Source organism: Bos mutus, chromosome 6, assembly GCF_027580195.1.
Source record: "Bos mutus isolate GX-2022 chromosome 6, NWIPB_WYAK_1.1, whole genome shotgun sequence".
NCBI classification, from domain to species: Eukaryota; Metazoa; Chordata; class Mammalia; order Artiodactyla; family Bovidae; genus Bos; species Bos mutus.
Genome location: NC_091622.1, coordinates 90,207,196 through 90,351,374, shown reverse-complemented (window position 1 = coordinate 90,351,374; position 144,179 = coordinate 90,207,196). Strand labels below are relative to the sequence as shown.

At 39.3% G+C, this 144,179-nt stretch overlaps 1 protein-coding gene across 2 annotated transcripts; it reads right to left on the bottom strand.

Annotated features, from left to right (window-relative positions):
- Positions 1-38,526: 38,526 nt before the first annotated feature.
- On the bottom strand, positions 38,527-118,760 carry USO1 (USO1 vesicle transport factor). Of its 2 annotated transcripts, XM_070372528.1 has the most exons (25): positions 118,489-118,760; positions 98,911-98,997; positions 98,769-98,833; positions 91,626-91,702; positions 79,332-79,432; positions 78,830-78,932; positions 78,433-78,488; positions 74,101-74,221; positions 67,811-67,989; positions 60,926-61,066; positions 58,549-58,637; positions 58,016-58,170; positions 57,389-57,600; positions 55,723-55,743; positions 51,779-51,889; positions 51,338-51,456; positions 51,021-51,202; positions 50,419-50,540; positions 47,715-47,853; positions 46,371-46,534; positions 45,720-45,803; positions 43,347-43,445; positions 41,278-41,385; positions 40,078-40,293; positions 38,527-39,564 (listed from the first exon to the last, which is right to left on the bottom strand). In XM_070372528.1, the coding sequence occupies exons 1-25, from the start codon at positions 118,552-118,554 to the stop codon at positions 39,475-39,477; spliced, it is 2,907 nt and encodes a 968-aa protein (XP_070228629.1). In that variant the 5' UTR covers positions 118,555-118,760; the 3' UTR covers positions 38,527-39,474. The 2 variants fall into 2 exon arrangements, with proteins under 2 accessions (XP_070228629.1, XP_005909176.2); XM_005909114.2 differs by lacking the exon at positions 55,723-55,743 and having other exon boundaries at positions 118,489-118,759.
- Between the last annotated feature and the right edge of the window lie 25,419 nt (positions 118,761-144,179).

Sequence of the window (144,179 nt, the reverse complement as noted above, 5' to 3'; positions counted from 1 at the left end):
GTCCGGTTCCTAGCATTGTTAGTGGCGCAGTTCCAAGAAAACTTATAAAGGTAAAGACGCTGCACAAACTTAGACAATATAAGTTAGCTTCTATCTTGAAAGCCTTGGGACAAGTAACGTCGATGTTGACATTTGGCGCGGTTCAACAAGCCGCTGTCCAGGTAACTAAAACAGCAAGTAAGGAAAGATGAAACTTGACAAAACACACACACACACACAAAACCGTACGTTTGACAGTCCAGTCCTTGGGTCGATAAAAGTAGGTTGTCCGTTTAAAGGTTCAAGCCCAAGGACAAAACATGCTTTCTTTCAAATAAGCAGCAAATGATCGCCCTTAACCTGAAAGGTCAGTTGCATAAACACTCTCTTTGACTCTGGCAAAGTAGACGGACAACCTCACACAAGCGCCCCCCTCCCTCATATCTGTGCAGTCTCCGGAGTCTGCACAGCCGTAGGGATCACACTCCGCCAGTGGAAACCAGCTTCGTGATCAGTGTCTTCCTTCCCAAACAAGAATAAACTGTGTTTCCTTGTATTCTTAAACCCTCTCGTGCTCAACGCTACAAACACAGGGTCATCTGTTCCCTTTTTCACAGACCTTTGAAATCCAAAACAAGACTGCAGGAGAATCCGTCTTGCAAGAAAGAAACTTCCGAGCCCTCCTAGACTCATATTAGACTTCCAAAAGAGCAAATCCTGTCTCAGGCAGCAGTTAGTAATTCACATTTCCACATTCACGAAATAAATATTATCAGTGTCCCCAGTCCTCTCCCTCCCTCTGTTAGGAAACAGAGGTCTTGGCCTTCCCCAATCAATAGAAATTGACTAGCGGCCCATGCTGCAAAGACAGGGAGAATAAACAACAGATCCCCTTGAATGCTGGTTCCCCAGAGTGGGGGAGAAGCTTATTCCTTATGTGGGGTGAGGGGAGGGGTATATGGCTGGGGGCAAAGGAGTGATTTAGGTGTTTTGCCCACTCCTTCGGGTGGTGCTGTGTCCAAGGTGAATGCTCAGTACTCTGCTTTTGCTCCTAACATTCTGTTTTTGCTCCAGGTTCCCTCGAAAGAGGAAGTTGGATTTTTTTTTATCTCTCTGCATCTTCAGATCAGATCAGTCGCTCAGTCGTGTCCGACTCTTTGCAACCCCATGAATCGCAGCATGCCAGGCCTCCCTGTCCATCACCAACTCCCGGAGTTCACTCAGACTCACGTCCATCGAGTCAGTGATGCCATCCAGCCATCTCATCCTCTGTCGTCCCCTTCTCCTCCTGCCCCCAATCCCTCCCAGCATCAGAGTCTTTTCCAATGAGTCAATTCTTCACATGAGGTGGCCAAAGTCCTGGAGTTTCAGCTTCAGCATCATTCCTTCCAAAGAAATCCCAGAGCTGATCTCCTTCAGAATGGACTGGTTGGATCTCCTTGCAGTCCAAGGGACTCTCAAGAGTCTTCTCCAACACCACAGTTCAAAAGCATCAATTCTTCGGTGCTCAGCCTTCTTCACAGTCCAACTCTCACATCCATACATGACCACTGGAAAAACCATAGCCTTGACTAGACGAACCTTTGTTAGCAAAGTAATGTCTCTGCTTTTGAATATGCTATCTAGGTTGGTCATAACTTTCCTTCCAAGGAGTAAGCATCTTTTAATTTCATGGCTGCAGTCACCATCTGCAGTGACTGTGGAGCCCAGAAAAATAAAGTCTGACACTGTTTCCACTGTTTCCCCATCTATTTCCCATTAAGTGATGGGACTGGATGCCATGATCTTCGTTTTCTGAATTCAACAGCTTTAAGCCAACTTTTTCACTCTCCACTTTCACTTTCATAAAGAGGCTTTTGAGTTCCTCTTCACTTTCTGCCATAAGGGTGGTGTCATCTGCATATCTAGCACACAGTTATTTTTAGTCCCATAGAGTTTCTTTGTATTTTTGTTGTTCCAGGAGAGGTGTGTGTCCAGGTGCAAGCATTGAAACCAAGTGTCCCAGGTCCCAGCCTGACTCACTTCACTGTGAATTAGAATTGGAGTTTCCAAGTTTACCTAGTCTTGAATTGTCTTTCCTGGGATTGCACTGAAGGAGGAAACAGAACAAGCTCTATCTTGAAAGCAGGACTCTGTCTTGGGCTGGACTGTGGACTTTGAGCTATATGCCCAGTATCTATGGAAATAATATACCAACTGCAAAACCAGGCCCCTGGAAGGAAGAGCCCCAGGGCCCTCCATCGCCTAAAAGAATACCCTAATTATCTGTATAACCTAATAGAATCATACATTCTGTTATGCTTATTGGGGTATGACCACAGGCCTATTGATAATTGTTCACTGTTAACTACCTAGGCTTAAGGCATGTGATCACGGATTAATTTTGATTGTATCTTTCTTTTTCCTTTGTTCAGACTAGTTTCAGGGAACCTTATACACTTAGGGTATATAAGGTTTTCACAAAAACTGGGTCCTTGGCTAAGAGGAGACTCTGCCTTGGCCCTGCCAGTGTAATAAACTGCACTCCACTACCTGCATTGTCCTTCTGAGTGACTTTGTTTCCTGGAACACGTGGCGACAACAGCACCAGTGCTCTTCTGGTATTCTCCCTTTGGCCAAAATAAATTAGCCAGAGTTTTATATCTTTAAAACAGGAAGAAATAATGATGTTTTAAAAATCTTAATAAAAATGAACCAGAATAACTGAGAACACAGAGGTGTCTGAGGTGGGTAGAGACACAAATACTATTAGAGTAAGAAAGGAGAGAGCTCTGTTGTTGAAGGGAAAAGCCAATTCTGACTCCACATTGGAACTGTTCTTTGACTTGCATTTCCTCATGTTTATTATTATAATCATACATAACGGCCTGCCTCAGAGAATCCTGCCCTCTCAGCCTGACCCTGTCCACCTGCTGGATGGCAAGAAGGAAGAAATTAACACATCCCCTTGCCTGAGGCTTGCCATTGTAGGACATATTAGAAAGGATTAATGACCTTTTTACTTTGTTTCCTCACCTCCCCCATCTCTGTTCAGTAGAAGAACCTGGCACTCAGAGGACCACCCCCCACCCCCAGAAGATGGTCATTTTGAAACATTCGGTTGGTATCTTCTCAGTGGGAAGCTTTCTGAGCTTTCCCAATAAAGTCATATTCCTTGCCTCAACACTTCCTCACTCAGATTCATTGGCCTGTCCTGCCGGGAGCAGAGCCAGCTTGGACTTGGTAATAATGTGAGCTGCAACTATCCCTGAAATCTGACCTTTTGACAGTCTACTAGTTTGATTTTTTACAGACTATCTCCTCCAAAGTATTATGTAATATAGACATACATATGATACATACATACACCCACATAAACTTATATATAGATAAAATCTATATATAGTTTGTTTTGTGACATAAAAGTTAAGATACTTGGAACTCTGGTTTGGGAACCACTCATGTAAGGGGAAAAAGTCGTGCTAGACTGGGCTTCGCAGGTGGTGCTAGTGGTAAAGAACGCTCTTGCCCATACAGGTAGACTTAAGAGATGTGGGTTCAATCCCACATCTTGGGAAGATCCCCTAGAGGAGGGCGTGGCAACCCACTCCGGTATTCTTGCCAGGAGAATCCAATGGACAGAGGAGCCTGGCAGGCTATGGTGATTGCACAGAGCTGGAAACGACTGAGCAACTAACACACTATACTAAAACAGTAGTCTAGTGTATGTGCGCGTGTATGCTAAGTTGCTTCAGTTGTCTTCAACTCTGTGCAAAACTATGTACTGTAGTCCGCCAGGCTTCTCTATCTGTGGATTCTCCAGGCAAGAATATCAAATCCCTTCTCTAGGGGTTGCCAATCCATTCTCTAGGGGATCTTCCCAACCCAGGGATCAAACCTGTGTCTCCTGCATTACAGGCAGATTCTTTACCAACTGAGCCACCAGATTACTGTTACTATCAAACAAATTTTAAATGTAAAATGCCATTTTAATATTTGCGACTAATAGTGCTTTCTTAAATAAGAGAGCTGTTCAAGAACCCATAGTCTTTCAAGCCTAGTCTCAATATTTTACAAAAAAATTCAGGGGCTTCCCTGGTGGTCCAGTGGTTAAGAATCCACCTGCCAATGCAGGAGACAGAGGTTCAATCCCTGTTCAGAGAACTAAGATCCCACATGCCATGGAACAACTAAGCCCATGCACCACAAGTACTGAAGCTTGTACACCATTACTTCCGAAGCACCCTAGAGGTGGTGCTCTGAAACAAAAGAAGCCACCACAATTCGAAGCCCGGGCATCACAATGAAAAGCCCCTGCTCACCGCAACTAGAGAAAGCCCACATGTAGCAATGAAGAGCCAGTGCAACCAAAAATAAATAATTTAAATTAAAAATTTTTTAAGAAATTCATTGATTTTGGCCTAGTAATCAAAATATTTGTCTAAGACAGTCTGCCTCAGGGCAAGAAGGTCCTCCACTCTCTGGTAGCTCAAGCGGGTTAATTAAAGCATTAGTGTTATAATCCTCACAGAAGCCCTGAAGATCTGAATATCCTTTGAGGAGAGTCATATCTGATTAGAAAAACATAAGGAAATATACATGTGTGTTAAATACTAACATAAGTTAGCATAGAGAAAGCTTCTTTAGTCATTTTACAAAGGTTAAAAACCTCGTGCCAAAACCAAAGTAGATATAAAAAATCTCATAGATAAATCTCATCTATGAACAAAAATTTAAAGCTCTTAACTAAACCTATAAAATCTTTATGCACTGAAGCTAGTAGGGTATTGAAAGACATATGCAATAACTAAATAGGATTCACACCAGGAACATAGGCCTGAAGTACACGTAAGTATACTGTACATATATGCAGGATACAAATTCACTCTCTAGAAATCTCTGTTGGAGGAACTCCCCTTGCAGGTTGTGGATGTGTACATTTTCTGGTACATTTCTATGTGCCTACCAAGGGTAACATTGGAGCAAAGGCCAGCACAAGAGATGTGATGTAACTTGCTGCTGTTGCTTAGCCACTTCAGTTGTGTCTGACTCTGTGCAACCCTATGGACTGCAGCCTGCCAAGCTCCTCTGTCCATGGGATTCTCTAGGCAAGAGTACATGCCCTTCTCCAGGGGATCTTCCCGACTCATGGATCGAACCTGGGTCTTCCGCAGTGCAGGCAGATTCTTTACCGCTGAACTGCCAGGGAAGCCCCGTGATATGACTTAGGTTCACTCAATTAGAATTTGTCATCTGCCTTGTATTTTCCTCTGACAACAGTGGTAGTTTTAACTTGGAAAAAAATAAAACTGACACACAAAGCATTTCAAATGTTACTCGTCTGCAGGATTCGGTTCTGTTTCTTTAATGGGTTCTCTGTTGGTTAGGAATTCATTGTCGGTTCGTGTACGGTACACCTGGGCCTCACCCAGCTTCTGACGTGCACGGTCCCCTCCAGCCTCCGTATAATTATGTGAAATTAGGGATGTGTGGTTGGCTGCAAAGCCAGGGGTAAGCAGTTCTCTTAAAAGCAAATCCTGAAAACAGACTGTCACTCCCCATCTGACATCATGTTTTGTAAGGCCTCCTGTTTAGAGAGCGCACAAAGCCACGGGTGTTTTGTGGGGCTAAGAGAAGGCCTGGTTGGTGCTACTCTCGGTGGAGCTTCCTGTCTATCTCACAAAGCTCCAGCGGCAGCAGGTGAGTCTTGAGGACTCTGGAGGGAAACATCTACCCTCAGATTTATTGATTTATGGATCTGAGGCTTAGTGAACCTTTTGGTGTCAGCTAGAGGGGGAACGCCTTCTGGTGGATGTGGCAACAGGAGCTGGTCACTGGAGTAGAGCAGAGTGTTTGTATCCTGAGGGTGGGCAACAGACCCACTAGGGAAGGAAAACATTTTAAGATTTTTATATTTTTAAATTCCATACTTTTAAACTTATTTTTCAGTGATTTCTATAATGTACATAATAAATATGCAGTAGAACATGCTTAAGGATGGATACATAATTAAGTGATATCTATATCTATACATTTATATATACATAATGCATGCTCAAAATTTTTTACTGATGAAATGTATGATAAAAACCAACAAGAAACAAGACCATGGTGGTTGAAGTCTGTGAGGCAAGCGGGCCTGATTTGCCTGCAAGGTTTCCAGTTCCTTCTCCCTAAAGTTCTCCCCCCACAGTTTTGCTGAAGGGAAAAGGCAGAAATGGAATCAGCCAAGTTTGTGGCTGCGAAAGATTTCTCCATGCATTTCTTTGTTATTCAAAATTAAAATGGTAAGACTAGGTCATTATATGTTTTCCCCTTTGCCAAACATCTAGAGGAGTGTATAGTTTAGTAGAAGTGCTGAAGGAACCAAAACTACCCCAATCCTACAAGACGTTTTAAAAATTAGGATCTACTGGATAAAAGGGACATTTTACTTAGACTGTTCACTTTCCTAAAGTCATTCCAGCCATGCTTTAAAAAAAAAGTTAACAGAGCAGGTAATTTAAACATATATTGATTATTTTGTAGCTTGTGTGTGTGTGCCTAGTCACTCAGTTGTGCCCAACTCTTGGGACCCCACAGACTGTAGCCTGCCAGGCTCCTCTGTCCATGGGATTCTCCAGTCAAGGATAATGGAGTGGGTTGCCATTTCCTGCTCCAGGGGATCTTCCCGACCCAGGAATCAAACCCCGGTCTCCTGCATTGCAGGCAGTCTCTTTACCAACTGAGCTATGAGGGAAGCCCCTTGTAGCTTGTTGGGAAAGTGAAACAGATAGCACTGTAATGAGAGCTTAGTAAGGATTAGTTTTATTATGATTGGTTTTTTAATTATTATTTAAAAATTTTTATAGCTATGACAGAGCTCCCCACTTGGCCTTTCTTGAGGTGGTTCTCTAGATTTCTGGAAGCTATTTGGGACCCTGAGAAATGTATTCTCTGTCACCCTTTCTCCGGGCAGTTCTGGATTCACTTCTCATTGTCCCTGACCAAACATGAATGCTTAATTCTCCTCTGACATGGAGCATTCTTAATAAGCAGATTGGGCGAGGTTGCTTTTCCTTCATAAGGGCCCAGTGTAACTGGCAGACCTGACAAGCCTTCAGTAAAAAGATACTAACTTTCATCTCTTTATCCCTATCACCTTTCACAGTAAATGTTTATTGGATTGAAACAAATATTAGGAGAGGCAATAACTTAAGTCAAAGGAATGATTATTTAAAGGTGGAATATCAAGACGATGTCATAGGGAGGGACAGAGAGCTCATCTCTGTGGGTTAATTTTTCTCAGAGAATCAGCTTAATCGGCCTCCATAAAGTCAGTCCAGCTGTCTTTCATTAATACAGAAGGCTGAGTGGTGGGTGGGGAATGGCCTACTCTGGGGGGTGCTGTAATGAGATCTGGGATGTGTTAGAGGAAGACCCTAGATTCATGGGAAGATAAAAGTAGACAGTATCATTGTGCATGACAGGCAGGTGGCTCCTAGTTGCAGAGGTATCCCAGCACCTGGAACTGTACCACACTAGAACCAAGGGGCTTGAAGAGCAAGTCTTGGGAGCAGTACAGTGGGCCTGTGTCTTAGCTTGGGCTCCTAAGCTGAATACCATACCTAACAAAATACCATAGACTGGGCAGATTGAGAATCAGGTATTTGTCTCTCACAGTTCTGGAGGCTAGGCATGGTCAGGGCTATCATGGTCAGGTTCTGGTGAGGGCTTTCTTCTTAGCTTGCAGGCAGCCACCTTCTTACTGTATCTTCACATGATAGAGACACAAAGAAAGAGAAGCATGCAATCTCTCTGATCTCTTCTTAAGGGCACTAATCTTACCAAGGGCTTCCCTGGTGGCTAGGCAGTAAAGAACCTGCCTGCAGAGACCTGGATTTGATCCCTGGATCACGAAGATCCCCTGGAGAAGGATATCACTACCCTCTCCAGTATTCTTGCCTGGGAAATCCCATGGACGGAGGAGCCTGGCAGGGTACAGTCCATGGGGTTGTAAAGAGTTGGACATGACTGAATGAATAACACTCATCTTATCATGAGGATCCCAGCTTTATAACTTCATCTAAACTTACTTATCTCCCAAATGCTAACCTGTAACTATTATCCCAAAACACAATGTTTGTCAGCTCTGTGGCTTCCAGGCAGACTTCCATGAATACAATAAGCACTTGCAAATGCAAGTGGCAGGAAGTTTGGCCATTGGTATTGTGATTTTCCAAAATGGTGGACGACTCCTGGGAAAATTCCAAAGTTCAATTTTGCCTGGATCTATCTGAGAACCACAGCTTTAGGCTGTTTTGAGAAAGGGATTGTGTAAATGGTAAAATATTTATGCATGCCCATTACCCTGTCCAACTCCAAAGAGCCAAGCAAGAAACAGGCATGGGGATCAGAAAAAATCAGCTGGAATCAGACATTCAAACCCTGCTGTACCACCTCCTTTGGTGTGACCTTGGAGAACTTATTAACCTTTCTAACCTTGACTTCCTCATGTACAAAATGTGCATATAAAATACCCTCCTGATGCAGTCACTGAAAGGATCAAATGAAATTATAGTGAAAAGCACACGACAGGGGACCTGGAGTATAGAAAGTTCTCAAAGGATTTTTGGGGTGGGACTTCCCTGGTGGCTCAGTGGATAAAAATCTGCCTGCCAATGCAGAGGACATGAGTTCGATCCCTGGTCCGGGAAGATTCCACATGTCGTGGAGCAACCAAGCATGCACACCACAACTACTGAAGCCCACGTGCCCAGAGCCTGCACTCCAGGAACAAGAGAAGCCACAACAAGGAGAAGTCCTCCCACTGCAACTAGAGAGTAACCCCCTTGCAGAAACTAGAGAAAGCCACACATAGCTAAAAGACCCAGTGCAACCAAAAATAAATAAATAAAAAGGATTTTGGGGTGACATGTAGGGAGGAAATAGGGAAGGGAAAAAAATCCATTTTCCTTTACTCATTTTAAGATCTCTAGTTGGAACCCTCGAAGACTGACAGACAGATAAACAAGAGAAAAATAAGCAGAAGTTTGTTAACATGTGCATTGCACATGTGCACAAGGGAGCACCCAGCGATGAAAACCTTAAAGGTGTTGTTAGAATTTGGGCTCATAGTCTATCTTGTGCTAACACAAAGGAAAGTGATTTGGGGCTTCTGAGTGGGAGGGGACAAGTTATGCGTGTCAAGAAGCAGCCAGGATCTCAGCAGTGTCCAGTGCTTAACCAGAACCTGATTTTCTAGGACCCATGAGACCATTACGTTGCTTTAAATATTTTTCAATTTTGAAAGATTCATCTTCTGATCTAGACAGCTGTGCAAGGCACTGTTCAGGTCAAACTCACTCTGAGTTGCGTCCAGTTTATGGATCCTCTTTATCCCATTTCCCTAGTGGCTCAGACAGTAAAGAATCTGCCTGCATAAGGGAAGACCCCGGTTCCATCCCTGGGTCAGGAAGACCCTCTGGAGAAGGGAATGGCAACCCACTCCAGTATTCTTGCCTAGAAAATTCCATGGACAGAGGAGCCTGGTAGGCTCCAGGCCATGGGATTGTTGTAGGAATGCGGCACCCCTCTCTGGGGCCCCAAGAATGGACTCTTGTCTAACACTCGGAAAAGAATTGTCCGAGGAGACACATGCTGACAAAGCAAGAGACTTTATTGGAAGAAGGCACCTGGGCAGAGAGCAGCAGGGTAAGGGAACCCAGGAGAGCTGCTCTGCCACGTGGCTCACAGTCTCGGGTCTTATGGTGATGGGATTAGTTTCTGGGTTGTCTTTGGCCAATCATTCTGACTCAGAGTCCTTCCTGGTGGCGCACAAATTGCTTATTAGTTCCGTATTCCTTACCAGGACCTCCTGTCATAAAATGACTCATGTGAATGGTTATTAGAGAGCCTGGCCAGGGTGGGCGGTTTCAATCAGTGTGCTTCCCTAACAGGGTCACAAAGAGTCGGACATGACTGAGCAACTAACACAAGGGATAAAGCAGTAAGCAATGGAGGCAGAAATCCACTCCTTTTCTTTAGTCTCTTGAACAGACTATAAATTATTCACAGCCAGGCCTCTATTTTATTTATCTCTCTATTTGCTGCCCAGCTCAGAGCATGGTAATAACAATAAAAGCTAAAAATGTATAGAGGGCTGCCGTGTTCCTATACTATTTTAAATGCATCATATGAACTTCCTCATTTGAATTTCACAGTCACCCTTGAAATAGCTTTTAATATTCTCTCCATTTTATAGATGAGAAAAATAAGACACAAAGAGGTTAAATAATTTGTCCCAGGTCTCACAGCTAGCAAGTGTTTCAAAGTGAGGATTTCAAACCCCACCTGCTCTAGTACCTTGTGCTCACGGTACATGGTCGCTGTTAAATAAACACTGATCAAGACATCATCTGTGTATATACACACTCGTGTTCATTTACATGAATAAAAAAGTTTCCCTTGCGCTTTCAGCCACTCAGCATGGCGCAGCGTGTGAGTCTTCTGGTCTTTCTCCACGGAGTTCTCACATTTCAGATGGTGAGTAGCCACTGATGTCTTCACATTTCTTTCCCTTCCAGGTCATCTAGATTTACCTATAGGAACACAGAGGCATGTGACATCTAGATTTCTCATGCTCTGGACACGAGTGACTATATCAATTCTTCCCCCCTCCCCATTCTCCACCCTTTTATATCCATTCCCTCTTTCAAGAAAGGATCTAAATTCATTTATGCTAAAATGAAAGCAACTAAGGGTAACTTGCATGAGTGCTCAGCTGCTTCAGTCATGTCCAACTCTGTGTGACCCCATGGACTGTATATAGCCTGCCAGGCTCCTCTGTCCATGCGATTCTCCAGGCAAGAAAACTGGAGTGGATTGCCATGCCTTCCACCAAATAATCTTTCTGACCCAGGGATTGAATCTGTGTCTCCTGCATCTCCTGCAGTGCAGGTGGATTCTTTACTGCTGAGTCACCAGGGAAGCCCTAAGGGTAATTTAGGTATCCATATGATGAAAGTGATTGGAGAAGGAAATGGCAACCCACTCCAGTGTTCTTGCCTGGAGAATCCCAGGGACGGAGGAGCCTGGTGGGCCGCCGTCTATGGGGTCGCACAGAGTCGGACACGACTGAAGCAACTTAGCAGCAGTAGCATGATGAAAGTGAAAGAGGAGAGTGAAAATTTGGCTTAAAGCTCAACATTCAGAAAATTAAGATCATGGCATCCGGTCCCATCACTTCATGGCAAATAGATGGGGAAACAATGGCTGACTTTATTTTTGGGGGCTCCAAATTCACTGCAGATGGTGATTGCAGCCATGAAATTAAAAGACGCTTACTCCTTGGAAGGAAAGTTATGACCAACCTAGATAGCATATTCAAAAGCAAGAAACATTATCAACAAAAGTCCGTCTAGTCAAGGCTATGGTTTTTCCAGTAGTCATGTATGGATGTGAGAGTTGGACTGTGAAGAAAGCTGAGCGCAGAAGAATTGATGCTTTTGAACTATGGTATTGGAGAAGACTCTTGAGAGTCCCTCGGACTGTAAGGAGATCCAACCAGTGCCGGGGACTAGCCCCGGCTGATCCAGGGTATTCGAAGGAGAGACGGCCTAGGCGACTATTTATATGCTAATTAGAGATATAAAGAGTAATAGAATGAGGATAGCTCAGTAGGAAAATTCAGTGGAGAAAAGAGGCTGAGTAGCTTGGTTTACGCAGGAGACCAATAAAACTTCAAGACAAGAAGTTTGCACCACTTACGTAGGCCGCAGGTGCCCTCTCGAATAGCGGAAGGTGCCCCACCCTAGACACCTTCTCGAGTGGGTCTTAGAAGCCCAGGCATAATTAGTAAGCATGGTGGGTTCCGCGCTCCAGATGGAGACTTCAGCCAGAACGTGAAAAGAATGACATGGGGAGACCAAGTGCTGGTGAGCAAGGCCCGTAGCTTTATTTTCAACAGGGGCTTATATACCCTAAGTTACACATAGAGGATAATAGGGGATGCAAAGTCAGCAGTCTTTGATTCTTATCAAAACCCAGGGTTTCTTTCCTGCAAATTTATCGTATACAAATGGTTTAGGTGATTTACATCATCTTCTGGCCAGAAGGCCTACTAACATTTTATGACTCTTGACAAGGACTTATCAACAAAGACTTATTTTCTCTAAGAGTAATTGTTTTAAGGTTTGGCGCCATCTTCCGAAGATAAAATTGCATTCCTATAGGGTGGATGTGTAATGGGTTTACAACAAAGGAAAGAATTTATTACCTTAAGGGTCTAAAGTTACTAATACCAAGGCCACTACTTATTTTTTCTACATACCAACTATATTAATTAATACACATTCAAGGATACAATTCAGGGGATGTGAAAACTTGGCAACAAGCATCGACTCATCAATGAAATCCTTTACTAGTCTTATTCTGACAGTTTCTAATTCTCTGAGAGGCTCTAAGCTATTTGAATATCTTAAGCTTCCCGTGCCTCTCGAGGCTGGGAGACTGTAAACAATCGTATGCATAGCTGTAGGGGTCAGGGTAAACTTGTCAGGCGAGTTAGAGAGCCATCTGAGGGGTTTGGATTTAAACACTCCTAATTGCCCAGGAACTTTATTAATTGGAGCTGTAAGTTAACTCTTTGACAGAGAGAGCAAGATGGTGGTAGGGGACAGTCCCCAGTAAAGTCAGAGGTGAGAGCATAAAGCAATAAAGTAGGCAGACTCTGGTTTTTGGGGGGAAAATGCTCGAGAATATCCGGGCGGACTCCTGAAGCTCGATCCCGCCTTTGCGTATGCCGAGCCTCCTTCCTCATGACCTTTGTCACGAGTGGAATGCCTCACCGGCTCCCGGCAAACCAGTCCATCCTAAAGGAGATCAGTCCTGGGTATTTATTGGAAGGACTGATGTTGAAGTTGAAACTCCAATACTTTAGCCACCTGATGCAAAGAGCTGACTCATTTGAAAAGACTCTGATGCTGGGGAAGATTGAGGGCAGGAGGAGAAGGGGATGACAGAGGATGAGATGGTTGGATGGCATCACCAACTCAATGGGCATGAGTTTGAGTGAACTCCGGGAGTTGGTGATGGACAGGGCGGCCTGGCATGCTGTGGTTCATGAGGTTGCAAAGAGTCGGACACAACTGAGCGACTGAATGAGCTGAACTGAAATGTTCAGAAGTGATTTTTTAAAATTTTATTTTATTTTTAAACTTTATAATATTGTATTGGTTCTGCCATATATCAAAATGAATCCACCACAGGCATACATGTGTTCCCCATCCTGAACCGTCCTCCCTCCTCCCTCCCCATACCATCCCTCTGGGTCATCCCAGTGCACCAGCCCCAAGCATCCAGTATCGTACATCGAACCTGGACTGGCGACTCGTTTCATATATGATATTATACATATTTCAATGCCATTCTCCCAAATCATCCCACCCTCTCCCTCTCCCACAGAGTCCAAAAGACCGTTCTATATATCAATGTCTCTTTTGCTGTCTCGTATACAGGGTTATTGTTTAAGTTACTGACTCCAAGGCGTGAAGAGAGACTAACTTGGATAAAGGGAAGGTCTGTCTCCTCAATAATAGCTCCACAACACATTCTACCTAAAAAATATTTAAGTTTAGGTTTGTTTTTTTTTTCTGAAGACTCAGAGAAGAGCCCATGGGCACAAACGCAGAAGAAAAAGGAGAGCAACAGAGATCTGACTCAGTCTCCACTGTTGCTGCTTACTTCCTCTGAAATATTTTTCCCTCCAGCCTGCCCCAGAGCTGCCCTCCTCCCCATCCCCAAACCTTTAAGTGCTAGTCATCCCTGGGAGTGTGGTTGGAACTGCGCTTCCCTGATCCTGCCTCCCCATCCCCAGTCTAGTCAAATCATCCCAGGCTCACTTGCACTCCCTGCAATTCTTTGTAGCACTTCTAACAGTCCTGACTGAATAATCCATATTGTACTTAGTTGTTTGAAGTGTGTCTTCCCTACCATAATTTATGTTCCCAAGGATGGGGACTCTGTCTTGCTCAATACTGTGACCCCCGCACCTGGCAACATAGTGGGTGCTCAATAAATGTGTGAGTCATGAGTGTTGAATGAACTTCCCAGTATTGAAGGCGGTGTTGGGGGACTTGGTGAGCAAGTGTGAATCCTCTTCCTGTGCCTCTGTCTGTCTGCGGTAAGACCTGTTCCAGAAGCACCAGTCTTGTAAGGCATGTGAACATGGCAGGAAGTGGACACCATCTGAAGCCTGGATGGGGTTCAAGTCCCCACTGCATCACTCACCAGGTTCTCGTCACCTTGGGCAAGCCTCCCAGTTTCGTCATTTTTTTTTAATGAACTGCCTTGAGAATCAAACACAATCACACACGTGAAAGAGCTTTGTGTGCCAAAAGGCACTTTGTGAACATTGCCCTCTGTAGGGATTCATTTATGTTGTGTGGCATGAAGCCAGGTCTGCTCAGAGACTAAAGGTCCACGTGTGGGATTTCAGGTACATTACAGGCAGGTAGGTAGAGTCAGGTGATAAGAAAGTGTCTTCTCAGTGCCCCAAATCATACTGAATTGGTGGCCACTAACATAAGGCTTGTCGTGGAGAAGGAACTGGCACCCCACTCCAGTGCTCTTGCCTGGAAAATCCCATGGATGGAGGAGCCTGGTAGGCTGCAGTCCATGGGGTCGCTAAGAGTCAGACACAACTGAGCGACTTCACTTTCACTTTTCACTTTCATACATTGGAGGAGGAACTAGCAACCCACTCCAGTGTTCTTACCTGGAGAATCCCAGGAACCGGGGAGCCTGGGGGGTTGCCATCTATGGGGTTGCACAGAGTCGGACACGACTGAAGCGACTTAGCAGCAGCAGCAGCAGCAACATAAGGCTTGTCGAGAAGAAAACATCCTAAGAATAAAGGCAGAGTAAAGAAAAATCATGAAAGACTGACATTTAGTGACAATCTGGCTAGTGCATTTATTCCAGTTATTGTCATTTTGCCTTTGATTGTTTTATTTTTAAATTTTATTTATTTATTTTTGGCTGTGCTGGGTCTTCGTTGGTGCACAGGCTTTTCTCTAGTTGCAATGAATGGGGGTTAACTCTTTGTTACGGAGCACAGGCTCTAGGGCACATGGATTTCAATAGTTGTAGCATGTGGGCTCAGAAGTTAGGATTCTTGGGCTCTAGAGCACAGGCTCAACAGTTGTGGTGCAGGGGCTTAGTTGCTCCAAGGCATGTGGGATCTTCAAGGACTGGAGATAGAACCCTTGTCTCCTGCAACAGCAGGTGAATTCTTTACCACTGAGCCACCAGGGGAGCCCTGCCTTTGACTGTTTTAGAACACTGGAGAGATAGAAGTTAACTTGCACAAAACTGATAGTAATGTAATAAATCCTGTGCATAGAAAGGAGAACTGTCTGGTAGGATACGATTATTGCCTGTGGATATTGACCAGTTGTGCCCATTTTGCACTATCTGTAAATTCATTTCAGTTTCCCTTATATGAGCAGAAATGTGTGGTATTGAGTTCTTTTTTAAACTGTTGTAATAGTTTGCCAGTGCCCCCGTTAATTAATGAATTAAATATAATCCTTGACACTTGCTCCTTTCATGTTTGTGTAAGAATCATGGTTACATTCTCTTTTTCTAGTGAATGTGAAAGTCACTCAGTCGTGTCTCTTTGTGACCCCATGGACTATACAGTTTGATTCCTGGGTCCAGAAGATCCCCTGGAGAGGGAAATGGCTTCCTCCACTTCAGTGGGAAGGAGATACCCACTCCAGTATTTTTGCCTGGAGAATTCCATGGACAGAGGGGCCTGGTAGGCTACAATCCATGGGGTTACAAAGAGTTGGACATGACTGAAGCAACTTAGCCCACACATACACACAAACTCTCTCACACAACACTCTGGACTTCCCTGGAGGTCCAGTGGTTAAAACTTCATGAATCCAGCGCATGGGGTATGGGTTTGATCCCTGGTTGGGGAACTAAAATCCCACGTGCTGCGTGTTGCTGCCAAAAAGTAAAAATTATTTAAAAAGAAAGAAAACCACCACATGAATCCATTAAATAACATTATAATACTGTTTTTAATGTTTACAAAGTCAGAACATTAAAGGTCACCTCAGGATCTTAAACAATACTTATTCTGGTTTTGTTTTCTAATCAGTTCTCTTTCATCAGCCATGTATACAATACCTTTTCCTTCTCTAGCATTTTGTGGATCATTTTCAAAGTTTTAAAACATATGTATCTGTAAAATATTTGGACAGGAAGTCACAGACCAAAAGAACAAAAGGGGTTCTAAGACAACTGCATTTTTCTGTTTACAGAAAGGGGTGCTTGGTTTGTCCAAAGAGAGCAGTGACAGCAGTCCTGGATACAGAGAAGGCTACTATATAGTTCCAGTGCTGGTAAGTCTGGGGCATTCATGTTTCCTAAAAGAATTAAGTTGCTTTGGATCAGCGTGTCTCAACAGCAGCACTGTTGACTTCTGGGGCAGGATAATTCTTTGTTGCTGGGTTGTGCTGTGCATTGTAGGATGTTTAGCCAGCATCCCTGACCTGTCCACTCTAGATGCCACTACCACCCTTATCCTCTATATGGGACAATCAACAATGTCTCCAGACATTGTCAAATGTGCCCTGGAGGGCAGAATTTCTCCCAGGCTAGAATCCTTGTTTTAGATCACTTACAAGAGAAGTCCATATCTGAATTGTAGAAACAGCACACTGCTAATATTTGAGGGACTGGTAAAATTAAGGTGTCTAAAATGTTCAAACTTTTTGTGTACTGAACCCAGAGAGAAATGTTTTAGATTCAGCAAGAACATATTTTTTTCTTATAATATTCTTCTATCATATCAGAAAAATTCTGTACTGGGAATTTTAGTTTAGAAGATATAAAGTTGAAACTATTTTAATTTCAGTATCATCCTGAAGGAAATCCTAAGTCTACAATAACAGCTACATCAAGAAAATATTTAATCATTTAGGACATAATGACTAGGATATTTGTAGGTTACCTAAAAAACTCTGTGGCTCCCTTAGCAAGAAAGACCAACAGAACCCGGGCTCCGTAAAATCTACGTGAGACTTCCCCGTTGGTCCTGTGGTTGAGAATCAGCCTTCCCATGCAGGGGACATGGGTTTGATCCCTTATGGGGAACTAAAATCCCACATGCCATGGGGCAACTAAGCCATGGGCTGCAACTACAGAAAGCTCACCCGCTGCAAGGAAGACCCAGCGGAGCCAAGATACAAAAAGAAAGAAAAAGTTTGACCTATTTGTATTTGCTTGTGGCACTTTACCATTCTAATAGGAAACTGGGGACAAAAAATAGGTCAATGGAGATAAGAAAGATACAAAATATTAGACCAAATTAAAGGACACTGATTGGTGAAGGGGTTTGTAGAATATAGCACAGTAGTGCCAAAAGGATTTCTTTGTTGAAAATGTCCTACTGTTTTGACACACTAATACTAAAGGGGAGAAAAAATGAAAGGACAAAATATCTGGCCCACTGTAACTGTTTGGTCAAAACACCAGCATGGACATGACTCGGGCCGTGGGTGGAAGGGACCAGGCTATAGCAGGGATCTAAGGACACGTTAGAACCTTTCTCCTTGGGGACATTGATGTAGACCTGTCCTCGGGACTTGCTTCTTTACGCTCTATGTCTGTATCTCTGGGGACAGATGGCATTCAAAACCTAGGCAAAGCAGGCAAAAGTCAAACCAGTTTCCCAGTTTAGCCCAACTTCAACCACACCTTGCAAGTCACCCCAGTCTCAGACACCCTCTTCATCTCCTGCAGAAGCCATACATGCACTGCATGTGTGTTTTAGTCACTAAGTCACATCCGACTCTTTGCGACCCCATGGACTGTAGCCCACCAGGCTCCTCTGTCCATGGGATTTTCCAGGCAAGAATACTGGAGTGGGTAGCCATTCCCTTCTCCAGGGGATCTTCCTGACCCAGGATCGAACCTGGGTCTCCTTTATTGCAGGCAGATTCTTTGCCACTGAGCCAATTCTTGTGCACTGCTCCTTCAAAAAAAAAACAAAGTTCTTTCAGACCAAAATGGTCAATTAGCACAGAGCGGCTTGTATATTCCAGCCAGGAAGTGTCTTCTCTAACTTGGTCTCTCCATCCTCCTTACAGCCAATTCAAAGACTGATGGAGCGACCAGAGTATGCTTACAACAGGGAGGCAGTGCCCTTGCTAGCTTTGTGGCCATCCAGTATTTTTGGAGCGCCAGATGGAATTAGGCCCAGAGTCAGCACGATGGCACGCGTCCAGCTTCAGCCAGTGCCCGTCATTTCCAGACCAAGTGCGTCCACCTGGGCCCCTTCCTCGTCTGGGAGCACAGCTGTGAGAGGCCCTGTCCTCACACCCTCCGTCCAGCCCAAGACCTCGGAGGGGAACAGAGAGACCTCTGCACCTGGGAACCTGGGGACCTACTGTGACATGTCAGCCAGGTTTTCCCCGACACCCCAAGTTCTGACAACTCCAGGTCTCCCCACAAAGGGCACACATCACAGCACCAGCTCCCTCACCTCTTCTCCAACCAAGGAGCCCCGAGGAGACATGTAAGCTGATGTCTGGGAGAAGGCCAGGCCGCACGTCTGCAGGGGCTGCTATCTGTGTGTGGAAGCTACTCTCAAGGGAAGTGTTCAAAGCTCAGGTGGTCCTGGTCACAGTCAATCACCCCCGGGGATGTATCCTCTGAACCAATTTTTATTACAGGATTCACCTCAACCACCAACTCCTGTGGAAACGAAGTTCCATAAGGAAGCTCCATAGAACCAGGAAAGTAGCATAGTCTTTGAGGCAATTTCTCAGTTACCTAAAAATAAAACAGCACAACTTTTAAACCATCTCTGAGCTATTTATTTATTTATTTTTAAAGCCAATTGCAGGCAAAAGTGGGAAGCTATAGGAATTTGCCATCTGCCTCCCTGTCCTATCTTTTTCTTTTTGCTTCTTTTTCCTGCCTGAGGGATTAGAATCTCCTGTTCTCAGATTGTCTCTACCACATCTGGAAACATTCTGATGTTGGTAATTTACAATTTTAATTCCTATAGTACTCTTTAGATTATTGAGATTATCTTGATGTCATTGTTTTCCAACATTTGAAGTCTGGCCTCCAAAGAAAAGGAGAAAGCCCAAATGATAACAAACGGAATAATTCTAAAAAGCTTCAGAAAACTATGTACCGTTCTGGCAGGAAATTTTTAAAAAATACATTAGTTTTCTTCTCGGTTAAATCAGAGTATCCTTTAAGGGAAATAGCCGTGTTGACAAAGTATCTTTAGAGAGTGAATTGGGGGACTTCCCCGGTGTTCCAGTGGCTAAGACTCCACACTCCCAAATGAAGGGGGCCCAGGTTGGATCCCTGGTCAAGGAACTAGATCCTGTGTGTGCTCAGTTGTTCAGTCGTGTCTCACTCTGCAACCCCATGGACTGTAGCCTGCCAGGCTCCTCTTTCCATGAGATTTTCCAGGCAAGAATACTGGAGTGGGTTGCCATTTCTTTCTCCAGGGGATCTTCCTGACTCAGAGATCGAACCTGTGTCTCCTGTATCCCCTGCATTGGCAGGCGGACTTTTTATTGCTGAGCCACCTGGGAAGCCCTCTAGATAGGGAAATCTACCTAGATCCCACATGCCGCAACTAAAGATCATGCATGCAACCAAGACCGAAGATCCCAAGGTCCACAACTGAGACCCAGTGCAGCCAAATAAACAAATAAATATTTTTTTTAAAAGCAACTGTATTTAAAAAACAGAGAGAGAGAGAGTGAATTGGTAGAGATGATAAAGAAATAGTGAACATGAGTTAGAAACTAAACTATGTCAACTACGCAGATGACTGTAATTGAAAAGCTGCAACAACTACTACACTTTGATTACGGTACAACTGACAGAGATTCAAAGATTTTAGTGGTGCTTGTGTGCAATAAATGAAATAAAAAACTTAGAGCTGACTCAAAGGAAGAGGCTCACCTACTCAATGAGACAGAAGTTGATCTCCTGTTAGCCAACTTCTGTTGTCTAAATCAAAGATAAAATTATCCTCTTTAGCCAAGGTTGAAAGGACAAAGCATATGACTTGGTAGAAACCTTTCTATGAACTGATTGTACCAATCTTGAAACTGGAAGAAAGAAGAGTGATGTTAAGCACATCAAAAGTTAGGATTTGGTCATTAAAACTTAATAAATGATCAAGCAGATTTTTATAGGCTTAGAGCAGTGGTATGCTAGCAAATGTTTAATAACTGGCTTTCTAGGGGGATTAAACTCCAAATTGTGGCTTTTGCCCTGACATCACTAAATACAGAGTTGGAAAGAGGTTAGGCAGTAGAGTAGCACACCATATACAGTGTTGCCTCCATACTGATAGATGTATGTGAGTGGGTTCTCAGTCACTTCAGTTGTGTCCGACTCTTTGCAACCGCATGGACCATAGCCCACCAGGCTCCTCTGTTCATGGAATTCTCCAGGCAAGAATACCAGAGTGGGTTGCCATGCCCCCTCCAGGGGATATTCCTAGACCAGGGATTGAACCTGGGTCTCCTGCATTGCAGGCAGATTCTTTAGCACTGAGCCACTGGGGAAGTCCCACACAGATAGCTAGAATCAGCATAAACATCCTCAAGAGCACTGATAATAGTATAGTAAAATAATTAGAAAGTGTTGGGTTGAGTTGGGAGTACTTATTACCTATGTTTTTAGCATAATTTATTTAATTTTAAGTTTATATTAAGTCAATTTTTAGTAATTCAGTTCAGTTCAGTTCAGTCGCTCAGTCGTGTCTGACTCTTTGCGAGAATTGCAGCACGCCAGGCCTCCTTGTCCATCACCAACTCCCGGAGTTCACTCAAACTCACCAACGAGTTGGTGATGCCATCCAGCCATCTCATACTCTGTCCTCCCCTTCTCCTCCTGCCCCCAATCCCTCCCAGCATCAGAGTCTTTTCCAATGAGTCAACTCTTCGCATGAGGTGGCCAAAGTATCAGCTTGGAGTTTCAGCTTCAGCATCAGTCCTTCCAAAGAACACCCAGGACTGATCTCCTTTAGAATGGACTGGTTGGATCTCCTTGCAGTCCAAGGGACTCTCAAGAGTCTTCTCCAACACCACAGTTCAAAAGCATCAATTCTTCGGCGCTCAGCTTTCTTCACAGTCTAACTCTCACATCCATACATGACCACTGGAAAAACCATAGCCTTGACTAGATGGACCTTTGTTGGCAAAGTAATGTCTCTGCTTTTGAATATGCTATCTAGGTTGGTCATAACTTTCCTTCCAAGGAGTAAGCATCTTTTAATTTCATGGCTGAAATCACCATCTGCAGTGATTTTGGATCCCCCAAAATAAAGTCTGTCACTGTTTCCACTGTTTCCCCATCTATTTCCCATGAAGTGATGGGACCGGATGCCATGATCTTCGTTTTCTGAATGTTGAGCTTTAAGCCAACTTTTTCACTCTTCTCTTTCACTTTCATCAAGAGGCTTTTTAGTTCCTTTTCACTTTCTGCCATAGGGTGGTGTCATCTGCATATCTGAGGTTATTGATATTTCTCCCAGCAATCTTGATTCCACCTTGTGCTTCTTTCTGCCCAGCATTTCTCATGATGTACTCTGCATAGAAGTTAAATAAGCAGGGTGACAATATACAGCCTTGACGTACTCCTTTTCCTATTTGGAACCAGTCTGTTGTTCCATGTCCAGTTCTAACTGTTGTTTCCTGACCTGCATATAGGTTTCTCAAGAGGCAGGTCAGGTGGTCTGGTATTCCCATCTCTTTCAGAATTTTCCACAGTTTATTGTGGTCCACACAGTCAAAGGCTTTGGCATAGTCAATAAAGCAAAAATAGCTGTTTTTCTGGAACTCTCTTGCTTTTTGATGATCCAGCAGATGTTGGCAATTTGATCTCTGGTTCCTCTGCCTTTTCTAAAACCAGCTTGAACATCTGAAGTTCACGATTCATGTATTGCTGAAGCCTCTCTTGGAGAATTTTGAGCGTTACTTTGCTAGTGTATGATGAGTGCAATTGTGTGGTAGTTTGAGCATTCTTTGGGATTGGAATGAAAATGGACCTTTTCCAGTCCTGTGGCCACTGGTGAGTTTTCCAAATTTGCTGGCATATGGAGTTCAGCACTTCACAGCACCATCTTTCGGGATTTGAAATAGCTCAACTGGAATTCCATCACCTCCACTAACTTTGTTCATAGTGATGCTTTCTAAGGCCCACTTGACTTCGCTTCACATCATTATTTTAGTAATAGCCATGTTTAAAAACCAGTTCACAAATCCCTGAAAAATTAGCAAGCAGCTCCAGCACACCACCAGGCATGAAGATTAAATCAGAAGACAAAAGGAAGCAGACAAAGAAATCTTGCCATACCTGAATGACTGTATTATTGTGTTTCTAGATGTAACACAGGAACATTAAAAGAAGACGAAAAACGAAAGTGGGAAATAGACATCCTGGTGCTTACAGTTGTAAAGCACCACAGGAACTTTTCTACACTGTACTGCAGGTAGGAAGGCATGTGCATTAATAAGGAATCCAGAGGAAGAGAGTGAAGAGAAATACTCAAACAGGTGGGGCTGTGCTAGAATGGGATGAAGAAATAGAAGGAAAGGAAGAAAAGCATGCAGCCGGTGAAAAACAGAGCAACCTGAGAGATTTAATGTGGCCTTTCTGTAATTTGGAATAAATTTTTGTATTTTGGGGTCTTAGACAACATAAAAGCTCTTGCAGTGAGAAACAAAATTTAGAAATTTAAGTTGATTCATTTGCTTTATAGACCTGCTGACTCCCAAGGGAGATTGAGAGGAGAAAACGTCTTCAAAATCAAATTTAAGGAGCTGGGAAGTAATTGCTTTCTTCTTCCACAGCAACCTTCCGCTCTGGAAATAGGTGAGCATTTGAAAAGGATTAGGATGCACCCCCTGCCCCCCACCCACCAAGGATGCCACTTTGGCACAAGGATTATTTTGAGCTGGAGGCAATTGAGAATCAACAGCTACAGGGAAGTTCTCTGCCTTCCCCTTACCTGCCTGAAAGCAAGCTATACGTTGCCCTTTAGGATTGTGCGCCCCCACCCTGCTGGGAAGAGAAGCGCATTCTTATCATCGGAGACTGGGAGTCAGCACTGCGACGAGTTCATGTAAACAGGCTTTACTGAAATGACCCTGTCTTCATTTGTTGTTGGTAGTGGTCAGTCGCTCAGTTGTGTCCAACTCTGCGGTTCCATGGACTGCAGCAAGTCAGGGTTCCCTGTCCTGCACTATCTCCTGGAGTTTGCTCAAGTTCATGTCCATTGAGTCAGTGATGCTCTCTAACCATCTTATCCTCTGCTGCTGCTCTTTTTGCCTTCAGTCTTGCCCAGCATCTTCCACTATTTCTTCTATAAAGTTCCTAGTCACTTCTCCATAATTTATCTTCCTTCGAACTTCCTTTGAACTTCCTCCATAATTTATCTTCCTTTGAACCCCCCTTTCCTTCGTTAAAAATGGTATATAAGTCCCCAAGTCTAGCCACTTTAACTTTTTTTTCCTGTGCACATAAAAAACCCAGTAAATTTCGGGACTCCCCTAGTGGTCCAGTGGTTAAGGCTGTATACTCCCAGCTCAGGGAGCATGGGTTTCATCTCTGGTCAGGGAATGAAGAGCCTACATGCCATGCAGCAGGGCCAAAAACTCCTCAAAACGAATACATTTATATCTTTTTCCTCTCCTATTACCTTGTCTTTTGTCAGTTAAATTCACAGACCCCATTAACTAAACAAACCTAACAGGGTAACAAGAAGTTTTCCTACTCTACACATTAATGGTAACTCAGGGTCTTTCAAAGTTTGTCTAAAAGCTTAACTGTGCTTGGGCACAATCATAGAAACTGAGCCTACTGTTAGTGGCCTGTGTATCCAGTTGCCTTTAATGGAGATAATATAGCCATTAGGATCTTTTCCAATTCCTTGGGTATTTGATGAAAATTTTGCAATTAGTGTAGCAGGAGCTTTTGGCTTTGAAGTCCCTGAAGCCATAAATTTGACTTTAAGCAGCTGTTTACTTTCTGAGGCGGTAGATTAGATGATTTATGTCTGTTTCTTATGACCACTTGAAATCTTTATTATTTTTAGAATCATTTGAAAGTGAGTTTATTGTTCCCTCCCAAATGGTTTATCTTTCTCCAACACATCACACACACACACACACACATACACAAGAGAAAACGTAAAAACTCAAAAAGAAGGAAACTCTGAGAACACATGTTTTAAAAAATCAAGGAGTGCTTAAATTTATTAAATGGCATTTTAGCCCATAGAGAACTTTTTGATTCAAGAAGGTTAAGTTAGTGGACAGCAAACACAAATGAACCATAAAGGTCCACATTACGCCTTAACTAAGATGGGAAATTATTTATCAATATCTCTGTATTAACAAATATTAAATACCTAATCAGAGGAAAATACTCATTAGAATCTAAACAGATTTATCATGAATAAGCACTAGTGGATAATATAAGAAAAATTACTATTAATTTCACAAAATGCACAGGTTAATTAGCTACTTAAAAGGGCATTCCTTTGAACATTTTGGAAGAAAAAGGCCTTTTGAAGGAAAGATAATGACTGTTCCATGTAAGTTATGCATAGAACCAAGCAATTATATGCCTGCTGCTGCTGCTGCTTAGTCGCTTCAGTCGTATCCAACTCTGTGCGACCCTCTGGACTCTAGCCTGCCAGGCTCCTCTGTCCGTGGAATTCTCCAAGCGAGAATACTGGAGGGGTTTGCCATGCCCTCCTGCAGGGGATCTTCCAGTCTGCCCTCCTCCAGGCAGACTTCAGTCCTTGTGGTTACAAAGAGTCAGACACAATTGAGTGGTCTAGTGGTGATTGTGAGGGTGTGGCCCCATGATGGGATTAGTGCCCTTGTAAGAAGAGACACCAGAGAGGCTTTCTCTCTCTCTTCCTCTCTCTTTCTTTCTCTCCTTCCCTCTTCCTTTTCCTCTCCTTCTCTTCATGTGTAGACCAGGTCAGGATGGTGGCAGCTGCCTACAAGCTAAGAGAAAGAGACTCAGAGGAAAACCTACCTTTATGGCACATTGATCTTAGATTTCTTGGCCTCCAGAAGTGAAAAAATAAAATTCGGTTGCTTACATCAGCTACTCTGTGGTATTTTGTTTTGGTAACCTGAGCTGATGAAGACACGCAGACATTTGATTTTTGACATTTGCTAGATGCAAGGGTTTGTACTTAAGTCTGCCTATTCTTTATACCCCTTTAAGTATCGAATCTGTTTGCTCACCTCCATCACACGTGTAGGATAAACGGGAAAACAAGTTGACACTAGTGCCCACCAGCTGTGGAACACAATGTTTCTCATGAACTCATTCTGCAGGTGAATTATTGCTTGCTAAGAAAGAACTGTCATGAAGGGGGAAATCTCCCCCACCCCGTACCCCCTTTTTGTTCTTGCTGCTAGACTGGTAATAAAATGGACACAGGACAGATTAAGAGGAGAAAAAAATTTTTTTTAACTTGTGCAGAAAGAGGTCTCATAGAAATGGGATGAAAGGAAGTGGCCAAAGTGGGCAGTTTTATACTTTTTAGACAAAAACTATAAATTTGTGAGGAATTGACAGGACAAAAATTGAGGCTTGGGATGCTCAGTTAGCAAAGGATCTAAACAGAATTTGGACTTAAGGTAGAAAACTGAAGAAGTAATGTATTTGTAATACAGGCCTCTCAGCCCTCAATACAGGCCTTTCAGCCCTCACTCCCTGTCTCTGACTATTAGGGGTGTCCTTCTATTTCCAGATGTGGGGTGGGGGTCAGGGGGCACCTTTCACAGGAGAGATTTAATTCCTGTTTCAGGGAGACAGAGAACGTCTTCCATAGTACCCTCCTTATGGTGACCATTTCTTAAATAACTTTAATTCAAAATAAGCAATATGCCATTGAGGCCCATGTTGGTGACCTACCCTGGGCCCCATCAAAACCAATGAGTAAAAAGTAAATTTAGGAAGATAACTGAAGTACTGAAATGCATTTTTCAACTAATCTTCAGACACTGGTAACTTTGCAGCACTTTATGCATGACAATCACACAAAAATACATTAAATAGAGATCATTTGATAGGGCTTAGCAGTCAGAATATTTTTAAAGCCATAAGATGTGAATTTCATATAAGTGTGACCATTATATGAAACAATGGCAAGAGTGGGTTTGGTGCTTGAGTTACATATCTGGTCTGTGATATAATTCATGCCTAACATGAAATAGCCAACTTTTCAGTAGGATTTTTGACACTAATTCCCATCTCAGCAAACAGCTACAGAGACCTGAGAGAGAATTCAGTTTTGCCCTGATAGTGTGTATGTCTTAAATACACACAACAGAGGCAGCGTATTGCCTACCCAATCTCCTTTCACTGCCAGCCCTTGGTACCCGTCTTTCCTTCTTAACATAACCTTTGTTTTGTTCAGTATGTCCCACGCATACAAAGCAGTAGGCTCTCAGAGAAGCGTTCCTCACTTAGCCACACACCCCAGGGTGAGTTGCAATTTGTCCATGCAACCACTGTGGTCTCATTTGCTTTGCTGTTAATCGGTTTGCCAGTAAATGGGTCTGTGAGTCAATTCTGGCCATGGCACAGGAAGACATAAATCGAGCTAAGGATTCAAATGCCAATCCTGTTCAGATGCCATGCTTTCCCATATCAGCAGTAGCTTGGGTTTTGACCATCAATCAAACTCATACAGTAGACTTTATTCCAATACCTCATTTTTTTTAAACTTTACAGAGAGATGAAGAGAGGAGTATTGAGTGCACAGTACCTTCATGCCATCCACAAGTTGAGGGACTACCAACACACACAGCCTCTTGGCCCCTGTAACCTACCTGGGTCACATATAGGAAGTTCCAGGTGCATGGATCATTTGATTGGCTTCTCACCAGTTTCTCTCTGGATGCCAGCTTAGAGCTCTCCCTCTGCAGGCGCAATTTCACAGACCGGGGATTTCATAGAAAACAGGCAGATAGCTTCCAGCACAAAGCTTTCCTCTCTAGCTTAACATGACTGTTGCCAAGGAAACAGTGTTGTAAGAAGGAAGATCCCAAGTAGGTCTAAATCTCTGTGGAGCTCCAGGCCTGAGGTTAATTCTTCAGTTCAGTTCAGTTCAGTTCAGTCGCTCAGTCGTGTCCGACTCTTTGCGACCCCATGAATCACAGCACGCCAGGCCTCCCTGTCCATCACCAACTCCCGGAGTTCACCCAAACTCACGTCCATCGAGTCAATGATGCCATCCAGCCATCTCATCCTCTGTCATCCCCTTCTCCTTCTGCCCTCAATCCTTCCCAGCATCAGAGTCTTTTCCAATGAGTCAACTCTTCGCATGAGGTGGCCAAAGTACTGGAGTTTCAGCTTTAGCATCATTCCTTCCAAAGAAATCCCAGGGCTGATCTCCTTCAGAATGGACTGGTTGGATCTCCTTGCAGTCCAAGGGACTCTCAAGAGTCTTCTCCAACACCACAGTTCAAAAGCATCAATTCTTCGGTGCTCAGCCTTCTTCACAGTCCAACTCTCACATCCATACACGACCACAGGAAAAACCATAGCCTTGACTAGACGAACCTTTGTTGGCAAAGTAATGTCTCTGCTTTTCAATGTGCTGTCTAGGTTGGTCATAACTTTCCTTCCAAGGAGTAAGCGTCTTTTAATTTCATGGCTGCAGTCACCATCTGCAGTGATTTTGGAGCCCCCCCAAAATAAAGTCTGACATGGTTTCCACTGTTTCCCCATCTATTTCCCATGAAGTGATGGGACCGGATGCCATGATCTTTGTTTTCTGAATGTTGAACTTTAAACCAACTTTTTCACTCTCCTCTTTCACTTTCATCAAGAGGCTTTTTAGTTCCTCTTCACATTCTGCTATGAGGGTGGTGTCATCTGCATATCTGAGGTTATTGATATTTCTTCTGGCAATCTTGATTCCAGCTTGTGCTTCCTCCAGCCCAGCGTTTCTCATGATGTACTCTGCATAGAAGTTAAATAAGCAGGGTGACAATATACAGCCTTGACATACTGTTTTTCCTATTTGGAACCAGTCTGTTGTTCCATGTCCAGTTCTAACTGTTGCTTCCTGACCTGCATACAAATTTCTCAAGAGGCAGATCAGGTGGTCTGGTATTCCCATCTCTTTCAGAATTTTCCACAGTTTATTGTGATCCACACAGTCAAAGGCTCATAGGCAATTGGCTGGGAGCTTCAAGGAAATGCTTCCAGGCTCTTAAGAAGGGACAACGAAGAAGATCGTCTTATTCTTCCTCACATTTTTGTGTCTGAAATTGATGCCTAGAACTACATTTTCCTGGTTCATTGAATTTCCCAGCTCTACTCTAAGATATCCATTTTCACGACCTCTCCACTTTCTTCAAACCTCTTTTCCCAGTTCTTACTTCTAACTGATATATTGCTTTCCTACTTAATGGAGAAAATAAAAGCAGTTAGAGGAGAACTTCCACACACGCCCACCACCACCACATACCAAAAAGTCTCCATATCCTCCACCTCTCCTCTTGTTACTGAGAATATAGTGTCTTCCTTCACTCTAAGGCCACCCTCCACTTGTGCTTTAGCTCCTGACCCCACTCATCTCTTCAAAGACTTTAGCAACTGTAAACCTTTCTCTTCTCTAGTTGGTTATTCCCATCTGCATACAGTTGTTAGTATTTCCTATCTGGAAAATCTTTTACACTGGACCCCACTCCTAGTCCAACTATGGACTATTTCTCTACTCCCCATTAGAGCAAAACATCTCTATGTCTGTTATCTCCAATTCTTCTAGTGTTATTTTTCATAATTATTTGTAACTCAAATTGCCTTAAATATTATTGCATGAATTCAATAATTTTTTTCATTAAATACTGTAGTTACTATGACTCAAGGTTATTAAGTTGTGAGAAAGAGTGCTTCAGTATGAGAAATAGATCACTGAATAGTAGTGTATTGGATTAATTTTAGAATAGGACCAAACAAATTAAAGAAATGCTCATAACCAAACTTGAACAAGGAAGTTACTTCATTGAATCGCTCAGTCATGTCCAACTCTTTGTGACCCCATGGATTGTTGCTGCCAGGCTCCTCTGTCCACGGTATTCTTCAGGCAAGAATACTGGAGTGGGTTGCCATTCCCTTCTTCAGGGCATCTTCCCGACCCAGGGGTTGAACTCGGGTCTCCTGCATTACAGGCTGATTCATTACCATCTGAGCCACCAGGGAAGCCTTTGAATCGTATATTCACATACTTTTTCATAACTGATTTATTGCCTTGGCCTAATATGGGAGTGTTTGAGAGATTATGATTGACAGCAAAGTACAGTATTATCTTAGTAACCCAATTATATGCTTTGTCATTTTTTTGAGCACAAGATGCTTTTTAACCATTTATCAATAAGAAAAATGTTAATTATACAAGATTAGAAAATTTAAGTTATTTGACATGTCATGTATAGACTCTGTGTGCATTCTTAGTTGCTTCAGTCATGTCCAACTCTTTGTGATCCTTTAGACTATAGTCCCGGAGAAGGCAATGGCACCCCACTCCAGTACTCTTACCTGGAAAATCCCATGGATGGAGGAGCCTGGTAGGCTGCAGTCCGTGGGGTTGCTCAGAGTCGGACAGGACTGAGCGACTTCACTTTCACTTTTCACCTTCATGCATTGAAGGAAATGGCAACCCACTCCAGTGTTCTTGCCTGGAGAATCCCAGGGACTGTGGAGCCTGGTAGGCTGCCGTCTTTGGGTTCGCAGAGTTGGACAGGACTGAAGTGACTTAGCAGCAGAAGTAGCAGCAGCAGCAGACTATAGTCCACCAGATTTCTCTGTCCATGGGATTCTCCAGGCAAGAACACTGGGATGGGGTGCCATGTACTCCTCCAGGGGATCTTCCTGACTGAGGGATTGAAGCTGTGTCTCCTGTCTTTCTTGCATTGCAGGCAGATTCTTTACTTGCTGAGCGATCAGGGAAGCCCATGTATTAACTGAGGTAGTTTAAAATGAGCTTCAAAATTCTATTACCTTTATCACATATTTATTAAATATCTTTATGAGATATCTTATCAGCTGCTTTAATCCATGAGTGATATCAGTTAGGTCATATGTTTATAGTATTTCTTTAAAAATTATTTGGCCATGCTGCATAGCATGTGAGATCTTAGTTCCCTGACCAGGGATAGAATTGATGTCCCCTGCATTTGGAAGCATAGAGTCTTGATTACTGGACTTCCAGGGAAGTCTTATAATTTTTCTTAAATAAAAAACAAACTTGAAATTTTATGTTTTCCCTTGTGAGAGTATATTGAATTGTGGCAATAACCTGGTGAAGTCAATGACAGTGTTAGTCGCTCAGTTATGTCTGACTCTTTGTGACCCCATGGCCTATGGCCCACCAGGCTCCTCTGTCCTTGGAAATCTCCAGGAAAGAATACTGGAGTGGGTAGCCATTCCCTCTCTGGTGGTTCAGAAGAAAAGAATTCACCTGCAGTGCAGGAGATCCGGGTTTGATCCTTGGATTGGAAAGATCCCCTGGAGAAAGTGAAGTCAGTAGAGCAAAACAATATTTCCCCTTTTTTTTAAAGAGATGGCTAAAATAAGTGCTTATGATAAAAACCAGGATATGATAAATATCCAAAAAGTCTGCAGAAATGCAGGAGAACCACACACAAATCTAAATTTAAGCAGGTATAAAAGATCTTATCCTTTGGAGTCCAAAGAACAACTACACAAGTACAGAACAGCTGAACCACAGCACTGATGGAAAACAGGCAGGGCAATGAGCCTGCAGTTACATTTTGTCTGCGGTTGTATTTCAAAACTCCACCAAAATCTTAGATTGAGTTGAAAACAGGATGTTTTGTGCTTGGCCTACATTAACTGCGCATTGTACTGGCCTTGCTTTACAAGGAATAAGCAGCTGTCACACAAAGAGTACTCAGAACATGGAGGTGATTGTTTGTTCCACTCAATTTGGGCGCTACATACAGACACGGCTTCTCCCAAGAACCACTAAAGAACACCTGAAGGAGTGGGGAAGATTTCTTGGAGTGCAGCCTCAGGGATACATGTTTGCTGTTTAAGTCTGCATGACTCTAAAGACTCAAGCTATGATCAATGAACAGGGCCACCGGAAAACAGGTTTCATCTCAATACATACAGCAGAAATTTGGAATGGTAAAAGGCACCAAAATTAGAAAGGAGACTTGAGAAAGGAAAGGGAACCAGTACTATGTACCATACAACATGGATGAGCTCTTTATTGCTGCATCATAAATTATCTCAAAACTCAGTGGCTTAAAACAGCACACACTTATCGCCTATGGTCTGCAGGTCAGGCTTTGGGCCATGGCTTTGCTGAGCCTTTTCCTACAGGGTCTGTCAGAAGGCTGCAATCAGGTGGCAGCCAGAGATGGGGTCATCTCAAGATTCAGCAGGGGCAAGAATTGCTTCCAAGTTCACTTTGTGTTTGTTGGGCAGGACTAAGTTCTTTCTGGGCTGTTGGTTGGAGGCTGCCTACAGGTTCTTGCTAGGGGTGCCTTCTTCATCAGAGCAAATGCTTGGGAAAAGACTTCTCAGGTGGTGCTAGTGATAAAGAACCTGCCGGCCAACACAGGAGACATAAGAGACGTGGATACTATCCCTGGATCGGGAAGATCTCCTGTAGAGGGACATGGCAACCCACTCCAGTATTCTTGTCTGGAGAATCCCTGGATGGAGGAGCCTGGCGGGCTCTGGTCCATAGCGTAGCAGAGAGTCAGACACAACTGAAGTGACTTAGCACAGCACACACACACACAGGGTACCCTCAAAATGGAAGAAAATAGACAGAAATGAGAACCTTCTAGTGACTGAAACCAAAGTTGAGAGGTAGGTATTAAGGATGACCGAAATTTCTTGTTTGTGCAATAGGAAAAAAGGATGGCACCAGTCCACCTGAAATGAGCATACAAGAGGACCAGGCTTAGGGAGGGAAGGAACATAAATTCGGTTTTTAACATGTTGTATCTGAGATAGCTTTGTGATACCACTTGGAGACAAAGAAGTGGACATTAGCTCTGAGAACAGAACTGGCCTGAAGATAAAAATTTGTGACAGTAATGTCTGGATGGTGGTTGATAGCTTTACACTGTTATACTTATTACCGACCACTGTTACAGTTACTCTGACTTGTTTAATCATCCATTTGCAGGGATTCCAGCCTGGAATAAGGTGAGGTTAAGAGATCAGTTAGTTCAGTTGCGCAGTCATGTCCGATTCTTTGCAACCACATGAACTGCAGCATGCCAGGCCTCCCTGTCCATCACCAACTCCCAGAGCTTGCTCAAACTTATGTCCATCAAGTCGGTAATGCCATCCAACCATTTCATCCTCTGTCGTCCCCCTTCTGCCTTTGATCTTTCCCAGCATCAGGATCTTTTCCAGTGAGTCAGTTATTTGTAGGTGGCCAAAGTATTGGAGTTTCAGCTTCAGCATCAGTCCTTACAATGAATATTCAGGACTGATTTCCTAGGATGGACTGGTTGGATCTCCTTGTGGTCCAAGGGACTCTCAAGAATCTTCTACAACATCACAGTTCAAAAGCATCAATTCTTCGGTGCTCAGCTTTCTTCATAGTCCAACTCTCACATTCATACATGACCAGTGGAAAAACCATAGCTTTGACTAGATGGATCTTTGTCAGCAAGGTCTCTGCTTTTTAACACGCTGTCTAGGTTGGTCATAGCTTTTCTTTCAAGGAGAAAGTGTCTTTTAATTTCACCATCTGCAGCAATTTTGGAGCCCAAGAAAATAGTCTTTCACTGTTTCCATTGTTTCCCCATCTATTTTCCATGAAGTGATGGGACCGGATACCGTGATCTTAATTTTCTGAATGTTAAGTTTTAAGGCCACAGGACTGGAAGAGGTCAGTTTTCATTCCAATCCCAAAGAAAGGCAATGCCAAAGAATGTTCAAACTATCGCACAGTTGTACTCATCTCACCCCCACGTGGCTCAGCTGGTAAAGAATTCGCCAGCAATGCGGGAGACCTGGGTTCGATCCCTGGGTTGGGAAGATCCCCTGGAGAAGGGAAAGGCTACCCACTCCAATATTCTGGCCTGGAAAATTTCATGGACTGTAAAGTCCAGGGGGTCACAAAGAGTTGGACACTGAGCAACTTTCACTTCCACATGCTAGCAAAGTGATGCTCAAAATTCTCCAAGCCAGGCTTCAACAGTACATGAACCGTGAACTTCCATATGTTCAAGCTGGATTTAGAAAAGGCAGAGGAACTAGAGATCAAATTGCCAATATCCATTGGATCATTGAAAAAGCAAGAGTTCCAGAAAAAACATCTACTAATGCTTTACTGACTACACCAAAGCCTTTGACTATGTAGATCACAACAAACTGTGGAAAATTCTTAAAGAGAAGGGAATACCAGACCATCTGACCTGGCTCCTGAAAAATCTGTATGCAGGTCAAGAAGCAACAGTTAGAACAGAACATGGAACAACAGACTGGTTCCAAATCGGGAAAGGAGCACGTCAAGGCTGTATACTGTCACCCTGCTTATTTAACTTATATGCAGAGTACATCATGCAAAATGCCGGACTGGATGAAGCACAAGCTGGAATCAAGATTTCTGGGAGAAATATCAGTAACCTCAGATATGCAGATGACACCACCCTTACGACAGAAAGCAAAGAACTAAAGAGCCTCTTGATGAAAGGGAGAGGAGAGTGGAAAAAGTAGGCTTAAAATTCAACATTCAGAAGTTAACAGATACCTGCTATTGAATTTATTGCCTCCTTCCAACTGCACTCATCATGCCCCCCACCCTCAACACCTTGTTTTGAAGAGTTAAGTTTCAATAAAATAAAAGCATGCAGCATCCCATGATCTCCACATCCTAGTATTCATGCCTCTGTATAATTCCTTCTCAAGAGTGGGCAGGATCTGACTTGCTTCTAGCCAATAGACTATGGCAAGGTTGTGGATGCCACTCCTGTGATATATTTTATATAAGACTCAGTCTTCTGTGGCTAGACCTTCCCCTTGCTGTCTTGATGAAGTCAGCAAGCATGCTGAGGGAGCCTATGAGGCAAGAAACTATGGGTGACCACTAGTTACTCAGAACAGGCTTCAGTCAACTGCCAGCAAGAAACCGAAGCCCTAGTTCTACGACTGTAAGGACATGAATTCTACCAACTGAATGAACTTTGGAAACCGATTCTCCTCTAGTTGAGCCTGCAGATGAGAATACAGCCTTGCTGCCACCTTGATTGCAGCTTTGGGACAAAAGCAGAGGATCTAGTTAAGCTGTGCCCTGACTCATGACCGAGTGACTGTGGACATAGTGTTAAGTCACTAAATTTGTGGTAATGTGTAACGCAGGACAGAAACCTAGGTAATATTTAGGCTTTTATTCAGCTCATCCTACTTTTAAACATGCTAACCATTTTTGTTGTGTAACATTTGCCTGCTTTTTGTTTCACAGGCTTTATTTATGCAATCTCATTTTGGATCTAGAACACAAGGGTGAAAAAAGGATCAGAAAGCCCACATCATGTCCACTGCAGCAACTAATTTACATCTCACCTTTTCCCTGTTATTTATTATTATTTCAGGGTATTAGCAACATGAAACCATAGAGGTGAGACAGCTTGTTAAGAGTCACCAAATGGTGAGCTTTACCTCTATAGATATCCCACCAGATTCAATACATTTAAATAAACCTAGAATTAAAAGCCAGAGCTAAAAAAAGACTAGCAGAGCAATTAATGGAACTCCTGTTTACATTCTCATAGGTAGGATAATGTAATTACGAAGTGGTCTCATGTTTTTGTAATAAGCAAAATCAAAGGTAATATATAATTGTAGCAAGATTGCTGTGTAAAACTTTTTCAAACTAAGACTAGTCACAACTGTTTAGAGTGAATGTGGAAAAACTTACGTCAAGACAAAAAAAGAGTTAATCCAAAGGAAGGGAAACCACATTTAAGATACTGTGCGTCATATCTCAATGTTTTCCCCTCTGCAAACAGTTATTTTAATTCTGAAAGGTTATAGAAAACCCTAAAGCTTCTGAGTTGTAGACATAGAACTGCAAGAATAATTTTACATTTCCTGGAAGGGAAAGTCACTAATCCACAAAAGGGACAATTTGATAAAGTAACCTGCATTAAAATGAAACTTTTCAAAGGATATTATTTTCTTTAGATATATATCTTCTATTTGGTTAGCAGGGCAGATTCTTAACAAAGAAAACAGTTTGATTAGGTTCACTAGTAAAGAACTAGTCTATATTGATGATGTCTTTCATTAAAGCTGTTGGAAAAGGCTTTTTTCATTTTTCAGAATTGCAGTAAGAAACCAGTTTGAAGGTCATAGCTTGCTGTTTTCCCCTTAATTCCAAGGCTCAAATTTGCTCTGGATAAGATGATTTCATTGTTCATTTAATATATCTTAAGATCCTTCCCCAAACTCAAGGCTGAGCCATCCAAAGGTTTAGTTCTTGGCTGTTTTCTTTCTATACTCACTCTCTGTAAGAACTTACTCTGATGGATGGGCTTAAATTCCATCTATAGACTATTTTTTTCCAGCCCTAATTAGGTCCAAACAGCCTACCAAACATCTATTTGCAGAAATATATCTATTTGGGTTTCAGATTTAGCAAGCCTAACACATAACTTTAGATCCCACACCAAACCTGCTCCTCCCACCTTCCCCCACGAGTTATTCTTATCTTGCTCCTCTACTCCCCAGACACGTGCAATTCACCAACCAGTCTTCTTGGGTCTACCTGTAAAATGTATCCCCAATTCCACCATTTTAGACCCTACCACCCCTACAGTGTAGTCTGAACTATATCTGTTTTTGCTTAGATGAGGCCAATAGCCTCCCACCTAGTCCCCTGGCTTTCTTTCTTAACCTCTTCCCCAAAGACAATTCTCAACATAGTGGAGAAAGTAATTTATGAATACAAACCAGATCTAATCACTTCTCTAGCTTCCCATCAGAGTAAAATAAAAACTCCTTTCTAGAAGCTACAAAGCATTTGATACTTACGTATGTGTTTACTGTTGTTTACGCTGCCAGATATATGGGGAAGTTAAATGGGGAAGGGTCTTTGTCTCATTTATAAACTCAGTAAATATTCATTGAATGAATGCATTTTGCTCTAACAGTAAAGCTTTTTGTTCTGATGAGCATTATGAGGCCTCTACCTCACTGCAACACAACTTTCAAGAACAGGTTTGATTTTCTATCAGCCTAAGTTCAAAGTAACTAAGTTGGTGATAGATAGGGAGGCCTGGCGTGCTGCAGTCCATGGGGTCGCAAAGAGTCGGACATGACTGAGCGACTGAACTGAACTTACACATTTAAAATGTGAGCTGTTACTTAACCTCTTGTAGTAATCTTGGATGATTATTCTTTTCTGACATGCCAGAGACATGCAACTGTACTTGAATAAAACTTAAAATAAGGAAAAGTGTGTTTTGTGCTTTATGACCGCTCCACTGTTGTAGTTTCCAATACATGGGAATAGCCGCCCCCCTCACCACCACCTTTTTCTTTCTTTTTTGGCTGTTCCACACAGCATGTGGGATCTTAGTTCCCTGACCAGGGATTGAACCTGCACCCCCTGCATTTGCAGTGTGGAGTCTTAACCATTGAACCTCCAGAGAAGTCCAGAAATAGCCTTTAATGTGAAGGCTGACAGAGGAAACATGTTCAAAAGCAAAGTGAAGGATGAAAAAGAAGGTTATGTGCTATGATAGCTAATGTATTGGCATAGTTCTAAAATATTCTTGAAGGAAGCGAAATTAGAGAGTGGTAGAGCACTGAGGGTCTTATCCTCCTGGCTAAGGACTCCAAACAGTAGGCAACTGTAGTCTCTGGCTCCTGTTTTCATTTCAGGAAGCTTCAGTTCAGTTTAGTCGCTCAGTTGTGTCCAACTCTTTGAGACCCCATGAATTGCAGCACACCAGGCCTCCCTGTCCATCACCAACTCCCGGAGTTCACCCAAACCCACGTCCATTGAGTCGGTGATGCCATCCAACCATCTCATCCTGTCGTCCGCTTCTCCTCCTGCCCTCAATCTTTCCCAGCATCAGAGTCTTTTCAAATGAGTCAGCTCTTCGCATCAGGTGGCCAAAGTATTGGAGTCTCAGCTTCAACATCAGTCCTTCCAATGAACACCCAGGGCTGATCTCCTTTAAGATGGACTGGTTGGATCTCCTTGCAGTCCAAGGGACTCTCAAGAGTCTTCTCCAACACCACAGTTCAAAAGCATCAATTCTTCCGCGCTCAGCTTTCTTTATAGTCCAACTCTCACATCCATACATGACCACTGGAAAAACCATAGCCTTGACTAGACGGCCTACTGTGGTGAATACTGAGGATGGCCTGGAGAGGCAACGACCAATTGGAGATGGAGACTGAGTTAGGAGGCTTCAGAAGCAATTCAGGTAAAAACAAACAAACAAACAAGACCCCCAAACTATGGCTACGTTAGGAAGGTGTCCTTTTGGGCTCCAGGCTGGACTGTGCAGCTTCGAGGGCTTCTTGCATCTTCTCTACTCCAAGCCAGCCTGAGTGACTGAATTCTGGCAAACTATCACTGATTTTGCAGCTATTTCTTTCTGAAGACCTTTGGTATTCTGTTATTCTTGGAAGTCTTCTTCCTTCTCCTGACCCACTTTTCTTTATTCTTATAATATTGGCCTGAAGAGGTCACCACATGGTGTCAACTTTAGAAGAACATCACACAGTATGAGCTGGTCTGGTAATAATCACATGGTCCTCTGATGGATGATGCCATCTCCAGAGGTGTGGCAGTGTGGGAGGGGGCGGGATGTGGTACATATTCATGGGCGCTCTGTAACACACAACCATCTATCTCCCTTTTCAATACTTCCTTTAAAAGTCTGTGCCCCTTAGTGGATTCCTCAAATTATTACTGAAACCAGGAGGTAGATGAAATATATTATGCCCAACTCTCTTGCTGTCTTGCCTTTAAATAAGCCTGTGGTCATTGTTCAGTCACTAAGCTGTGTCTGATTCTTTGTGGCCCCATGGAGTGCAGCACACCAGGCTGCCCTGTCCCTCACCATCTCCCAGAGTTCACCCAAGTTCATGTCCCTTGAAATGGTGATGCCATCCAACCATCCTCTTCTCTTTTTGCCTTCAATCTTTCCCAGCATCAGGGTCTTTTCCAATAAGCTGGCTGTTCACCTCAGGTGGTCAACGTATTGGAGCTAGTTTAAGTAAAAAATCATTGTGAAGAAAGAACTCCATTGCTCAGTTTACAAACATCCAAACCCTACTTCATCTGTTTTTGTTCCAATTAAGTTCCCTCCAATCTTATGGAATCCCAATTGTTAGATTTAAATGATAAGACTGCTGTTATCACCCAGTTATAGCAAAGTCCTCTTAGTAAGAGAAGGACGCTTCTCACCGCTTCTCCCTGCTTCATCCTTTACAAAGAACAAAATACTACTCTCAAAATCTCAAAAAGGGAACCAAGACCAGGAATTAAGTGAACATAATATCTATTTTTATTACGAAAACATTAAATTTTGACACATTGCTTCATTGCTTTTTTTAAAAATCTATGATCTGACTTAAACCTATTCAGCAAAAATGCCAATAAATTATATAAACCATAGTTTGAGTCTTTTTTAAAACTAGGGACATAATATGTTTTATAATAATCAAATAATAATACTAAATCTGAGTTGTATGAGCTGTTAATTTGTAATGTGTTTTAATGTTTAGCTAAAAATAAAATCAAAACCAAACACATGCTAATACACTGTTGGAAAAGTTTCTCAGAAACCTCCTCCTCTTCACTGCGTGTCTGCAGCCTTCTTCACTAGGTACAGAACACCGCCGTGTCAAGTGTCAAGGCACTCACGCTCAACTGTCTTGTCCTGCTCACATCAGGAGTCATACTGGGTGAAGGGCTGATGATGTATTACCCCCAGACCATGCTATCTTGCCTTTAAGTAAATCCATTTCTTCAAAAGGAAATCATTAGCTAGGAACTCCAATACTTAATTTAGAAACAGTGATTCCAACATACATTAAATCAAATGTGTTAGTACTTAAAAGTCACAAATTCTGAAAAGTAAAAATAGCAGACAAATACAGAACTCCACAAACAACCAATGAACTAAGGCAAATAGCACTGCCACCACATGCCTGAAAAAAATGGTATATTTTTGGTATCTGTAGTTCTTTGCAAATTATATTTTGGGACAGTTCGGTTCAATAAAACATGTATATTCTACATAAAGTTAGAGTAACAGGATTATCAACATGGGTGGCATCATTTAAAAAATACATCAATAGTTGTATTAGTGAATGTTTTCCGCTTGGTTTCTAAATCTTTATTTTCTGTGGAGGCAAACCAAAGCACTGTCTTAAGACTCCATCTTCAAAGTTACAATATAGTCTCTATCATTCCTAGAGATTTTAAAGCTAGATATGACCCTGCTCCTTGCCATCATCTTCATCTTCATCATCCTCATCGTCTTGGTCTCCGGATTCAAGTTCATCCTCTTCTTCAACCTAAAGGGAAAATACTCATTTAACATTATGAAGATCTGGTCACATCACATTCAACACAAAATGGTATCTACTCCAAGGATAAATTCTTTACTCTAGTAATTATAGTAGATTATGGGCCATCTGATTTCCTTGATTTAATATTCAAGGTTTCCTGTTATTTTTAATATGAGACAAGATACACAGGTTCACTTGCTGCCAGATGGCTACAACTCTACACATAAACCTGAACCAACACAGCCAAATGGGGATGGTACATTCGGATGGTGAGTGTCTCTGTTACCACAGGAACAAATAAATCAAGTCACCTTCCAGGCTCAGATTCCAAAAGAGAAGAGTTAATAAAAGCTGGAAACTGCATCTAATCTGTGTCTTAAGTCAATTCACATACCTACAAATCTATGCCAGTAGTGCTGATATACAAGCATACCAACATTCCCATTACACAGGACAATGTTTAAAAACACATCATAAAGAAACACATATAAACCATTTTTGGAAATATCGCAATCTTACTGGATGACCAAGTTCCTTGAGTTTATTCTTTAATGAAAATATTTTCTGGTCTTGATCGGCCAAGAGCACCAAGAGATCATCTTGTTCTTTTTTAGAATCTGTAATGTCCACCTCGAGCTTGTTTTTCTCATTTTGTAAGATGGCAATGGTACTGTTAGATGAATCCAGCTGCTCTTTAATAGCAGTTCTTTCCTCAGACAGAGCTTTAATTTCATTCTAAGAAAAGAAAGGTGAAAATCACAATCAAAAATTAGTATTCACTCTCCTACGGTTTTAACAAATATATTCTTTCTATGACAGACCTCTGTACTCATGCAATCTGAAGAGTTTGGGGGTTAGGTGTTGGGGGGACAAGAGATTTTAAAATACACACACACACAAAGTCATCTAGTAACATGAGAATTTATGTTAGGCTATACATCAAAGATGATTGCTGTGAAAATCAGAGTTCGACAACAAAAAAATAGTTTTAATTACCCTACTCCTCAAAAAATCCTACTATTTCAGATAATCAGAGGAATAAATAAAGACATTAACATCTTACAGAAACCTGGTTAGCACCAGAATTAGGACTCAAATTAAAAAAAAAAAAAAAATTTTATCCCAACTTCACATATACAATTAAATGGGAAAGAAAGATAGCTTCAAGTAAAATCCATAGCTTAAATATAAAATAATTTGACCACAATCCAAAAGGCAGAATCACTTATTATCTTCCTCTTGCCATGTTTTAATTCCTACCTTTCTATTTTTATTACTGTTACCTCATTCTTTACTTCATCCTATCTGTTTTGATTTTTCTGTCACACAATAGGCTGGCAGGATTTAAGGTATCTGTGTTCTTTAGCTTATGGCTTGTGTATTAGCCAAAGCTATACTCCTTGTTTCTTACTGTGATTAGAGATTGATAAAACTTAACTCTTTTTTACTTTGACTAAACATGTGCTTTTACTTTCAAGTACACTCATATACAATCTTATTTTACATATTTGATACCATTATTTGAAACAGCATTTAAAAATATTCATTTGTGCCACCTTTAGTCATCAAAATAGGAATGGACTTATTGTGAGGTAAGATTATGTCCCACTAACTTTCTTCATAAATCCAAGAATTTGAGAAATTAAATGAAATAAAATAAAATTCCCTGGACTTCATTTCACATAGTATACAATGAATAAAAAGTTTCACCAAACCAACCTTTAACTCTTTAGTTTCTTGTAATAATGCTGACAGTCTTCCTTCTACATCAGTAGTTTTTGTAGCTATTACAGTTTCACTCTCTCCTGGTACAGGAGCTGATTTCGCCTGAAAGTAAAAATTGGGAAAAAAAAAAAAGTTTCTTTAAAGTTATAATCAATATGAAATTCTAATGATGATTTTTCTTGCTATTTTGAAATTTTATTTCCAGTAACAGAAAAATCTAATTCTCTCAGCATTTACCCTCAATAACGTGCTCTCCCTAAACAGATAAGTTGCCCTTACAGTGGAGCAGGAGGCTGGGTCAGGAGGGGTGTGGTATAAGCACTCATCAGAGTATAAGGAAGGTTGGTTTATGCAGCCTCAAGGCCGGGTCAGGCAAGTTATCAACGACACAGCTCTAATGTAGCTACGGCATAGCATTTAATATGTAGAGAACACTTTTCAGTCTTTTCCTCATAAAATTCCTATAAGTTAAGACTATACAGAGAGACAGATGAGTGCGGAAATTGAGTTGAATGCCATTAACTGGGAAAATACAAGTATTTTCTTAAGAGCTATAGGAAGTAATCCTAAATCAAAAATTTTCAGTCCTTCCCTTATCTTTTTTCTTCCAAAATACTGGGAAGTGGGGGTGTTGATCTCACAAATACCAAATACCTTAAAATGAGGAAAGGGCTTTGGAACTGGAAGAGGCAAAAGAATTTTGAGGTTCATGTTAGACAAAGTCTCAACTGCCTTGAAGACACTGTTGATAGAAATATGAACATTAAAGGCAATACCAGTAAGGGCTCATAAAGAAAGATGCAGGCTGTAGAGAAAGGTTCTATAGTCTCAGAGAAAACACATGGCATTATAAACAGAATGCTGGTAGAAGTATGGATGTTAAAAGTTTTGGTGAGGTCTCACATAGATGAGGAGGCTTCCCAGATGGCTCAGTGGTAAAGAATCCACCTGCCAATACAGGAGACCCAGGTTAGATCCCCGGGTTGGGAAGATCCCCTGGAGGAGGAAATGGCAACCCACTCCAGTATTCTTTCCTGGAAAATCTCATAGACAGTGTCATGTGGCAGGCTGTAGTCCACGGGGTCACGTAGAGCTGGACACAACTCAAGTGACTGAGCACGCATGCACAGAAATAGAGACGAGGAACATGTTATTGGAAAGTGGAGAAAAGGTGATCCTTGTTATAATGTGGCAAAGAACTTGGCTGACTTATGTTCTAGTGTTGTGGAAGGCAGAACTTGTGAGTGATGAACTATTCTAGCTGAGGAAATTTCTAAGCAAAGCATTAAAGGTGTGACCTGGTTTCTCCTTGCTGCTTACAGTAAAATATGAGAGGATAAAGATGGATTGAAAAAGGAACTGTTAAGCAAAAGGGAGTCAGAACTTGATGATTTAGAAAATTCCCGGCCTATCCCTACTGCAGTCAACGACAAAGCATGTCCCAGTGAAACACCAAGTGTGTGGCTGCACAACCGTCTGTGAAGAGATTACTCATGCAGCACATGGACCCAATCAACCATCTCTGCAGAAGCTGGAATAGAGATGTGGTTCCCCAGGAGGGATCCAGGAGAACCTTCCTCCTTGTTGGCTTGGAACCCTGGGAATTGCATGGGTCACCAATAAGGTTTTTGATAATTTTATACCAGCAGAAAACCTGCCAGCTTAGACTGAAAGATGGGGTGAAATATAAAAGACCAACAGGGACTTCCCTGGTGATCCAGTGGCTAAGCGTCTGCCCTCCCATTGAGGGGGTTCAATGGGGTTCAATGCCTGGTCAGAGAACTAGCGCCCACACACTGCAACTAACACCTAGGGCAGCCAAATAAACAAATAAAATGCCAACAAAATGAACCATAACTAACTGATAAAACTGACCTGGCAAGTCTGACTATGATACACTGTTTGCATGGCCAAGAAGCCTATGTATCTGAAACTCTGGCTAATGAATAACCTGAATGGAAGGTGCTGACAAATTTGCTTCTTTTCCATAGTGGCTGAGAAATAACCTCCTGACCTTGTATATACTACGTTTCAGAACAAACAAACAAAAAACAATAACTTACAAATGCTTCAGTTTTCTGTAACAGCTCCTGTTTTTCGGTCTGTAGTTTGGTAATCTCCACAGACTGTGAGTTTAACTGAGACTTTAAAGTTGCCAGTTCCTAAGGGACAAAAATAGTTGGGTTGTGACATTAAATAGTATTAATTTCATTAAGGAAATGTCTATTTACAGGAAGAAATTATTTTCTTCCTTGGCTCTTCTAAAATCATCACTTCCAAGTTTTAAAATTTAAGTGAAAGAAGTATTCTTGAACTTTGGGTTCAAGATGGAGAATTAAATGTGTACATTAAACATGTTCACCTCTGCTTCCTTGCAAGATCCAGTGTAAAAAATCACAAAGGGAGGACAGAAGGAGGAAAGGAAGAAAAGGTGGGAAGAAGGGAGGGAGGAAGGTGAGGAAGAAGGAGGGAGAGAGGGACTGAGAAAGGACAGGCAGGAGGGAGAAACCCACAGGGACAGAGAATAAGAGAAGAGAAAATAGCACTAAACTGTGGAATTTCCAAAAGCAAATGACAATGGTAACCAACTGGCACACCTGAGCGAGCTGAAACAGAAGCTGACCTTTTAGAAAGCCACGCTGCTGCCTGATTCATAATGCAGAACTACCAAAAGGCCTGGGAACTGGTACCACCAGATGTTTTGGAACTGTGAGTAAAACTGGGGTCAAAAACAGTAGGGTTGGAACTTCCCTGGTGGTAGAGTGGTTAAGAATCTGTCTTGCAATGCAGGGGACGTGGGTTTGATCCCTGGCCCAGGAACTAAGATCCAACATTCCACAGAGCAACGAAGTCCACACGCTGCAACTAAGACCCGATTCAGCCAAATAAGTAAAAACAACAACAATAACAAAAACCCAGCAGGGTTGGCTGAAAGTCTGCTTAGAAATAGAGCACTGAATCCCTGTCCTAACTCATGCCTCAGGTAATGTCTCCTTTTCTTTTGTCTGAAGACTAGAGGTATATTATTTGGAATGGGCAAAATAAGATGGTTTTAGACTCGGGGGCCACCAAACGCTGATGAAAGCAGTAGTAGTGTAGTGAAAGTGGTGGAATTAACTGAAAGCTTATGTATTAAGGTTGACGTTTCCAAACTTCTTGCTCATTCCCCTCAAAACAAGTCCAGGAAAAATGAAGCAATTCTAACAGTGGCTCTCCACCAAGGGCAATCTTACCCCACAGTATCTGGCAGTGCCTGGAGATACGAGGATGCTGTCATGTAAAAAGTGTTTTATTCTCTTACTATTTTCTATCATGAACATACATGTCTTTTCTCTGACTGTTTTGTTTCTTCAGTTATCAAAGTAAGTTATGTAAAAATTATGGACCATTTGGTCTTCTTTCTATACTCTATTTTACTATATATTATAAAAAAAACCCAAAACTGTTATTTAAAATATATCTTTGGGAAATATGAAAAGTAAATTTTTACTTGGGATTTATAGACTAAGAGTATATACTAATAACTTAATTTCATTTTAATATAGTTTTAGATTTCATAAAATCAAAACAGCATATTAACTCTTCCTCATAAGAACAAAACATTATGGCCACATTATTGGAGAGTTGTAAATCATTATTGACAAATATTATTATTTTTTAAAATGTTTCATTGTAGAATCCACTCTAGGGTACAGAGACATTGCCAAAATAAGACATTTTGCTACTCTCTGTCCAGGCATTCCCATCTGATCAGGCATGTCAGAGGGTGAGGACCAGCTGACTACTGGAGAAGGAAGTCAGTCCTAGGTTGGCCAAGCTATTAATTTCTTTTTTTAGTATTACTTTTTTTTTTAAAGAAACATATATTCCTTTTATAGAAAATGAAGGAAGGAGAGGGGGATAGAAGGAAGAAAAGGCACATTTGCTTTTCTAGACAATATATATTACTACAGCAGAAAAAGTTATTTTGCTTTATTTTTAGCTAGAGTCATCTAACTGAAATACATACAAGTTTACTTTCTGTTTTTCCCTTTTCCAATTCTAATAACCAACATTCTTCTGGATAGAACGATTTAAATGCCCAATACATTTAACCAAGCAGTTACCAAGAAAATTAAGCACAAGATTTTGTATCTTCATATTTGCAGCTTATAAATATATTTAAAGTTTCCTTAATTGCTTACTGACAATCTACAAACAATCTGGGTAAGATGCTGAGATCTATTAAAAAGTATACCATTGAAAAATAAATACACCATAAAAAGCAAAATACCATTACTGTACAATTAAAATGGCTTCTGTATTTTCAAATGGCTGTTTTCACTTGATAGAGAAGTGAAGACGCCTGACAAAGCAGTTCTAGATTAATGCAGGGCTGTTATGCTATTATAATTAAAACAAGACAAAACAGAGCCTGAATCAAGCTGAAAAGTGACCTGTTTTAACTCTGCAATTTGTTCAGAATCTCCTGCTGTTGCTGAAGACTGTTCATTTGTGCCAGGTGATGGTTGGGAAGATTTCTACAAAGAGCAGAGAGATAAACTGTGAAATAAATTCAGTTTAAATAGTGAGGAAAAAACAAAACAAAACTGTACACACATAAGCTATGCCTGGTACACGCACACCAAAAAATTCCACACTGACATTAAAAATTTTATGCCCAAAATAACATTTCAACATAGCACATCTTGTCAACAAAATTTCCATAGCTAATCAACTCATACCAAGTCATTTATTCAATCTAAGCACTTAACTGAGCTAATATAAAGAAAAGAGCATAAAAGCAGGTATTTACTGAGTGATTTCCATGTATTAAAAGAGTTTGATATGGAGTACCTCATTTAAATCTCACAGCAGTGGAACAGATACCACCACCACCATTTTATAGCTCAGCACACAAGTTTAAAGAGGTTAACTACATTGCTCAAATCCAGTTAGCCAGGATGCACTGATGCTTTAGACAGTCTGACTCCAGAGCTCACGTTCTAAAACCTTAAAATGATAACTTTAGCTTAAGGGATCCAGAAATAGAAACAAGCAGGATAATGAGAATTATTTTTGACCTCGATTTTATAACATTCACTTACCAAATTTTCAATCAAAGAGTCTTTTTCAGCCAGTTGACTTTGTAAAAGTTCCCGATTACTTTTTAATTCTTCTATCTCTTCTCGCAGCCTACTAATTTCTTCTGGCTGAATGCCATTCATCTGAGCCCCATCAGTGTAAGGACCTTGATGCTGACTGTCTTTTCCTATTAGGCATAAAATTTGAGAAGTCAACATGAAACTTTTCATTTTTTGAGCTGACAATTCAAGTGTAAAAAAATACATAATTTCCTGAATAATTACTTTGGAGGCACTTTTGTACGCACATTTCATCTTTGCAAAACAGTGCACTGACAAAATAACAAACTGATGTTTTCAGGGTTTCTGGGAGGAAAAACAGCACAGTCTTAAGACTAAACTGGCTCAGTGATCTAAAATTAAGAATTATAGTAGCTTCAATTCCAATTCTATCACTTAATATAAGAGAAAATAAAATCTTTTTAGAAATCTTCACAAAAGAATAGCTTTCTACACAGCCTAAAAGAACTGACGAATTATTGTCATAAATAGAGGAAGTAAAAGTTATTTTCTTCTGAAAATTTTGGTCACCTTCATATAAATAAACTATGTTTCTAAGCAGCTAGCATTCCAATCATAAGCAGTATAGAATGAGACTATTTACAAGCATTTGAGCCCTTAGCATGTGCCAGACACCAAACTAGAATTTTATATATATTACTTCATTTAAATCTCAGCTCCACTTTGCAGATTAAAAAAAAAAAAAGGAAAGGCTAGACCAGTCATTCAAAACTGGCTATACATTAGAATCACCTGGGGAGCTTGTAATAATCACTGATGCCTGGACCCAGTCCCTAACTAATTTAATTAGAAACTTCAGTGGGCGTCTCAGTATCAGTATTAAAAAAAAACTCAAGGGATCTCAATGTGTAGGTAGCTAAGGTTGAGAATCAATGGATAGCAGAGATTGGACTTCAAATTCTGACTTACACTTCTGTCACAGCGATTAAGGTTAAAGAAAGATGAGCCCACAAGAATAATCTCTTGGGGACACTACAATAGGAATGGCCAGCTACACTTTGGAGAAGGCAATGGCGCCCTACTCCAGTACTCTTGCCTGGAAAATCCCATGGACGGAGGAGCCTGGTGGGCTGCAGTCCATGGGGTCGCTAAGAGTCGGACATGACTGAGCAACTTTACTTTCACTTTTCACTTTCATACACTGGAGAAGGAAATGGCAACCCATTCCAGTGTTCTTGCCTGGAGAATCCCAGGGACGGGGTAGCCTGGTGGGCTGCCATCTATGGGGTCGCACAGAGTTGGACACGACTGAAGTGATTTAGCGGTAGCAGCAGCTGCTACACTTACCTAGCTGTACTTTAAGAAGATTATATTGATCCTTGTGTTGCTGAATCTGAGATACTTGTTGTGTGACTGCTGTCTGGAGCTGTTCATTTTGACATTTTAATGTAGAAATCTGCTGCTTTAATTCCTCCAGTTGCAGATCCTGTGAAACAAAACAATTCAAGTGTTTTAAATTCATACTAATGAGCATTAAGAACAAATTAAAAATTAGAGATTACTTTGGATGAGGATGTTAAACTACTCAACATTTTCAAACTCATTCAATAATTAAGCAATAACACAATATATGTACTAAGGCCGTTAACGGGTAGCAGAACTGTAAGATTTCAAGGCCCCACTACATGACACAACCTGCAGTCTCACTGTGAGTTTTGGTTTGGGGGCAGTGGTGGGAGGGGGGTGGTGGTGTCAATTTTAAAAACTTCATTTTATGGTCCATCAAACTAAAAAATGTATATACCAAATTCTTTAAGCTTCCATATGTATGCATCTTTATTACTTTTAACACTAAAAGACAAGCAGGGAACTTTGCTGCTGGTCCAGCGGTTAGGACTTCTCCTTTCAATGCAGGGGGTGTGGGTTCCACCCCTGGTCAGGGAGCTAAGACCCCACATGCCTCTTGGCCAGAAAACCCAAAACATAAAACAAGAAGCAATCCTGTAACAAATTCAGTAAAGACTTTAACAATAGTCCACGTTAAAATTAAAACAAACAAAAAAAGACAATCATAGAACATTTAGATTTTAAGAAAAAGCTTTCACTTCTTACCACCTCCTACTTTAACTGGTTAGAATGTGATCTGTATCTTTATTTTCTTCTAATTTTTTTCCAATCCAAGTTTTTTAAACTTATCATAATCAGTCCATACATCATTTTTTAACCTTTAATTTGCCTACTATTCAATCATAATTTCCTAATATTAATCAGGAGATACAATATAATTTATATTCAAAAACAACATGAAGGCTGCTCTCCATTTTTCTAAATGATAGTTTTATTACAATAAACAGCTTAGTCAATATAACTGTTTTTCACAATTTTGGAGAATTTCCTTAGGATTGGGTTCCAAATATAATTCAAAGTTTATATAAACATTTTATAGCTCTTGAGGCTTGTTGCCTAATTGCCAAATGGTGTTCTAATTGGTGAGAATATTTAAAATTAACATTTCTAAAGAAGAGTCATTATAGTAATTGTGTCAAATCACTCTTTTCTTCTTCCAAATCAACCATATTTATCAGCTCCAAGTATAGGCTATAATATTGCCTTCCAAGTTCTTATTTCCCACTGTTGTAAAGATTACATTTTACCATCTGGAAATGACTGTGATTTTGTACTAAGATAGATGAAAAATTCTAATAACCATGAGCAGAGTAATGATTCAAATTTGGATCATTCAAAGATGATTCTAATTTACTAATTTGCTTATAAACTGAAAAGCTCAGACTGAATGCTCAATATACCTTCAGTATATTTTTATCCTTTTTTAGAGTTTCATTGCCAGCAGTATACATTGTGGGGAAAAGAAAGTGGAGGTAGCTCTCATTCACAGGGCTCTACCCTAAAGCTCTTCCTTGCCACAGCTGCCTCAGCTGTGCAGTCGGCAGAGGCTGGAGGGCAGTGCAGGAACGGGACGGTGGACCTGCCTCACGTGAAACTGTCTTCATGACCCTCGAACTTTAACACCAGTAATCTCATTTTACAGATAATACTGCAGCACTTTCTAGGATTCCATTCCAATAAAGGTACATATGCCACAGTGAGGAATTAAATGAGAGAAGAAAACCAAGAAACACAGTTTGAAGGAATGTAAAGAAGCTAAGGTGCTGAATACTATGCAAGTGTGGGCTTGACTGGTATCCTGCAGAGAAAATGTCAGTTGATGATTTTCAAACTATAGTTTCAACTTATCATTATCCATTCTAATAGCTTCCCCTACTTTGTAGGGATATTGTGAAAATGCTGTGAAAATTAAATGTGACAGTATTTAAATGTGCTTAAGTGAGCACCCACAACACAGGAAACAAAAACCAGCAGTCACTATCATCATTGTCAGCTCCCTAATTTCCACCCATCACCACCATATCCTTCCTTCCCTCCAGCCCTGCCTCTCAAATTTCCCTTTATATAGCCAACAAAGATTCTGTGTACACATCAGCAACATGTGTCTTCCTTCTTTCTCCTTTTGCTAAGCTTACTCATAGTTATTCTTTTAGTGGGACTCAGCTTCTCTGTTTTCCCCAAGCTCCTACCCAGATAAATTAGGTAGGAGCTGCGATACACCTTTGATTATCTTTACTACTAGACTTGCTAAACACATATTAAGCTCTCAGTTTGCTGAATACTCAGACGCTTTTGAATTATTTAGGTTAATGATGAGTTTTACTTTGCATATCCTCTTGCATTTAGAAATGCCAAGAGAAATTCTTCCCTAAAGCAGAAAAGTATGAGTGCTTAGTCATGTCCAACTCTTTGCGACTCCATGGACTGTAGTCTGCTAGACTCTTCTGTCCATGGGATTCTCCAGGCAAGAATATTGGAGTGGGTAGCCATTCCGTTCTCCAGGGGCTCTTCCCAACCCAATGACTGAACCTGGGTCTCCTGCGTTCCAGGTGGATTCTTTACCATTGGAGTCACCAGGGAAGCCTCAGAAAAGTATCTAAACTTCTGGTATAACAGAGACTGTATACAATTTATCAGTACATACTTGCTCTCGAATCATATTTTTGTAGTGAGTCACAATACTGTCATGCTGCTCTAATGTTTTCTTCACCTCTTCTTCTTTTTTATCTTCTTCACTGGACTTATAAATAGCCTTAGTTATCACACCTATAAAAGAAGACATTTAAAAATACTGTTTTATTATCAAGACTTATCAGTAAAAACACATGGCCTAACTGCATGAGCCTTTGGGCTTCCTGGTGGCTCAGCAGTAAAGAACCTGCCTGCCAATCCAAAAGACGTGGGTTCAGTCCCTTGGTTGGGAAGATTGCCTGGAGAAGGAAATGGCAACTCACTCTAGTATTCTTTTCTGGGAAATCCCATGGACAGGCTACAGTCCATGGGGTCGCAAAAGAGTCGGACATGACTTTGCAACTAAACAACAACTGCATGAGAGATCAGAAGTCTTCTTTCCAATCTCACTGAGTGCCCACAGTCCTTCAGTGGGCTACAGAGCAAGAGCTAAAAAAAGATACTTTTACTTTTAGGCTTATCATACAATCAATCTGCACGCATCCAGAATATACATATAAAATAAAATCATAGGTACTTTTTAATGAATGTCAAGAGGAACTCTTGTCATCTTACCTTCAAGTTCTTTTACCAGTTTTGTAAACTCATGATCAAATATCATGCATTCTGGACTGGGGAAGTTTGGCTGGGGTTTCTGAGACGCTCTGGAATACAGCTCATGTTTGCTAATAAATCCTAGTTTCTCTATGAAATTCTCTTTGCCAATCCTCTTCTCTATCAGTTGTTTTAGTTTCTCTCTACAGAGATAAGTATATTGAGATGCTTAAAAAGTCATAACAAAACAGAAAAGCCTGGTCTACATTATGCTTTGGCAGAAAAAAATTTATCATTATCTATTGATGACATCAGCAAATCATTTTCCCCTTACTTACTTCATATAGGTCTCGAGAGAGTTATCATTGAAGTAAATCGAAATGCCCAACAAGAGAGCACATAAGCCTTGGACCAACTGTTCCTCTTCTCCAAGATTTTCTGCAATTTGTCCTGTAAGCTGAAATCTCTGTTAAGAAAACTAATGGTTCATAGTATCAAGAATACTTCATTTTACAATTTGAATCTGACATGTATTTCATGTAAGTTTCAACAAGAAATTCTATACGCAAGCCAAGAAAACATAAAACAGTGGTATACATGTACACACACACACCCCCCCACACACACAGCTTAAGCAAGCATCATTATCACCTTAACCGTTTAAAAATCTGCAACATAAAGAGAATGCAAACATTTGAGGCATGGAGCTACCTCTAATTGAGAAGAAGAAATAGAAAAGATAAATACTTATATGCATCTTACTAAAACATAAAGGATACAAATGGAACATTGGCTGAATTGTGAAGAAAGTGTGTCACTGCAATGGGGCAGTTGCTAAGCCAGGTACAAAGCAACATTAGTAATCCAACTCTTGTCTGTATTTTGCTTCCCTGCAATAAACAAGTTAGCAGAAATCTTTTTATGCTTTTCAAACTTGAAGTTGCCCTAAGATCCCTCCCCATCTACATAAAAAGACATTTAACATCTTATAAAAGATGTGTCAGGAATCTGGATTTTAAAAATTGAACAAGAAAATGCACTCTTGTGTCCTCTTTGGACTGCACTTCTGAAACAGAGAGCAGAAATTAGACTTGATCCATGTTTATAAGCATATACCAGGTTATCTAAAATATTGCCAGTGGAAAACCTGATATGCTCAGGAAGAAATACATGATGTGGATGCTTATAATTTATCAATCTTAAAACACTTTAGCATAAATTTGCTGGCAAATTTAATATGCTTCAATAAGAATTAAAAAAAAAAAACTAGTTTCTAATAAAAATACAAATTCTACCTCCTTCAAAAAAATATCAAAAAAAACCCAAAACCGCAAAACCAAAGACATAATCTCCTGAATTGTTTAGTTAAATTCCATTAAAGAATATATTTCTCTAACAGGAAAATAATTAAACCATGTTACAAACTCCTGAGAAATGCCAAATAATGAGAAATCACAAGCATAATGGAGAAGAAAAAGATTTATTTAAATTAGCTAAGTGCCTCAAACCCCTAACTAACTATACTGCTGCTAATATGTTAAACAATATTGGAAACTAGCACGTCCATCAACACTACACTTTCCTAAATTTTCATACAACACATTTATATCCCTTATATGAGGTATTTTCTTAGTTCCTAATATTCAGTTCAGTCGCTCAGTCGTGTTCGACTCTTTGCGACCCCATGAAACGCAGCATGTCAGGCCTCCCTGTCCAACACCAACTCCCGGAGTCTACCCAAACTCATTCCATTGAGTTGGTGATGCCATCCAACCATCTCATCCTCTGTTGTCCCCTTCTCCTCCTGCCCTCAATCTTTCCCAGCATCAGGGTCTTTTCAAATTAGTCAGCTCTTCGCATCAGATGGCCATAATATTGACCTTGCCCAAATTATATTACATAACCTGCATTTCTGTTTAAGCAAAACAAAACTTGCTTGAAAGAAGATAATGGAAATTAGCACAATAATGCATTACTTTGGGAGTAATTTCAGAAAATTTCCAAAATACAACTGTTTAAAAATCAAGACAAGGGATGGATACAAAAGCAACTATTACTATGTTTTGAAAAATTTCTATCACTCACCCAGACTATTCTAATTTCATGAACCTTAATGGCAATATCTTGGCCTTTCTATAATCTTTTTTCAAGTACATTTAATTAAATTCAAATCAGACCTCTTCAAATGCCAAGTTAGCATTAATTAGCATGATTTAGTTTTTACATAAAGCATTAGTTTTACTTTTTCCTTGCCTTTATGTCATTATTGTGTCCACAGTATATCTTCATGTTACCCAGGTAAACTGAAAATAAAATTTATTATGGGAATACCATTTGCAGGCACCAAACATACTGACATTGTATAAACAAGGGCATTCTATCAAATCACTGACTGATGTCTGAGTAAACAAAAATGGAATTAGGTTCAATTTTGAAAAGTATGTCCTTTGGGGTCTAGCTGAAGGTTAAAAAGAGCAAAGTCAAACATAACTGGTTAGAACCAGGTAGAAGACAGAATGGAACACCTTGTTTATTAAAGCAACAATTCTGATTAGGAATGAGCCTAATTAAAACTGTATATGTACACTGCTATGTGTGAAATAGATAGCTAATTGGAAGCTGCTGTATAGCACAGGGAGCTCAGCTCAGCTCAATGCTGAGATGACCTGGGCACGGGGGGCGGTGGGACAGGGGAAGTGAGAGGGATGCTCAGAAAAGGAGGGGTATATGAATACATATGGCTGATTCATGCTGTTGTACAGCAGAATTGTAAAACAATGATCCTCCAATTTAACAAATTAAAAAAAAAAAAAAAAACAGGAAAGAAATTCAACCAGAGTAGTCATGGAGGGCTCTTTTTATTTAGAAATGAAAGTTCTAAAGATGTTCTCAATAGGATCATAACAATAATAACAAAATGTTAATTTTTTAATATATGATTTAGAAAAAATAATTCACTGCTCTATCATGATGTCATTTAATTATAGTGACGCTAACCGCTATTAAAATCTCTCTCTCCTGGACTTCCCTGGTGGTCCAGTGGCAAAGACTCCGACTACCAACGCAGGGGGCCCACGTTCAATCCCTGCCTGCTGCAACTAAGGGTTCATATGCCACAGCTAAAGATCCTGCCTGCCACAATGAAGATCGCAAAGTCTGTGTGCCTCAACTGAGATCCAGCACAGCAAAAAATAGAAAAAAACTCTGTTATCAATTATCTCCCACTGTAAGAAACAACCAAAGTCAAATATTTTTACATGTTGACAACATGGATGTACTCATTCTACTACTGGAATTTTTTCCAGCTTGAAAAAATAAATAAATAAAAGTATCATTAAAGGGAGCCTTAAAAAAGTGGGAGAGGCTAAAACTGACCAAAAATCTTAGTTTGTTAACTAGTGAAAAATGCTCTCTTCTTTTAGGGGGGAAAAAAGCTCTATCTAAACTAAAAATGTTTCAAAATACTGTTGGAACCTTTATCTATCTGCAAATACTTCTGCCTACCATTCATAAATTGCATGATGCATTTGAATTACACATCTACTGCAAAAAAAAAAAAATGGCTGAGAATTATTTCAAATCTTGTTGCAGAGAACCTCAAACATTTCAGAAGAAATAAAGTATCATTCCTAAAAATACATTAATAATAAAAATATGTAAAGTTAACATTTTAAACAACTGGTGTTTAAGTATTAAAATGAGGTTCAAGAGTATTATGATCAGATTTACTTCCTAGTGGTGGCCTCTGAAGACAGAGAATAATAGGAAAGGGACTAGATGGAACTTGTGGGATTATGAACACTATGCTGCACATTTTGTCTTGGGTGGGGGTTACAGAAATATATTCAACCATGAAAATCATTAGACTGAACACTTAAGGTCTGTGCATTTTACTGTATATAAATTATACTTTCCAAAATTTCCCTTTTAAATGAATGACATGCACACTTATAAAACTCTTTACTTAGTATTGAAAATTCTGACAGCTAAAGCTGCCATATCTGTGCATGAGGTATTAACACACGTTAAATCATGCTCATACACAAAGATACAACTCCCAATAGAACCTCAGTTATTAGTATCCATGCTGCATAATTGAACACATGCCCAAATATGGAATTAAAAGTACACACTTTTTGGCCAAGTGTCCCAGAAAACAGATCAAAATCAAACACAAATCATACTCTCCCCTAGCACACATCAAAAATGAATCCGAAATGGTAGTGTAGCACATACATAACACCCAGAGTAACTCAAGATGTTTAAACTCTTTCAAATCACAAATTTATACTTACTATTGTATATTTTCAATAACTTATATAATAGAAAAGTATCATATTCTTTCATACGCTGATTAAAAACAAAATTTTTAACTCTTAAATTTTACTACCTCTGAAATGGTTTCATTGGAAATAAAGCAGCAAGCTCGGGTGAAAAATCACACCAAAAACCCCAAACCAAGGAATTCCAGAAAGTGCAAGCATCCCCAGAGGAAGCACAAGGAGAGCTTCAGATGCTCACTCCCACAGTCCTTAGTAACACCACTACAGTACCCAGAGAGAAACCCGAGAGTCACGGTAGAGATTAACTTGCTGACACATACAAGTGTGAGTAGGATGTAACTTCAAACAAGCAGTTAAAAAAAAACAATTAACAAAACCCAAGACAAAGAAAAAGGCTGGCTGTAGGAGGAAATGCCTAAGCCCAAACAAGTGATACATACCCGTCGGTTGATCTTATCGCCCTGCAAATTATACATTAAAGATTATTTGAAAATATTACTGCTTGAGAAAAATGTATACCCAGAAAAATCCCTCAAATACAGTCTCTCTAGCAACCCAAGCCAACAGTTTGGAACAGGAAGATCTAATCTTTTATTATACCAACGTATGTACATTTTAGAGGAGAAAGGCTAATTTTACAGCACTGTGATTACTTAAAAGTGGGAAGACACCACTATCTTTAGGATTTCTCATTATGCATTAGTTAGAATTGCAATGTTAGAGCTAACTATGTGGTGATGATGGTCAGACAGTTAATTACTATTTGGCTTAAGAAAAGCTGTTAAACACCACTATATTTAAAATAAGTACCTAGTAAGGACCTACTGGGAACTCTACAGGGAACTCTACTTAATATTCTGTAAAAATCTTTATGGGAAAGAATCTAAAAAAGAATGGATATATGTATAACTGATTTACTTTGCTGTATACCTGAAACTAACACAACATTGTAAATAAAATATACTCTAATACAAAATTAAAAAAAGAAAAGCCGTTTTCCATACACAGCAACAAGAGAAAAACAAGTATTAAATAAATAAGACTATGAATACTCTGGAGTACTTCTAAAAAATCACTAAGATAAATAATAAAGATAAAGCAGGCTTTCAATCAAAGTACACTGATTCTAAATAACAAAGAAAGAGTTCAACTCTCTTTGCACTAGCTAATTTTTAAGCCTTCATTTATAACTCCCTATGGATGGTACTGATGTTTCTTTAAAAGCTCACAATAAAACAATTCAACAAGTGCGGCAAAATTAAAAACTGAGAAGCACTCCACATATCATGGGGAAGGAATAAGATAATACCAGTGGATAGAGCAATTTTAGACTTATGGACATTTTCACTCTCCTTGAATGATTTTGAATGTCTATGACTTTAAAGTTTTGCTTAAGCATCAACCTGAATCATTAAACAGCAAGGCTGGCACATGTGGGCAAATCAACTAAATATAGTAAGGGATATTCCTAAATATCAATCCTTTAGCATTCACATTTCAATGAAGCTTCGATACTTTTATTAGGAGTCTAAAGGAATGCAAACATCTTACGTTTATTTACATCTCACTAGGTAAACTATACGCCTTGGGGTTCGGAGGATTTGAGAGCTCACAAACATCAAGGGGTATGTATACTGTTTAACTATATAAGCAATGGATTGGTATTTTATTTTTGTTTTCTGAATGGAAGATCAATTGCCCTGGGAAGAGAAAGAGCAAGGTACACAGCTATGAACCACTCTATTCTATTCCCTCTCATACACTGATCCGAATTCAGCTATTGAGCAGTAAGAGAAATTATTATGTGGATGATATAAAAAGAAAACAAATTCCCCCCCTCAAAAAAAAAAAACCCACCAACTTTCTGTACAGAACATGTGTTTCCATCCTGATGCAGACCTTATTCATTATTTGGCAAAACCCCTGATAAGAGTAGTATTTCCTGCTTTCTCTCCACAAAACCATTTCTTGTAACAGTGAGCTAATGAGCAGTCTTTGCCTTGTTTCCTTTCCATCTGCATCTACTAAGGACAGCCTTAAATCCTTGTGTCACTGACATCAAAATGAAACTTCCCACCCTCCCTAGAGAAATCTTGGTCACTTTACCTGTGAAAGAATGTTGGTGCACTGCTGCAGCAATGAAACTGGAGGATTGCCGATACTTGTAGCAAGTTGAACCCTGAGCAACTGTTCTTTCTGGGTAGCGTTTTCTTGCAAAGCATGGGCAAGGGCCACGGCAGCACACCAGTTTGAAAGCGAATCAGTAGAAAATAAACCTCCGCATAACAACTGACCAGCTGAGACCGTATTGCCTGTTGCTACAAAGGTGGCAGGCAGATAACAATAAGGTGAAAATGAATTATGCTGTTTCCAAACACACAAAAATAGTATGAAATAATACTTAAAAATCTGTTTATTAGCAGTACTAAGTAACACTTTCAAAAGTCTGTTTTTACAAAATAAAATTTAAAAGATGACAAAAAAGTATCTTGAAAGGAAAGTAGCAAAACAAAGAAATATTAGAACACTTCAGGCATCAAACTGATGATGGTATATTCCAGAAATTATGACCTTAATTAAAAACTTCACTTCTAAAACAAATTGAGAGGACATGTTATATTTTAAACATTACATTACATACTAATATCATACATTTTAAATATCTACTGCACATTTATTTTTTACTATTAAAAGATAATTATTTATTTTAAAAGTTAGAATTAAATTATTTACCATCAATAGTGGAAGGCAGAAGTGTTGACACAATTTCTCCTTGTCCTTTCTGATTTTTATATAAGAAACACTGGAAACAGTAGAGAACAGCACAGCGTAATACAAATGGCTGCCTTTCATTAACCATGGACATGAGAAGTACTACGATGGCTGGTCTGTTGCATTTAAAAAGAAAAGAACAAAAAGAAATGTTCCAGTCTACGTACATAAATCAATAGCTAGTCATTTTTGTTGACTGAAAAGCCACAGCCAGAATACCAGCAAGTTAACTATTTTCATCTCCATTTCACAGAAAAGATATCTGCAGCTGAGAGAAATGAAGTGATCTGCTTGCTAAGGCACACAGCTAGGAAGTGATACCCAAGTACAAATACACAGGTTCTGAAGACTGGAAACTCTTAAAATACCAACATATTTATCTCGTCAGATAATTTCTTGTTTCAAAACACAGGACTGAACTCCTTAAAAGAATAAGACGTGCAGACAAGATATACTAATTCGTCTGCGGGATCTCAGCATTTCTCTTTTCCTACCTTGGTGGGTTTGAAGGTGCATTTACAGAAGCAAAGTAGTCTTGGTTTACTTGGCAGCCTCGAATAACTTCTGATACAGTATTAATGGTCTGTAATGAACATGAGTGGAGAAGAAAATTTAGAGAAAGTGAGTTGAAGGAAAAACCCTGTTTTTAAAAGAAGAAAATGTTACATTCTTTTGCTTTTTGCTTTTAAACAACAAAACTTAAGATAACAAAAATGTCAGTTACAGCGTTATAATCTTGTAACACTTTTGTGAGATTGTATTTTAAAACACTAAGCGCCTCCAACTAAAAATAAACTTGACCACATGCATTTAAAATCTCAAAAAAACCCTAAAATTAATAATAACCTCTAAGAGAGAGACTCTATTTCTACAAAGCAAGAAAAAGGATGCTTAAAAATAAAATCAGAGAACATATTTAAAATGCAACAAATTACAAATTCAATTTAAGGATGAGGCTGAAAAAAACCTCCAAGTAAAAAGAATAAAAAGACACTGGGTCCAGAAAGTCTAATAATCTATTAATAGAGTTCAAGACACAGAAAACAGGAAATTGTCAAAGAACACATAAAACTTCCTCAGAACTGAAGTACTTATGTCTCTAGTTTGAAAGGGCCCAATGAGTACTAAAATTTAGTGGGGTTGAGAGGTAGAGTCTGTAATACAGCACCTCATCAGTAAATTTCAGAAACAAACCAGAAAGATTCTAGAGAAAGAAAGTGGGTTATACAAAAAGACTCAAAATGGCTTCAGACTTCTTAGTAGCAACACTGGAATAATGTTCTGAAAGTTGAGTGTTAATGATTTCCAATTCTGAATTCCATACCTAACCAAATACTAGATTAATTCTGAAGGTGGAGGAATGACATGAAAAAGCTAAAACCAAATTATCTTGCCATTCACCCCCTTTCAAGAAGTTAAGTAAAATAAGATAATGAACCAAGGGGTGGTAGAAAATGACACAGAATCTAGATAACCAAGGGATCCCCTGGGGGCTCAAACGGTAAAGAATCCACCTGCAATGAGGGAGACCTGGGTTTGATCTCTGGATTGGGAAGATCCCCTGGAGGAGGGCACGGCAACCCATTGCCAGTATTCATGCCTGGAGATTCCCAATGGACAGAGGAGCCTGGTGGGCTACAGTCCATGGAGTTGCAGAGTCGGACTTGACTGAGCGACTAAGCATGGCAAAAGGATCATTGCTGCTGCTGCTGCTGCTAAGTCGCTTCAGTCGTGTCCGACTCTGTGCGACCTCATAGATGTCAGCCCACCAGGCTCCCCCGTCCCTGGGATTCTCCAGGCAAGAACACTGGAGTGGGTTGCCATTTCCTTCTCCAATAAAAGGATCATTAGACAGAGTGAATCAAAGTCCCAGGATAGGGACTTTCCTGGTGGTCCAGGAGCTAAGACTTAATGTTCCTAACGTAGGGGGCCCAGGTTGAATCCCTAGTCAGAGAATTAGATTCCACATGCTACACACAATGAAGATGCAAATAAATAAATAAAAGGTAAGTTCCAGGATAAGAGCTGTGTGACAGAAGAAGAGAATAAGCAGCCCATATGGGAGCAAGAGGATAGGGAACTTCCAGAAGGCCTGAAGTGGGGAACATACTGTTAAGCACATGACAGTGTTAATACGCATTGATAGAAAATCAGTAAAATGAAAAAGAATATTATTATAACTCAGGAAAGAAAAAAGATTATTAAAAAAAAGTATGGGGCTCTGTTTGGCTTAGCAAGAAACAGTATTGGAATAGTGACAAAACTATAAATTATGATTATCAATTTAAAAATACATTACTGGGGTGACAGGAGGAAGCAAAGTGGGACGGTTATATAGGGGGAAGTGAGGCTTAGATAGGAAGGAGGGAGTCCAAAGATAGTTTTTCTTATAAAACTTTCACTATTATCTGTATTTTTAACGTTTAAAAATTAACATGTGTTAATTTGAGAAAAGAAATTTAAATAAACCTTTTTTTCCTTCAAACTAACTTCTTTTTCTTAATAGGTAGGAAAAAGAAAATGCGATACGTCAAGGAAAAAGAATTTATTATTCTATGAATAAGACTCGTGTCTGACTTGACTAAGTCATACTGTTCTCAAAATTAAAAATATAAATTATTACTGTGCACTCCTGTTGAATACAATAAAATTAACAAGAAATGTTCTAAGCGTTAACATTATTTACGTGCTATTAAACTTGCGGAATGAATACATCTTTTGGAATTGCTGCTAATTATACTTTATAGCGTCAGTAAGGAATTTAATAGACAAGAATGGTTAACAATTGCTGCTTTTCATTCAGCTGATATCTAATTCTTCCTAGGCTTCCTGATTTCAGCTTCCACAGAGTACTGCCATCACGTGGTTTACCTCAGTCAGGATATCAGCAGGAACTCCAGTGGCCATTAGAATAGTACAAAGCTGTTGCAGTAGGCCACACTGGAACATAGCTTTTTGGCAGCTACTGGTAGCACCAGGAGGGTTGTTGGGAGATACTAGTACACGAACAAGCTGCAAAAGAAAGAGAACACAAAATCTGTCTTTTAGACATTTGAAAAGTCTTGAGACGAATTTGATCTATATGAATAGAAAACCTGTGTAATGGATTCCCCAAACTGCTCAGCCAGATCTACAGCATGCAATGCTTTGACAGCATTTTACACACACTTCTTTCAAAATTGGTGTGAAAGTGTTAGTCACTTAGTCATGTCCGACTCTTTGCCACCCCACGAACTGCGGCCTATCAGGCTCCTATATCCATGAAATTCTCCAGGCAAGAATACTAGAGTGGGTTGCTATTCCCTCCTCCAGGGAATCTTCCTGATCCAGGGATCAAACCTAGGTCCCCACACTGCAGACAGATTCTTTACTGTCTGAGCCATCTCCTCTCAAACCCTGTCACTGCTTAATCAACTAAGTTTTTGTACTACCCCGTGCTGTCATTTCCTCAAGGGGATCTTCCCAACTCGGAGACTGAACCCACACCTCCTGTATCTCTTGCACTGGCAAGCGGATTCTTTACCACTGCGTCACCTGGGAAGCCCCATCAAAGTCCTAGATGGCATCTTTTCCCAAGAGAAAGCTGTTTTATGTGCATTGAAAATCTGTTGCTTTGTGTAGCCACCTTCATTAACTTGCTGCAGCTTCTACATCAGCACTTGTTTCACCTGTGTTAATACTTCTATGTTATGAAGAAGACGACTTCTTCCCTTAAACCTCATGAACCAACTTCTGCTAGATTCAAACTTCTCTTCTGCAGCTTCCTTACCTTTCTCAACCTTCATGGGATTGAAGAAAGTTAGGGCTTTGTTCTACAGTAGCCTCTGGCTTAAGGGAATGTTATCACTGGTGTGATAATCTATCCAGGCCACTAAAGCTTTCTTCACATTAGCAGTAAGGCTGCTTCAGTTTCTCATCACTCATGTATTCACTTATTCTTTCCTTCAATAACTCTTCCTCTGGATTTACAATTTGGCTAACTGGTACAACAGGCCTAGGTTTCAGCCTATCTTCATTTTCAATATGCCTTCCTTACTCAGCTTATTCATTTCAAGCTTTTGATTCAGAGTGAGAGACATCCGACTCTTCCTTTCACTTGAACAGTTAGAGGCCACTTACAGGCCACTGTAAGGTTATTAACTGGTCTAATTTCAACACTTACATCACAGCAGTTAGGGAGACCCGAGGAGAGGGAGACAGGGAATGGTCAGTTAGAGGAGCCGTCAAACACACACATTTATCAATCACGTTGTCCATTTTACAAGGGCGTGATTCGTGGTGCCACAGAACAATTACAAAGACCACTGATCACAGATCACCATAACAAATAATAATGAAAAGGTCTGAAATACTGTGAGAATTACCAAAATGTGACACAGAGACATGAAGTGAGCAAGTGCTGGTGAACAAAAGCTGACAGACTTCGCTTGGCATAGGGTTGCCATAAACCTTCAATTTGTAAAAAGTGAAATTATCTACAAAGCACAATAAACTGAGGTATACCTGTATTTAAAGCAAACAACAAATTATGTGTCGTCTTTCCCATAAATATTTCTATATGCCTCCGATAAAAAGATTTTAAAAATATAATCATCATGCCATTATTATACCTAACAAAATCAACAATAATTCCTTATGTAAGTGTTAGTCGCTCAGTCGTGCCTGACTCTTTGCAACCTCATGGACTGCAGCCCACTAGGCTCCTCTGTCCATGAGATTTTCCAGGCAAGGATACTGGAGTGGGTTGCCATTTCCTTCTCTAGGGGATCTTCCCAACCCAGGGATCAAACCCGGGTATCCTACACTGCAGGTAGATTCTTTACTGACTGAGCTACAGGGGAAACCTAATAATTCCTTAATGTCATCTAATAGCAGTTGGGTATCTGGTTCCAAATGGAAAAGGAGTACGTCAAGGCTGTATATTGTCACCCTGCTTATTTAACTTCTATGCAGAGTACATCATGAGAAACGCTGGACTGGAAGAAACACAAGCTGGAATCAAGATTGCCAGGAGAAATATCAATAACCTCAGATATGCAGATGACACCACCCTTATGGCAGAAAGTGAAGAGGAACTCAAAAGCCTCTTGATGAAAGTGAAAGTGGAGAGTGAAAAAGTTGGCTTAAAGCTCAACATTCAGAAAACGAAGATCATGGCATCCGGTCCCACCACTTCATGGGAAATAGATGGGGAAACAGTGGAAACAGTGTCAGACTTTATTTTTTGGGGCTCCAAAATCACTGCAGATGGTGACTGCAGCCATGAAATTAAAAGACGCTTACTCCTTGGAAGGAAAGTTATGACCTGCCGGGAGCTGGCGAGAGGCACTCCACTCATGACAAAGGTCATGAGGAAGGAAGCTCGGCATACGCAAAGGTGGGATTGAGCCTCAGGAGTCCCCCTGGATATTCTCGAGCATCTACCCCCAAAAACCAGAGTCTGCCAACTTTTTGCTTTGTGCTCTCACCTCTGACTTTACTGGGGGCTGTCCCCACCACCATCTCGCTCTCTCTGACAAAGAGTTAACTTACAGCTCCAATTAATAAAGTTCCTGGGCATTAGGAGTGTTTAAATCTAAACCCCTCAGATAGCTCTCTAACTCACCTGACAAGTTTACCCGGACTCCTACAGCTATGCCTACGATTGTTTACAGTCTCTCAGTCTCGAGAGGCACGGGAAGCTTAAGATATTCAAATAGTTTAGAGCCTCTCAGAGAGTTAGAATAAAACTGTCAGAATAAAACTAGTACAAGATTTCATTGATGAGCCAATGCTTGCTGCCAAGTTTCCACATCCCCTGTATTGTATCCTTGAATGTGTATTAATTAATATTGTTGGTATGTAGAAAAAATAAGTAGTGGCCTTGGTGTTAGCAACCTTAGACCCTTAAGGTAATAAATTCTTTCCTTTGTTGTAAACCCACTGTACCTCTGCCCTATAGGAATGCAACTTTATCTAACACCTTCAGAGGATGGCGCCAAACCTTAAAACAATTACTCTTAGAGAAAATAAGTCAAAATAAGGTTGACAAACCTTTGTCAAGAGTCATAAATGTTAATAGGCCTTCTGGCCAGAAGATGATGTAAATCACCTAAACCATTTGTATACGATAAATTTGCAGGAAAGAAATCCTGGTTTTTGATAAGGATCAAAGACTGCTGACTTTGCATGATTTCACATCCCCTATTATCCTCTATATGTAACTTAGGGTATAAAAGCCCCGGTTGAAAATAAAGCTACGGGCCTTGCTCACCAAAGCTTGGTCTCCCCATGTCATTCTTTCTTTTCACATTCCGGCTGAGTCTCCATCTGGAGCATGGAGGTCCTCTGCGATCATTTATTTGCCTGGGCTTCTGAGACCCACTCAAGAAGGTGTCTAAGGTGGGGCACCTTCCACTATTTGAGAGGGCGCCTGCGGCCTCCATGGTCAGAGCTAACCTGGTGTCACAGGCTATATTGATTTTCCACATAAACCAAGCTACTCAGCCTCTTTTCTCCACTGAATTTTCCTACTGAGCTATCCTCATTCTATTACTCTTTATATCTTTGATGAATATTTAAATAAGTTGCCGATGCCGTCTCCCCTTCGAATACCCTGGATCAGCCGGGGCTGGACCCCGGCAATGACCAAACTAGATAGCATATTCAAAAGCACAGACATTACTTTGCCAACAAAGGTCCGTCTAGTCAAGGCTATGGTTTTTCCAGTGGTCATGTATGGATGTGAGAGTTGGACTGTGAAGAAGGCTGAGCACCGAAGAATTGATGCTTTTGAACTGTGGTGTTGGAGAAGACTCTTGAGAGTCCCTTGGACTGCAAGGAGATCCAACCAGTCCATTCTGAAGGAGATCAGCCCTGGGATTTCTTTGGAAGGAATGATGCTAAAGCTGAAACTCCGGTACTTTGGCCACCTCATGCGAAGAGTTGACTCACTGGAAAAGACTCTGATGCTGGGAGGGATTGCGGGCAAGAGAAGGGGATGACAAAGGATGAGATGGCTGGATGGCATCACTGACTCGATGGACGTGAGTCTGAGTGAACTCCAGGAGTTGGTGATGGACAGGGAGGCCTGGCGTGCTGCGATTCATGGGGTTGCAAAGAGTCGGACACGACTGAGCGACTGATCTGATCTGATCTGATCTTAACTGATGCTATAAATAATCACATTTCTAGATAACAAAGAAGTAGGAGGGATGGTTGAAGAAAGAGGTAATACTTATAACAATAAGAAAATAAGTGAAGAACTAATAGTTATATTCAAATATATTATAAATATGCAAAATATCACAAAAAATTGATTTATATTTTCCCAGAGAGAAAAACCAGGGGAAGTTTGTAGATGTTATATCCAGGCAGATTTTGACTCATTATATAGATTACGCTTTTTACAATTAGAACTATCCAACAACAAAAAGGAGTCTCTCATTAGGTAATGAGTTTTCTGAGAGTTAATGGCAGTACTGGTCCAAAAAATGGAATAGAAGGGATTCCTACAGGTAGAAATAGTCATGAAATTATCATTCCAGGAAAAAATTTAAATGTTTCACAACTAAAAAAATTTCAAAAAGATGCTTTCTTCACATTTAATTTAGAAATTTAAATGAACGATCCTCAAGTGGATCAATTTCAATTTTTAGTGGCTTAGAAGTATATCATAACTGGGATGATGAATAATTCCAGTTAGGACATATATAATCCAAAAAGGATTATTTATCACCATTTACAATGCATTTTCATTTGTTATATAACCAAGAACTTGAAATATAAGCAACCCTAAATATAAGCAATAAAGCTATCAAGAAAGCCTTCTAATAGTTTGAAAAGCAGAAGATAACCTGTGGCCTGTGAAGCTATGAAATACATCAACTACTTCATCTTTGAATGGGGAATACATTACAGTGAATTAAACTCAGTTTCTTTATTTTGAAGTTTATATTCTTCAATAACTACTATCTAGTTTATTCACTTTCTAGAAGAATACTTAAAGAACTAACTTACTTCTATATATAACTGCTGCTGCTGCTAAGTCGCTTCAGTCGTGTCAGACTCTGTGCGACCCCATAGATGGCAGCCCACCAGGTTCCGCTGTCCCTGGGATTCTCCAGGCAAGAACACTGGAGTGGGTTGCCATTTCCTTCTCCAAGGTGTGAAAGTGAAAAGTGAAAGTGAAGTCGCTCAGTTGTGCCGGACTCTTAGCGATCCCATGGACTGCAGCCTACCAGGCTCCTTCGTCCATGGGATTTTCCAGGCAAGAGTACTGGAGTGGGCTGCCATTGCCTTCTCCATATATAACTAGAATACTGTTTTTCTGTTTATATGCAACATTCTATTCTAAATTTTTTTTGGTAAAATAGTGCTTTACTTTTTAACAAGTGACTTTCTTGTTAACAATTACTTTTTGCAAAAGTTAATTCTTTAGGTAGTACCCAAAGCTATAAAATATGAGTAAGCTCCTCAAGCAGTTTAGATTCTCACTCTGGAAGGAAATATATATGTAACTGGTACATCATGAGAACCCTTCATTTTCTCGAATCACATTTTGAAAATCATTTTTCTAGAGGAATTTCCTTTGTTAAGAAGGCAGTGTTGAGCAAAGATATCAACTTTACCACTGGGACACTATTTCTGAAACATTAAAAACTAATAGCCTTGAAATGTGTGATACTGACATGTAAAAATAGAAACAATGAAATTGGGAATATCAACAGATTCTGCCCATGTTCTCCTGTAAAATAATTCCCTAACAGTTTTTAAGGCATATTCTAAATAGGCTAACTATAGTTTATTATCCAAACTGGGACACTTCTGAAGTGAAAGAGGACACGATTAGTAATTACAAAGTGAATACTGACCTGGTAAACTGGGGCATAAGGTCACCCTGATTATCAGTCAACCCTACGTGGGAAACTCCCAGAGAAGGCAACAATATGCAGATTCTAATTATCAGTCTGATTAACCACCTAGTTTTGAGGAACACGACTTTACGAACACAGGGACACTCAAAGACCCACAAGAATCACTAGAGAGTAAGTTAGGAAACTGGTATAAACTTAAGGGTCTGGACAAGAGGGATTCAATAAAGGGATAAACAAGTAAAATATTTTTAAAATGTCATAATTTTCTGATACAGAATTCATTTGGGATCCTACTGTCTTCAGTTTTATTATCCATCACCACCAAGCTTTCATCACAGAGCTTAAATGAAATTACATGTGACTGGTTAACTTAATTTGTATTAAACATAAAACTCAAGACTATTAATCTTTGAGGGTAGGGACATCATCATCCACTTCCAAGCATCCAGTGTCCGACTCTCAGTGAATGTTTACTGAATGAATTTCTATGCTGAACTTAATATTCTGAATACTAAAATTTATGATATTAGAACCTTAAATGAAGAAAGTAGATTTAAAAAATTCAACTCAACAAGCTAACTTATTATCTTCTATTGCAAAACCTACCAGTACACTATATGTTTGGATGTGCTTTAAAATAACCCAACAAGGCAAGAGAGGGGAATAAAAGATGAAACAGTATTGTCAGATGTTAACAGTTATTGAAACAAAGCGTATGTGTGTGAAGTAGGGAATCTTTATCTCTGAATATAACTGCAAATCTCCATATCAGAACGTTCTTACTTTTTAAAGCCCACCTGAAACCAATTCAACATCCTGGATTGACCAAAGGCAAGCCATTTTTTTTTCTTTGAAAGGATTGTTGTCAAAATTACCAAATTTATGTCTGAAGACAGTGTACCTGTAACATTAGGTGCAGATTAGTCACTTTCTGTGCAGACCAGCCAGAATTTTCATCTCCAACTTCAAACCAAGGTTTCATACGCTGAATATATGAGCCTTCTTTAAAAAAATTTTGATTGGAGTTGTTGTTTTTTAACAAGTTTTGGAGCAGAATCAGACAATCTTCTACTACTATACCTGGAGAAAGCATGTAAAAAACAGGAATGTGAAGGCTGATAGAACCTGAAGGAAAATTCAATCCCCAAACATTTTAAAAACAAAAATCTCCGTGCACAGCATCTCCTCAGCATGCACGGCAGTGAGCCTGCTCTTCCTCAGGTCCCCCAGGGATCTCTTGACTTCTCTTTTTGACTAGCCACTCATCTCAGTAACTCACAGTTTCTTCACATTCAGCTTACACATCATTTCTTCAAGAATGATTAGTGAGATCCAATGACTAGGTTAGGATCACCAGCTATATGCTCTCACAGTAGCCTGCTCCTTTTATTATTATGTAGCATCTGTCTTCTCCACTAGATTATAATTCATGAAGACAGGAATTTGTGAATATCCTACTCACCTCTGTATCCTCAGCAGATATAGAGATAAGACATCAGACATATACAAGGTAAAGTGAAAGTGAAAGTTGCTCAGTTGGGTCTGACTCTTTGCGACCCCATGAACTACACAGTCCATGGAATTCTCCAGGCCAGAATACTGGAGTAGGTAGCCTTTCCCTTCTCCAGGGAATCTTCCCAACCCAGGGATCGAACCCAGGTCTCCCACATTGCAGGTGGATTCTTCACCAGCTGAGCCACAAGGGAAGCCCCGTATACAAGGTATGCATGTATGCATGTGAAGTCGCTCAGTCGTGTCCAACTCTTTGCGACCCCATGGACTGTAACCTATACCAGGCTCCTCTGTCCATGGGATTTTCCAGGCAATAGTATTGGAGTGGATTGCCATTTCCTTCTCCAGGGGATCTTCCCGACCCAGGGATCGAACCCAGGTCTCCCACATTGTAGACAGACGCTTTACCATCTGAGCCACCAGGGAAGTCTTCCAATATTTAGCCCTACTAAATATTTGTTAAATGAATCAATCATTATAATCTCTAAGAGATTGTTGTCTCAATGCCTCTTCCTTGAAACTTCCTCTTCTCTTGGTTTCTAAAACACTAATGACTCCCTCCCTGGTTTTCCTTACAGATGTCTGGTCACTCCTCAGGCTTCCTAGGCAAAGAGCTCTGTTTCCTCTGCAAAGCCTATGAGGAAGGCTGGATGCTCATAGTGAGTAGGTTCCTCTGTGTATATACCCACACTTTTGTGCCTACTACTTGAGCTGTATGATTGTAAGAATTAATTGCTTTTTAAAAATTAAGACTATTTTTTCAGAGCACCTTCAGGTTTAAAGAAAATCTGAGAAACAAATATAGGGAACTCCCACATACTCTCTCCTTGCCAGTGTCCACTGCTCTTACTATTTAGCATTAGCGTGAGGTACATGTGTCAGACTGAAGAATGAATACTGATACATTATTAACTCATGGTCATAGTTTACATTATGCCACATTCTTTGTAAGTTCTATAGGTTTCAACATATGTATTAATTTTATGTAACCACCATTACAGTTACATAGAATAGATTCACTGCTCTAAAAATCCTATGATCCACCTATGCATTCCTCTTTCTTTGCTTCAAGACTCACTCATGATAAAAACTCTTAGCAAAAATCAGAGTTAAAGGTGAAACAACAACATTCTCATTAAAGTCAGCAATTATTTCTAACACTGTATTAAAGATTCCAATGGGGTTCCCTAGTGGCTCAGATGGTAAAGAATCTGCCTGCAATGCAGGAGACCTGGGTTTGATCCCTGGGTCAGGAAGATCCTCTGGAGAATGAAATAGCAACCCACTCCAGTATTCTTGCCTAGAGAATCCCAAGAACAGAGGAACCTGGCAGGCTACAGTCAATGGGGTCTCAAGAGTTGGACACCACTTAGCAACTAAACCACCACCAAAGATCCTAGTCTGTGTGATGAGACAAAGAGGACAAGAAAACTGGTATAAGAAATGAAAGAAAGAAAAAAGGATTACACTATTTGTAGAAGATATCATATCTACACAGAAAGTCCAATGAGAACTAATGATTTAATAAGATAACTGGATACAAAATCAATATATAAAAAATCAAATAGTAACCATTTGAAAATGTAATTAAAAAGAAAGATTTCATTCATATGTAACAAAAAGTATAAGATGCCTGGGAATGAATCTAATAAAAAAAGGTATACAACTCTTGTGTTTAAAATTATAAACATTACTGAAAGAGATAAAAAGAAGACTTGAATAGATTAAAAGATATACCTGGATTTATGGAGAGAAAAAGTCGATGATGATTCTCTTTAATCTTTAGACTCTGTATATTTTCAATAAATATCCCAACTGGGATTTTCAGATAACTTGACTAGCTATTAAGTTTCACTTAAATGAAGAATAAAGAAAACAGACACTAAGACAAATTATGAAGAGGGCCAAGATAGGAAATTCTTTCAATATTCTAATAGGAGATTATTATGAAGCCTTAGTAATTAAGGAAGTATGGTTTTAGTGTAGAACTAGACAAACACTAATGGAATAGAACACACAACTCAGAAACAGACCTTCACATATATGAAATTTGATCACAAATCTTATACCGTCATTCAAAAGAAAATCCCTATTAATTAAATGCAAAAGACAAATTTTTAAAGCCTTTAGTACAAGAAAGTGATGGAAACTCTCTTTATGAGATAGAGATAGATTTCTTAAATAAATCCCAAAAGCATAAACTATAAAAAAAATCTAACACGTGATTATATTAAAATTTTAAACTTTAACAGAAACACTATAAACCGACTAAGAGAAGATAACTACAACATGTATAATCAACAAATGATTAGTGTCCAGAATATATAAGAGCTTCCAAGTAATCAACTGGAAATGGAAAAATGAACTTACATAAAAATGGGCAAGAAGGTAATTCAAAGGGTTCAAGGATACACAAAAATAGACAGTGACTATACTGCAGATGGTGATTGCAGCCATGAAATTAAAAGATGCTTACTCCTTGGAAGGAAAGTTATGACCAACCTAGATAGCATATTCAAAAGCAGAGACATTACTTTGCCAACAAAGGTCCATCTAGTCAAGGCTATGGTTTTTCCAGTAGTCATGTATGGATGTGAGAGTTGGACTGTGAAGAAAGCTGAGCGCCGAAGAATTGATGCTTTTGAACTGTGGTGTTGGAGAAGACTCTTGAGAGTCCCTTGGACTGCAAGGAGATTCAACCAGTCCATCCTAAAGGAGATCAGTCCTGGGTGTTCATTGGAAGGACTGATGCTAAAGCTGAAACTAATATTTTGGCCACTTCATGCGAAGAGTTGACTCACTGGAAAAGACTGATGCTGGGAGGGATTGGGGGCAGGAGGAGAAGGGGACGACAGAGGATGAGATGGCTGGATGGCACCACCGACTCGATGGACATGAGTTTGAATAAACTCTGGGAGTTGGCAATGGACAGGGAGGCCTCGCGTGCTGAGGTTCATGGGCTCGCAAAGAGTCAGACACGACTGAGCGACTGAACTGAACTGATACTCAGATCATGGCAATCAGTTCCATCACTTCATGGCGTATAGATGGGGAGAAAGTGCAAACAGTGATGGACTTTATTTTCTTGGGCTCCCAAATCACTGCAGATGGTGACTGCAGCCACGAAATTAAGACGCTTGCTTCTTGGAAGAAAAGCTCTGACAAACCTAGACAGCATATTAAAAAACAGAGACATCACTTCCCTGACAAAGCATATAGTCAAAGCTATGGTTTTTCCAGTAATCATGTACGGATTTGAGAGTTGGACCATAAAAAAGGCTACGTGCCAAAGAATTGATGCTTTCAAACTGTGGTGCTGGAAAAGATTCTTGGAAGTCCCATGGACTAAAAGGTGATCAAACTAGTCAATTCTAAAGGAAATCAATCCTGAATATTCATTTTAAGAACTAAAGCTAAAGCTAAAGCTCCAATACTTTGGCCACCTGATGTAAAGAGCTGACTCATAGGAAAAGACCCTGATGCTGGGAAAAACTGAGAGCAGGAGAAGGGGTGACAGAGGATGAGATGGTTGGATGCAGCAACTCAACAAACACAAGTCTGAGCAAACGCTGGGGGATAGTGAAAGACAGGAAGCCTGGCATGCTGCAGTCCATGGGGTCGCAGAGTCAGACATGACAGTGACTGAACAACAACATACCCATGAAAATATGCTTAATCTCATTATTAATTTAAGTAATGAAATAAAATCTCAGTAAGATGACTCTCTCTCTTTGCATGTGTGCTCAGTCCGTGTCTGACTCTTTGCAACCCTGTGGACTATAGACCGCCAGGGTCTTCTATCTGTTGGAGAGAATACTGGAGTGGGTTGCCACTTCCTTCTCCAGGGAATCTTCCTTACCCAGAGATTGAACCTGTGTCTCCTGCATTACAGGTGGATTCTTTACTCGCTGAACCATTGGGGAACCCCTAAGTAACTCATCCAATCTTTTCTGCTTATCTATTGTTTCATCTATATTCTAATGACCCAAATCTTTATCACCAGCGTGGCCCTGCCCTCCAGATTAGTAAGCCTACTCTCAACCATACTATGATACTTACTAACTTCAGTTCAGTGAATGCAAATATACTCATTTTTCTCCTCTGACTCTGGTGCTAGGTTTTTTCGATCAATTTCTCACTAAAAGTATCTGAAAATGCTGAACTAAAAAAAAAGTCTAAGAGCAATGAAGTGACTATACAGCAGGCTAAAACTGACAAGAAAATGGGTATCTACACAGCTAGCTAAGTATAAAAGTACCTTTTGGCTGGCGGTACATTTCTCAATTTTGATAAATCTAAACTTTTCATTTTGACAGTTTCATGGGACAGAAGGAAAATAAATCAAAGCCAGGGGTATACACAAGGTAGGCAAGGAATCTAACAGAAAACTCTTCACCTAATAAACCAGAACCTCAAAAGGACATATCCCCAGGGGGCAAACAGTGAAAAGTTAACCAGTACTCATAGATTTGGAGAAGGCAATGGCACCCACTCCAGTACTCTTGCCTGGAAAATCCCATGGACGGAGGAGCCTGGTGGGCTGCAGTCCATGGGGTCACTAGGAGTCGGACACAACTGAGCGACTTCACTTTCACTTTTCACTTTCATGCATTGGAGAAGGAAATGGCAACCCACTCCAGTGTTCTTGCCTGGAGAATCCCAGGGACGGGAGAGCCTGGTGGGCTGCCGTCCCTGGGGTCGCACAGAGTCGGACACGACTGAAGCGACTGAGCAGCAGCAGCACTCATAGATTGGCCTGGGTTTGCATTGCCTGAATGGTCCAGGAAATGTCAAGCCTTCAATCTGGAATAAGGTGATCCCAGATAAACTATAACCCCAGGGCTTGCCAAAGACAAACACATTTTCTTTGCAAGAAATTACCTTCATCTTAGGATTCAAATTCCTGTAACTAATTCTAAGTATGACACAAAACACAGTAAAAGAAAGCCATGTACACAAAAAACATTGTACCATGTGTAAAACCCAGTAGAGCAAAGTACCACCAAGACTTAAAATACTAGGATTATCAGAGACCATAAAATAATTGTTTCTTACATTTAAAGAAATGAAAAGATAAATTGAAAATATATACAGAAAAAAGGAACTTGTAAAAAATTACCTAGCAAATTTGCCAAAGTACCAGATAGAACTTATAGAAAAGAAAAATTAAAACTCAACGATACATGCAAAAGCTGATCAAATACAGGTGAAGAGAGAATTGGTGAAATAGGAAATAATCAGAAGAAATAATCCAGAAGAAAATCTGGAAAGATAAAAAGACAGAAAACACAGACGAGAAAGTATGATGATAAGGGGAGAATCTAGTCAGATAACAGAGAACTGACTCTGAGTTTAGGAAGATTTCAAAAAACGTGACAAAGCAGTATTGGAAGAGATATAGCTGAGATTTCCAGAAATGAGGAAAGACACCAACAGATTCTGAAAGTCTAAGAAATATTAAGCAGGATAAGTAAAAAGAAATCCAAACTCAACAAACCACAGAGGAAGAAAGAAAGACTGTAAAGCCTCCATCCTCCCTCAGGAAAGCCTCTTTCAACATCTAACAAAACAACAAAAAAGGCATACGCCCTCCTTTCTGCCTTCAGTTGCATTCCTCAGAAGTTAACAATTCAATGAGAACAAAAGGAACCTTCTCAAATCAATCTCTTCATACTATACCTCCATCACTGTTTCCCTCCTCTGTAATAATGTCCAGTAGTCTCTCAAAAGCATTTTCAAAAGCAACAATTTTCTGGATTGCTCCATTGCTTCTTGTTAGTGCCTGCAGTAGTAAGACGCCCTTATGGAGAAGAAAGATAATGTTGAGTGGAATATAACTTTTTAAAGACATTTAAAGATTACTTTAAAAATCACAGAGATTTAGAAGTGGCAGGAATTTTACAAGTCCAACTCCTTTGCTTTATAGATAGGGGAAAAAAGGATACAGAAGGTGAGTAATTTGCCTCCCTAAACTATACAGATTTCAAAAGACAGACCACCCTGACTAGAATCCATGTTTAGCAATTCCTAATTCAGTTCTTTTTTTCACGATTCAATACAAATATACAACAATCCTTGCTCATTCATCAATCATTACATAGCTTTCACTATGGTCTAAGAGAGCTGAACATGATTGTATCTATCTCAGTAATGCCTCTGTATGTACTTCACAATAGTAACAGTAAGAAATTGTGAAATCAATAATATAAGTCAATAAACACCACCACATTCTAGCAGGGAAAGTTCAACTATTCTTGTAGTTATTCAGCCTGCAAATTCTCCAGATTTAATTCTAAAAGTTGACAGGTGGGAAAAAAAAAAGGAAGGATGAGAATTCATGTCTCATGAATAGCATGTCTAGTACAGAACAATTCTCTGTAGTCTTTGATTATGATTTTTAGTTTTACTTAGTTCCTATTGAGCCAGATTTAGTTTATATATCTGCAACTACTTATCATTCAAGAAAAACTCACTGTTAACCATTTCTGCTTATTTCACTATCAAATAAGAATTTTACGAGCTCACAGGGAGTCTAACAATATTCTAATGGTCAAAGAGACAGAAAATATTTAATGAAAAAAGCAGTTATTATTTAAAGGAAGAGGAATAGCAACTAGGTAATTCAAAAGTGCCTAAGAGGCCAATTAGCTGTCGGCTGTCCATACTGGGCAGGTCAGTATTCACACAAGACAAAAAACGCCCACAGCCTTATTGCACTTGTCCTACTCATCTTTCTGACTGTCCACTCTCAACATTAATATGAGAAAGCGAAAGTGGTTACGTCAAATTCTCCTACTTAATGAGCTTAACTGCTAACAAAGGAGGAGGAAATACAATGGAAGAACGCTAAGGCTACGAATTAGATACAGCGGGTTTTTTAAAGTTCTGGTTAACTGCTTGTGCAACTTGAAGCAAATTACTTAAATTCTGTGTGTAATTTTTATAATGTAAGTCTCAGTACACCCATGTGTAAAACGAGGATGGTATCTTTGTCAGAGGGTTTTTATGAGGACTAAAGGAAATAAAACAGCCCCCACAGAACCCAAGGTTTCAATGCATTTCAGTTTCTTCTACCTATTATGAGAGGTATTCCTCTAGTCAGACATACCCACTAAAATGTTATTGAAAATAAAGTATACACTCATTGGTCATTGAAAGTAAGTGGGCACCAATTCCTGACTTTAAAAATTGGCAATTAAAGGGATTTATCGATTTATCCTTCCTTTCACATATGAACTGTAATTCAGGGTAATAAAATAAACTGTTCCATGAAGTAAACTTCCTCTTTGAGGAAAATTACCGCTGAATAAATGTAAAAGAATGACAAGTTCTAGAAATCATCATTTTGAAACTCTTAACAAAATTACTGATTCTGGCAATGTTCATTAATGAATGATAGGCTATAATGGACGAAAGGATCTATGAAGGGATCTGAATGTCATCACCTGAATCAAATCCACTGATCATACAAATGAGACAGCCAGGTATTTCATTTCCTCCTGTGTTGCAAATTGCTTCACCCAGGGAAAAGCAAAGAGGTGAACCAAAACCTACCTAATCAAGGCCTTTAGAAAAGTAAGACATCAACAATCAAATGTAATGAGAGAACCTTGTCTGGATCCTGATTTGGAAACCAACTATGAAAGACATTTATGAGACAAGTGGGAAACTTGAGTACAGAATAGTTATCTTATTTAAACTGAGGGCTAAGACACACTTGTTATCTCATTAAATGCAATAATTGCATTGTAGTTATATAAGGATACACATTACATGTATACTGAAGTATGCAGTAGTGAAATTATACAGAAATAGTGAAATCAGATAGGTTGATTCCTTTTAAATATTCCAGTTAAAAATAAAGGAGAAGACATAAATTAAAAAAAATACAGGAAAATGGTGAGGGGAGGAGTAGATGAAACAAGTATAATAAAATCTTGAAAATTAAGGGGTTTAGGGGATGGGTTTGTCTGTGTTTTCTCTACTTTTGTGTGTGCTTACATTTCTCATAATAATAAACTAAAGAATGCAATTACAGACTATCACTTAGATGTGAGCTGGTACCTAGAGTTTTCTCAACCTTTCTCACTAATTTTTAAGCACTAACTTGAATAAATATGATATTTCAGTGCACCTATGAAAAATGACTAACTAATTCTCTAAATCCAGATCAAAATCAATTTTTCAAATATGGAACAAACTGAGACTAAAAATCTTTACCAATAGGCTCCCTGAGCGATTTAGTCATGTTGATAACTATCACTGTATGCAATGAGAAACATTAAAAAGAAAGAAAAGAAGGAAATTAAAGTTTTAAAAAGAAGGATGAGGAAAGAAAACAATACAAAAGAGCGAGGGGAAGCAGTATACTATTCTAGGCAGTCACAGAGTGCCACTAGTGACCACCAGGGTGCTGGTTAGTTTCTTCTGATCGCCATACGCTGTAATATGCTGTTTATTACATAACGCTCAATAATAAGTATGCACAAAAAATTCAAATGAATTTGTTAAACCGAAGGAAAGACGGCTGTAAAACTCCAAAATCTAATAAACATTATAGCAAAAATATAACTTAATCCCTAATTGTAAAATTAATGAAAACCAACATAGAGAATCATTTTATCCGTCTCAAAAACAGGAAAAAAGGTTAGGAGTAGGAAAAAAGAAAAACACTAGATAGTTAAAAGAAGTGCTATATTTAAAAACCAAGATAATGCAGTTATATACACACACAAATTATATCTGAAAATGAAAATAAATGATAATAATACTAATAACAATACAGGAAGAGAGAATTTCTTTATTAATTAGTTTGTATGTATGTATGTAATAATTCTTTATTAATTGGTATGTATCTTATTTGAACTAAGGGCCAAGAGAGGAGTAGAACAACAAATTCGGGTTTAAGACACATAGTAGTATTTTAGTCAAGAAAAGACACTCAAAATTCCTAATAGGTACACAATTCTTAAAACAATATTAAGGAATAAAAAAATGTCCTCAGAAATCAATACATTCTAGAGCAATTTTCCTCCAATTAAAAAATAAATTAAAAAAAATTAAAAAGCCCTTATGAGTTTCATTACTATATTATTTCTTCACTTATAATACTGCATTCACATACATACTACAAAGTTTTAAATACAAAACTAAAAATACTGTCTATGTGGTTAAGAAGTCAAGAGCATTTCAGTTTTGTCTTTGCTTTGCCATGAACCAGTTGTGAGACCAAGAACAACCCAAATGGTGTTCACTAGCACTTAAGATGAGGAAGGAGCAAGGCCGGTGCCACAGATACAAAGAGGTATAAGACATCCCCAATGAAGGACAAGCCACTCGGTTTCTGTGCGCCTCGGCCTCTCAGTGTAAGTGTGGAGACTAAATTAGTCTGGTAAGATCTCCTAGCTCTAAAGTTTAGTTTGAAAGATTTTTCCAATTGCCATCTAAAGTATTGTGGTTTTGGTCAAGTTGTAGATAACAAAAAAAAATGGTCAAGCAGCTAAACAGTACTGTATCAAAACAAAACAGTACTGGTTAATATAAAATACTCAAATGTATATGCAAATATTAAATCGGAGCAAATCATGTGAGTTAAATAGAGATTACAAGGAAAATCCTTTGAAATATATTCAATCAATTAAGGGTGGAGAGTTCAAATGCAGCACTTAACTGTTAAGTTTATGCAGTTCAATGTCTAGGGATGTTTCCTGTACTCTCTCTGGAGGCACAGTTTGGGATCAGAACAACCTTTCAGAAAAAGATGGAAGAAATCCTAAACTTGTAGAAGGCATAAATTTGAATAGCAAAATTATTTGTCTAACCAAAATACTGAATAGGCAGAAAACAAAAAAATAATGGGGCCTTGTATATAACTTTAAAAGGTCTAAACCATTAACCCAATTTTCCAAATCTAATTTCTTATAACTCTGAAAAAGGGTCATCAAAGATTTCATTTGCAAAGAGAGAATAAAAGCTGCATATTCTGAGGCTTTTAAAAAAAATGTAACTTACATCATTACGTATAACTTCCCTGGAATCTGCTAATAAGTCCATCAATCTTGAAACACCTAGAACATATAACCATGTGTAAAACACTGGCAGATCAAAAATACCAATAGTGATTCAAATTATAAACAATTTATTAACACATCATTTCAGTTATAAAAGTGATCCTTACTTTTATTTTCTTGTTATTTTGTTGTTTTATTTTTTGTTTTGTTTTTTATGATCCTGACTTAAAAAATTTTTTTTGCCTTGTCATGAAGCATGTGGGATCTTAGATCCCCAACGAGGGATAGAACCCACACCCCTTGCATTCAAAGTGCAGAGTCTTAACCACTAGACTGCCAGAGAAGTCGGTGATCCTCACTTTTATATCAAAATAATATAAGGAAGATGAGTCACTTACCCATGGGACTGACTAAAATAATTTGCTGAACCTGAGGCCCTAGTTGTTTTAAAAGAGAAGTAAGAAGCTTCACGCCAGGCCAGCGGACATGGAAATCAAACTCCTACAATACAAGAATTCAAAATATTTAACATTTGTAATTCACATTTTCAAGAAAAACTTTTTTTTTTCAATTAGTAGTATGGTACCAAAAACTATAAGCAAACAAAAAGAGTTTAGCAAACTTTAAAAAAGTAATTTAAGAAATAAAAATAAAAATTATAAATGATCAAAATGATTAAACTGTTACTGACTAGATATAACTGTACTTTGTAAAAATGGAAACAAGCAGACAGTATGTGAAGAGATCGCACAGGTCTTAAAACAAACACGTGAATCTCTTGCAACGATACAACAAATTTCACTGTCTTAAAAAGGAACATATGTATTGCTTCCTCAGTAACACCCGAAAGGGCAACAAAAGCTTATTAAGATGACAAAAACAACAAAGTTCTTTACTTACCTCCAATAAAGATAAGAGAAGAGTGACATTTTCTTGCTGCTTAATGAAAATTTCTGTAAACTGGCTTCCCAAATCCTCACTCTGCCTTGTGGAGTTTTCTTCTGTAATATTCAAAGATAAAGTACTTGAACATGATGCTTTATTATTTTAAAGTGTCTGTTTTGCTGAAGAAGCTAAGCAGAAACGGTAATTTTCTTGAACAGTGTGGCTGGAAATGGTATCACGATTATGCTGGAAGGACATAGCCTTAAAATTACTTTCAGTGTCATTTAAAGAAATTTTTATTCTTTAAGTGTTTATGATATTCAAAGAAAATATATTTAGATCTCCACATTTTCTCAAGGTCATTTTTAGGTTAAACTTCTAGTTAGAGTACAAGGGAACTTACTGGGGTGATGGAAATATTCTATCTCAAATGTGATACTGGATACTGGTTATGCTACTATATAATTTGCCCAAACACACAGGACTACACAACCCCTAAGAATAAATGTTAATGGACGTACATCATACCCCAAAATCCGCTCCCCGCAAAAGATTACTTAACACATAGTCCTTGCTGACTCTTAGTCTCTTAGTGTTACTGAGGTAAATAATTTAATTTTAAAGTTAAACCAATCATCTAAAGATTCTTCAGTATCTGTTTCAAAAAAATTAACATATACATCCTATAAAGTTATTTGGCAGTAAAACCAGAATTTGCATGTAATTTTTCATTCATTTTTTAAAAGATTTTATATTTGTCTTTAAGATTTAATTCTTTATCTGTTGTTTCAATGCACTTTGTCAAAAAAAAAAATAAAGGGTCATTAAAAACTGAAGCAACAATTGCCAAAGCAAATTAGCATTTAAAATCTGCCTACAATATAAATGCAATATAGAGATGGCAAATACACTACTCCCATCCCCTCACCTATTCCAGACACAGCTATTCCTTTTGCACATACTGCTCCAGGCAGTGACTATAAACAATGGAGTTGGCAGTCAAGATCAAACATATTTATTATCCCTCAAATTGTTCTTTTTTCAAATGTTAGATTTTAATATTAATATACTTTAGAAATAGAAAAAACACAGCAGACCAAAAAAGCAAGACAATCCAACACTGATAGTGATAATCTCATTTAATTATTTGATGAGAAAAGAAAGAGACCAAAGTAGAAAACAGAAGTTTTCATATTCTAAGTTATTAATATAACCTAATTTTCTAGCATATTGATTAATATGCTGGGTTCATCCTTCAGAAATCCTAAGAAATATTTCTTTTATCATCTTTTTTTATCAGTAGAAGAATTCACTGTTTCTGAACCTTAAAACTATATTACTTAAAATATACTTTACTTTTAAAAGGATTAGTCTGGCTATGCTAAGAAGATGCCAAGGGAAAGAGGGAAATAATAGGCAGTTCATTTAGGAGGCAATAATCAAGGTAAGCAGTGAAGGTGGCTTGGAGAGTAGTCATAATTCTTATGAAAATAGAAGGAACAGGATTTGTTGGCATATTCCTTAGAGGAGTTGTGAGAAGGGGAGAAAAATAAAAGGTAGAGTGATTCCAAGGCTTCAGCCTGAAGTGGAAGGACGGCACTGCCACTTACTGAAGACTGCAAACACTGGAAGAAGTAAGCTGAGAATATATAGAGAACCAGAGGTTTAGTTTTGAATGTGTTCAGTTTGAGGCACATAAAAACTTGAGTGGGGTTATCAATCAACTGGATAAAGGAAAGCATAACTGTCAGTGGATGGGTTTGGGTTGGACATATATATTAGAATGGTAAACATAAAAATGATCTTTATAGTCATAAGACTGGATGATAAAGGGCATCTACAAAAAACATAGCTAACATCAAAACTTAATGGTAAAAGACTGAATGATTTTCACTTAAGATGAGGAAAAACGCAAGAATATCCATTTTACTAATTCTAATCAACATCATACGGGAGTTCTTAGTGTCACAGGGCAGAAAAAGAATAAAAGGCATATGGGCTGAAAAGAAAGAAGTGAACTGTATTTATGCTTGTTTATGTAGAAAATCCTATGGAATCTACAAAAAACCTATTAGAGAGTGAATTTAGCAAAGTTTCTGAATAAAACGCCAATATACAAAATTAATGGCATTTCTATATACTGATGATAAAAAATTAGAAATTCAAATTTTAAAAATAGCACCAATTAGGAGTGCCAGAAAGTATTAAAGACTTAGGGGTAACTCTGATAAAAGATGTATAAAATCTATATACTTTGAACACTCCAAAATGGTGATGAGAGAAATTAAGATTTAAATAATATACATACTGCGTTCCTGTATTATTGTTGTTGTTATTTAGTTGCTAAGTCATATCTGACTCTCTTGCGACCCTATGGACTGTAGCCCACCAGGCTCCTCTGTCCATGGGATTTCCTAGGCAAGAACACTGGAATGGGTTGCCATTTCCTTCTACAGGGGATCTTCCCAATCCAGCACCTCCTACATTTGCAGATGGATTCTTTATCAATAAGCCACCAGGGAAGAGCTTTTGTATTACAAGGCTCAAAATTGTTAAAATATCAGTTTACTCTCATATCAATCTGCAGATTTAACGGAATCCCAATCAAAATATCAATTTTTTTTTAGGTAGAAATTGACAAACTGATTCTAAAATTGATATGGGAGTGTTAAGGACCAAAAAGAGCCAAAATAGTTTTGAGAAGGAACAAAGTTGGAGGACTTACACTGGTAAAGATTTACTATAAAGATAAGAGTAACCAACAGGGGCTTCCCAGGTGGCACAGGGGTAAAGAATTCACCTGCCAATACAGAAAACACAGAGATGCAAGTTAGATCCCTGGGTCAAGAAGATCCCCTGGAGTAGGAAATGGCAGCCAACTCCAGTATTTTTGCCTGGAACATTCCATGGACAGACGAGCCTGGTGGGTTACAGTCCAGGGGGCTGCAAAGAGTTGGACACGACTGAGCATATTCACACGCACAGTAACCAATACCGCGTCATGCAGGCAACATGAAAGACATAGAGACCAACAGAACAGTAAGTCTAGAAACACACCCATTGGTTCGCAGACCTAATCACAAGAGTTAAAACTCTAAAACTTTTAAAAGAAACTATAGAAGAACATTTTAGTGATTTTAGGTTTGGTAAAGATTTCATAAATAGGAAACAAAAGGCCCAAATTATATAAGAAAAATAATCAATAGACTGGAATTAATGAAAATTAAAAATTTTGCTCTTCAAAATACAATGTTAGGAAAATAAAAAGGCAAGTCAAAGACTGAGAGAAAGTATTTGTGAAACATATATCACAAGGACTTTTATCTAGAATATATACAGAACTCTTACAAACTGAAGTATAAGAAGACAATCGAGTATAAAAAAAAAAGAACAAAAGGATATGAATAAATATGTCACCAAAGAAAGTAAAAGGGCTTCCCTGATAGCTCAGTTGGTAAAGAATCCACCTGCAATGCAGGAGACCCTGGTTCAATCCCTGAAGAATTGGGAAGATCTTCTGGAGAAGGGACAGGCTACTCACTCCAGTATTCTTGGGCTTCCCTTGTGGCTCAGCTGGTAAAGAATCCGCTAACAATGTGGATCGAACCCAGGGTTCAATCCCTGGGTTGGGAAGATCCCCTGGAGAAGGGAAAGGCTACCCACTCCAGTATTCTGGCCTGGAAAATTCCATGAACTATATAGTCCATGGGGTCGCAAAGAGTTGGACACGACTGAGCTACTTTCACTTAACTTCACAGAAAGTATATGGGTGGCAAATAATCACATGAAAAACTGTCAATATAATTATTTATTGTGAAAATATAAAACTACCATGAGATACTATTTCACATCCATCAGAACAGCTAAAACTTAAAAAGATAGAAAGTATTGGACAGGATGCGGAGGAAATAGAATTCTTATACACTGCCAGTGGGAATTTTAAATGGTATAACTACTTTGAAAAACAGTTTGGTTATTTCTTGTAAAGGTAAACATACACCTACTCTATCACTTAGCTAATCTATTCTTTGGTACTCAACAGAAATGAAAATGTATGTCCACAAAAAGACTTGTACATAGAAGCTTCAAGGGTAACAGCTAAAAACTTGGACAAACAATCCAAATGCTCACCAACAAGGGAAGGGATTAACATTTTGTTATATATTCATACAACAGCAATAAAAAAGGATTAAACTCTTGATATGCACTATGAATGAAACTCAGAATAATTATGCTGAGTGAAAGAAGCCAGACCAAAATAAACCAAAAACAGAGTATATATTGTATGATCTTATTTACATAAAAATTCCAGAAAAATGCAAATAATCTACAGTAATCACAGATCTATGATTAAATGGGGATAGAAGGAGGAGGAACTGATTACAAGCAAGCACAAAGAAACTTGGATATGTTCATTATTTTGGTGGTAGTGATAGTTTCATGGATTTATACATATGTCAAAATTCATCAAACTGTATATTTACACATTTATTATATTTTAATTATAATTCAATAAAGTTGTGTGTGGAAGGAAAAAATCTAATTGGAGACATCAAGTTAAGTATTTGAATATACATATATGGATATCAGTGGCGAGGTCTGGGTTGGACATAGATATTTGAGAGGCAGGCATACAGACTGTACTTGAAGTCACAAGCCTAGATGAGACCACTGAAGGAAAAAATAGAGAAGGAAAGAAACCCATGCCCTGGGACATTCCAATGTTAAAAAGACTGGCGAGAAAAGAAAGAAAACAACAAATGAGACAAAGAAAGAGTAGCCCAGTGAGACAGGAAGAAAATCAGGGAGACAGAAATGAATGAAGAAGTGTTTCAAGGAGAAAGGAGCAATTACCTGTCAAATACTATCTCTGAACTTAACATGTTGAGAAATAAAGTAGCACTGCTAACACAGGCAGAATTTGTTTATGAACAGAATGGCTAGGGTGTGTGGTATAGTCAGAGACTTTTTTGAAAGGCAGTCAAGTGAAAAGAAAGCTCACAAAGGTTTTAAGTCAGACTGATTATACCCATTTTCATCCATTTAGTCACATTACTTTGGGCAAAGAGCCCAACTGTACAAGCTTCAGATTCCTTACTTGTAAAATGGGAACAGCTTTCTTTTACACAGGGTTTTCCGTAAGGATCTGAGTAACTAAAACATCTAGCACAGTGTTTGGTGAATAGTAAGTGCTCAATAACAGTAACGACGACATGATCATCATCATCCCTAACACAGGATTTCTCAACCTTGGCACTACTGACAATGACATTGTTGTGAGAGGCTCCCCAAGCATTGCAAGATGTTTAGCAGCACCCCTGGCCTTTACCCACAAGATGCCAATTGCAATTCATTACAGTTACTCAAGTTGGGATAACCAGACATGTCTCCAGACGTTGACAAATGTCCTTCAGGTGGCAGGAGGGGCCGAACTGCCCTTAAGAACCACAGTTCTAAGATTTATAACACACTACACATCTACATGCATTGATATTATCTAGTTTTCTTTTTTTTGGTCGGTTCCTTGACCAGGGATCCAATCTGGGCCCTTGGCAATTAATGTGTGGAGTCCTAATCACTGGACCACCAGGGAATTCCCTCAAGTTTCAAAATTATACAGAACATAACAGTCTTCTTTTAATGATTCAAAAAATTTTTCAAATTCTTATAAGGTTACTATCAATGAGTATTACACCAAGATGCAAAAGATGTCTAAGAAAAAGTATGACTTATGATATTTCCAGAAACATGCTTATCTGTAAACAAATCCTGTCACTGATATTTTACCTTATATCTTTCTCATAAAAGTTGTATCCAATCTACTAAAATAAGTAGCTACTTGAGTTCATGATTGATCGGATGCCAAATAAAGTTGCTTCATTTTTGACATCAGTAAACAATTTTTTCCCCTTTTAGTTCAATTTTTTAGATTAATGGTGGTTTCAGAAGAATTGCCTAGGGAAGCGGTCATTATTTCCATTGCAGTATTTCCATTATTTCAGGGAAAACAGGTAGAGGACGACATGAAGGGATTAAAAAAACTACATCTGAAAGCTATCATTATGTTACTGCATAATTATTATGTCAAGGCTATTAAAGGGGCAAAGGCTTGATGTAACAAAGGCCTAATACAATCATAAAGAAGTCTAATACTCAAACATAACTAGCATGGACTCAAGGGACAATATCTATCACTGATCTGCTTAAAAGATTTCCTGCTGTTCCTTTGGGAGCAGATAAAATCCTGTGCCCTGATTATTCACACATCTCTGAAAGTAAAATTCTGCATGGTACATTGTGGTTTTCAATACTCAAAGCTGAATTTACCTATGGAGTTGGAAAAAAACAGACTAGGTAAGTAGCAGGAACTGCACTCCCTTTCCATTTTATTTGCAAGGTGATGTGATGATGGGAAGGGAGATAACAAAGAAACTGGGAAAGATACGAGAATTTGGAAGCTAATAAAACCTTTTGAAAATCTCCCTCTTTAGAATCAGCCATGAAAAATAGCCCTGATTCCCATGGTATGGTAAATGCCCTTTATCCCATAAAATTTCACAAGGTTTGCTGGGCTAATAAGCCTATCTTGTTTTTAGCTACCCTGGAACCCTAACAAACCATGGCTAGGTGGGGGATGGTACCAAGAACAAATACTTAGCCAAAATCTATAGATAAAAAAGCAAAGAAAATCTGTGCAAAAAGTGTCAAGAGAAAAACTCTCCACATACATGAGAAATGTTGAATAGGCAAGTAGCTTAACTGTCTCCGCCTTAGAACTGTTTCCTTCTAAGAGAGTATTAATACAATCGCAGCAATGCAATGACCTAATTGTGATGCTTTGTAGGGTTATTTTACATTTGCATATTTGCGTATTTTCATATTTATTACATGAGAGCACACTTGGGTATACAAGTAACAAAATAATGCTTTTGAAATATAATTTATTTTAAAATGGTTTTTATGAGTGTTGTGAATATAGTAGACAATATAAACTCAACTACAGGGACAAGACAGTAATGTACATGAATGAAGCAGGCCAGCTGTAAGACCACAAGGAGGATGGAGACTATGTGCTCTTCTAAGGAAGGCAGCAGTTACTCAGCCCCAACTGACTGCTGCAATGGGACAGTGCAGGCCTAGGTGTCATCAGTCTTCAGATTTTTTTAGCAATTCAAAATCTAAAAAGTGATATCAAAGTACCCCATTTTTAATGTTAGCAACTTATTTATTATTGAAAATACTAAGTAGTCAAACAACCTTTCACGTAAGACAGACAATGCCCTTGGGCCCAAAGACTGTGACCTCTGGAGAAGGGTTCAAAATAAAAGTCAATGGAATCTGGGGGACGTCCCTGGCGCTTCAGTACTTAGGAGTCCATGCTTCCACTGCAGGATGCATGGGTTTGATATCTGGCCAGGGAACCAAGATCCCACATGCCACACAGTACAGCCCCCCAAAAAAAAAAAAAAAAAAAATTGACATCTGGGAGAATATTCAAACTTATAAGTTAATCTTAAAAGGAAGGGAGGAAAACCATATACAGATTTGATGGATTCTTCCTATGAAATATTTTTATGTGGACAAATGCAAATAACCAAGCTGTGGTTTAAGTCTTGGTTAGTATTTCTCAAAATCCAGGATTGTGTGGCATGTGTTAACAGGTATCTCATGAAAGCAAGCACAGGTACACAAATATATCTGGATTAAACAAAACTGAATAGGCTCCTTTTTGCAGAATTCTCAATATTTACTACATTAATGTAAATTTTGTGACATTTCAGAGGGAGATACAGTATGTTATGTTTAACTACAGATACCTTTTAATACAGAGAACTCTAGAACTTTTGTGCTTTACTATAAGGAACACAAGTTTAACAGAAGAAAAAGTTTAATTTAGTGCAGGCATTGAGCACAAACTAATAACTTAGCAAGAAGTAGATTTAATACTACACATGCAATTCATTCTGTAGCTATACTCTATAAAATACTATAGCTTAGCAGTATATAATTAAGATCTATGTTTTGAATTGAACTAGTAAAGATGAACCTGTTCCAACGATCTATGGTTCCTTCTGATTTAATATTAACTAAAAAAGTGTTAGTGAGATATACTCCACTTCCTTCAAGTTACAGTCATAAGACAGCACTTCTAAATTTTAATGAAGAGTCCCACAAAAATTTGCTAAGTGATTAAAGTAACATACAAAGCTATTTTGATGTGGAAGTTTGTCAAGCTAAAATTATAACACTAATTATATCTAAAGATTGTAAAACAAAACTAGACTCATGAAATACTATGTTTTTATAAGTAGGCAAAAGTATGAAACATGTAAATAATCCCTTTTCATCCAATATAATTATTTGAGAAATCCCAGAGTTAAGTCTATTTTTTAACATCCTATAGCTTATGTACTATTTGGTATACTTATTATAACTTGTAAAAGTAAATATCCCTTTGTTGTTTAGTTACTAAGTCATGTCTGACTCTGTTGCGACCCTATGGACTGTAGCCCGCCTGGCTCCTCTGTCCATGGGATTCCCCAGGCAAGAATACTAGAGTGGGTTGCCATTTCCTTCTAAAAGGGATGTTCCCCACCCAGGGATTGAACCCCAGTCTCATGCATTGGCAAGCAGATTCTTTGCCACCAGGGAATCCCAAATGAAAAATTAAGAACAAAATGACGTTTTGAAATTATAGTGAAAATAAACCTAAGACAGGCATATCAAATTAAAGATTGCTTTTTAAAAAGTCCATGTAAACCTCTGGAAATATTTCACACCTATTTATGTGGCTTTTAACTAAATATGTATATATACATTTACTCTTCAAATGTATTTACAGTTGTGTTTTTTCCAGTTATATAAACAATATTAAAAAACATTCTGGACCTTCTTGTTGAAACTCCACATTAAGTTCATAATCCGTATTATGGAGGACAAAAGAGATATTCTGATAAAAGTAGTTATAACTCAGAGGGAGGGAATAACAAGTAATCTTTTACACTGTGGTCAATTAGTTAAACAAGCAGACCTGTACTTTTAAACATCTGTCTGCTTTTCTGATTATTAAATCAGAAAACTACGAAATACAAAAAAAGGTATAAAAAATTTTGTTACCCTACTTAGTAGACAATCTTATGTAAGTTATATATCTCTGGGGTTTCTCTTTAGTAAAGAGAAAAATATTACCTACCTCACAGTTTGCTAACAGGATCAAATAAGATAATGGACATAAAAGCACTGTAAAATTTAAACTCTATAAATATGACGAAACAATAATAGTACTACTCAACAAGGACACAGCATTTTCGCAAGACTCAAGGCATATTAATTAATTAGGTGGTCAATATTATCTATTTTGAAACAAGGGGTTCAAATTTCACAAAAGGTAATGTTATATAGCTTAAAAGTTAGTTTCTTTGTTAGCTTTTTGTTAGGTATAGGAAATTTTGTCATGTACCATTTTAAACCTACTTTAGATGAGGATTTTTCTTCTTCATTTTAAAAAGTTAAGGATCTCAGGAAAAATAGTAAAACAAAAAAAAGTGGTTACTTTAAATTAACTATGAGGAAAAGAAGAATCAATGTTAAAAAGTAAATGGAAATTGAATCGGACCACTAGAAAAAAGGCAATAATGGTGAGTTTTATAAATTAATATTAAAAAATGTCAGTAACCAGGCCTTGTGCATGCATAATTTTAAAGGGACAATATCAACATATAAGTATTCTCTGAACTGGAATACCTTCCAGTTCTTCTTGAATATAGGTAAAATTTATATGTATACACGTATATATATATATGTATACATATTCAAATATTATTTTTAAATAAACTGGCTCAAAAATTCCCCCTGGAAACACATAAGAAGTAATTCAAATAAATTGTCCTACCAGAGAAAAAACTTTAATTTCATTAAAATATGTACTAGAATATTTTCTGTGTCCTGGACAATAAATAATATTGTAGTCATAGAAATGATAAAATAAGATTATAAAATATTGCTTTTTAATGAAGGAATTCTTATATATTAAAATAAATCTCAAGATTTTTTTTTTTACCAGCCAGAAGAAACTCACTTGACAGTGTCCTTTTATATTATCAGAAATTATGCCTAAAAGCATCATGCATATTAAATGCAATCTTTTACCTTCAACATCATCTGAAAAGGTAGACAAAATAAATAAAAGTGGGTGATAAAGAAAACTTTTTTATGTAGTAGTATTCACAATAAAATAAATAAGAGCTTAAAAACATCAAATAAGCAATATAATTTCTTAAAGGAAGAGCTTCATACTCATTTTACTCACATATTTTAGATATTCTAATAGATGTAGCATGTGCTATATATTGCAGAGTTATGAGACATATTTACCAATAAATTGAGGGGTTATTAAAATAACTCCAATGAAGTTGAATTCATTTTAAAATGAAGTTCATTATGTCAGCTAAGAAATATCTTTTAATGAAGCAGTAAAGAGAAAGTATCAATAATAAAATTGAAGACCCTATTTCTCAGTATCTAGATTTCTAAAAATTGACTCAGGCTATTAGCCTAAGTTCATATTTTAATCTTTCCTAGAAAAAATGACTCCACTATTGCAGTTTCTACAATTGTTTACCCTGTTTCATCCAAAGAATCACTTTTTGGATGGTAAATTAAAAATAAGGAGCCCAAATACATTAACAGAAGCAAAAAAATGGACTTAAACATTACTAGATTATGAATTTTGGAGAAGGCAATGGCGCCGCACTCCAGTACTCTTGCCTGGAAAACCCCATGGACGGAGGAGCCTGGAAGGCTGTAGTCCATGGGGTCTCTGAGGGTCAGACACGACTGAGCGACTTCACTTTCACTTTTCACTTTTCACTTTCATGCATTGGAGAAGGAAATGGCAACCCACTCCAGTGTTCTTGCCTGGAGAATCCCAGGGGTGGGGGAGCCTGGTGGGCTTCCGTCTATGGGGTCACACAGAGTCGGACACGACTGAAGTGACTTAGCAGCAGCAGTAGCAGCAGATTATGAATTTATAACAAAGGAATATCACCTAATTGATGCTAAACAGTTTTTTAAAAACACAAAAATTACTTAAAAAAAAAAGAGCTAAATTTTCAATCTGAAACAACTAAGAAAAAATTTAATGTTTTCTAATAAGTGTAACTGCATCTAATTTTCTGAGAAATGACTAGTGGAAATAAGTATCTTTTTCTTCAAAATGGTGGTACTGTATTTAAGTATTATTATGTAACTGACAGCCTCTTTTTCAATGAGAACCAAATTATGTTTACTAAAGATTTTTTTACTCCTGAGAAATTAATAAAGTCGTGAGGTAGACATTACAGAGAAATAAAAATTTAAGAGAAAGGATATTCAACTCTAAAAAATTGTGATTATGCAACACAACCCAGTTTCAAATGTTATTACTGGTATTTTGTGAAATTAATATCTATACATATTTCTGTTACACTTTTACTTTAATAAAATATGTGTACACAATATTATCTATACATTTCTTTATGTTACCTACTCAGATTTTGGAGGACCCTATAATTTCAGTCTAAATTAGCCTTATAATATGCATGAATATCACCCTTTAGATTGTCTAGAAAAATGAAAAACCCGCTATGTCCTATTGCAACAGTCAATGTGAAATAAGGAAAGCACTCTTCAATAGCATTGGAAAATGTTACTCAGTGTCTGTTTTTACAATACATGGAATAAAATGTACGGACTTCCAGTCAAGTATTTCACATGCTGGGATTTGCCTGGTGGCCAAGAGGTTAGGATTCCAGGTTTTCATTGCCATGGCCTGGGTTCAATCCCCGGCTGGGGAACTGAGATCCTGGAAACTGCACGGTGCGGCCAAAAAGTAAACACACAAAAACAAAAAACCTTCCAAATATAAAAAAGTTAACATAAGATCTATGTTAGAAATTCAAGTATATATCAGGAACAATTCCTCTAACTTCATACTGCTCACCATGTAACATATAAATAAAAGTTTGATTTTTAATCAATAGCCAAAAATGATTATTTAACTGAGAGACTACTAATATTCATTCTGCTAAACTAAAATCAATAAAGAGAGAAAAATATATTTTAAAAAGAAGAATCTAATTCCACCTCCAAATCACATACAAAGCAGTCATCTTAAAGATATTTTCTAATGTTTTCCCTTTATTGATTAGAACAAAAAAGAAGAAAAAAAATCTTAAAAAATAAATTTATAAAATAAAATCAACCCTAAAACAGCAAAAATGGACAACCCAGTTAATTTTATGTACAGAAAACACAATGAAAGAAACTTACCTACTTCTTCCTCTTCATCATTAGATATTATATTATACAATGTGTCCAAAGCATAACCTATTATTTCAGAATCCGAACTGGAAGAAAGAAATTATTACACTTATACACTGCCAGTTAGAGTATAAGCTGTTATGACTATTTTATAGACTTTTCTTTAACAAGATTGTATAAAACACTAATCTCACTTCTGAAGACCTACCCTAAGAAAATATCAGAGTGCAAACTGTGAAGACGTATAAAGGTCTATTTTTGTAATAATACTGAAAAATTAGAAGCAACTTAAATGTCCAATAATATTTTTTAAAAGTGTGGTAAATCCATATATAGCAGCAATTAAAAAATGTATTTTTAAAGAATGTTTAATGACATGGTAATTAAAACACCCCTGATTTAATGCCAGTAGGAAAAAAACGGAATACAAAAATCAATGTGAAGAATGATCCCATCTATGAAAAACCATATATATATTTTCATGTGTGTATGTATATATTTTAAGGAAACCTTATAAATCAATTTGGAAAAGAAATCCAACTTTAAAACAAGCAAAATCAGCACAAGCCAGGTAATTTTTTAAGTCTGTGTGTATGTTTACGTATATGTTTTATAACATAAATATGTTATAAAGTGTTATCTCTAGTTGGATCTCTACAATTTGTTTCCTTGATCTGTATTTTATTTTCTTAAAAAAAAAAAATTTACAGTAAACATTTACGACATTTATAACATCAGGAAGTTTTTCCTTTTACTCATTTGTTTCAGGAAGTATAAGTTTTTTTATCTTTTTCTCTTTTGTTCAGGAAGTATACTTTTTTTTTTTGTCTTGTAGCATGTGGGATCTTAGTTCCCTGACCAGGGATTGAAACTATACTCTCTGCATTAGAAGTGCAGAGTCTTTTAACCACTGGACTGCCAAGGAAGTCCATGGAAGCATATTTTTGTTGTTGATAAACAGATATAATTTGAAAGCACAATGGAAGATGATGGCATTCAGAGTGAAAAGCAAGAATGAGACACAGATCAGAAAGATTCAATAAATATAAAGAAGTGATGAGGAGTGAAAGCAAAAATGAGGGACAGAGGGTCACAACCAGAGGATGTAAATATCATATAAAATAGATTTTTAAAATTATTATTATCTGTTTTTGAGAAACTTAAGAGGGACATCTCTTAAGAGACCTTTGAGAAAGCAGGAATAGAAGGAAACTTCCTCAAAATGAAAATCTGACAATTAACATCATATGTAATGGTGAAAGACTAAACGCTTCACCCCTAAAGATCAGTAACAAGATAATGATGTCTCCCCTAGCCACTTCAACCCAACACTGAACTACAGGTTCTAGCTAGAGCATTTGGCAAGAAAAGGAAATAAAAAACATACAGATTAGAAAGGAAGAACTAAAACTATCCCATTCACTGATGACATGACCTTGTACATAGAAAATTCTAAGGAAACCACTAAAAACCTATTAGAACTAGTAAATATATTCAGCAAGGTTGAAGGACACATGCTTAACATAAAAAAAAAAAATCAACTGTACTTCTCTATACTAGCAATGAACAATCAGACAATAAAAAATTTAAAATTCCATTTAAATAACATAGAAAAGTTTTAAATACTTTGAAATAAAATTTTACTATAGTCCAAGACTTATACACTGAAAACTATAAAACATTGTTGAAAGAAATTATCTAGAACTCAAATAAATGAAAAGATATTCTGTGTTCATGAATAGGAAGATGTAATGTTGTAAACATGGAAATATACCCCAACTTGACTTGCAGAATCACACAATCCCTATAAAAATCCCAGCTACCAGCTGATCGTAAACCTGTATGGGAATGCTGGGAATGCAACGTATCCAGAATAGCCAAAATCATCTTCAAAAAGAAGAATGAAGTTGAAGGACTCACATTTTCTGATTTCAAAACTTCCTATAAAATTATAGTAATCAAGACAATACTGGCATAAGGACAGACACAGAATAATAAAATAGATAAAGTCAAACATTTATTTCAGTTTATTTTTGGCAAGGGTGCAAAGACCATTCAATGAGGAAAGAACAGTATCTTCAACAAATGGTGTGATGGACAATTAACAGCCACATGCAAAAAGCTGGACTCCAATTTCACACCTTATATAAAAATTAACTCAAAATGGGATACAAGATTTAAATATAAGAGTTAAAACTATAAAACTCTTAGATGAAAGCACAGGTACAAATATTCAAAACCCTGGATTAGGCAATGGTTTCCTAAGATATGATACTAAAAGCATAAGCAAGAAAAGATAAAACAGATAAACTGGATTTTGTCAAAAGTAAAAACATTTGTCCTTCAAATGACACTATTAAGAAAGTGAAAAGAAAACCCAAAATATGGGAAAAAACATTTGCAAATCATATGTCTATTAAGGGATTTGTATTCAGAATAATATACAACTGAACAATAAAAAGAGAACTTAAAAAAAAAGACAAACAAATTAAAATTAGGCAAAAGGCTCAGTCATTTCTCTAATAAAGACACATGAATGGTAAATAAGCACATGGAAAGACACTCAACAATAATTAGGAATATGCAAAGCGTAAGTCATTAGGTATGTGCAAAGGAAAACTACAAGATACTCTCACTAGGATGGCCATTTTTAAAAAAGGGCAATAAAAACATGTTGGTGAAGAGAAACTGGACCTTTACACCTGCAGATTAAGATGTAAAACGGCACAGCCCCCCATGTTAAGAGTTTGGCAGTTTCTCAAAAAGTTAAACTACATGACCCAACAATTGCATTCTTTTATATAAAGTATATGTTCACACAAAAACCAGTACACAAATGTTCCTAACAGCATTATTCCTAACAGTCAAAAAATGGAAATACTCCCAAATGTCTGACAACAGGTGAATGGATAAACAAATAGGCTATATCCGTGTGCGTGTGTGTTAGTCACTCAGTTGTGTCCTATTCTTTGTGACAGCTCCATGTCCAAGCAATTTCCCAGGCAAGAATACTAGGGTGGGTGGCCATTTCCTTCTCTAGGGGATCTTTCCTGGAATATTATTCAGCAATCAAAAGGTATGAAATATACTAATGCATGTTACAACATGGATGGACTTTGAAATATTATGCTAAGTGAAGGAAGCCAGACACAAAAGTCCCACATTTTATGATTCCATTTATATGAAATGTTCAAAACAGTCAAATTTATACAGAGAAAAAGTAGATTAGTTGTTGCTAGGCAACAACTAATTGGAACGTTGGAACGGGGGTGGTAGGCACTAGGCAATAACACCTAATGGATACTGGACTGTTTTTGAAGTGATGAAAATGTTTTGGAATTAGATAGTGGTGATAGTTATACAACTTTGTGAATATACTAAAACCACTGAAATGTACACTTAAAAAAAAAAAACAACAACTATTGAGGTGACATGGTTCGGAAACACTAGTTTCCATCAGACAACTTTCAGGCCCTGAATGTGAGACTTGGGAGAATAAGCAGTTGCTCCTCAAGTTTTAAGAGGAATGGACCCATGGACAGATGGAGTTTCAAGACATGCCAAGAAAGGGAACACAGTTCTGTGTGATGCAGCCAAGGATGAAGGGGATAAGGATGAAGAGGATTCAGCTGAAGGATTCTTAGAGTATTAGGTGGCCCAAGAGCATAAGCATAAAAGAGTAATGAAGATGAGAAGTGGAAAGAGATGGCTGCAGAATATATACCTTTGCAATCAATGAAGTTAAGAAAGCACTTGTAGCATGTTTTGAGAACAGAAGATAACAGATAAATAGAGAAGACAAAGGAAATGGAATTTGACACAAGAAAAGGAGTAAAACACAAGAAGGTTCACAGAAGTTTGGCTTTATTGTCTAAGAGGCATAATAAAACACCCATCAGCCTCTAACACGATCAATTATTAGTTCACATATTCACAAGGCTACATGGTACACCTTATTTCTACATGGTACACCTTATGAATGCCTGGCACAGAGTAAATGTTCAATAAATGTTTTTAAAAATATATTTCTTAACCTTTGTATCAAGACTATTATTTTCTGCTGCTGCTAAGTTGCTTCAGTCATATCCGACTCTGTGTGACCCTGTAGACGGCAGCCCACCAGGTTCCACCATCCCTGGGATTCTCCAGGCAAGAACACTGGAGTGGGTTGCCATTTCCTTCTCCAATGCATGAGGGCCACTTTATATAAGGGGAAGCATTCTGTTTTCTGTATCAAGATAGTTGTTTCATAACCAGTTTTGTAAGACTCAATGAGAAATGCATGCATAAAGATACATGAAAAAAATTACATGTATGTTTAATAATCACACTAATTTTTTTGATCTAACATTTGTTTTCTCGTAACTTAAGAGTATTGTTTAAAGCAGATAGCAAAATTGGGTTACTTTATTACTTTTCTATTGACGCTGTAGCAAATTACTACAAATTCAGTAGTTTATATAACACAAATATATTATCTTACTGTTCTGGAAGTCAGAGAGCTGAAATGGGTCTCAGTGGACTAAAGTCAGGTCTCATCTGGGGTGCCTTCTTTTCTGATGCCTTTCAGGGAGAATCCATTTCCTTGCCTTTTCCAGGTCTAGAGGTCCCCTTTCACTTCTAAAACCAGCAAAGACAGATGGAGGTCTTTTCATTTTACCTCATTCTGACCTCCTCTTTTGGATTCCTCTTCAACTTTTGAGAAGCCTTAGGATTACCTTGGGCCCACCTGGATAATCCAACATAATTTCTCTATCTAAAAATCCATAACTTAATCATATCTCCAAAGTCTCTTCTGCCATCTAAGGTAACATTTATAGGTTGTGCTGAGAGAATATAAACATCTTTGGGGGACCATTATTCTTCCTACTGCAGTTGCCCACCTGGTGTTAAAATAACAGATAGTCCTGCAGCTGCCCACTCCAGTGTTAATAACAGACAGTTCTGGAATAACATCCAATGGATTCAATCAAACACATTAGAATTAATTGGCTTTGGGGGGCTTTCCTGGTGGTCCAATGGTTAAGACTCTGTGATCCCAATGCAGGTGGCCCAGGTCCGATCCCTGGTCAGAGAAGTAGATTCTAAATGCAACTAAGAGTCCACATGCTGCAACAAAGAGCAAAGACCCCATGGGCTGTTAAGACACAGCACAGCCAAATGAATAAATAACAAAAACAAGAATTAGTTGGCTTTCAAAGGTGGCCAACGTGAGTTACACTGAGGAGGATAGCAAAGATTCTATTCGGCATGAACAAGCAGCTGGGCATTGCTGAAATACCATTTTAAAAGAGGTTATGAGTTTTGATAGACAGGCAGCATCTAAGTCTTTAAAAAGCTTACATGCAGGACTTCTTTGGTGGTTCAGTGGTTAAGAACTTGCAATCTAATGCAGGGGACATGGGTTCAATCCCTGGTGGGGGAAATAAGCTCCCCCACATGCTTAGAACCACATGCTGGAACTACTGAGCCCACAAGCTCTGGAGCCTGTGTGCTGCAACTAGGACCTGATGCAGCCAAATAAATAAAGAAATATATATATATTTTAAAATGCTTATATGCTTTGCTTTGTTTGAGGAACTTGCATTTCACACTGCACTGAGTTGGTTAAATGCATTAAACAGGTGAGTAATAGAAGATTCACATTTCAGACAGATATTCTTGAAATGAATGGAAAGACAAAGAGGTCAGAGGCAAAAAATAGAGTCTGGAGGTGGTGGGTGATTTTAAATTATGTAAAACAACAACAACAACAAAAAACCTCTCTGTTACAGCTCACTTCAAAAGGTGGACCCTAAGTCTCCTCTTCTTTAATACAGGCTGAATTTATTAACTTGCTTCTAGTAAAGTACAATGTAATGGGATTGACAATAGGTGACTTCTGAGACAAAGTCCTAAAAGGCATTGTGGTTTTCTATTCTCCCTCTAAGATCACTTGCTCTGGGAGAAGCCAGTTTCTCATATCATGAGGATGCTAAAGCAGTCCTTCAGAGAGAGCAACAAGATGAGATATTGAGGCCTCTTGCCTCAGGTAAGTGAGCCATCTTGGAATCAGATACTCCAGCCCCAGTCAAGCCTTCAGATGACTCCAGTCCTGGCTGACATCTTGTGCACAACCTCGTAAGAGAGCTTGAGCCAGAACCACCTAGCTAAGCCACTTCTGAATTCCTGATCCACAGGAACTGTGACATAATAAATATTTGTTATTTTGAGCCAGGAAGCTGTGAGGTAATTTATTACACACTAATAGATAACTAATACAGTGGCTGTGAAAATGACTTAAGTGATTAATACTGAGAGCCAAAACTAGGACTGACAATTGAAATCAAGAGAATTCATGGATTCCAGCTTTTTTTTTTTTTTGTCTGGATGGGCATAATGGGTTAAGCAGAGGGATGAATTCAGCACAAAACCTCCCGTTTCTTATTTTAATGGAAAGGTGCTAACTGGGATGAACTTGGGTCAAAGGCAGCTGAAGTGGATCAGGCGGGTGAGGGGATGTGGTGGAGTATTAGCAGGACAACCAGAGACATATTAACTTTTGAACATTTTGAATTTAAGACACCTGTGAAGAGATCTTGATATGGTGGAAATGTAAACTGAGCAGCTAAAGATTGAAAGATATATTTAACTAGAGATAAGATCTAAAGTTATTCCTGTACAGTTGTTAATTAAAAACAAAGATGCAGATGCTCTCTTAAAGAGAAACTAAAAAAGCAAAAACTAGGCTGAGTGACTCTTCTCTTAAGACTTCCCTCTATTAGTATGAGTTTACTTCTCTCCCCTCAGAAAGACAAAGTCTAGATAACTGATATAACATATAATATGTATATTATAGAATAGTATGCTATAGTATACCTAAGTGAAAATCAATACATTAATTTGTTCAAACTCCAAATTTTAAACCTTTATTGGACAAGTTACTTCATTCCATTTTTATATAATGGTAAGCTCTCAATCCCTGAAGGTTTAGATTATGTCTGTCCTAAATGCTTAGCACAATGGTTTGGATCTAGTGCCCAATAACTGTTTATTAAAATGACAACTGAAAGTAAAAACTTAGTAGCCTTAATCATTTCTGGAACAGTGACTCTAAAACAAATTAATTAAAATTTTAAGAAAAATTAGGGAGAAAAATCATTAGAGACATACCGATCTGTTTGTAAAACATGGATAAGATGTTCCATAGCTTGAATACCCACTTCCAAGCGATATTTCTGCACAAAAGAAAAATGTTATTTAAGAAAGGAATATCCAACTTAATAACCTGAATAACTGACAAAGTGTTACAGACCTTAGATAATGATTTGAGAGCTCGCACAGCATTTCTTCGGTCATCCAATAAAGTAGATGAAGCTACTCTGTCACAAAGCTTTTGAATCTGTCATGGAAAAATGAAATAACATAAATAGAATAAAAAGAAAGAAAAAAAAGATACATAAAGTTTCCTCCAAAATTTATACCATTTAATTTGAGGGGAATAAAAAAGGATGTCACTATTTAGGTAGTATTATAATCTTGTTACAAATATCAAATAGATTTTTCACAGAGACTTGAAAAATGGAAGTGGTAGAAGAGAAGTCAAAGAAGGTTAAGTCATATAAACTGAAAAATTAAAACAAATTAGTAGAATCAGAGCTTTGCAAACATAACTATTACAGCTCTTTGAACTAAGAAGGATCCATTAGGGCTATGGTATATGATGTGTTAATAAAGTTAATAAACAAAAATTTTTTAAGTGATGATTGTTTATATCATAACTTCACCATAATGTTTCCACTACATATCTGAATGAGAATAGTCAGAAATTGTTTATCAAATATTTAGTTTTAAGTGTGCCTCAAAAATCTAGAAGGGTGAAATGTTCTAAGTCTTTAATAAATTTTCAGGAATTAAAATCTGAACTGAATTTTAAAACAAACCTTGGAGCATTGTTTAGAATAGAAAAAAATTAGAAACAACTGTCCATCAAGAGAAGAAAAACTAAATAAATTATGGTATATTTGCCAGTCAAATACTATTAAAACTACTCAAAAGATATTAACTGTACTGACATAAAAATACTATGATTTAATAAACAGTGAAAAAAAAAAACAGCAAGTTGTAAAACTATGTAAATTGTGAGCTCACTGTAACAAAAGAACCAAACTGTGTATGTATGTAAAACTGCACTAGAGAAGAATTTGGGAACTTAAAGCAACTATAAAACTTCTAGAAGAAAGCACTGGAGAAAATGCTTGTGGCCTTAAATTAGGCAAGAGTTTCTCAGACACATATACTAACAGTACAATCCATAAAAGAAGAACATAATAATTTGGACTTCATCACTCCTGTTCTTCAAAAGACACTGTTAAGAGAATGAAAAGATAAGCCATAGAAAGGATGAAAACACATGGAAAACATGTGATAAAGAAGTTTTTAAAACCATTACACTCAGGTCCTTTATAGCTCCAACAGTTTTTTCCTATCTTATTATGCTATTGTTCATTCTTTAATAACAGTTTTTACTCGGATTCTATAAATGATTTTGGCATGTCACAAATTTTGCATCTGATGTATCAAAATTAATGGTGTTTAAATACATATAGTGTTTTCCAAATTATGTTCTGTAGACTTCCAGTGTCCCAGAAGATATTAACAGACTTCCTAAGATCACAACCAATGGGAAACATAAGGTTATATACAAAATTAGGTTTCTGCAATGCAGAATTTCTAAGTCTTTACTATATTGATTTGCATTTCTTCACACTACAGATGCAGTATGTTAACCAAGCCTAGCTTGACTTTTTGATTTTATTCATTCTCAGTTCAGTTCAGCTCAGTCGAGTCAGACTCTGCGACCCCGTTGAACCACAGCATGCCAGGCCTCCCTGCCCATCACCAACTCCCGGAGTCTACTCAAACTCATGTCCATTGAGTCAGTGATGTCATTCAACCATCTCATCCTCTGTTGTCCCCTTCTCCTCCTGCCCTCAATCTTTCCCAGCATCGGGGTCTTTTCCAATGAGTCAGCTCTTCACATCAGGTGGCCAAAGTATGGGAGTTTCAGCTTCAACATCAGTCCTTCCAATGAACACCCAGGACTGATCTCCTTCCTTTATGATGGACTGGTTGGATCTCCTTGCAGTCCAAGGGACTCTCAAAAGTCTTCTCCAACACCACAGTTCAAAAGCATCAATTCTTTGGCACTCAGTTTTCTTTATAGTCCAACTCTCACATCCATACATGACTACTGGAAGAACCATAGCCTTTGTAGACAAAGTAATGTCTCTGTTTTCAATATGCTGTCTAGGTTGGTCATAACTTTCCTTCCAAGGAGTAAGTGTCTTTTAATTTCATGGCTGCAATCACCATCTGCAGTGATTTTGGAGCCCCCAAAAATAAAGTCAGCCACTGTTTCCCCATCTATTTGCCATGAAGTGATGGGACCAGATGCCATGATCTTAGTTTTCTGAATGTTGAGCTTTAAGTCAACTTTTTCACTCTCCTCTTTCACTTTCATCAAGAGGCTCTTCAGTTCTTCTTCACTTTCTGCCATAAGGGTGGTGTCATCTGCATATCTGTTATTGTTATTTCTCCTGGCAATCTTGATTCCAGCTTGTGCTTCCTCCAGCTCATCATTTCTCATGATGTACTCTGCACAGAAGTTAAATAAGCAGCACGACAATATACAGCTTTGATGTACTCCTTTTCCTATTTGGAACCAGTCTGTTGTCCCATGTCCAGTTCTAACTATTGCTTCCTGACCTCCATACAGGTTTCTCAAGAGGCAGGTCAGATGGTCTGGTATTCCCATGTCTTTCAGAATTTTCCAGTTTATTGTGATCCACACAGTCAAAAGCTTTGGCATAGTCAAGAAAGCAGAAATAGATGTTTTTCTGGAACTCTCTTGCTTTTTCAATGATTCAGAGGATGTTGGCAATTTGATCTCTGGTTCCTCTGTCTTTTCCAAAACCAGCTTGAACATCTGGAAGTTCAAGGTTCATGTATTGCTGAAGCCTGGCTTGGAGAATTTTCAGCATTACTTTACTAGCGTGTGAGATGAGTGCAACTGTGCAGTAGTTTGAGCTTTCTTTGGCATTGTCTTTCTTTGGGATTGGAATGAAAACTGACCTTTTTCAGTCCTGTGGCCACTGCTGTGTTTTCCAAATTTGTTGACATATTGAGGGCAGTACTTTCACAGCATCATCTTTTAGGATTTGAAATAGATCAACTGGAATTCCATCACCTCCATTAGCTTTGTTCATAGTGATGCTTCCTAAGGCCCACTTGACTTCACATTCCAGGATGTCTGGCTCTAGGTCAGTGATCACACCATCGTGATAATCTGGGTCATGAAGATCTTTTTTGTACAGTTCTTCTGTGTATTCTTGCCACCTCATCTTAATATCTTTTGCTTCTGTTAGTTCCATAACATTTCTGTGCTTTATTGAGCCCATCTTTCCATGAAATGTTCCCTTGGTATCTCTAATTTTCTTGAAGTGATCTCTAGTCTTTCCCATTCTTTCCCATTGTTTTCCTGCTCACATTTAGAAATTATTCCTACCTTAAACTGTATTTCTTAGTAATTATATTGACTTTCAAAAATGGAATAAAACTTTCTCTTTATTAACTGGTTGACAGTTTTTCTCATTTTTTTTTAACCAGGAGAAAAACTAAACAATTATCTTCTGAAAACACAAATCTCACTATTCTCAGCTTAAAGAATTCCTAAAGCTAAAGAGTTTTCCTGTGTATAACTGTAAGATAAAACTGTTAGCTAAAGATAGATTTCTTTTCTAATGAGTTCAAATTATATATCTTCAATTAACTTTGATTAATAAATAAAATCAGTAGTTTTTTCAGAAAGTTGTGAAATGTAACTTAAAAACTAATCACTATTTTAAAGAGTACTATGTATATATAAAAATTCCTGAGTTTGGGTAAATATGTCTCAAGACTATTTGTAAGACAACAAACATGCTGGGAGTTCCCTGATGGTCTAGTGGTTGAGACTTCAGGCTTTCACTGCTATAGACAAGTTCAGTCCTTCGTTGGAGAACTGAGATTTTGCAAGCCACGTGATGCAGCCAAACAAAAGGAAAAGAAAAAAAAGACTATAAACATGCTTTTCATCTATTAAACTTGGGTTTTAGTGGCAAGCACATATTCTTCTCAACTGGTGATTTTAATCCGAACTTTCTCTCTAGTGCCTTAAGACAATTAAATCACCACACTGCAAAATCAATAAGTCAAAAATGGATGTAAGAACAGCTTATTTATCCAGAGCCATAATTAAGCTATTTCAGTAACTTTCTGTCAGCGACCAAAACGGCCTTTTCATTTTATTGATTTCTGATAGCAATCTAAAACTAATTACAACCTTCTCTGGCTTCTTAAAGAACATAATTATAAGCTTTCTTGGCATTTAAGCCTAAGTCCTTACCAATATCAGATACAGGGATGTTTTACGTGGTAAATGAAGAAATGAATATAAAAATCTTTGAACAGTACTTGGCACTATAAATGCTCAATAAATGTTAACAAACTTCATTATTACTAAACTTCTATGATTCCTTTGTATTTTTTTTCTATCCTATTAGGCTTTTATGTTTCTAACAGATCATTCAAATTTTGCAGATTTGCAGTGAGCAATCTGATAATTAAGCTAGATGGTAATATGTCTATAACTCCAAATTATTCAGGCTTCAACTCAAGACTGAGTACATGGACTTTGCAACTTCTACTTTTGCTGTGAGAAAGCCTTATTACCTTGTAATAATATTTCACAGAGTTGAAGTTTCTGAGTAAGTGATCTCTCCAAGATGAAGTGTTATGCTCCTAGTTTTCACAGACAGTGGAAACCAAATGAAAGGAAATTATTATATATGTTTCAAACCTTACAAAGACTTAGCCATATTTTAGGTCAAACACAGGTCTGTATTTTTTAGGTGACATTTCAGTTCAGTCACTCAGTCGTGTCCGACTCTTTGTGACCCCATGAACCGCAGCACGCTAGGCCTCCCTGTCCATCACCAACTCCCAGAGTTCACCCAAACCCATATGCATCGAGTCAATGGTGCCATCCAACCATCTTATCCTCTATCGTCCCCTTCTCCTCCTGCCCTCAATCTTTCCCAGCATCAGGGTCTTTTCCAATGAGTCAGCTCTTCGCATCAGGTGGCCTAAGTATTGGAGTTTCAGCTTCAACAACAGTCCTTCCAATGAACACCCAGGACTGATCTCCTTCCTTTACGATGGACTGGTTGGATCTCCTTGCAGTCCAAGGGACTCTCAAGAGTCTTCTCCAACACCACAGTTCAAAAGCATCAATTCTTCAGTGCTCAGCTTTCTTTATAGTCCAACTCTCACATCCATACATGACCACTGGAAAAACCACAGCCTTGACTAGACGGACCTTTGTTGACAAAGTAATGTCTCTGCTTTTTAATATGCTAAGTTGGTCATAACTTTCCTTCCAAGGAGTAAGCGTCTTTTAATTTCATGGCTGCAGTCACCATCTGCAGTGATTTTGGACCCCCCAAAAATAAAGTCTGACACTGTTTCCACTGTTTCCCCATCTATTTCCCATGAAGTGGTGGGACCGGATGCCATGATCTTCGTTTTCTGAATGTTGAGCTTTAAGCCAACTTTTTCACTCTCCTCTTGCACTTTCATCAAGAGGCTTTTTATAGTTCCTCTTCACTTTCTGCCATAAGGGTGGTGTCATCTGCATATCTGAGGTTATTGATATTTCTCCCGGCAATCTTGATTCCAGCTTGTGCTTCTTCCAGTCCAGCGTTTCTCATGAGGTACTCTGCATATAAGTTAAATAAGCAGGGTGACAATATACAGCCTTGACGTACTCCTTTTCCTATTTGGAACCAGTCTGTTGTTCCCTGTCCAGTTCTAACTGTTGTTTCCTGACCTGCATACAGGTTTCTCAAGAGGCAGGTCAGGTGGTCTGGTATTCCCATCTCTTTCAGAATTTTCCACAGTTTATTGTGATCCACACAGTCAAAGGCTTTGGCATTTACCAAGAAAAAAATTTGTAGCACAAATATACTTAACTCCTATTCAGAGTATTTAAAATACTTCAAAGACCATTTAATATTTCAAAGGCCATTATTCTATTTATTCCTGACTTGAAACACCAACTAAATGCAGTATAATTGTGTTCATTATATTCTTTTCCTCTTTGAGTTATTAGAACCCTCTGTGTTTTAGCTGGGCACAAAGGCTGTCCACCTAGACTACCTTCCAAGCTCTCCTTACACCAAAGCATAGAAAGTGACTACCTTCTGGTCAGTGAGTTGTACCTTCCAAGTCATGTCCTTAAAAGGAAGCTATACGCTCATTTCTCTTTCTCCTTCCCTCAGCCTGGGACTTGAACCTGATGCTAGTGAAGCATCTTCAACAAGACACTATTGTAGGGGATGGCAGAACAAGATAAAAAGCAGCAGCTAGGCCCCCAGACCACCCTGAGGAGCATAACTAACCTACACAAGGGATCACCTTCTAATGGGACTTTTATTGGAGAAAGACACAAACTCTTGTCCTGGTTAGACCTCTCTTATAGTAGCTGATCCAATACTTAAACTTGTAAGACATTTTACAGGAGTGGAAACTAAGGTTCAGGGATGAAGAAATGCATCCCAAAGTACACTGCTAGTTCGGTGGTATGGTCCAGATTCTAACTGAGCCATAGCAGTCTCACTCCAAAGCCCATGCTGTTTCTACTATTCTTACACTGCCTTACACTTATCTTAACACTGTGCAAGGAAATGTGAGCCTGAGCACCTGCTGCAAACTACAGGCATTGCAAGATTTCTTCCTTGGAACAAGGCAACATGGAAATGCAGTTTCTGTGAAATGCTTCCACTAGCACTACACCCCACCACCAACCCTGATTAGCCTTGGCCTTAACTTCCCAGCCAGCGTACAGATGGAATAGCCCCTTGTTCCAAGGGAGTTGAAGCTTTATGTTGGGAAAGCTATAATCAGAAGCTACCAGGTATTTAAGAAAAAGGCAGCACCATATATAAGTACTTCAGAAATTAATACACTCACTTTTAAAGAATCTGGCTGAGATAATAAAGATGAACTGGAACAGAAGGAAGTTACAGAAAATATGTCAGTTCATTATAACAAACATGAAGTAAGGTTTTTTAAAAAAATACATTAGGGTGCGGACAATGGGCAAAGAGCTGTAGAGATAGATAAGGCAAAAGGATACTTGAAAAAACTGAATTTAAGAGGCCAAGAGGCTTGAGAAGAAAGAATAAAATGTCTGAAACAGCTACTGTTTAGAATTCAACTTCTAGCATTTCGTCCTTGGGCAATACATGCACATGTGCATTCATAATTACGAGAACAACCACTCCAGCACCGTAAGAGAAAAGGAACAAGACAGAAGTACCTTCAATGCCCATTCCTGGAGCACTTTCATTTTTCACTTGACATACGTCTACAGCTTTTCCTTCAACAAGTATGTATTCAAATGTCTCTCTTATCATTAGAAAAAAAAAGATTCAGAGAATCAAAAAACATCAGTGAATAAGCTAGCTGAAGTTTGACATGAATCAGCAATCACTCTTCAATATCTCAGAATATTCTAGCTTTGGTAAGGTTAAAGGAATGGGAATGACAGAGTCTGAAGAACTCGGTGCCATAATTTTGAAGTTGGTGATTCATTTATTGATTCAAAAAATGTTGTAGAGTGCTGCTACCCTCATGGGAGCCATGGTCAGTGCAACCACAGAGTCGTGTTTGTGACAAGGTAAATTCAGAAACTGGACTAAGCGAAGGCGTGAGGGATGAGTAAAACAGTGAGGGAGATGAGGTACAGTTATAAAATAAGTCACAGAGATATAATGTACAGCATAGGGAATATAGTCAATAATATTGCAGTAGCTTTGTATAGTGACAGATGGTAACTAGACTTATAGTGGTAATCATTTTGTAATGTACAAAAATATCAAACCACTACATTGTACACCTGAAACTAGTATTATAAATCAATTATACTTCAATAAAAAAGAAAGAAACTAAGACTATAAATAAGCAACTTCTGTAACAACTGGTTACATTTATGGTTGTTTAATTTTAAAAAACTGGGCTTGTATATTATATGTTCATGAGTATGAGTGTCTGTGTTGTCATTTCATTTTTCCTAGCAATCCATTTTTACTGTTTTACAAAAGTATTGGTCTGTGATGAATTGGAAATCAGGGGGCATGGGGAAATCAATCCACTGGTCCTTCACCACAGTCAGTTTGAGAAATACTGCTAAATTGCTTAATATTTTGCTGGGGCCTGCAAAATTCTATTTTGGGCAAACAGCAGTGGATCACTTTAGAAGGTACCTACTCAAATGAGACTATAAAAGCAAGGAGACAACAGAATAAATTAAAAACAAGTAAGAAATATATAGAAAATAGTTAGTATGATGAAGGAAATGATTATAGAGAAATGAGACAGAGACTGGAAGGACAATACTGCTTTGGATAGCACAGCCGGTCAGAAGGCCTCAAGTTAAGCAGTGATTTGGGTTTGGTGGACGTGTAGGTTAAGGGTAACAAGAATACAGCAAGCAGAAAAGCAGGGAAGCAGAGTGAAAGAGGCCCTTACCATCAGAAGAAAAAAGGACAGTATTTTAGAACTGAAGAATATGTTTATTCAGTGTCCCAAATGGGATCCTGAGGTGAGGGACTTTGTTGCCAGCAACTCACTCTCTCAGAAACTGACCAATGAGGCCACTTAGTAATTTAAAGAAAAATGCATGAATTTACTAGTCAAAGGCTGTTATCCTAGTTGACACTCTTACCTACAAAGGAATTACAAGTTTAAATCCCACGGATTTTAATGCTACCTTGCTCCTTTTCAGGTAACATTTTGCTGCCATTATTGATCAAAAGAATGAGTTACAATACAGAAAATATGAATCCTGTCTACTTTTGTAAAAAGTCAGATATTTCCCTAAGCCTTTTAGCAAAGTACTCATCAGAGCATACTACCAAGGCACAACATTTTAGATGACCATTCTGTGGACTTGAAACAAGTGACCTTGCCAGAATTTTACTGCCTGAATCAACAGAGATGTAAATGTGGCTGACCCTTGAACAGCAGATCTGAGCTGTGCAGGTCCATTTATATTTGGACTTTTTTCAACAGCAAATACTATAGATTCTCAATCAATTAAATCTGAGGATATGGAGGAACAAAGGATACACAGAGACAACTATAAATTACAGGAGGATTTTCCACTGTGCAGAAGGTTGGTGTTGTTCAAAAGTCAATGCACAGTCAATACGTGTAAGGTTATATCACAGAATACTGGTAACAACCAAAAAAGACACTTCAGCCTGTTTACTTGAAACAAAGAAACTTTTAATTAAAAAAAAAAAAAAACCTCTTGCTGTGGGGACCCAACTACGTTCATTAATTAGTAAACAGAAATATTCTAACACCTACTGCTAAAATTTAAAAAAAATCAAATATCTGTGAATATAAATATCTTAGTTTATAAATAAACTCATTTATGTGATAAACATTGGTAAATGCAAAGCAAACACTCTGGAAGGATGTACACAAAACTTCCTTTGAGATTACTCCTGGTAACGGGAAATAAGATGTGGAGAGAGGAAGAAAGGGGCAATTTGAGCCTATATATTGATTTGGATTATTTATAATAAGTATGTTTTCAACTAGTGCTTCAATAACAGAAACATTTAAAGACACTTCCAGAATATATCAGCCTTTGCTCTTATTCTAGTACCTGCTTTAACAGATCACCTGACTGACGTACTGTTCATCTACTTTCTGAACACAACTGGTGCTTGTGATTCCTGATAGTTATGCTCTACAGTTATCATGGACACTGAATTGGCAGATACTGAACCACTGTACCGGAGAAGGCAATGGCACCCCACTCTAGTACTCTTGCCTGGAAAATCCCATGGACAGAGGAGCCTGGTAGGCTGCAGTCCATGGGGTTGCAAAGAGTTGGACACGACTGAGTGACTTCACTTTCACTTTTCATTTTCATGCACTGGAAAAGGAAATGGCAACCCACTCCAGTGTTCCTGCCAGGAGAATCCCAGGGATGGCGGAGCCTGGTGGGCTGCCGTCTATGGGGTTACACAGAGTCGGACATGACTGAAGTGACTTAGCAGCAGCAGCAGCAGAACCACTGTACCTAAGGGAAATACAGGCCTAGGATCTTATGAGCCTCTGGTAACATTTTCATCATTGGATCAAATACATAACCTTGTTTAATGTGTGCTTCTGTTTAAAGACATCTTGCTCAATATACATCTTGATTCATTAACACTGAACTCACAGCTAAAAGCGCTATTACTCATGCCTGAGGGAAGCTAATCTAACAAACATATTTTCTCTCTAAGGCACATCACAACTTCCTTATCCTTCCGAACACTAGGTAAGAGCTCAGCACTATACTTGGGGCCAGTTTTAACTGTGAAATCAACAAAAAGCACAAAAATGCAAAACACATGACACTAAACAGGCTGTGAAAAAGACACGTGTTTACAGTATGGGGATGGGATTTAAAACCATTAAGCTCTGCAGCAACTAGGTGAAGCTGAACACTAGCTACACTCTCAAGGCAGGATATGCAGGTTCAGTTCCATCCCAGGCCTCTCTGCTCTCTTTTCTAACCTGACCTGCTTCACTTGAATAATGGTGTTGCCCACCTGACACTGCTGGGATTTGATATTGTGATTCTTGCCTTAAACAGAGTACTATATATTAACAACAACAAAAAACCCAGTTCTAACGAGAAATCATACATACAAGTAAAATTTAACCCACAGTTTTATTTAAAAGGATTGAAGGGAGTAATAAGAAGGAAAAACTTCAGAGACAGCAGTATTTCAACGAATTCATACTATGCTAACTAGGTACTAGATTTTCTCAGAGATAACTACAGTGATGAATTAGACATGGATTGAAAAGAGTCAGACAAAATTGAACAATTGACCACTCACTCTTGTTATCAAGATATAGTCTCTTAGAAGAGGGTACGTAGTTAAGAAAACTAAAAATCCGGTGTCTTAAGTAATTTATAATAAAGTAGCTTTATGTTTTAATATGTTTTTATATCTCCAAGACATACCAATGAAAAAGATAGCTGCAGAACACTATAAACAGTGTATCATTTATGAAAAAGAGATAAACATGCTCATATAAATATATAATTCCATACTGCATGATTATTTATAAGTGTGTGGAAGGATTTATACCAAAATAAGAATAGTAGTTATTTCAGGAAACAGAACTGAAATTGGAGATGGTAGTCAAAGAGGACTTAAAACTTTACTAGTATTGTTTGCCATTTTGTATAAAAAAAATTAAAAGGCTAATTAGTACAATAACATGTATAACATCATGTAGCTCATGGAGGTGATTATGTATCAGGACTCTTGCCTGATGAGATTGTCATGTGAGATTCACAAGTTCATTTGTCAAGAAAAATATGAAAAGGACAAAAAATTCCATTAATAACTGGTAAAGTGGGCATAGTCACAGAATTACAACCTCATAACCTATGGCACAGTGGTAAAGAATCTGCCTGCCAATGCAGGAGATGGGGGTTCAATCCTTGGATCAGGAAAATACCCTGGTGTAGGAAATAGCAACCCACCTCAGTATTCTTGCCTGGAAAATTCCATGGACAGACGATCTTAGTGGGCTACAGTCCATGGGATCGTAAGAGTTGGACACACCACAAAAGCACAACATAATCTGAATTTGTTTGCTTGTTGTTTACTAATAGTGAAAATTTGTTTACTAATAGTTTATTTTTACTCAGTGATACACAAAAGAGACCAAAAAAGAAGCAAAAGGAAAAGGAATGAATAGGGAAAAAAAATTTGAGATGAGGAATATGAAAATAAGAAATCAGTGAGAATTAAGACAGGAAAAAGAGAAGGTACCATAAAACTAGGATGCTGAGGTACGTTTAAAGGACTCTGACATAAAGCAGTTTGCAATATTTTTTCACAATTACTAATAGAAATTCATATTTTCTAGTATTCAGTAACTATTTAACTGACATGCGAAAATGAAAGTCAGTAATGTCAATTTAAAAAAATAAAATTCAACCATTCAATCATTTATTCAACAGATACTTATCAAGCACCTAATACCAACTTTTTTCTTTTCTTTCCTTCCTTTTTAAAAAAAATTTTTTGGCTGCTATGCATACAGGATCTTAATTCCCCAACCAGGGATGGAACCTGTACCCCTGCACTGGAAGCCCAGAGTCTTAACTATGAGACTGCCAGGGAAATCCCCCAACTTATTTGATATAACTTTGCCTTCAGGAGGTTTAAAACACAGTTATAACTTCTTTGGAGAGAACTTCCCTAACTACGACTACAGGACTAAAATAATTCATGCTAGATCAGATCAGATCAGATCAGTCGCTCAGTCGTGTCCGACTCTTTGCGACCCCATGAATCGCAGCACGCCAGGCCTCCCTGTTCATCACCAACTCCCGGAGTTCACTCAGACTCATGTCCATCGAGTCAGTGATGCCATCCAGCCATCTCATCCTCTGTCGTCCCCTTCTCCTCCTGCCCCCAATCCCTCCCAGCATCAGAGTCTTTTCCAATGAGTCAACTCTTCGCATGAGGTGGCCAAAGTACTGGAGTTTCAGCTTTAGCATCATTCCTTCCAAAGAAATCCCAGAGCTGATCTCCTTCAGAATGGACTGGTTGGATCTCCTTGCAGTCCAAGGGACTCTCAAAAGTCTTCTCCAAAACCACAGTTCAAAAGCATCAATTCTTCGGTGCTCAGCCTTCTTCACAGTCCAACTCTCACATCCATACATGACCACAGGAAAAACCATAGCCTTGACTAGATGAACCTTTGTTGGCAAAGTAATGTCTCTGCTTTTGAATATGCTATCTAGGTTGGTCATAACTTTCCTTCCAAGGAGTAAGTGTCTTTTAATTTCATGGCTGCAGTCACCACCTGCCGTGATTTTGGAGCCCAAAAATAAAGTCTGACACTGTTTCCACTGTTTCCCCATCTATTTCCCATGAAGTGATGGGACCGAATGCCATGATCTTCGTTTTCTGAATGTTGAGCTTGAAGCCAACTTTTTCACTCTCCACTTTCACTTTCATCAAGAGGCTTTTGAGTTCCTCTTCACTTTCTGCCATAAGGGTAGTGTCATCTGCATATCTCAGGTTATTGATATTTCTCCCGGCAATCTCGCTTCCAGCTTGTGTTTCTTCCAGTCCAGCGTTTCTCATGAGGTACTCTGCATATAAGTTAAATAAGCAGGGTGACAATATACAGCCTTGACATACTCCTTTCCCGATTTGGAACCAGTCTGTTGTTCCATGTCCAGTTCTAACTGTTGCTTCCTGACCTGCATACAAATTTCTCAGGAGGCAGGTCAGGTGGTCTGGTATTCCCATCTCTTTCAGAATTTTCCACAGTTTATTGTGATCCACACAGTCAAAGGCTTTGGCATAGTCAATAAAGCAGAAATAGATGTTTTTCTGGAACTCTCTTGCTTTTTCCATGATCCAACGGATGTTGGCAATTTGATTTCTGGTTCCTCTGCCTTTTCTAAAACCAGCTTGAACATCTGGAAGTTCACGGTTCGCATATTGCTGAAGCCTGGCTTGGAGAATTTTCAGCATTACTTTACTAGCGTGTGAGATGAGTGCAGTTGTGCGGTAGTTTGAGCATTCTTTGGCGTTGCCTTTCTTTGGGATTGGAATGAAAATGGACCTTTTCCAGTCCTGTGGCCACTGCTGAGTTTTCCAAATTTGCTGGCATATTGAGTGCAGCACTTTCACAGCATATCTTTCAGGATTCGGAATAGCTCAACTGGAATTCCATCACCTCCACTAGCTTTGTTCGCAGTGATGCTTTCTAAGGCCCATCTGACTTCACATTTCAAGATGTCTGGCTCTAGGTCAGTGATCACACCATTGTGATTATCTGGGTCGTGAAGATCTTTTTTGTACAGTTCTTCTGTGTATTCTTGCCATCTCTTCTTAGTATCTTCTGCTTCTGTTAGGTCCATACCATTTCTGTCCTTTATCGAGCCCATCTTTGCATGAAATGCTCCTTTGGTATCTCTGATTTTCTTGAAGAGATCTCTAGTCTTTCCCATTCTGTTGTTTTCCTCTACTTCTTTGCGTTGATCGCTGAAGAAGGCTTTCTTATCTCTTCTTGCTATTCTTTAGAACTCTGCATTCAGGTGCTTATATCTTTCCTTTTCTCCTTTGCTTTTCGCTCCTCTTCTTTTCACAGCTATTTGTAAGGCCTCCCCAGACAGCCATTTTGCTTTTTTGCATTTCTTTTCCATGGGGATGGTCTCGATCCCTGTCTCCTGTACAATGTCACGAACCTCATTCCATAGTTCATCCGGCACTCTATCAGATCTAGGCCCTTAAATCTATTTCTCACTTCCACTGTATAATCATAAGGGATTTGATTTAGGTCATACCTGAATGGTCTAGTGGTTTTCCCTACTTTCTTCAATTTAATTCATGCTAATCAACAGTCAATTTGATTTGTTTTAATGAAATAAAAAGTTACTGGTTTTGATTACAGAAAGAGCCAGAAATTTGTTTTAAAACAAATTCTATCACTGAGAAGATTTTACAAAAAAAAAAGCAAGAGCCAGACTTATCTTCAGATGATCTGAACTGTTTCAATCTTAAAGTGGGTGGGGGGGATTACAAAGTCAAACAACAGTCTCTTTTCAGATCAATCCATAAACCTAACATAATCTATTTCCATTACAATTATGTAATGGAATGGCTAATAAGTTAGCCAACATAATATACTGCTTCATGTATTCTCCATGCTTTCTCTAAGAAATTTCCTGTTTTCCAAAAGCACATGCTTTTAAGCAAGGCATCATACTGAAACTTGTCTAACAAATAACCTATCACAAATGCTAGCATTTCAAAGTCTAACAGTATATAGTTTCCAAATTATAAACTAAAATTATCAACTTTAATTATAAATTTTATAAATTATAAAAATTTGTGACTTTTTACACAGAGTTAATGGTATTTCTGCCTGAGGTATAAAAATATAAATAAGCATGCCTTTTCTAGGTTATCTACAACAGAAAAACCAGACAAAGCAGTATAAATAATAAGAGGAACATGTACAAAAATACAAATTTACATAAGGAATTCTTATATTCGCTCCTAAAAGATAATTCAAGTGATTACAATTATAAATCATAAAACATCAAGAATTATTTATAGGTTACCCAAAGGGCAAGAGTTCATGAACTCTATAAAGCTGATGATAACGAAGGGCTTCTATTTTAAATGCAGCATTCCTTTAAAAAATTTATCCTGGAACATTTTATCGAATATATGTTTCTCAAAACACTAGACCTACATGGTTTCCTGGAGGGAGAAAAAGGATATGATCAATTAGATTTGGCAAACACAACTTACTTTCTAACTCTATCTTGAAAATATTTGAAAGCGTAACATACTGTTTATTTAATAAACCTTGTACAAATATCAGGTTTTTTGTTTGTTTTTGACCATCACACAGGATATGTCTTTAGTAACAAAATCCTTTCAACTACAGCTACTCACATTCTTTGGGACACCCTTTGATATGTAAATTTTAAATGATACAAATACTCTACATAATTAACCTTCAAGAAAGCCATGTAGTTTTCAATAGGCACTACTTTTAAAGAATATGAGACATCTTTGGTTGGGTATAGTGATCAAAACACAAATCGTTATTATGGCTTTCTCTGATACTGTTATTGTAAGAGCTAAGAGAGAAAACACATACCAGTTCCAACACTGACTGGGTTATTAATACAGAATATGAACCACGGATCCAGATATAGGAGTTTCAGGCTACACATTTTATAGTAACGTGGTATATAATGTGCTCGACTAAACCAAAACTATGTCTAAATTTAAGTGCACATTCCTTAATAACAATTTTTATTAAAAGAAACTACAGCTGTGTCCATAGCCCTTCTGCTTTTCAAGTCAGCTGACCAAAGTCTGATCTAAAAAAAGACACTTTAGCAGTACAGTAATTCTACATATCTTTTCTGTACTTTTGCAGCTTTCATGTTTTGGGACACAATTTGAGAAGAGAACCCCACCCCTATGATTTATCATCACAAATAGTTAACATTTTTCTTGGAATCTGCAAGAAACTCATCTTCAAAAAAAAAAAAAAGAAGACATTAGTTGGAAGGTAGATGGAAAATTTAGCATGTCTGACCTCGCAAAAGGGCTTCCCAGTTTGAACTAGTAGTAAAGAACCTGTGTACCAATGCAGGAGACTTAAGAGACAAAGGTTCAAAAAAAAAAAAAAAAAAAGAGACAAAGGTTCAATTCCTGGGTCAGGAAGATCCCCTGGAGGAGGGCACTGCAACCCACTCTGGTATTCCTGCCTGGAGAATCCCATGGACAGAAGAGCCTGGTGGGTTACCAGTCCATTGGGTCACAAAGAGTTGGACAGGACTGAGGTGACATAGCACTTAGCACGAGCACTCAATCTGGACCTAGCAAAGTATGTCAAGGCTAAGGAGACTTTAATCATCAGAAATCAGTTACTGCCTTTCTCTACTGAAGTAAAAAAGAGAAATCAAATTAAAAACTATTTGACTCTATGAAATATGAAAGGTTTAATGTGAATGAAACTCCAGACTTAAAATATTTCGAACTTTATAGAATTATTGACTATCATATGATATAAACACAAATATTTACTACTTTGTTTCTAAAGAACATCTTAATACCAGTCCAAAGTTACTGTTAACTGAGTATGAAAAGCTAGGTACCATACAATCAATGATACACCTCAAACATTTAGAAGAAATTTGAGTTAAGGAAAAGCAGGAAAGCAGTCAAAGCACAGCAAATCTGAAAAATCCCTGAGTAAAAAGTTTGACATAATGAATTTCAATCATTTCAGAACTTTGATTCCTACAGTCTTTAAAAAGCATTGTTTTAACACCTAGTAATTTGCAGTTGCTATGATTATAGATCTGTGATTTCTTTCATAATATCGTAAAAAATGATTTAACAAATATTGAGTACTACTATGGAAAAACAGATTAAATATATATGAACACTGCACCAAAGATGCTTAAGAGTCTAGAAGAGATGGGGCAGATATAAAAGGTAGAAAGTCTAAGAAATGCACAATCTAGTTAATCTGAAGATTAATCAGAGGAGAAATATTATCTGCAGTTTAGTGGATGGAAAAATAAGGGGTGCAAATTAGGGCAGGGATCCATGACGGATTTTTGAAGGAGAGGCAGAACTTAAGACAATGAAAAGAGGCTTTCCACTGGAAAATATGAGAAAAGCAAGAAAGAAGGGAAACCACAATGGAAATAATATAATTTTGCAGAAATGGACAAAACTACAAAATAATGATAAAGCAGAAGTTAGAAATTCTAAGCTCGGGCAACTAGAATATCCAGGTCACATCAAATCAGCAATTAAAAGATCTAATATTATACTAACAGTCTACCAATGCTCTATAAATACTCCTAAATTAGTGACTTATGACCCTGTATACCAATTACTCTTCCTGATGGAATGAGATGGTGAAATAAAATAGTAACTCAGAGTAAACTATTAATTCTCATCAGAAGACATTGGTTTTCCAATTTTGATATACACGTTCAAGGTTAGGCAAGAACAAGGGCCCCCCACTTCCCTTTCAGTTTATATATACATGATACACAAGTGATTCCAGTTTCACTTTGAAATCATGATATAAAAGCTATGTTGTTCCATTCACTATGGCAAGATCAAAGTGCTCTGGTCTCAGCTCTGCATTACTGTGCAAGTGGCTTCAGTGCTTTGTGCGTCAGTCTCCTAATTTGTAAAATGATGGGGTTCCACCTGGATGATGTGCAAAGGGCCTTTCAGCTTTAAAATCCTATATTCAATTAGTTGTACACCATCTTTTCTGGAGAGGACATTGTGACAAGACTGACTATAACAAAAACAAAAAAAAAGAAAGTATTCTTTCCCTGAAAACATGTAATAAGGGACCTCCCTGGCAGTTCAGGGGTTAAGACCCCAAGCTCCCAAGGCAGGGGGTACAGGTTTAGTCTCTGGCCTGGGTACTAAGATCACACATGTTGCATGGCACAGCCAAAAAAAGAAAAAAAAGAAAAAAAAAAGTAATAAAAACTTAACTTTTATTGAACACATACTAAGTGCTAGTTTCTTTCCATCTTTTATTTCACTTAATCCTCAATACACCCATCAGAGTAGGCATTTTTCTGATTTTACTCATAGGGTATTAGTCATCTCTTGCCTGTTCAATCTAATGAGAGGTGGAAGGCAAGGATTCAAATCAAGTTCTAATAAACCACACTTTAAAACCTGGTGCCTCAAACAAAAATATAAAATACATGAACAAAAGCTGAAGAGGTGGGCTGACTATGGTAATCTGAATAGAGCATGTGTATGTGTATGTGTGCACGTATGTGTGTGTGCACGTGACCGTGTGTGAAATCTCCTGATTTTCAAATGAAGGAAAGCAGATTCACCAGCTTTCAGCTTCTGCTTCAAACAGTTCTAACTCAGATGACATGAATTTTAATAATTACATATATTTCAAAAATTCCCAGATATGTATTAAAATGCAGACATCAGCAATAAAGTCTAGGCTTGATGTAAGGCAAGCTTTGGTTGAATCCTAGCTCCATTACTAGCAGTGTGACTTAGGTCAAGTGACTTCACTTCTCTAAGCCTCAAGTTTTCATTTGTAAAGTGAGGACACTGTCACCTGTCCTGCAAGGTGGTTGGGGATCTAAGGAGAATGAAAATGTAAACTACAAAGAACACAGTACCCAGCATAAGGTAAGAGCCTGACAAATGAAAGCTATTATTGAACCTTCAGGATGCTAGTAACACAGAACATAGTAACGTTCATAGACAATCCAGTAGTGTCTACGAATACTAACCACAGTTTACTTTTACAATGTCATACTTTGTCACTTTTTTGTAGACCTAAAATTACCCTCAAACCAATAGTTAAAAAAAAAAAAAAGGTCATACACTTATTCCTAACAGACACTAACCAAACTTCGAGATTTATCCTAAACCTAAAATCGAACCAACTTATCAAAAACTGTGTTGAGTAGCTAACAATTTTTTTAAAGTGACGCTGCAAATCCTGTTACCACGAGTTCAGACTTCTGAATGGGGAGAAAATGGAAGGGACGCGTGTTCCCAAAGCATTTTGAGCGCGAAAGATCCCCACAACGTCCAAGCGAGTATTTCCCAAATAGTGGGTGAGGCTGAAAAACGGGGTCCGAACTAATGATACCTGAAGAACGACCTGCCTCCAGTTGAAGGGGCAGGGGCAGGTGGCTTTGTGACCCAAACTATCGTATTATTCTTAGCCACTTGCTTTGGTCAACTGCTGGGTTTTAAACTTCCTGCAGTCTTCCTCAAAGCCCCATTCCAGACTGCGAGGGAGGTGGACTTTAGTTAATCACCGCCAGTGAAGACACTGGCGAAACGGGAGGGACAGGCCCGCGGCCCCAGGGCGTGGGAGGCAGGTCGGGCCACTTCTGCCCACGACGGATGCCTTTCCCGGTGGTACCACCGCGGACCACCACCAAGCGGCCTGCGGAGCTCCGGGGCGCGGTTGCTGTCATCAGGGCCAAGCCGCCGCGCTGCGGGTTGCGCTGCGGGTGTGAGGGAATAACTTGCGGGTTTCAGGAGAGGAAGAGAGGCACGGGGGCAAAAGGGGAGGCGGCATGTAGACTCCCGGCCCACGGTGACGCGCAGGGGATGACCTCCGGGCCCCTATGTCCTCCGTCCCGGTTTCTGCCCGGACCCTTCCCAAGTCCCGGACCCGCCGCTCCTCTCACCGTCTCGGCTTCTGTGTGCTGGGGTCCGGCACTCTGACCCCCCATAACCCCGCGGAGGAAATTCATCTTGCCGCTCAGCCGCGGGCTCTACCGGCCTTTTCGGGAAAGAAGAGATTAACTTCCCCTGTCCTCCGCAGGGCCTGACCCCAAAGCCTGCACTTTGCACTCCCCGGCCGCCACCGCCACAGCCTACTCAGCGGCCGCTCCAGCCCCCTAAGCCCGGAAACAGCGTCCGCCACCAGTTGAGATGCGCATGCGCGGCTACGTGGCGTTACGTGGCGGCTCGAAGGGCGAAGGCAAAGGGGGAAAGTAGGCAAGAGGAGGCTGGTAGCCCGGGTCCTCCCAAGCCCCGCCCACTGCGTAGGCTCCACCCTCCCCCGTAAGAACACACCTCCTACTCCCGCCTTCGGCTGGTGCCTCCTGCTGGCCTCAACCACCCACGTGGTCCGAGCCCGGCCCTGCCGGCAGGGGACCTTACGGATTTTGTACGCATTTTGGCTTGCAAGGTGTTTAATTGTTGCCGGGCGGGACTTACTGCAAGCTGTCAAGTCTGGGGTTATATTTTGTTGAGTCGAAAGTGAAATTTTCCTTCGGCCGACGTGACAGGTAAGGGGTCCCGGCCTCTGGGAGGGTTCATTTGGTTTTGCGGTATAGCAGTACGAGCTTTGTGGCCTTCTCATCTCCACAAATTACATTTCTTTACAGGGCTTTGTTTGGTGAAAAAAAGGGTACTTGAGCCCCCTCATTCCATTGCCACGGGAGGGCGCATTTCTCAGCTTTTGCTCTTCCAACCTGCTAAAAGGAATTCCTGGATCTAAACACCAGGTACACCGCTATTTTCTATGGGTGTGAGGAAGAAACCAATCCAACCCTGCGTTTGGCTTACTAGAGAAAATACCTTAATCTGCAGTGTCAGTTTGGCAGCAGGGAACATGATGTTTTGTTATTAACGCTAAACTCCTACATTTTCAGCGTGTGTGGCTGGCGGGGCGGGGTGGGGTTGGGGGGCGGCGGGGGCAGTTAGCATGAAAAATATTCGTTTTTCAAATCGGTATGCCTTGTTTCTTTCGAAATGAGAGTGCCAGATACACATGCTTATGGAGTAGTCTTGTCAATGTCTTGAACGTAAAAGCGCAGAGTCTAGTTATAACTGATTCATACACCACTCCCCTTGGATGCCCCACAGGTCTCAGACTCCCCATCCTTCCTTAAAAAAAAAAAAAATCAGTATGCTTCTTTCATGTGCCCTGCCACACTCATTAGTACCACTAGCCAAATAATTGCCTAAGCTGGAAGGAGGAAGCTGGGAGGAATCTGAAACTCTGGATTTCACCCCCACATGTCCAGTAGTAGTCAAATCCTGTCATGCCTATTTATAGACTGTTTCTCAAGTAGGTCTCTGCTCTCCATGCTCTCTGCCTCTGACATGGTTTATGTTCTCATCATTTTTCACCAAGATTACGGGCAATAGCTTCCTAACTAGTTTGTCAGCATTTAAGCCTTGGGTTTCTTCCAGTCACCCAAGTCCACTCTTGGGTGAGCCTGACAATGACAAAACGTCTGTCCACTTTAGTCCTCGTCTGAAAATCCTCCGGTTGTTGCCCATTCACCCCAAAATAAAATCCAAACTCCTTAGCTTGATGTATAGGCCCATTATGTTCTGGCTCTTGCCTGTTTTTTCAGCTCCTGCCTCCCCCACATACTCTGGATATATGCCTGGATATGTCCTTCCCCTTCCTCCACTTCATCAAGGAAACTCCTGCTAGTTCCTTAAAATTTAACTTTGGTATCTTCAGAAAGCTCTCCCTGAAATCTAGATACATGTGTATATGCTATTCCTTTGCAGTTGTTGATATGTTGATATGTTGATAAGCTCTCAGTAAATGCCTACTGAGCCAGACTGTTAATGGCAGAATGTGTTGTTCATTTTTATATCTCTGTGGCTTAGCATTGTCCCATAAAAGGTGAAAAGCATTAAAGGATATATGAATATAATGATGAGGAGGAAGATCCTTTTTTTCATTTGTAAGGTGGGTTTGCAGATAACACATATCACAAAGGCTATGGTGCAGTTTCCTTTGCTAGTGCCAAGGTTTTAAGCTTCTGTGAGTTGGAGAACAGTGGGGATCATACTGCCAAAAATATTGTACACTAAGCATTGTCCTCTGTTTTAAAACTGGACACTTGACAGTTTGCTTTAGACATTTTCCACCAGGGCATTTCCTTGCAGCCTAAAAAAAGTAACCAATAAATGCTCAGCATTTTTATTACCAAGTAATATCTGCAAAGAACTTCATCTAGTCCTTAAGTCTCACCCCTCCCTGAGCCTCTCCTCACCTCTAGGGGTAAAGCTCTGAGATAGAGTGGGGCTCATGGATGTCTATTACATGTGTTATTTGGTAATAAAAAGCAGCGCCTTCACATTTTAGCAGAATTGTTTTAAGGCACCAACCTTTCCAAAATGCCCTGCTTTGTTTTAAATTTCAGTAAGTATAGCAGATGCTCAAGAACCGTTTCTTAAATAAAGGAAAAGAAAACATGAAAAAATTGTGACTGCCTGACTTATGCCATTATACTTCTCACTTTTATAAATCTAATTATTCAATGGGAGAGTGCCACAAATCATTAAAATACATATAATTCATGGCTCAACTGGTAAAGAATCGAGTGCCACAAATCATTAAAATACATATAATTCATGGCTCAACTGGTAAAGAATCTGCCTGCAATGCAGAGGAGACCTGGGTTTGATCCCTAGATTGGAAAGATCCCCTGGAGAAGGGAAAGGCTACCCACTCCAGTGCTCTGGCATGGAGAATTCCATGGACTGTATAGTCCGTGTGGTTGCAAAGAGTCAGACACGACTGAGTTAACTTTCAGTTTTCAAAATGTTAACTTGGGTAAATAAAAGTGATTTTTCTGAGAATAGAACAATTAACAAAACTCATTGATTTGAAATTCATTTTTAGATTTGCTTGCTTCCAATCCCCTAGCTCAGTGGCTCTCTTCAGTGGCCCACTTTCCTCATCCTTTCTTATTTTCTATAGCAAACTCAACAATAACAATGAAATATCATTACACAAGATTGGTTGAGGGTGGTGGTAATGCGGTGGAGTTTTGTCCATACCTGGTTTGGAGGATGAGTGGAGGTGATAATTTGTGTTTAAAATGTATCAATCACATACAGGTTTTTAAAGACTAGTTACTGGAAAAGTCAGGGTTCAAAAATATTGTTGATAAAATTTTGCATTAAATTTTATTCATTAACCAAACACAGCAAAATAAATTGATAATGATGAAGCAGTAATTGACATTCAGAACCAATCAATAATAACAGTATCAAATACACTTGTGCTCTTTCTTTGCTAGACTATTCAAAGGACTTTACAAGAAATAAATTGCTTAATTCTCCCAACAACCTTATGAACTGAATAATGTTATTAGCCCCATTTTTCCCGTGACAAAACAGGGACAGAGAGTAACTTGCTTGATGTCATATAGGTAGAAAGTGGCAGAGCTGGAACATAAATTGGTAATCTGACTCCAAAGCCTGTGCTCTTATGTATTACCCTGTCTGACCTCTCTAGACCCAAGACAATGATCATGCACTAAGTAGAGAGGTGGTCTACAAGTCCCTGTGTAATCTGGCCTCTCTGTTGTCTCCCTGACCTCACTCACTTCCTGCTTTATTCCCTCCACTCCAGCAACACTGGCTTCCTTAGGTTTCTGAAACTTGATCTCCCCTCATGGCCTTTGTGCTTGTCTTTGCTGTGTTTTGGATGCCTGCTCCTCTACCCACATAGAGAAATGCCTCACTTGCTTCACCTTACTTAAGTCTGCTCAGATGTTACTTGGGCTTCCCTGGTGGCTCAGACGGTAGAGAATCTACCTGTAATGCAGGAGACCTGGGGTCTATCCCTGGGTAGGGAAAATCCCCTGGAGAAGGGAACGGCAACCCCTCCATTATTCTTGCCTGGAGAATTCCATGGACAGAGGAGCCTGGCGGACTAAGTCTATGGGGTCGCATAGAGTCAGACACAACTGTGCATGGATGCACACGTAAATGTTACTTGGGTCTCTCCTGACTGTTCTTAAGTTGCCATCTCCCCATACTCCTTCTTCCTCTGCACTGCTTATGGTCCTCTGTATTCCGTATCAGTCTTACTTTATTCTTTTATATATATATATATATATATATATTATTTTTCTGTATTTCATCAGATCTAAGATGCCATCAAGTGTACCTCAGAGAAAGAGAAAAAAGATTGTTATTGTTATTCATTTGCTAAGTCACGTCCAATTCTTTTTGACCTCATGGCCTGTGGCATGCCAAGCTCCTCTGTCCTCCACTGTCTCCTAGAGTTTGCCCAAATTCATGTCCATCGAGTCAGTGATGCTATCTAACCATCTCATCCTACCTCCTTCTACCTTGCCTTCAATCTTTCCCAGCATCAAGGTCTTTTCCAATGAGTCAGCTCTTCACATCAGGAGCTTCAGCTTCAGCTACAGTCCTTCCAATGAATATTCACGGTTGATTTCCTTTAGGATTGACTGTTTTGATCTCCTTGCAGTCCAAGGAGAATATCTTCTCCAGCTCCACAGTTCAAAAGCATCAGTTCTTTGGTGCTCAGCCTTCTTTTTGGACCAACTCTCACATCCATACCTGACTATTGGAAAAAAAACCATAGCTTTGACTGTAAGATGCCACCTATCAAAAAATGCATCCCAATTTTAGGTTTCATAAAATGTGAAGAAATGTTCATCATAGGATTAATGGAATATAGTATTTATTTTACATCTTTATTTTGTTTATAGTATATTTCTCCACTATCACCTGAATGTAAACCCATAAGGTAGGGATTTTAAATGCGCCCTTTTGTAAATTGTTCTCTCTTCTATAGCTCTCCCTGGTGACTCAGATGGTAAGGAATCCGTCTGCAGTGTAAGAGACCCGGGTTTGATCCTTGGGTTGGGAAGATCCCCTGGAGAAGGGAATGACAACCCACTCCAGTATTCTTGCCTGGAGAATTCCAGGGACAGAGGAACCTGGCAGGGTACATCCATGGGGTCACAAAGAGTCAAGACACGACTGAGCGACTAACACTTTCAGGTTCTGTGTTCAGTGCTTAAACACATTATATGACACATGGTCAGCACTTAGTAGCTCTTTAAGGGATGAATGAGCTCAAATGAGGAAGTTCCCAGCTTCAGTTTGTATGCATGGAAGCAGAAATTCTGCAGCGCTGCAACGTTGCATAGCGCCCACACGTCCTCAACAGAGTCTGAGAAACTTTTCCTGAGAAAATTTGATTAAATTTAGTTTATGAATATTTTGTTTGCTTTCAGCAATCAATTTAGTAATTAACACTTAGTCATATGTAAAGATAAATGTGGAAGAAAGGAGTTAAATTTTGGGGATCAGATAGCAGCCCGTTGGGAGAACCATTTCAACCTCCCGGTGGCAAGCTCACTCTGGCTTGAAATTCATTACACGAATGCAATTATTGTCATCATGGTTGTCTCCTTCTCCTTCTTTAAGACAGATAATACATTCACGTGGTTAAAATATAAGTGACAAAAGTGTACTTAGCAAAAAGTTTTCCTACTATTCCTTGGCCACCCAGGCAAATATAAACAATTCTTGTTTATCCTTCCAGATACACATATATGTATATGTACTCTCTTTTAATAACACAAATCAATGTAGCACATTGTATAAACTGTTCTGCACCTTACATTTTCCTATTTAATAATTCTTGGAAATTGTTCCATACAAGAAGTATTCTTTATCCTTTCTTATTGTGTTCTGTGAAATGCTTTTAAAATATTTTTTGAAGCCCTAGGAATTCCTTGGAAGAGGGGGGTACAAGATAGAGGGTTCTGGGGCCCCATCCTGCTCCATTTGGATTTCATTTGTTCATACTTCCTGTGTCATTTGGAAGAAAAGAGGCTAAAATGTTGGATAGCCACCTCTCTTAAGAGATGTGAAACGTGACCGAGGCAAGGACCTGAATAATCAAGTAGTTTCACATGCTCTAGAGTCCAGGTTGCAAATTCCTTCTCTATCTGTTTTGAGAAGGATAATAATATCCTCCTCATGTGGTGGTTGTTAGAATTTTATTACATAATAGCTTTAATGTGCTTAGTACTTTAGTGCATGAAACAGAGTAAATAATAAAGGTCAGAGTGGAGACCTAGGTATCTTTGGTGCATATCATCAATTTCTTAACAACTGAACATTTAAAGATACTACCCTATAACAGTACTCACTTCAAACTGTTGGCTCATGTTACAGAAAAGTCCGTTACTTCAGACATGACTTGCTCTGGGAAACATCCAGATAATCTCTCAAGGATCTGGACTTTAATTATTTTATCTGGACTCTGCTCTTTCTGTTGGTTTCTTTCTCTGACTCTCTGCAAGGGCAAGTTTGCTGTCAGTTCCTGCAGTCCTGTAACCTCCCAGGTCCAAGTTTATAGAGGAAGACTCCTTACCTCTCTCCTTAGAATCCCAGCAAAAGCCCTCTTATTACTCACTGGACCTTACTGGGGCATGTACCTTTGTGTTGGGTGAATTCCTATAGTCCAGTGTGTGAGATGCTCTGACAGGCCTTGGTTTACATGCCCATCTCTAAAACAAGCAATGGGCGTATGGCATAAGAACAGGGAAACAGGGACTTTCTTTGGACTACTGGGCCAGCAGAAAGTTTATCAGGATAGGAAAAACAATAGATGCTTGCTACATCCCTGATGGACTTGACTGCTTGCCAGTTTGGTTTTTTTTTTAATATTTTTTTCCTGCCTGCCACTAGCACTAGCTAGCATAAGTACTGTTGCTCTACAAAATGTTCAAAAGATCATGTTGCATTACTTAATAAAAGTAATTTTACATTGCTTTGTATTTATATCTGCAAGCAAAGCTATATCTATACCCACTTTTTACAAGAGTACAGTCCAGGTGTGTTTCCATTCTTCGGAAAATATAAGAGAAGTGCTTACTTAATAAAACACTTAAATTAGGAAATCCCATTTTCAGTTCCAAAGGACTTTTTGTAAGACTGAAAATTTTAAGTTAGTTTATTTTTGGCCGTGCTGTGTCTTCATTGCTGCAAGTGGAGAGCTACTGTAGTGGTGTGTGGGCTTCTCATTGCGGTGGCTTCTCTTGTTTTGGAGCACAGGCTCTAGAACGCAGGCTCAGTAGTTGTGGCTCTTGGGCTCTAAGTATGTAAGCTGGGTAGTTGTGTCACGCAGGCCTAGTTGCTCCACAGCATGTGGGATCTTCCTGGACCAGGGATCAAACCCATGTCCCTTGCCTTGGCAAGGGGATTCTTAACCGCTGGATCACCGGGGAGTCCTATAAGAGTGTTTATTGAGGGATAAATGTATCAGCTCCAGGCCCAGGCACTCTTATCTCCTGTAGAGAATTTGACTGTCATCTCTCCACACCCACTGTGTTCCCCCACTCCCTGCAGCTAGCTAAACAGGCAAGTCCTGAATAGCCAGAATGGGGTTGAAGATTTTACTGCCCCATTCCACAGCTAAACTAAGTCTTTTGAAGTTTGAATTACTGGGTGATGCTAAGACTTCCTGGAAGTTTAAGGTAACTTCTCGTGAAGTTATTGCCATGTTCATTAGCAATCCACGACCAGGCAGTTGCAGCTGACTGTCTCATCTGCCTAAGTCTGTGGTCAGGTGAGTACAAGAGCAGGGGACCTTGTCAATGTAGATTGGGCCTCCAGGGCCAGCAGGGTGGTAACTGACTTGGACCAGAGCATTTCAAAGCCAGCCCAGATCTCCAAGGTCTCCTCTCTCCCCAGTTCCAGTTCTTTAATGATGTTGACTATAAGCAACCAGCACGCTACATGAATTTGGGGTAAGCTCAGTAAGTTGCCGGAGAAGGCAATGGCACCCCACTCCAGTACTCTTGCCTGGAAAATCCCATGGAAGGAGGAGCCTGGTAGGCTACAATCCATGGGGTCGCTAAGAGTTGGACACAACTGAGCGACTTCACTTTCACTTTTCACTTTCACGCATTGGAGAAGGAAATGGCAACCCACTCCAGTGTTCTTGCCTGGAGAGTCCCAGGGATGGGGAAGCCTGGTGGGCTGCCGTCTATGGGGTCACACAGAGTTGGACACGACTGAAGTGACTTAGCAGCAGCAGCAGTAAGTTGCAGATATTAGATGGAGGGTCCAGAACTGGCATACAGTTTGAGGAAAGAAGAGGGAGTTGGCTGTGGACGTAATTGTCTGCCAGCAGCTCAAGAGTCGATGGGCAGAGGAATAGAAGATAGAAGATTATGAGCGCAGAGAGGCTGAGGACAGAAGCCTTCTCTCTGGCTCGACTGTTCCTGATGCTGCCTTGCCCAGGATCTCAAATACCACACTAGTCATGGGTAATATAAAGAAATAGAAGAGCTCCAGCTTATTCTCCCACTCCCTTCTCCTTGGGCTTTCCAGGAGGCGCTAGTGGTAAAGAACCCACGTGCCAATGCAGGAGATGTAAGAGATGCGGGTTCAATCCCTGGGTTGGGAATATCTGCTGGAGGAGGACATGGCAACCCACTCCAGTATTCTTCTTGGAGAATCCCATGGGTAGAGGGGCCTGGCGGGCTACAGTTCATAGGGTCGAAAATAGTCGACTTAGCATGCATGCATGCATGCATGAACCCTCTCCCTACCTCTAATACCCCAATACACACATGGCCTTTCCAGGGCAGGGCCACAGTTGGTGAGACCCAAGATGACCCAGACCCAAGTCCTTAAACTGCTCCCTCTCTCCCAGGTATATGCATGATGAGTCCTAAATAGCAACCAGTCTTCTTGTGCAGGTGCTGCTGTCTAGATGGGGTTCAAGTTTCTATGTGAGTGCGTTCTAGGTAGCTTCAGCTGTGTCCAGCTCTTTGTGACCTTATGGACTATAGCCTGCCAGGCTCCTCTGTCCATGGGATTCTCCAGGCAAGAATACTGGAGTGGGTTGCCCTCCTCCAGGGGGGATTTTCTCAACTCAAGGATCGAACTGCAGTCTCTTATATCTCCTGCATTGGCAAGTGGGTTCTGTACTGGCACCTGGGAAGCAAAATGACTATACTTGTATTTAGGTACTTATTTCATGGTGTAGTAAATACCAAGAGCTTTGTTTTCTTAAAAGCAAAATTCATAACCATTGAAAACATATCAATGAAACTACAAATATAACCCATTTCATTTTAACAGAATGAGTGACTCTAAGTTCTGCTGTATCTTGCATACCTGATGGGCTGGTTAGGCCTGAATTCAGCACCTTTCCTTACATTTCACTTTTCTGTTTGGGGCTTTTGCAATCTTGGTCTGTAGGTGGCTACTCGGCTCTGGCCAGAGACTTGGGCTCCTTGTTTTTTATTTTTCCTTGTCAAATTTAGGAAAGATGATCCTTCTTGCGTGTTAACTCCTGACCTCTCTGGCAGAATGAGCCTCTTTATTTGTAGAACTTTTCTCCTGTAATTCATACTCAGCTCCTCCCTTTTTGAGGGAGGGGTAAGGTGGGAGATGGAATTGCAAGAGCTGATTGATAAGGAAGGGGCTCAGAGGGGGTTAGTGGGGCTTCTGTGAAGCAGAGAACAGTCACAGAAGAGAAAGGGGAGACAGTAGAGAATGAGATCCAAGAAACTGAATGAAACTGCTGACTAATATCTGCAGCTAGAGTATTACACCCACATAAATACAGTGTTTTTTTTTCTTCAGTACTTAAAAATAGCTCAGTATAGCAGAATACTGAAAACAGATGTGCTTGGTTTCCTGAGCTACTGATTCAGCAAACATTTGAGTGTCTGTCCTCTCTGCCAGGCCCTGCAATAGCTTCTTTCCCACTATAGGTTCCTTCTGGAGTGCTGAAATTCTTATTTGTATTTTCACAGAGAGTGAAGCCTGGGCTTCAGCATGGTATAGAGTAGAAAGGAATGTTTTGTTTGCAAACCTCAACAGAATTGGGTCCTACCTCTTTGGAATGGTGTAGTCTTAGGCAAATTAGACTTAACTTTCCTGTCTTGGTTTTGATTACCTACTGCCTTGCAAAAGAAAACCAAAGAATGCCTTAAAACAAATTGTCTGGGATCTAAGCTGGTACTTTTCTGGTAAGCCATGCTTGGCTCAAAGCATTGTCTTTTTTGTTAAAAGCTGATTGTGGTTGTAACCTTATCTGGGAAAAAAGAAAGAGAAAGGTCAAGATCAAATGTTATCTATGGACAAGTTATCTATCCATCCTCTACTTTTTTACTCATGTAACTTTTATGCTGAATTAATTTTAGAATTGAGAAAAGGTTGCAAAAATTGTACAAAGAATTCCTAAATATTTTCACCCAGATTCCTCGAATGTTAACATTTTTATCACAATTACTTTATCATTTTTTTCTCTCTAAATTATGCATTTTCCCCTAAACCATCTGGGAAAGAATTTGTAAGCATGATATCCCTTTATTTTAGTACCCAATTCCTAACAACAAAAACGTTTTCTTAGACAACACAGTGCAGTGATCAAATCCAGGAAATTAACACTGATATCAATGCAATTATCTAATCTACAGACCTTATTCAAATTTTGCCAGGAGTCCCAATTATTTTCCTTTCTGGCCCAATACCAAACCAGGATCACACATTGCATTCAGATGTTATATGTCCATCAGTTCAGTTCAGTTCAGTTCAGTCGCTCATTCGTGTCCGACTCTTTGCGACCCCATGAATTGCAGCACGCCAGGCCTCCCTGTCCATCACCAACTCCTGGAGTTCACTCAGACTCACGTCCATCAAGTCAGTGATGCCATCCAGCCATCTCATCCTCTGTCATCCCCTCCTCCTCCTGCCCCCAATCCCTCCCAGCATCAGAGTCTTTTCCAATGAGTCAACTCTTCTCATGAGGTGGCCAAAGTACTGGAGTTTCAGCTTTAGCATCATTCCTTCCAAAGAACTCTCAGGGCTGATCTCCTTCAGAATGGACTGGTTGGATCTCCTTGCAGTCCAAGGGACTCTCAAAAGTCTTCTCCAACACCACAGTTCAAAAACATCAATTCTTTGGCGCTCAGCTTTCTTCACAGTCCAACTCTCACATCCATACATGACCACTGGAAAAACCCTAGCCTTCACTAGACGGACCTTTGTTGGCAAAGTAATGTCTCTGCTTTTCAATATGCTATCTAGGTTAGTCATAACTTTTCTTCCGAGGAGTAAGCGTCTTTTAATTTCATGGCTGCAGTCACCATCTGTAGTGATTTTGGAGCCCAAAAAAATAGTCTGACACTGTTTCCACTGTTTCCCCATCTGTTTCCCATGAAGTGATGGGACCGGATGCCATGATCTTCGTTTTCTGAATGTTGAGCTTTAAGCCAACTTTTTCACTCTCCTCTTTTACCTTCATCAAGAGGCTTTTGAGTTCCTCTTCACTTTCTGCCATAAGGGTGGTGTCATCTGCATATCTGAGATTATTGATATTTCTCCCGGCAATCTTGATTCCAGCTTGTGCTTCTTCCAGCCCAGCGTTTCTCATGATGTTGTCTGCATATAAGTTAAATAAGCAGGGTGACAATATACAGCCTTGACGTACTCCTTTTCCTATTTGGAACCAGTCTCTTGTTCCATGTCCAGTTCTAACTGTTGCTTCCTGACCTGCGTACAGTTTGCTCAAGAGGCAGGTCAGGTGGTCTGGTATTCCCATCTCTTTCAGAATTTTCCACAGTTTATTGTGATCCACACAATCAAAGGCTTTGGCATAGTCAATAAAGCAGAAATAGATGTTTTTCTGGAACTCTCTTGCTTTTTCCATGATCCAGCGGATTTTGGCAATTTGATCTCTGGTTCCTCTGCCTTTTCTAAAACCAGATTGAACATCAGGAAGTTCATGGTTCACGTATTGCTGAAGCCTGGCTTGGAGAATTTTGAGCATTAGTTCACTAGTGTGTGAGATGAGTGCAATTGTGCAGTAGTTTGAGCATTCTTTGGCATTGCCTTTCTTTGGGATTGGAATGAAAACTGACCTTTTCCAGTCCTGTGGCCACTGTTGAGTTTTCCAAATTTGCTAGCATATTGAGTACAGCACTTTCACAGCATCATCTTTCGGGATTTGGAATAGCTCCACTGGAATTCCATCACCTCCACTAGCTTTGTTCGTAGTGATGCTTTCTAAGGCCCACCTGACTTCGCATTCCAGGATGTCTGGCTCTAGGTCAGTGATCACACCATTGTGACTATCTGGGTCGTGAAGATCTCTTTTGTACAGTTCTTCTGTGTATTCTTGCCACCTCTTCTTAATATCTTCTGCTTCTGTTAGGTCCATACCATTTCTGTTCTTTATTGAGCCCATCTTTGCATGAAATGTTCCCTTGATATCTCTAATTTTCATGAAGAGATCTCTAGTCTTTCCCATTCTGTTGTTTTCCTCTATTTCTTTGCATTGATCACTGAGGAAGGCTTTCTTATCTCTCCTTGCTATTCTTTGGAACTCTGCATTCAGGTGCTTATATCTTTCCTCTTCTCCTTTGCTTTTCACTTCTCTTCTTTTCAAAGCTATTTGTAAGGCCTCCCCAGACAGCCATTTTGCTTTTTTGCATTTCTTTTCCGTGGGGATGGTCTCGATCCCTGTCTCCTGTACAATGTCACGAACCTCATTCCATAGTTCATCAGGCACTCTATCTATCAGATCTAGTCCCTTAAATCTATTTCTCACTTCCACTGTATAATCAAGGGATTTGATTTAGGTCATACCTGAATGGTCTAGTGGTTTTCCCTACTTTGTTCAATTTCCGTCTGAATTTGGCAATAAGGAGTTCATGATCTGAGCCACAGTCAGCTCCCAGTCTTGTTTTTGCTGACTGTATAAAGCTTCTCCATCTTTGGCTGCAAAGAATATAATCAATCTGATTTCGGTGTTGACCATCTGGTGATGTCCATGTGTAGAGTCTTCTCTTGTGTTGTTGGAAGAGGGTGTTTGCTATGACCAGTGCATTTTCTTGGCAAAACTCTATTAGTCTTTGCCCTGCTTCATTCCGTATTCCAAGGCCAAATTTACCTGTTACTCCAGGTGTTTCTTGACTTCCTACTTTTGCATTCCAGTCCCCTATAATGAAAAGGACACCTTTTTTGGGTGTTAGTTCTAAAAGGTCTTGGAGGTCTTCATGGAACCGTTCAACTTCAGCTTCTTTAGCGTTACTGGTTGGGGCATAGACTTGGATTACTGTGATATTGAATGGTTTGCCTTGGAAACGAACAGAGATCATTCTGCGTTTTTGAGATTGCATCCAAGTACTGCATTTTGAACTGTTTTGTTGACCATGATGGCTGCTCCATTTCTTCTGAGGGATTCCTGCCCACAGTAGTAGATATAATGGTCATCTGAGTTAAATTCACCCATTCCAGTCCATGGTAGTTCACCGATTCCTAGAATATCGATGTTCACTCTTGCCATCTCTTGTTTGACCACTTCCAATTTGCCTTGATTCATGGACCTGACATTCTAGGTTCCTATGCAATATTGCTCTTTACAACATCGGACCTTGCTTCTGTCACCAGTCACATCCACAGCTGGGTATTGTTTTTGCTTTGGCTCCATCCCTTCATTCTTTCTGGAGTTATTTCTCCACTGATCTCCAGTAGCATATTGGGCACCTACCGACCTGAGGAGTTCCTCTTTCAGTATCCTATCATTTTGCCTTTTCATACTGTTCATGGGGTTCTCAAAGAAAGAATACTGAAGTGGTTTGCCTTTCCCTTCTCCAGTGGACCACATTCAGTAAGACCTCTCCACCATGACTATGTGTCTATAGTCACCTTTAATCTGGAATGGTTCTCTGTCTTTGTCTTTTGTAATTTGATATTTGGAAGGATACAGGTTAGATCTTACTTTGCACCATACTGCTCAAGTGGAGTTTGTCGGATCTTCCTGATTAAGTTCAGATGGTGCATCTTTGGCATCTTTGCTAGGAATATCCCAGACATGTTCTTCTTCTCACAGGGCATCATCTTAGGAGATATATAACATATACTTGCCCCACTATTAGTGGTATTAATTTTGATCCTTTGTTTAAGGTGTTGTCTGCCTCTCTACTGTACATTTAACTATTTTTCCATTTGATAGTAATGTGTATCATTTGAGGAATGTGCTTTAATATTGCTAAATATCCTATTTCTCCTCAAACTTTCACCCTTCGGTTTTAAGATCCATTGATAATTGTTACCTGAAGCAATAGTAGTTGCCAGTCTGTTGTTTAGGGGCTTCCCAGATGGCACTAATGGTAAAGAATCCTCCTGCCAATGCAGGAGATATAAGGTTTGATCCCTGGGTTGGGGATCTTCCTTGGTTGGGAAGATCCCCTGGAGGAGGAAATAAGTCAGACGACTGAGCACACACAGTCTGCTGTTTGCATAAAACCTTTCCTGGAAGCTCCATCTTTCAGCCTCTACCTATTTAGCTAAGAACCGCGTCCTTGTGCATGCGAAGTTGGTTCAATCTTGTCTGACTCTTTGCGACACTACAGACTGTAGCCCCAGAAAAGGCAATGGCACCCCACTCCAGTACTCTTGCCTAGAAAATCCTATGGATGGAGGAGCCTGGTAGGCTGCAGTCCATGGGGTCACTAAGAGTCGGATACGACTGAGCGACTTCACTTTCACTTTTCACTTTCATGCATTGGAGAAGGAAATGGCAACCCACTCCAGTGTTCTTGCCTAGAGAATCCCGGGGACGGGGGAGCCTGTTGGGCTGCCGTCTATGGGGTCGCACAGAGTCAGACACAACTGAAGTGACTTAGCAGCAGCAGCAGACTATAGCCCACTAGGCCTCTCTGTCCATTGGATTTCCCAGGCAAGAATACTGGAGTGGGTTGTTGTGCTTTTCTCCAGGGGATCTTCCCAAGCCAGGGATCAAACATAAGTCTTTTGCTTCTCCTGAATTGGCAGATGGGTTCTTTACCACTAGCGCCACCAGGGAAGCTCCTTAAGAACCGCATCCAACCTTAATTGGATCCCAAGAGAGCCTGGGAAATGCATTATTATATTATTTTTTTTTTTTGGTATAAGCATATTGGTTTCCCCAGGAAAATTGGGGTTCTCTTAGTAAAGAGGGGAGAATAAAAGCTTACTACAACTTGCCAACCCAATAGCATCATTTATAAGAATTAACTTTTCTTTTTTGTTTTTAAATTTTGGCAGCACTGTGGGGCATGTGGAATCTTAGTTCTTAGTTCCCTGGCCAGAGATCAAACCAGAGCCCCCTGCATTGGAAGCATAGAGTCATAAGGATTCAATTAAATGGTCTTTGTAAAACGTCTACCAAGGAACCTGTAACATGGTTGATACTTTAAAATATTCCTCCCCTACCTATGGGAACAGAAATTCGTTTGTTGTTTTGATCACTTGTGGTCACATAGCTAGTAAATAACAGAACAGGTCTACAAACCCTAGTCTGGTTCCTACACCATAGTTTCCTTTTGCTGGTTTTAAACATTCTGTAGTCACTTAAATCTTCTCAGCTATATGACTAAAACTACCTCTATAGTATTTTAATATAAAAACTCTATATTAATCTATACAACTCTTATGGAATGGTTCTATTCACTAGATGAAGATAACATTATGTGTATGTTAAGCAAATAAAAACCTGACTTAATTTCTTTATATTTGGGCATGTTCCTTTTTGTGTAGTCCCAGGCAATTGTTCTCTTTTGGGGCAATGGCTATTTATTCTTCCAGGAATCATAATCTGGAAAAACTTGGGAGGGAAAAATGGTTAGAGAATAAGTGTGTTTGCTCAGCACTATAAATAAATACAACCACATGTTTTATTGATTCTTTGTAGTTTTTAAAATATTTAACAGAAAGAGAGAATTGTAAAACTCTTTTGTCTCCTGCCAACAATAAGAATTGGAATTTTAAAATTCCCTTGTCACAGAATCAGTATGAAAGAACATGAAATTTTAATACCAACTGGCAGCAGAAAACCTCACTTCATTTAACTCAGAATTTTACACTGAATATCATGGAGGAGAATAATATCAGTACATGACAGAAATAAAATATGATGGTAGAAAAATAAATCAGGATGCCCAAAATTGTATATGAAAACTGAGAGTGTTAGTCACTCAGTTGTGTCCAACTCTTTGTGACTGCTTGGACTCTAGCCCACCAGGCTCCTCTGTCCATGGAATTCTCCATGCAAGAATACTGGAGTGTGTCGCCATTTCCTTCTCCAGGGGATCTTCCCAACGCAGGGATCAAACTTGGGTCTCCCTCATTACAGGCCGATTCTTTACCCTCTGAGCTACCAGGGAAACTAACAGCTAAGTTTAAAATATATGGGGAATTCCCTTGTGGCCCAGTGGTTAGGATTCTACACTTCCATTTCATGGGGCACAGGTTTAATCCCTGGTCAGGGAATTAAGATCCAGCAAGCTGATCCTGCAAGTTGTATGACATGGCCAAAAAAAAAAAAAAAAAGATAAAATAAGCAAATAAAATTGAGTAAATATTTAAAATGTATGCATAGGAAGAAACCTAGAAAGAAATGTAGGATGTGAATTCAGATTGTCTGTATTTTGGTGGAAGGATATGGGTCATGGGTTTTTCTTTCAACTGCTCCACAATTTCTACTGGATATATTTTTCTTTAAACAAATATGTCTTCTCCGCCCCCCAAATAATCACAAATATATAGCAAGATTAGAAAAGATATTAAGTAGAAACATTTTCAGAAGGGAAACATCAGGAGCCCCAGACAAAACTGTTAAGTTTGCTTTGGAGGAGAGACCCAAGGGGTCGCAATTTGCAGCTGATGCCTGAGCCTAATTTCATTTTATCCATCTTGGTACCATCTCTTTTCCTCCCTCTTTTCTATTCTTTCTTTACTTTTCTCTTTTACTGTAAGGTAGGTGAAGAGATTGAAGAAGGAAATGGCAGTCCACTCCAGTATTCTTGCTTGGAGAATCCCATGGACAGAAGAGCCTAGTGGGGTCCATGGGGTCACAATAAGTCAGACACAACTGAAGCGCCTTAGCATGCAGGGGAAAAGATTAATTATAAGAAAGAGAGCTTCATACAGTAGAAAGAACATTACAGTTCGAAGTCAAACAGACTTAGATTTAAATCCTGGCGTTCATTCCACAAACATTAATTGAGCAATGAGTATGCCATGTCCCGCTTTAGGCATCGGAGGTTCAGCAATGATTAAAACAGATAAAAATGTTCATCTTTGTGAAACATGCTCTAGTGGGGGTAGACAGTGTGATTTAAAAGGTCCTGGAAAGACCCTTGGATGAAAAAAATATCTTCCCAACAATTGTTTATAATGCATAAAAGTACACCATGAAGGACTATGGATCCACAAACATCTTCTTTTAAAATGCAAATATCGGTGGAAAAAGTACGTCATCATCACGCTTAACTGCCCTTCGTACGTTAGTATGAATTAATTCTGTTATATACCTCAGGAGCTAAATGAAAGCCATGCTTTGTAAGAATGAACATTTTAATTGAAGAGAGGACCATTAGGTACTATCTGAGAAGGGGAGACCTAAGTGGGTTTCAGAGTATGCAGGAGGAGGGTCCTGTATCAAGAGGCAATTTCAGAAGGGCAAGACAGAGGAAAAAAGGACAATGGCGGGGATAAAAAGAGAACGGTGGTAGGGAACAATAGTAGAATTCCAGGAATAAATTTCATTCTTAACATACATGAGTTTGTCTTGGGGAAAGATGCGGAAGTCTTCCCAGGTTTAGATAGCTCGCCCTTCCTCCTTCCCTCCCTAGCCAATTAAAGAGTGTCTTAGGATCAGGATATTTCTGAGGTATATACCTGTGACCTTCTTAAATCCTCACATTGTCAAATACTCCTAGAATGTGTAATCTCTCTCATGAAATGGTTAAGATATGAATAAAAGAATGAATGAATACCTTTTCTGAGAAGGAGTAAGAATCAGTAACAGTCCCACTGGGGTGAAATGGAGGTCCTCTACTCATTCAGTAGCTTGCCTCTTCCTCAACATTTTTTTAAAATTTATTTATTTTTTAATTGAAGGATAATTGCTTTACAGAATATTGTCATTTTCTGTCAAACATCAGCATGAATCAGCCATAGGTATACGTATGTCCCCTCCCTCTTGAACCTCCCTCCCCATCTCACCCCTCTAGGTTGATACAGAGCCCCTGTTTGAGTTCCCTGAGTCATACAGCAAATTCCCGCTGGCTATCTATTTTACATCTGGTGAGGTAAGTTTCCATGTTACTCTCTCCATATATCTCACCCTCTCCTCCCCTCTCCCCCGTGTCCATAAATCTGTTCTGTATGTCTGTTTCTCCACTGCTGCCCTGCAAATAGATTCATCGGTACCATCTTTCTAGATTCCATATATATGCGTTAGTATACGACATTTATTTTTCTCTTTCTGACTTACTTCACTCTGTATAATAGACTCTGGGTTCACCCACCTCATTAGAACTGACTCAATGCGTTCCTTTTTGTCTCAGCATTTTTAAATGACATTTCATTAACTGTCAGAGACCTCTGGGTCTCTGAAAATTACAAGATTTAAAACATGTAGATACTGAGGTTCATACGTACATCTCTGTCTCCAAATCCTCCATCCTCTCTCTGGTTCACTTTTCTCCTCAGCCATGATGGTGCTTCTATTCCTGTTATATTGAGATTGCATCACTTAAGGTTGTGAAGAAGTTCCCTGAGAGTCTGGAGTCCCTCCTGAATCTTGCAAAGGAACTCAGCTCAAGAAGGGTCTCTTGTAAGGATAGAGGGGAATCTTCAAAGAAATCTTTAGAAAGTCCAGGCTGGCCTCATGAGAACCGAAGAGTCGACAGGCAGGTAGTGTGTGTGTGGTGGAGATGTATGTGTTTCTATCTGTGTCAGGCTTTATGGTCTCATAGTCTTGCCTATGCTTTTTTTTGGTGAGTCTGTTCCATTCCTCCTGCTTTCTCTGCCGACTCACTGCCTGTCGGCTGCCAAACTTGCAAGTGGCTTTGGCAATTGCCTGGACCCCAGCCCATATTCAGTGTAACCTCACAACTCAACTCCCTCATTATCATTGCCTATGTTCTCTTTTATCCTGGCTTATAGTGTAGTGGGAGAGGGCAGGGGGTGGGAAGACAGACGATTTGCTGCATCCTGTTGTGAAGACCCCTTAGGCTGTTAGGTTTTACCTGAGTGTAGTGGGAGTTGGTATTAGTTCCTAACAACAGCAGTTACTGGGCTTCCCTGATAGCTCATTTGGTAAAGAATCTGCTTGCAATGCAGGAGACCCCAGTTTGATTTCTGGGTCGGGAAGATCCCTGGAGAAGGGATAGGCTACCACACTCCAGTGGTTCCAGTAGTTACTACCAGCAAGTTCTTATGCTAAGCAATTTACATATATTGTCTCCTAAAGGTCTCAACCTCCTTACTTTCATCTCCTTTATGCAAAAGGAAACTAACTGTCGAAGGAGAGAGGTTAAGTAACTTGCAGAGGTCATAGACCTCAACTACTGGGATTTGAGCTGAGATTTTTCAGAAGGCAGAGGTTGTGCCCTTTCCTGGTTTTCCACATCTCTCCCTGGGCGTGTCACTGACTTCTCCTGACCACTGCCATAGCTTAACCAGGCGACTTCCCCTAAGTAAGCTTTCCCTCTTTGGAGAAGTAGATGCTTTGTGAGAAGGGGAACTCTCACCAGTGGGTTACAGAGGACCACCCTGTAACAGTGTTTCCCAGTTTCCAGTCTGAAACAAAGCTGTGATCTTGCCAGAACTTATGTAGGCAAGAAGAGGCTGCTCTCTTGGTTTCTCATATTGAGTCATCTACCAACTTAAGAATTAGTCCAAACAGCCTACACTTTGGCTTTTATATAAGTTATAAATTATCATTAATGTTCAATAATAGTTTAGTGCTTAGTACCTGCTTGCTATGTGGTGGTATGTTGCTACTGCTAAGTCACTTCAGTCATGTCTGACTCTGTGCGACGCCATAGACGGCAGCCCAACAGGCTCCCCCGTCCCTGGGATTCTCCAGGTAAGAACACTGGAGTGGGTTGCCATTTCCTTCTCCAATGCATGAAAGTGAAAAGTGAAAGTGAAGTCGCTCAGTCGTGTCCGACCCTCAGCGACCCCATGGACTGCAGCCTACCAGGCTCCTCCTTCCGTGGGATTTTCCAGGCAAGAGTACTGGAGTGGGGTGCCATTGCCTTCTCCGGTGGTGGTATGTTAGGTAAGCTTTTTTCCCACATTACACTGAAGTAGTCAACTTTATCTTATATCCTCTAATAAAATTGAAGCCAAGCATCATTAGAGCTGGTTTGTTATTACCCAAGGGTCTTACTCCATTTGAGCCACTGAAATAGAATACCATAGACTGGAGAAATTTATTTCTCCCAGTTCTGAAGACTGGAGCCCAAGACCAAGGCACTGGCAGATTTCATGTCTGGTGAGGATCCACTTCCTGGTTCATAAACTTTTGTCTTTTTGCTGTGTCCTTACAAGGCAGAAGTGACCAGGGAGGTTTCTTAGGCCTCCAACTTGAGGGCACTATGATCTAATCACTTCTCAAAGGCCCTATTTGTTAGGGGGACACAAATATTCTGACTTTAGCATCAAGTTGCAGTTGAAGGTGAGTTGATGGAATTGAAAGGAATTATGATTAACCGGTTAGCAATGTTTCTGATAGATAATTTTGTGGGGGGAAAAAAGTACACTTTTGAAGTTAAAAATTAGCCGCAAACTTTCAGATTTTATACTTGAAGAAGATCCCAGTGGAGAGAGGTCAGCAGGACCATAATGTCATCATTGTGTCCCCACGATGTACCTCTTTGCTGCTGCTGCTAAGTCACTTCAGTCGTGTTTGACTTTGTGCGACCCCATAGATGGCAGCCCACCAGGCTCCCCCGTCCTTGGGATTCTCCAGGCAAGAACAATGGAGTGGGTTGCCATTTCCTTCTCCAATGCATGAAAGTGAAAAGTGAAAGTGAAGTTGCTCAGTCGTGTCCAACTCTTCTTGACCCCATAGACTGCAGCCTACTAGGCTCCTCCATCCATTGGATTTTCCAGGCAAGAGTACCTCTTTAGGTCTCTCACAAATTACTTCTGCCACCAACATGGTGGCCTCTAGGAGGCACCGTTTCCCTTCCGTGGCTGTGGACCCATCACTGGCTATGAATCAGATCTACAGCTGAGCCTGACTCAAGCTGGGTTCTATCTGCTAAGAGCTAACCACAGGAAAATAAACGCTCAGAGTGAGAGTGATGCCAGTCTTTATAATCTGGTTTATGAGGAGAGTGTATTGATCCTGTCTTCTAGCTCTTGAACTATTGATGCAGATTGAGCCCTTTTACTCCCAGCATTGAAGAATCATTTACCAGACTTGGTGCTTGGGGTCTGGCAGAACAAAATGCAAGATCCCTTATCAGGGTAAGAGACACGGCAAGGGAGAGACCTGCCAGTCTTCCTTAGAACCACCCTCACGGTGCCTGGTTTGGCATTGAGGCTGCTTCCCTTCAGACAACACCTGTCCCCAGCAGGGAGTAACCACTCCAGTACTCAGCACTGTCCTAACTCATTTTGTAAATTCCCACCCCACATACTCTTATCATAGAGGGTCTGTTTGTTGCATATGCATTTGAATTTACTATGAAATAAATATCTATATAAATTGGCCAAAAAGCAGATATTAAGAATAACAACTAAGAAAATCAGATTAGCTAATTCATTCCATTGGGATGGGATTATGTTTACATCTTTATTCTCAAGATTCAATCTTTTTTTTTTAATTTAATTTTATTTTTTAACTTTACAATATTGTATTGGCTTTGCCATATATCGAAATGAATCTGCCACAGGTTGAATAATGGATTCTACTTTTATTAAATCCAATTCTGCTCTGAATAAATGTTATAAAATTTGAATGATACAAATTTATTTTAATTTTATAAAATTTACATTTGGCAAGACTGAGGTCAATCAACATTTTTCTGCATTGATGTGTTAAATCCTAGGATTCTAATAAAGCTATCCAATAGGTGGCTCAGATGGTAGGTAAGAATCTATCTGCAATGCAGAAGAGCTGAGTTTGATCCCTGGGTGTGGAAGTTGCCTGGAGAAGGGAATGGCAACCCACTCCACTATTCTTGCCTGAAGAATTCCGTGGACAGAGGAGCCTGGTGGGCTACCGTCCATGGGGTTGCAGAGTTGGAAATGACTGAGTAACTGACACTTTTACTTTTTCTTCAGGATTCTAATAAAGCTAACCAATAGAAGAAATATAAATGGTATTCATCAATTTGATGATTATTTGAAATTTTATAGATATTATTTCAAGTTCATTCCTTCTCCCTCACCTGGTTATGAATGTGCAGGACTGAAGGACCATGTGTCATGCCCACATATTTTTTATTATGCTCTTCTCCCATCAAACACGTTTCTATGTTTATAGTTGGTTATTTATGCTTTTACATTTCCCTTTTGTTATTAAGGTTGTTAGCTTTCATTTCTCGCTGCTATCAGGATAGTCCTTTGCACTCTGATTTGCTATTTGTGATCTAATGTGGACCCTTAGTAGTGGCTAACTTTTATTGAACATGTACTGTGTTCCAGGCATTGTTCTAAGGACTTTGCTGCTGCTGCTGCTAAGTCGCTTCAGTCTCGTCTGACTCTCTGCGACCCCATAGATGGCAGCCCACCAGGCTCCGCCTTCCCTGGGGTTCTCCAGGCAAGAACACTGGAGTGGGTTGCCATTTCCTTCTCCAGTGCATGAAAGTGAAAAGTGACAGTTAAGTCGCTCAGTCGCGACCCCATGGAGTGCAGCCTACCAGGCTCCTCTGTCCATGGGATTTTCCAGGCAAGAGTACTGGAGTGGGGTTTGCAGGTATTAGCTAAAACAATCCTCATAACTACTCTTAGATGGTTAGTAGCGTACCTACTGTTATCATGCCACTTTGTGGTTATTTGGCCAAAGTCACACAGCCAGAAAGAAGCACAGCTTGGGATTCAAATCCACTGGGGCTACAGAGTCTATGACACTATGCAAGAATACTCAATACTGCCTCAATATTCAGGTGTATTAGACTAGCTGAAGTCCAAGAGTTAGTAGAATCTTAGTAGAGTTTCCAAAGGACTCACCTGTGAATGATATCTTGCTACGTATATACCCTCTCTGAGACTATTTCCTCAACTATAAAATAGAATAATAGAGCCAACCTGATACGACTACTTGAGGATTAAATGAGTAAGATGTGTGTGTTATGTTATATATCAATATGTACACGTGCACATGTGAAGAATCTTAAACAGGACCCGGCATATAGCAAGCACTCACTATGCTAAGCACTCTTCCTGTGCTCAATAAGTTATAGCTGTTCTTAAAATAATCCACTGGTTTCAAGGCTAGTAAGGCTTTCTGATATCCAATGATCTAGGTACTGAGAAGCCCTTACACTCATTCCTCCTTCATAGCCCTTTCCCACAGCTCCTTTACCCTCTACCAACTGACTCAGATTTTAGGATTAAAAAAGCTCTATGTTCTCATGTGCTTCCACCTCACTTTACTAAAGAGTGACCTGGCTTATTGACCAAGCACCACCACCATGCCAAGCATGGTACTAGGGACTGGGGTGCAGTAGGGCAATGGCCAACCACTTCCTGGGGTCTACTTACTGCTGGTTAAAACGTGGAAAGCTTGTCGGGTACTCAGAATTGAATAGCTTTTCTTTAATTTTGATTTTTAAAATAATCTATTTCTATTTTTAAAAAATCAAGTAGTAGGGAATTGAATGAAGTTAAAAAAATCTCACTTTCTCGAGGTAGCCATCACTGATACTTCGATGGGTATTTTTACTGAAAGGAAGTTATACTGTTAAGTATCTTTGAATTAATATATTATATTTATTTTCATGGTGATATACAGATTAATGTTATATTTCACATGGCTCTATAAAATATCACTACCCAGATAATTCCTAATTTCTGTAGCCAACAATCTATTGATGAACTCTTAGGTTAATTTGGAGAAGGCAATGGCACCCCACTCCAGTACTCTTGCCTGGAAAATCCCATGGATGGAGGAGCCTGATGGGCTATAGTCCATGGGGTCGCTAAGAGTCGGACATGACTGAGCGACTTCCCTTTCCCTTTCCCTTAACACTTTGTTTTCTTTTTAATTATTTTATTTATTTATCTTTGGCTGTGCTGGATCTTCGCTGCTGTGGGGGCTTTCTCTAGTTGTGGCAGCCAGGGGCTGCTCACAGTTGCCGTGTACTGGCTTCTTATTACAGTGGCTTCCCTTGTTGCAGAGCGGGCTGTGGGACACCCGGGCTCCAGTAGTTGCAGCACATGGGCTCAGTAGTTGTGGCTCAGGGATTTAGTTGCTCCAAGTCATGATCTTAGACTAAGATCATGGCATCTGGTCCCATCACTTCATGGCAAATAGATGGGGAAACTATGGAAACAGTGAGAAACTATTTTGGGGGGCTCCAAAATCACTGCAGATGGTGACTACAGCCATGAAATTAAAAGATGCTTGCTCCTTGGAAGAAAAGCTATGACCAACCTAGATAGGATATTTAAAAGCAGAGACATTACTTTGCCAATGAAGGTCTGTCTAGTCAAAGCTCTGGTTTTTCCAGTAGTCGTGTAAGAGTTGGACTATAAAGAAAGCTGAGCACCGAAGAATTGATGCTTTTGAACTGTGGCGTTGGAGGAGACTCTTGAGTCCTTGGACTGCAAGGAGATCAAACCAGTCAATCCTAAAGGAAATCAGTCCTGAATATTTATCAGAAGGACTGATGCTGAAGCTGAACTTTCAATTCTTTGGCCACCTGATGAAGAGAACTGACTCATTGGAAAAGACCCTGATGCTGGGAAAGATTGAAGGCAGAAGGAGAAGGGCACGACAGGGTGAGATGGTTGGATGGCATCACCAACTTAATGGACATGAGTTTGAGCAAGCTCCGGGAGTTGGTGATGGCCAGGGAAGCCTGGCATGCTGCAGACCATGGGGTCCCAAAGAGTCAGACATGACTGAGCAACTGAACTGAACTGAAGGCATATGAAATCTTCCTGGACTAGGGATTGAACCTGTGTCTCTTACATCGGCAGGCAGATTCTTTAACCACTGAGTCACCAGAGAAGCTCTTTATGTTTTTATTATTATTATTATTATTGAAGTATAGTTAATTTACGATGTTGTGTTTCAGATGTACAGCAAAATGATTCAGTTATATATACTTTTTCAGATTCTTGTCATTATGGATGATTACAAGTTGTCGAATATAGTTCTCTGCTATATTACAGGTCCTTATTCACCCTCTACCAGCTCTAAAGGACACTGGCAGTGCTCAGATGTGAACTGTCATAGGTGACTGTAGAAAAACATTTCCAGTGTCCCTTGGGAACTGCTCCACATGTGCCCCCCCCCCACCCCCACCTTCTTTCCTGGCCTGGCTGCCCCCATTTTCACTCTTTCTTGGGAGACCCCTCTCCCCAGGCCCAGTGTGGGTGGGAAGTGCTCTCAGGCAGTCCTGCTCAGCACAAGCCTTTTGTTTTCTAAATAAGCTTTACAGCTAATCCCTGCTGGGGAACTGACTGGAAACAAACCTAGGAAAATCTGTAAGAAATTACAAAAGTGATTTAATTTGGCTCTAGTCCATAATCTTGACTTCCATTGAAAGGGTAAACTAGAGCCTCCTTCAGGTTCTGCCTCTGTGCTTTTGCT

Excerpts from the sequence above, each read along its gene's own strand:
- USO1 (XM_070372528.1), bottom strand. The coding sequence starts at position 118,554 with ATGAATTTCCTCCGCGGGGTTATGGGGGGTCAGAGTGCCGGACCCCAG. Across the intron at positions 98,998-118,488 it reads AGCACACAGAAGCCGAGACG|ATTCAAAAGCTTTGTGACAG; the intron begins GTGAGAGGAGCG and ends TTTCCATGACAG. Across the intron at positions 45,804-46,370 it reads ACTCTTTGATTGAAAATTTG|AAATCTTCCCAACCATCACC; the intron begins GTAAGTGAATGT and ends TGCTCTTTGTAG.